The sequence below is a fragment of the Pelophylax lessonae genome (assembly GCF_965119305.1).
Source record: "Pelophylax lessonae genome assembly, chromosome: 3".
Lineage (NCBI taxonomy): Eukaryota > Metazoa > Chordata > Amphibia > Anura > Ranidae > Pelophylax > Pelophylax lessonae.
The window spans coordinates 367398305-367542483 of NC_138770.1; the positions used below are offsets into that span (position 1 = coordinate 367398305).

General features: G+C 40.5%; 1 protein-coding gene across 1 annotated transcript; it reads right to left on the reverse strand.

The window, feature by feature from the left end:
• Nucleotides 1-14294: 14294 nt before the first annotated feature.
• Nucleotides 14295-106984, reverse strand: CNR1 (cannabinoid receptor 1). Its single transcript, XM_082251969.1, has 3 exons — nucleotides 106922-106984; nucleotides 62088-62162; nucleotides 14295-16807 (listed from the first exon to the last, which is right to left on the reverse strand). The coding sequence occupies exon 3, from the start codon at nucleotides 16746-16748 to the stop codon at nucleotides 15360-15362; it is 1389 nt and encodes a 462-aa protein (XP_082108095.1). The 5' UTR covers nucleotides 16749-16807; nucleotides 62088-62162; nucleotides 106922-106984; the 3' UTR covers nucleotides 14295-15359.
• Between the last annotated feature and the right edge of the window lie 37195 nt (nucleotides 106985-144179).

Sequence of the window (144179 nt, forward strand, 5' to 3'; positions counted from 1 at the left end):
ATTATAAGACTTTTGTTTCGGTCCTTTCTCCTTATTTGGTTCGGTTCTTCAATGCTCTTAGGGGTGGCACTGAACTTGAGGAAGCATCTAATAAAGCTTACATCTCGGTTATCCCCAAGCCTGGGAGGGACCCCTCCGAAGTGGGCAATTATAGACCAATTTCACTTATTAATAACGATCTTAAGATCCTGACAAAAATTTTTGCTAATCGTTTATCCAGCTTTATTGCTAAATACATTCATAAAGATCAGGTGGGATTCATCCCGGGCAGGCAAGGACCTGACCAGATAAGGAGAGCGGTCGATGTTATCTCCCTGTTAAATTCTGGGTGGGACGGTGGCCCTCCCCAGCAAGGTTTTCTCCTATCCCTAGATCTGCAAAAGGCCTTTGACTCTCTTTCCTGGCCGTTCCTTTTCCGGACCTTAGAACGATGGGGCTTTGGCACCTCTTTTCTTACCACGCTCCGGGCCCTTTACTCTCATCCGGTTGCTCAGGTGAGGATGCAAGGTTACTATTCAGCAAACATACCCATCCGGAGAGGCACGAGACAGGGGTGCCCCCTTTCCCCGCTCCTTTTTGCGGTGGCCCTAGAATCTTTAGCAACGGCTATCCGCCTCCACCCCGACATTCATGGTATACGGTGCGGACCCGCTACCCACAAATGCGCGTTGTTTGCAGACGACATTATGCTTTTTGTCACCTCCCCATTGATTTCTCTCCCCAATATCATTTCCCTCCTAGACGCCTTCGGGGCGGCCTCAGGCCTGAGAGTCAATATGTCAAAGTCCCTGGCCCTCAATGTCACCCTCCCCTCCTCTCTTGTGGATCGGCTGAAGGACCACTTCCCTTTCTCCTGGCATCCAGATTCCATCCCCTACCTAGGGGTGTCGTTAACCCCCACGATAGACAGACTTTACCCAACCAACTACCTACCCATGATCCGTCGATTGAAGCGTGAATTGTCTGAATGGTCTCGCCTTCATATCTCCTGGATAGGGAGAGTCAATGCAGTTAAAATGACCCTCTTGCCGCGTATCCTCTATTTCTTCCGGTCTCTCCCGATCCCTGTGCGGAAATCCCATATTCAGAATTTACAAGGTCACATTTTTAAATTTATCTGGGGACAGAAGGGACATAGAATTAATAAACTTACACTCCTGCGCTCCCGGAAACAGGGGGGTTTAGGCGTCCCAGACCTCTGGAACTACTATCTAGCAGCACAACTAACACAGTTTTCCGTGATCTATTCCAGGGGGGGGAAGCCCGACTGGTGCCATATGGAACGTCAGGCCATTCCCCGACATACTATTGATTATTTGGTGTGGTGTCCGGCCTCTTCCCGCCCCTCGGTTTTATCTCCTACTCTTTCACATTCTTTCGCCATTTGTGATCGCATTCATAAGTTGCATAAAGTGACCTCTCCTTGGGCTCCGCTCTCTCACCTTTTCCATAATCCAGCCTTCCCTCCAGGAGAAAACATAGGGGCATTTAAATGGTGGACTGACAAAGGCATGTATAGAATTGGACACTTTGTGGATAGCTCTGGTCCTATAACCTTATCACATTGTATTTATTCGTTGAAGGTGCCGCCTGTGGAGAAGTTCCGTCTGACCCAAATCTCACACTTTATTAACTCCCTCAGGTCCAAATATCCTGCACCTCTTCGGGTCTCGCTTTATGAACAATGGTGTGCCCAGATTACTGATGTTAAGGGGGGTATCTCCCTCATCTATGCCCTACTAACTGATGCTCAAACTAAACCGGCCTACGTGCTTAAATGGGAACAAGACCTCAACATAGAATGGGACCTGCCTGACTGGCATGCATGTGTTGGGCGTTCCTTCCGGGGTATTCACAATGTTGGCCTCATGGAAGCTAATTTAAAAGTGATTATGAGGTGGTATATGGTGCCTGCTAGGCTGGCCACCATTTATCCCTCCACGCATCCCACTTGCTTTCGTGACTGCAAGCTGCTGGGCACTATATTGCATATCTTTTGGGAATGCCCCAAACTGAGAACGTTCTGGGGGCGCATTTATAGTATAGTCAGGCGGATTACTGGCCTTGTGGTATATCCATCCCCCACGCATGCTCTATTAGGTCAGTGGATTCCTGAAATTCCCAAACACACCCAGGCCCTCATCTTCTACATTTTTCTCGGTGCCAAAATGGCGATAGCCAAGCAGTGGAAAATGCCTTCTGTTCCGCTCCGTTTGGCTAAGCGTAAGATATCATGGATAATGGCACAGGAGAAGATGTACAGCGTCCTCGATGATTCCAGAACGAAATTTGAACTGATCTGGGAACCCTGGGCAGCCTACGTTAATGTTACCATTTAATTGGGGTCGGACCTCTGGAACCTTCTTACTCTTCTTGCTTTTCATTCTCTTTTCTATTCTCTTTCCTTACTGCATGTCAGTCTCCTTTTCTGTCCCCTCTGCTCTCTTCTTTTTTCTTCTTTTTCATCTACTTGCTTTCTTATTGGTATCGCTGTACTTATAGTATTTTGTCGCTGACTCTAACTAGTGGGGTCTCTCGGTTTGGACCCGGAGCCCCCACCAATTACTTGGGATGGGTTTTTGCATTGTGAGTTTTTTTTTTCTTTTACGGTTCTTGTTTACAATCTGGAGTACGGGTCTCTAGTTAGGTTAGGTTAGGCCTGGGAATTTTTATTTTTTACCCCTAACCGGTTCTCCATGGGAATCCTCGTGTTTAGGATACCATTTGGCTCAATTAATCGAGGTTGGGAGCGCTTCCTTTTGAGGCACAGTTTGTTCCCTTTGGGGTGTCTCGAGGGGGGCGCCCTACCGTTGTGGCCTTAGTCACCCATTAGCTGGTATCCCCCCCCCCCTTTTTTTTTTTTTTTTTTTTTTCTTTCCTTTTCTTGGTTCCCCGGGTCAAAATATGGTTCCATTTGCTTGACGTACTCCTAGATACTACATATCTGCATTGTCAGCTGTTTACCCACCCCACTATGCTGTACTTCATGTTTCACTCACCACTTGTTGTGGATTAGTTTTTGTTTCTGTACCATTTTCGTTATTGCTTGTACTTGTACTTGTTATCCTTCAATAAAAATTTATTGAGAAATAAAAAAAAAAAAAAATAAAAAAAAAAAAAAAAAAAAAGTAGAAACTGGCCACAAAACTGGGCAATTTAGACAAAACATATAAAAAATGCTTAGACCCAGAGGAGTTTATTTACTAATGGCAATGAGGCTGATCACTTTGCAATAGAATGTGCACTTTGCTAGGGAGTTTTTCCTTAGCTTTGTGAATGTTGTAAAAATATAATTTTCAAAGAATTCCAGTTCATGTACTGCATAATAGATAAAATAAAGGGGTGGACAGTTAAATGGCAGATGAGGTTTATAGCTAAAAAATGTAAAGTAATCTGGGAGCTAGAAATACGATGCACGTTACTCACGAAGGGGAACCTCTAGGGTGATTGAGGATCTGGGGGTCCTAAAAGATCACAGACTAAGCAGTAACATGCAATTCCAAGCCACAGCAAGCAAGGCTGGCAAATTATTAGCATGCATAAAAGTAACTACTGAATAAATATAACTATAATTATACCACCTTACAAAACTCTGATTAGGGCACATTTTGAGAATATGGTCCAGTTGTGGTCACCAATCTTCAGGAAGGATGTCCTTGAACTGGAGAGAGTCCAGAGAAGGGCAACAAAGCTCATAAGGTGGCTGAAGGACCTCAGTTATGCAGAGCAACTGTAATATTAAACATTTTCTCAATGGAGGACAGACACTTAACCTCCCTGGCAGTATGATTGTTTCCGATTTTAGGTGCTGAAAGCGGAACCATTATTTTGCTAGTAATTCTTAAGGACGAGCAGCCCAAACCAACTATTTACATATGATTTTTTTTTTTTACTGTGCGTTCTTCTTTATAACATCCCGAGTATGATAGAGTTTGAAACACAAAATCATAAATTATAATATAATAAATAACTATAAATAAGTTAAATTATATATATATATATATATATATACATATATACATATATATATATATATATATATATATATATATATATATATATATGTGTGTGTATACATATATATATATATATGTGTATATCTATATATATCTATATATAGATATATAGATATATATATAAAAGTACAGTAAAACTGCAGGAAAGGGCACTGGGGGGCAAACTAATGTCATTTTATTTTATTTTGTAATGTAATCCAATAGGATTACAATGTATCAGTGTGTTTGTGTGTTTTACTTTTCAAATTTGCTGCCAGTTCCACCCCCCTGCGAGCGTCACGTCGCAGGAGACGGAAGGCGGGGCTCACAGCATCGAACGGAAGATCCGGCCACCGTATGCTGCAGGGACACATCGTGGGATCCCGGGGACAAGGTAAGTAACCTTTACCAGGATCCAGCGATGCTCCCTGGTGGTACCCCGAGTGTGGCTCTGGGTTACCGCTAATGGCACTAAAATTCCACCCCGAGCCACACTCGGGAATACCGCTAAGGAGGTTAAGAGGGGATATAATAACAATATACAAACCTTTGAACAGTGATTCCAACATTGAGAGAAAACTATTTAATCCTAGGCTACTAAAGAAGACATGTGGCCATTCACTGTTAGAGTTAAAAGGATGTGGAACTCCCTTTCACAGCTTGTGGTTTCGGGGTGTGTGTAAATTCACAAAACTTTTAGATCTACTTTAGATTTAGATTTGGATTCTTTGCAAACACAATTTACAGGAATGTTGAAAATGGTAACGACATACAAACACTCACTCACTCAAACACACTCAGGTTAAACTGGATGAACTTGTGTCTTTATTCAACCTTACCAACTATCTAACTATTTGAAAGGTAAAAAATATTTTTGCTTACACATTATTGAATGATAGAAGTCAGCAGAAATGTTACCAGATTCACTAAGCTAAGGGAAAATGTCCTTGCAATGTGTAAATTCCCTTGTAAAGTGCACAGCCCATTTGCCTTTAGTAAATCAACCTCAGAATACCTTTAGTGACAGATTATCTTCAAAAACAGACAATGTAAAGCTATACATTGCTTAAGATGCTTGCAAATTTCAAATTTTCTTGCACACATAGAAAGTATGCCCCTTCCCCTTTCTTCCCATATTCTACTGATTCTTTAATGTGATTTACATCCTTATTGACCAATATAGAGATAAGAGAACGAGACCATTGTTTCACGGACGGTGACCAATGCTTATTTTTTTATATCGTATGCAAAGTTGTATTGTTCAGGCCTGTCACAGCTTTACTTTATCTCCTACTTTATTTCCCTGAATAGCTGCAGTATCACATTATGCAGACAAAGACTTTTGTGCAAGGATATTCTATTTTTATGTTACAATAACACATTTCTGTCAAATTAGGAAACTACTGTGCATTGCATTTCACACAATGTTTTGGGCTGCTCATTGAAAACTAATTACAGATAGACTTCTGATTATGACAGTGTACTATGGTACACATGAAAGGCCTAACAATTTTATTTACACAGTACAAATGATAGTTTATACACAGTCACTGAGAATAATCCATCATTTCAGTTTTTATTGTAATAAGTAACTCCATGAGGATGATGACTGATTGCTACAGATTGTTACTAATTTAGGCTTATTGATTACAAATCACAGTTCTGTAGTGCAAATGCAGTAACACATAGAAAAAAATATATATTTAATGTTATAATCAAAGCACAACGCTGATATGTTACTTTGGAAAACTTCATTTTGCACAAAACTTAATATTATAAGCCTGATCTTTTATGTAAGAATTATACTTTTCAAAATGCCACACTAGTAAATTGTGATATAACACTCATTGTGGCCGTTCTTTTTTTTTTAACTGCAGAAAATCAAATTGTCAGTGTTACCTTAAGCCATGGGTTCCCCAAACGAATTTCTAACCAAATGGACAGTACGCTATCCTTCAGATTTTTTAGGGGACCAAATTTTGGACAGTGAGAGTAAAAAATGCTCAAAATAAGTAAATAATTCCTCAGGCTCAGTGGTCAGTGGGAATAAAAAATTTACTTAGCGCTTTTGGTCAGTGAGAGGAGAAAAAATGTCCTATCCTAGGGATCAGTTTAAGGAATAGTGCCCTATTGTTGATTGGTGTCAGAGGGAAAAAAAAAGCAGCTTATCATTGGTATCAATGGAATTAATACTGTGTCCAGCCTGCAGTCCACAGTTTTAGGACCACTGCCCTGAGCAATAACTCAAATAAGGAAATATGTAAAATCTAAGTTTTAGATTCTGCTTTTCTTTAAAAATACAATATACCCTCTTTCCTGCTTTAAGTGGCTGTAAACCCTTGCATATACCAGTGAAATGAACAACCACAGATGATGCACAGGTCATAAAACAAATCTCGCTACACAAGTTTCACTTATATATCTGCTGTCTTCTGCTTGCTATATTCTTTAAAAAGTGAACATCAGGTTAGAATTAGTTCTTCCTGTTTCAGCTGTGGGACTGGAGTCCTGACATACACTGTGTGACAGCTGATTGGAGGAAAGGCAAACACCCCCCTTCCGCATAGGCAGAAGAACGAAGATACTTGCAGAGCTGTGTTGTGAATAGACCAGCTTTCTGCTAATCTATTTATAGCACCCACCTGACTCAAATTTTCAGCTGCTTTTATCACCAGTGTCGGACAACTTGTCAAAAGTTATCATGCTAATAACCGAAGAATGGAGCAACAGAAAGTCACAGGACTTAAGACTATGGAGAGAGATAAGTAAACACTATATATATATGTGCTAAGGTCAAGTATCATGAATCAGATTTACATCAATTTTAAATTAAATTTTCACGTAGCCTGTACACTTTGTATGTTTTGGGGCACTTGTAATGTAGTGTAATCAACATGTCTGCCCTTCCACTACACTTGTAGCCTAATCTAAGAGCAACAGTTTCCTGATTTTGGTTGGTGTAATCTTGTATATTCAGGTGTGACCACAAAATGCAATTACTTTCTGATTGAGCTACAGTATATGTAATGTAATGAACATCAGTCTGACACTAAACACCAACAAGATGGGAATGTGGTGCTCAAACGAATAGGGGTCTTCATATTTTCTTTTTAAACTTTTCTGAAATGCAGCTGTTCTGATTATTTATTGTACATTCTGAAGTACCACTGCTGCTTTCAATCAACACACTAATAACCCACAGACAAGCATAATTACACGAGAACAACACAGTGATCATATGTTTCAAAGAACAGTTTAATTACGGAGTATAAATAAAATATGGTATGGTAGTCTTATATTGGAAATATTACAGAAATACACTTTCCTACAGAGAGTGAAAATACTTTAAAAGACAATTATACTAGTACTTTTGTGTACATTTTTGAAACAGATTACTGAACAAAAGATATTGTAGCAGAAACACGGGGAGTTACCAGCTGAACAAACATCAAATTACACAATATTCTTCTCATAGGAAGTTCAATGTTTGAATCACAGACAATATTGAATAATCTCCATTATTTACTGAGAGCAAAGCAAGGTATCACAAACCAGCTGTGCACTAGCTGATGTACAGAGCATGACTGAGATCTGATACTGGGCTTTGACTCTTAATGAACCTCACTCAATGTACCTAGCTGTGAAAATGGAAATAAACTTGGGCTATTTTGATTTTCTACTTCTATTGGCTGAAAGAACAGGCTTTTTTTTTTTTTTTTTTTTTTAAGTATGTTTTAGCAGGCCTATAGGACTCAACTAGTCAGCAGACAGCATCAACGCTTATCTATTCCACCATAAAACTGGAGATATTTTTTACTCAGCTTCTCAAGATTTTCCAACAAAATATATTTATCATATTTACATACATTCAGCCCTGTTAGAGCAGATGACTTTTCTGTTCATCTTCAACCATTCCAACAGTTTTATTAAAAGGCCAGTGTAAGAAAACATGTACAGCAATTGCAACAACAAGATCATCTCTGTATGATACAAATTTACAAGTTTTTTTTTTTTTCAAATACATATTTATATTAACATTTTTTTAATAGACGATCAACACTAGATTAGACTGAACAGTTACTATTACGGTTCATACAAGTCAAGATAAGAGATGGAAGTATATGAACACATTGGGGCAGATTTACTAAAATTGGAATACACAGAATCTTTTGCAGCTGTGCAGGGTAACCAATCAGATTCTTACTTTAGCTTGTTCAATTAAGCTTTGACAATACAACCTAGCTGATTGGTTACTATGCACAGATGCACTACATTCTGCGTTCTCCAGAAAACATGTACAGCAACTTCAACAACAAGATATTCTCTGTATGATACAAATTTACAAGTTTTTTTTTTTCAAATACATATTTATACATTGTATGAACATTTTTTTTAATAGACGATCAACACTAGATTAGACTGAACAGTTACTATTACGGTTCATACAAGTCAAGTTAAGAGATGGAAGTATATGAACACATTGGGGCTGATTTACCAAAAGTGGAACACACGGAATCTGGTGCAGCTGTGCATAGTAACTAATCAGCTTCTTACTTCAGCTTGTTCAATTAAGCTTTGACAATAAAAACCTAGCTGATTGGTTACTATGCACTGGTGCACTAAATTCTGTATGCTTCAGTTTTAGTAAATCTCCCCCATTGAGACCTATTATGAAGGTGCACTCAGTCTTACTGTTTTATAACAATAATATAGTAGCTTTCTATCTTTTAAGGCACCATTCAGCTTATTCAAAAAATAAATTAATAAAAGTTATATAATCATTTTTGAGAATACCAAACTCTGTGGGGTATATATATTAATAGCAATCATGTGCAGTTACCATGAGCAGCTTTCAATCGTGTGGGGTTGTAAAGACAAGGGGTGTTTTTTTGATTGGTTTGAAAAGATGACTGCACTTGCCTTAGTTTTATTTTACATAAAGTATGTTTTTACTACAATGAGTTTTAGTTGTGGAGCCAGCAATTGCCTAGAATAAATTCTAATGGTTAGCCACATTCAACTGGACTTTTTCACTAACATTGAAGACCTTTTGATGCTCATGCAAGCAGCTGCCTTAGTTATACCAATGACCTGAAACATTAGAAACTTCACAAATGAGTGGATGGACTACAAACAAGATATAAAGGGCTAACAATAAAATTGCTTGTTGCTCATTGCAAATAAGAACAGCTCCTGGCTGTAATTTCTGCAAAGCAGGATTGAAATTAAAACAAGGATTCGGAGGATTGTTGGCAACAAAAAATGTTTTTGTTAGCACAATTTTCAATATATTTTTGCTTGTGTCGATTACACTTTTTTTGGTATCATTCTGGTATTTATGCACTAAATAATCATAATGCTTGGTAACTGTAAAGTTCAATGTTTCAAGATGTCATTCAGTGATTGTATACTGTCTAATACTAATGTCTGAGTCTGAACTACACAATAAGCACCTTTAGGGGCCCAGATCTCATTATCCTAGATAATAGAATAAGCTCATTAAGGCAATGTTTGTATGGTCTTTCAGGATCAAATAAGTTTATTTGCGATGCTGGATTATATAGAGCGTGCCATGTTCACCTTTGATTATATTGAAAGTGCAGTTTACCATCTTGCCGTTTGTTGTCACATTGTTGTCTGGGCTTTATCGATATAAATGAAATAATGCCTCAATATAATTTATCAATATATTCGATTTATATCAAATTAAAAGTGCTGAATAAAGAATGTGTGTATATATATATATATATATATATATATATATATATATATATATATATGGACACCTACTAATTTTTTGTTTTAACTAGTGAACTGAAATTAATAAAAGTTATTTTTATATATTAAATTAGCAAAACCGTTGAGATGGCCCTCAGAACTAGCTTTGCCTATCCAGTTACACCTTTCATCACATTCATACATTTCTTGTGACAGAAGCAGGCATTGCTACTTTTATGAGAATATATGTAATCAGCTAACCTAAAATTGTGTCATTGCCCTCTAGCACATCCGTTCAATGGAGGGGCAACATTTTTTGGGCCCAGCTGAATGTCATCCAATGTTGTCATTACTTTTTTTTTTTTTAAATGTTTGGGCAATCCATTTGCTTGCCTGTGAGATTTAGGTGTAATATTTGTAACACAGAATCTACCATGTTACATGTGTGATGAAAGCCAAGGCAACTCTTAGCAGTCTATGTATAATAAAATGCTAAGCCAATGTCACAGCTTTCACACAGCCATAATGAGTATTCACTGTAATGTGCCTAATGTATTTCCTATGATTGTCAGCTCCATCTAGGGGTCAGACTCACAATGCAATATTTACCTGACTGTTGTATTTCAGGAAATACTACATTGTGGACACTGGATGGAGCTGACAAATAGTGGCAATACACATATTAAACACAATACTGGGATTATTTACAAAAGCTGTGCAAATGCTGTGACATTCAGTTTATTAGTATAGACCACTTAGTACTCTTTAAAAGATCTTTAGGGTTGAATGCATGCTCCAAAAATAACTGCACATTTATGCAAGGTAACTTGGGTTGTTACTTAAAAGTAAAAATGAGCACACCTTTATCAAATGCTACATCACATGTTCCAAGTGCTTTTAAGCTGACATATAAATATTACTCAAAAGTAAGAGAAAAAAAGTAAAAGCCTAAAATGTATATACAAGAGGTTTCATAAGGCCCTGTTATAAAAAATAAAATGACAATGCAGATTTGCTTCTTAGCACACTACACAGTAAATACAGAACATTGGAACTGTGATTCAGGTAGCCTATTTAGTTACACTAACTTAGCCCCAGTAGGCTTGGCATGGAAATGAATAATGAATGAATGTCACAAACTTATACACAATATGATTTGTCATATGAACAAGCACTAGTTTCAGTGCCAGACAGCCCCATTGTCCCGCGATTTATTTAAGTCTTGATAGTATAAAACAACCTGTAAAAGTTTTTGTTGCATGTACAAGAATACAGTTTCAAAAATGGCTCTTGTATGCATCTGCCTATTTTCACTTCAGCTCTTTTTTCATTTGATCGAATATTTATTATTACATTTCAGCATACCAGTGGCAAATGCCAGCAATAAATGACTAAGAATCTCTCAAGTGCAAAATTATTTATTAGTTATTTAAATGGGCTTTCTTCTGATGTATTGTGCTCTTGAAAATTGTGTAAGAATATAAAAAAAATGTGATTCTTCCTGCACTGAGAACATTGGAAATAGCCTAAGGGATGTTGTATATTGTTTTAACTAGTCTTAAGCATATTTAATATTCTTATTTCTAATGAAACTTAATGCATCCTTAATACCTAGAAGACACCGAGACAAGCTGTTCTACTTAATTTACTGGCATAAAATATTACTGTGCTACTTTTTTAACTATTCTCTAAGCATTCATGCTAGAAGACTAGCAATGGAATGGAAAATGTGTTTTCAGGTGTAAATGATTCTTATGAAGACTTAAGAAGAACAATTCACTAAAGAAGATACTGTTCATCTAAGACAGTGAATGTGTTTGTTGACTTGCCAAAGTGAATGTTAGTGAATATGGTGAAGCTGTACCCGTTCATGTGCAAAGGAGATAAAAACCAGGATTTTTGCTTACACATTATTGGGTATTAAAGGAGCAGAGCTTGACCTAATTCACCAAACTTTAGGAAATCAACTCCAATGTCTACTGTAGAAACATTTTGGTATACTAATAAAGAACTTGTTGGTTACATAAATTCAGATGGTTTGTTGCTTCTTTAATTTCATCAGTATTAAATTTAAAAAAAAAACAAACATAAAATAATTCACTAAACTTTATTTTGCTATTGATAAAGAAAAGATGCATCGTATTGACTTCTGGCCAGCTCTTTAAATACGTTTGTATACTGTCCACAGTTACCCATGGGGTTCAGTGATTCCTACTGCATTAACTGTGCACCAGTGGGCTAATAGAACTTAATTAAAATGAAGAGTATGCATAACTAAAACTATATTCATGAACCTTATGTTACAAAGGTGCATCAGTACTTCCTGGCCAATTAGCATGTGTATGTAAAGCTGGGTATACACACTGAGATTTTTTTTTCATTCAACCAGCATCTTGAACGAAAAAAACAAACAAAACTCACAGATCAGACCAACACAAGCCGTATTGATGCAGGAATCCCTCCCTGTGTCTGTGTATTCAGACAGTTGGTACTCCCCCACCCATCAGAATACACTCATCAGCACTGTACTGCCATTGGTTGTAAGAGCTGATTGAATGCTGGTTTTCAGCATGACCATTTGACAGAAGCCGGTCTTCAGACCAACTTCTGTTGAACAGACAGCAAGACACATGGCTTCTACTGAACTGGCCAAACTTTGGTATATGTATATCCTGCTTAAAGGAAGCCACTCTTGACTAACCATGAGCTTCAGCAGGACAATTAAGATAAGTTTTCTCATAAGACAATTGTACAGGATACTGCACCAGTATGAAGCTCCAATAAGCAATTGTATAAAAACTACTTTCCTATTATACTAGAAGAGAATACCTGATCTGCTTCAATCTTTTTTTAGTTCATATGTTGTTTAATTAAATACCTGCAAAATATGATGCTAAAAAATGTCTACAGCCTCTGTTTTTTGTTGATCCTAAAACAATGTCTCTTTTGGTGTCAGTCAGTTGGTCAAAACTCCTTTTTTTTCTTTTTTCATTTTGTTTCATAAAAAAAGAAGTTACTTCGGTTAACTAAACATGGGGGTTTCAAGCCGTTTAGGAAGAAAGCTTATTTTAGAGAGTAAATTATGAATTAAACTGACTTGGTTCATATAAAACTGTGTAAGAAAATACTTTCAGTATTGTCCTTAGGACTATAATTAGCATGCAAAAACTAATTTTGTTTTGGCACTTTATATCTTCTATGAAAATAAAGAATGTATCACATTTATAATATGAAATTGTTAACCTAACCTTCCTTACCCCTTGATATGTACAAGAGTGCAATAATAAACTTTAATATACAGTTAACTAATGTAAAAATGTAAGTGTTATGAAAGCTTAAGTTTACAAAGTAGTTTATGACCCTGTTATTTTTTCAAATTTTTTATAAATGTGGAGTTCATAACCCATGAGTAAATATTTTTTAGCAGTAGATTGCAAAAATCAACTGTTACATTTTTTTCCTTTTGAATATTTTTCATGAATCAAACATCAATTCAATGAATGGCTCAAATGATAATATGCTCCAAAACCAATGGCATTACCAGTGGAACAATAGGCTATGAGGTCTAGACACGAGGTTCTCAGCTTATAACACAAATCCTTCATATTTGCAGTGCTTCCTCTTTTCAAGATAGTATTATACTCTATTGAGCTACTCTAAATAGTTCCCAAATATTTTTTAGCTCTATATTAATGAAATGTATGCCAGTGGAGTCAATTTATCAACTATTAAATTCAGGAACATTTGCATTCCTTAAATTGTCCTGATTCATTACACATTAGGAAGCAACATACAGTATTCAGGCATGTGTCTATTAGAACAAATTGGCAAATTGGTTAATTTCTAATCAACAAATTATATCAAAAGTAAGAAGTGGTAACAGTTTATGAATAGCTCAAACATGACCCAGTGGCTAAATGACCAACTGACATCCTGAAAGAGACAAGATCATTTTCCCTTAATAAATAGACCCTAATCAATAATTTAATTAGAATACATTTTATTACAACCAAAATAAAAGTGCCTACATAAAGGGAACATTGGTCCTCTTTTTTACTTTGATAGCTGATTTTCATGTTAAAGTTACCCTGATATGACATATTTTGTTGTAGTAGTGAAAATATTTTGTACTTTATAAAAAAAAAAAGTTGCACATCAATAAATATTGCATTAGTCATATGGGATATATTATCCTTTTAAAGTATTACTTCAACAAAGGCATTACCATGACTTCATTACTTTTCAAGGGCGAGCTATCAATATTCTGTGTGGCGTATATTTCCCGGCTCTAAATGTAATTTTTATATGCAGTACTTGTTTATGATATTAGAAAGTTATTTCATGGGAAGGATTTCATAATTTTGTGCTTATCTAGAAGAGGCAATTTTTTAAAACAAATTCATGATTTAGTATTTCATCTTAGTAAATAATTGTAGTCTCATCACGTATCTGTTAATACTTTATAGACAAAAGTATATTTTAGTTCTCAATTCATTCAATAATACTATAGTAGAACTCAACTTTAGAAACTGAATTCATGTGCAAATAGTGCAACAAGAGCTATATTATACTTAGTCATAGTTGTCGGTCATTTTTTAATAAGATGACCTATTTCATTATTTACAAACAGACATGCACATTACATTGACTAACACAAAGGAAATACATTAAATTGTAACATTACATTAAAACTTATTCAAAGTTTTGATATAGCTTTTTTAACTTGATATATGTATGATCCTGTACATTTAAAACATATAGGATATCAGTAATTTAGATCACTGACTTCAACCTACTTCTATGTATGGTTAAGTACGTTAAATTCACAACAGTACTGTTACACACTGTCAATCTTTGAAGAAACAGCTGATAGCCCATCAATGCCCTTGTTTACAGAAGCCATTGTTTCTTTTCCATTTAGTCAAAAAATGTTACAAAATACAGCCCTGGACTATAAGGTTTAAAGGAGAAGTCAGTCCTACGTTATGTTAAATACATATTATTCACCAGTAGGACCTTGCATAAATGTAATGTCTACTGTTCTATACTAAATGTCAAATAAAATTCCATTTTACCACAATCAATTCAAGCACATGTTAAGGTCTCAATATCTGTGCAAGCAAAGCAAACCATATTCAATCTTTCAGTGTCAAACTTGTAGATGAAATTTCTCTGCAATTTGCAAACCAGAAGATTACCTCTAATTTCTAGAACTATATTAGGCATAGCTTTCATCATAGTGATATGAGGTATTAAAAAGTCTTCCAGTTATTTCTTTGTTTGCATGTCTTGACAAACACAATACATAAGATAAAGGTCCGAATGGACAACACAGAATACTTCAAGGACTACAAACAATACTTTAAAAAATGTAAATCTATATCAGATTTGTTCAATTCATTTTTCAAAATAAATAAAACTATATAATTAAAAAATATTCTTATATAATAAAATGAGTACTCTTTTTTTGTATTCTAAACTAAGGATTGTAACAGAGTAAAACTTTTTTTGTGTGAAATCTCTATTTTCCTTACTGCCTTAATTTTGGATGAATAGTAGGGATACTAATTGCTGTTTTTCTCTCAATATACTTAACTGAGATTAAGAGGGGCAAACTCCACTTTCCTTTCTATTAGCAAGACAGACTTACACTGCTTCAGCAGATGTATCTGTAGATACTGACATGGTCACTTTGGCGATCTTTACTGTGCTTTTAATGCAGCTTTCAGCCGCTCGGTGGACATTACTATTATGCGCATGTCTGTTCTGACCGTCAGACTCCATGCTGTTATCAAGAGGCTGCGCAGTCCCTTCACAATTAGGGAACATGCTGCAAAATGCACTTCTTAAGTCTTTGCTTCGGAGAGCGTAGATGATGGGATTCACAGTTGAATTAAGCAAACAAAGCATGCAGCAGAAGGCAAACACTGTCTTTACGGTCTTGTTCATTTTTCCAAAGACATCATAAACCATAATGGCGAGGAGTGGACCCCAACAAATGATTAACACCACTAAAATGAGGACCAGGGTCTTTGCTAACCTGATATCCATACGAGTCTGGTCCGGTCTAGTGATGTGCACTTTGCCATCTTCTGATGTGTGAACTATGATGCTCTTTTGAGTGCCCCGTTGCAACATTCTCACAGCATGGTGGTGAGCTTTCCACAATATATACATATATGCATACACTATAAATAACAAAAGAACACTGGTTACCCCAATCCAAAACATCAGATAGGTCTCATCAATAAGAGGGAAAATATCTGAGCATACGGATTTGAGCTTCTTGCAATTCCATCCTAGCAGAGGAAGCACTGCAATGACAATAGCTATCGTCCACATCATACAGAATGCAATGACAGCTTTTGTCCTTGTGACTATTCTTTTATATGACAATGGCCTGTGTATGGAGATGTACCTGTCTATTGCAGTTAAGAACAGACTGCCAACTGAGGCTGTGAATGAAGCTGTGACGCCCCCTAATTTGAACAGAAAAACATTTGGACTGTCTATCCGATGGAAAACATGGAAATCAACAAAACTGTAGACAAAAATTACACTGCCTAGAAGATCAGCAACTGCCAAGCTGCCAATAAAATGGTAGGAGGGTCTGCATCTCAAAGTACGAGACTGAAAGATGACACAGAGCACAAGCATGTTCTCCAACACAGTAAATGTACCCAGGGTTATGGAAAGAGCAGCAATAACTAGCTGTTGGCTTGGGGTAAGAATCATAAAGCATTCCATGTCCATGAAGTTGTTTCCACATTGTATATTGCCATCACCATCTTTAAAGGTAGTGATTGACTTGTTGTAAAATTCAGTTGCATTAAATGAATCCAAATGTAGGGTACTTTGACCGTCTATTATTTTTTCTTGATAGGAGGATAAAGGTAGTTTCTGTGGGTAATAGCCCAGTTTGGAAAGATCACTCTTTGTGTCTTCATACTGGACTTCGTTTGGTCCCATATAGAGAAGGTCAGTAGTAATTGTTCTGAATGTGGTATCTGCCAGGCCATCTAAAACAGACTTCATCACCTCAAGTTTCTGTTAAATATATTCCCAGTGGAAAATACAGACTGTTGGCTCCAAACCTGCAGCAGAGTAAACAACATAGAAAAGGTAAACAGGCAAAATTAAATGTCTTATGTCTAATCAAGATGAATTATGTACTTCTAATAAAAGGCTGTTTATTTATCTACAAAATTGATTAAAACAATAATAAACCAAAATATCTTGATGAGCTAACATTCAAAAATGTCAAGCAATATGAAACTACTAAGCAGCAAACTTGAAAAAAAATTAACAAAAGTAAGTTCAAATACTCTACTATACAGATCGTTTTCTGCAAGTAAGGATTTTTTCACTTACTTCCAGAAATACAACAATGCTTCAGCCTGTATGTCTAACATACAGTACATATGTTTATATAAATATCTTGCTCAAATGCATCTTACAATCAGATATGAGATATCATCATCACCAGATTTCACAGTTCTGCCTAGATCCTGTAGCTACTGGAAGGCTAAACAAAGATGTAAGGCTTCTCTGACGGATTATTGATAATGTAGCATTCATAAATATTTGGGAAGCCTCTATGAGAGGAACATTATTATTAAAAACTAAAGAAGGAAAATCTTGCCATTCAAGAAATGTGAGAAGACATATTCAACACACCGGTACCCATCCGAAGCTAATATACCAAAATGAGTATAGCTTCAGCTTGTTTGGTTAGAATTCAGCTTTTACTAAGACCAGCCAAAGACGTGGTTTCAGGAAAGAAATTCAGTCGATTCTCCAATTAACACAGTGTTGACAGTAAAATCCCTCCCACTAAGCCATTATGTTCTCACAGCGGGAGAAGAAAGTGATTATTGCAAGTGGCTATAACCGCCACTTGCAATAATCACATGTAAAATCCGGCAGGCTGGCTCTACCCAAATTGATCAATAAACTTGTGTACATTCAGCCTGCCCATACATGGTTCGAATCTTGGCCGGTTCGTGCTGAACTGGTCGAGATTTGAACTGTCTATGACCGGCTTAACTGAGGGCCCCCAAAAAAGCTTTAAACTTGTTCACTTCCTCACAAACAGAATCTGTTCAGTGAGCTATAGTCATCAGCTCATTAACTTTCTGAGTCGTCAGTCCTTATCTGAAATCAGTCAAGGTGAGAGAGATTGGCTATTAGGAGAATGTTTGCCTTAGGCTGGCCATACACGGTTTGAATCTCAGCAGGTTCAGCAGAAACCAGACGAGATCCGTACCATTAATGGGCAGGCTGAATGTACCAAGTTGATCGATTGTTCAACTTGGGTACAATCAGCCTGCCAGATTATCTTGTAATTATTGCTAGTGACTGCTATAGCTGCTAGCGATAATCACTGTCTTCTTCTCACGGCTTCCCCCGCCAACCCACGCCCCCCCCCCCCCCGCCGGTAGACAATTGCTTGGCAGGAGGGATTCCCTTGTCAGCACTGTCTGTGTTGATGAGGGAAAATTTCTTTCCTGCAACCCCTGGTTGCATAAAAAAAAAATAGCATTGTGTATGCCCTGTCTTAGATACCTATTGGTTTTATGGATCTTTAGTGCACTAACCCCCCCCCCCCCCCCCAACAGCCAGTCTATCACAGCAAAGACTAAGATTTCAAACTACAATTAAATCTTTCCCTGGAAGTTAATGAGCTAAGGGTTATAAATAATTGATCAGTCTCCCTCTCTGAGTAAGTAAAAACATTTTAACTCCTTCTTGGAAAACCTCTGTGAATTTCACACAGAAATAAACCTTGGATTTATTATACATTACACTGGAACAACTAGAGAACTACGATGCAGAACACAGTAATTGCTTTAAACTAAAAACTCTCTGTTACTGAAATATTCATAAAGTTGTCTTAGACCAAACCAGCATCCCAAAAATCGAATCATCAAATAATGTTTTTCAAGAGAAACTCTTTTTAACTTTTGTTCAGAAAAATTAAAAGTATTTGATCTAGTTTCTTTCAAATTTTTTACAATTGAAATGTGTTCTCTGCTTTTAATAACCTCTCACTTCTATGTATGCTTGTTGTTCCTTTTTAGCAGTTGCTGACCTAAGGCACGCTACATACTGTATGCCCAAAAACCCAGAACCTCTCAACAGTGTTTTGCAAATCATCTTCCAGGACAGCACATGAGATATAGACACCTTCTTCAACAGGAACCAGAAAGGCATCACCAAAGACACTTTTAAGGGGGCGTGGCCTGGCTATGGAGGAGTGAGGAAGCACGGTGCTTGAGCTCCGCACCCGCCGCCTCTATCACACAGCATCCCGGGTTTACTCGGCCATCAGCACTCACTCGAAGATGTTCCAGCGCCGCCGGATGGCCTCGCAATCACCGCGGCCCGACAGATCTAAACAGGGATGCCTTCCCTCCATCTTCCCGGAGACCCGCGGCAGGGAGGCCCGGACATCCAAGATGGCGCCGGCCGCGCTGGCCTCTCCACACCACGAGGCAAGCCCATCATGGAGCACAGATCCAGGACATCTCCCCGATCCATGAGTACACCGATCCCCTCCACATCCCCCCTCTCCCCAGAGTCCTGGGAGGGGGGCTCTGATGTCGCTGACATTTTAGGGGATGGAGACTTAAGGAAGCACATTTGGCCCTACCTAACAAGGCTGATCTGGACAGGTTTATTACAAGGGTGGAAACTGCATTTAAGGAGGACATTGCACAGCTTAAAACAGACACATCCCACTTGGGGTCCCGCGTGGAGACCCTGGAACAGAGATTAGATGAGACTATCCCTGTTATCTCTCAGCTCCATGCCCGGTGTGTGGACCAGGACAGGAGGATTGAGGCCCTGTTATGCCAGCTTGATGACTTTGAGAATCGCAGCAGGTGTGGTAATATACACATTCGCGGCCTACCAGAGGCTACGGCACCAAAAGACATTATCCCCACTTTGGTTGATGTCTTCCGGGCAATCCTGGAACTTCCCGCCACTGCTCCAATAGAAATTGACAGGGCTCATAGGGCCCTGCGCCCTCCGTCGCAGGATGCAGATAACCCACGTGATGTAATTTGCAAGCTCCACAAATTCACTCTCAAAGACAGCATCATGCGGAAAATGTGCAATAAGCCTTTCTTTGATGGTGCCTGCCTATACTTCTATCAAGATCTCTCACGCCGTACGCTGATGCAGCGCAGGGCCCTGCATCCCCTCCTGCAATCCCTCCATGCTGCAGACCTCACCTATCGCTGGGGATTCCCCTTCTATCTCCAAGTTTCTAAAAATGGGGTTTCTGCTACCCTTCGCACCAAAGATGATCTCCCTGAGTTCCTGTCTACCCTGGACCTGGACCCTGTGGACTTTCCAGACTGGAGAAGCATTTCTGACCTTCCTACGGTGTCTCTGTCTCAACCCTGGCAGGTCAGTCACATCTGGCGCTCCCAGGATGCAGTCACATGGCTCCGCAGTGTGGGCTTTTTTTAATGTGTCCATTGCTGACAACAGTGTTGCCATCTGCAGCCTTTGCCGTCAACGCATTAGTCGCGGTAAGCCCAACACTCACCTAGGGACAATCGCCTTAAGAAGGCACCTGAAATCCCATCACTGAGCCCAGTGAGAGCAACACCGTCAGAACAAACAAAGAGAATGCCAAGGAAAGATGGAAAAATCTCCAAAAGGCATCAAATTACAGATTATACATTCTTATAATATGTCAACAAAAGTTAGATTTTATTTCCATCATTTACACTTTCAAAATAACAGAAAACAAAAAAATGGCGTCTGCAAAGGTTTGGGCACCCTGCAGAGTTAATATCTTGTACTGCCCCCTTTGGCAAGTATCACGGCTTGTAAACGCTTTTTGTAGCCAGCCAAGAGTCTTTCAATTCTTGTTTGAGGTATCTTTGCCCATTCTTCCTTACAAAAGTCTTCCAGTTCTTTGAGATTTCTGGGCTGTCTGTCACGCACTGCTCATTTAAGGTCTATCCATAGATTTTCAATTGTGTTGAGGTCAGGAGATTGTGAAGGCCATGGCAAAACCTTCAGTTTACGCCTCTTGATGTAATCCCCTGTGGATTTTGAGGTGTGTTTAGGATCATTATCCATTTGTAGAAGCCATCCTCTCTTTAGCTTTTTCACAGATGGCATCAAGTTACCATCCAAAATTTGCTGAAATTTTATTGAATCCATTTTTCCTTCTACTCGTGAGATGTTCCATGTGCCACTGGCTGCAATACAACCCCAAAGCATGATTGATCCACCCCCATGCTTAACAGTTGGACAGAGGTTCTTTTCATTAAATTCTGTGCCCCTTCTTCTCCAAACGTACCTTTGCTCATTCCGGCCAAAAAGTTAAATTTTAACCTCATCGGTCCACAGAACTTGTTTCCAAAATGCATCAGACTTGTCTATATGTTCATTTGCAAAGTTCAAACGCTGATTTTTGTGGTGAGGACGTAGAAGACCATATTTGTACAAGTATCTCTTTATAGTGGAATAGTCTTCCAGATCTTGCTTTAACTTCCACTGTTCCTGATGACTGCCATTTCTTAATTACATTCCAGAGGATATTGACATCTGAAAACACTTTGCTATCTTCTTATAGCCTTCTTATAGCCTTCTCCAGCTTTGTGAGCGTCAACTATTTTCAGTTTTCTAGACAACGGCTTAGAAGATCCCATGGTGCTGATTGTTGGGGCAAGGTCAGATGAGTCTGGGCATTTAAAACCTTTGAGATTGACATCACCTGGTCTTCCCAGATGATGATTGAGAACAATCAATGACAGTGGCTGGTCTCAGCCTTACAAAGGGGGCAGTGCATGCTATTAATTCTGCAGGGTGCCCAAACTTTTGCAGACGCCATTTTTTTGTTTTCTGTAATTTTGAAAGTGTCAATGATGGAAATAAAATCTAACTTTTGTTGACATATTATAAGAATGTCTAATCTGTAATGTGATGCCTTTTGGAGATTTTTCCATTTTTTCTTGGCTTCTTTATGCACATTAATACACATTTTTACCTGGGGTGCCCAAACTTTCGATCCCCACTGTATAGCTTGCCATATTGCATTGTATTTTACAGAAAATTACAGTTCTGTAGATTGAAAAGGAAAGGTAATTTTTAGAAACATTCAATTACACTATGACTTTTGTTTATTTACTACTTTTTTCTTATGAAAGTGGAGCTACCCTTTAAATCCATATTGATCCTTAAAAATCTTTAGACTTTTTTTTTTCTCTCATTGTATTAGTTTTGCTTATTTTATTTATTTTTTTTTTGTTAGGGATATTTTAAAAATTAAAAAAAATCTGTTACTTCATTCATAAATAACTTAGTAATGCTTTGTACTAGAATCAAATAAAATGTACACCTTTATCTTTAATAAATGTAGATAAAAACTACTACTGATCAAATGGAAAAATGTATTTTCTTATTGTTTCTTAATTTTGTCCACAACATCACCAAAAGAAAACATTGTTTGTCCTGAAAAATCTATTTATATTCTACTTTTTTATATAACGCAGTGGATTGTGAAGTGATTGTGAGGTGAAAATGTACTTTGCTCCATATCTTGGTTCTATCGGGACTAAGATCATTTACCATAATCGAACAAGAGGAAGAAAGTTGACAGGTGGCCTATAACTAGATATGTGATTATTTGAGCAAATATTAGGAAATGTTTTCCTATTAAGTTAGTTTGTTAACTATTCAACATATTATTTAGAGATCAGTGGTAGGTTTTTGTGCTGGTTGACCCTGTATTGTGCATCATGCGAAATATTTGCAAAATATCAGCATGTTCTAGCAAAAACCTTGCAAACAAAGCTAGGATCTGTTAAAATTGTCTACACATTTAAAATACATAATATATTTATTTGTAATTTTTTGTGAAGTTGAAATTAAGTTGTATAAATGTCTGCTGTCACAAAACAATATACATAAATGGTAGATATTTAAATGTAAAAATCTTCACTTACAATGCATGCTATGAGTTTCTGTACTTTCTGTCTGTTCTGTCTGTCTGCACTTTACAGTTTAAAGGATAAGTTCACCTTTTGTAACATGTTAGATGTTACACTCATATTCAGGGTGTAAAATGTAATATGTTACAGATGTACTGGTCCCCGCTCCCCCTGAATTCCCCGGTCTGACAGCTAGCGGGGATCTTCTCCCTCCTACTATCTGTCACAATCTGTAAAAAACGTGCCCGTGAGGGGCTCTGCCTGCCAGGTTGCGTAATCCATTCACAGTGTTCTGAATATTAGAAAACTACAAGGTCAGTATTGGAGGTATGGCCAGACAGAGACACAGCCTGCAGGACCGTGGCATTACACTCATGATCTGCTGATTTTTGGTGTAATGCATTACAGGTCCATTACAAAAAAAATAATAATAAATACACATTTTTTACCTGCAAAAAAATGCGCATATATTATTTTTTTTTTGTAAAGGTGAACTTATCCTTTAAAGAAATCAAGTGATTTCTTAATTCAGGACCAATCAAAAAGTTTGCTGGGCAGCAAGTGTGGTATGGATCCTATATTTACCTTCGATGTGCTTCTCCATTATCTTGTTCACCAGCTAAACCTTCTAGGTATGAAGCAGCCCACAACCTTTTCCCTGACTCACACAGCATAGTGCTTGAAGCCTCAGTGGCTAGTCACCAGTCCTGAGCAGCACTATCACATGACGGCAGGCCTTAGTCTGGTCCTTAGCTGATTGTAAGCTCCCAGCTGATAATGGTCAGCTGTTAGTGAAAGATTTGGGTAAGGATCCAGCAGAAAAAAGAGAGTGCGTAGTTATGGAAGTAGAGTAGTCCCTCACTATGCTCAAATGGGCAAAGAGAAGGTTTACTTTACTTGTTTATTGTCTTACATTTTTTTTTTTTTTATTATTATTATTTTATACAAAATGTAACACTTTTTTTGGATTAACTTTATTGCTGTCCCAAGGGATGAAAACATTCCTTGTGACAGCATGGGCCATTACAGACCCTCTTTATGGAAATATCTGGGGTGTATTGGACCCCAAATCTCTCCTCTTACCTCACATGCAGCCGGTTAGACATAGATCGGTATGATCAGCTGCTTTCCTTTTCGCTGGTGGCCAGGTAAGCACAGAGACAGAACCGGAAGTGATGACATAACTTGTCATTTCCAGTTTCCAGGGTTACAGAGAGAGGGGAATGATGTCAGTTCCTCTCTGTCTCTGTTCGGCAGCTATCGCCACCGGCCGAATCGGTACCGGGCACTGCAATTGTACGGTAAAGCTCGGGAGAGGTGGCAGTGGAAGGGGGGTGGGACCCCCTTCTGCCACCCACAGAAGTGATCGAGTGGTTAGATAGCCACTTGGATCACTTCTGCTTGTTAGGGAATAACTGGCTAAAAAGATATATACCAGAATGATGCCTGTAGGGGCAGGCATCATTCCCGGTAACCACTGAAATGGAGGAAGTCCATTAGGGAGGAGAGTATCATATAGCATGTGACAGGGAAATCCATGGTAGGCAGGAGGCTCATAGGAAGTACTGGATGCCAAGGCGTGTGGCAGGACATTGACTAGAAGATTGGAGGAGAAGGTCTTGTACAGAGTGAAGGTTATGTGTGTGGAAACTAGTAATGGAATGTATACATACAAATCACCTTTCCCGACTGGCTGTTGCATAGGGTAAAATCGTTTTTTGAGTCAGAAGTGATGCAAGGTTTTTTTTGGGCAGGCCAAGTAATGCTATTGAAATGTCAAAGTTGTCTGAAAATGGTACATATGTGAAAGATAACTCTCCCAATATCAACAAGTATCCAGGTATACCAAAACAGGCAGATTTGCAACTAACTATAACTTTTGCAGATATCCGAATCTTTGCAATAATCCACACACTGACAGTTTTGACAAAATCATGCTACTTTAAATAGGGATCAGCTGCTTATTTGAGAAGATTATAGTTTATAATAGTTCCCCTTTAATAGCATTTGAGTTAACAGGGTACAAGCTGTGTAAATTAATATTGCAATTACATTGCAGGAGAGAAAATTCCAAACACTCGTACCGCATGCCTTTTTGCTGTCTCTCATATGCAAAAAATCAGCACTGTAAATGTTCTCTGTTCTGTCTCCAACCAAATCAAAGCACAATTGGAAACCTGAATGTGATTGGTGACACAGAAAGCATAGAGAGGAAAATACACACAGTACAGAAGTCAGGAAGTACACTGTTAATGGCTATCTAATCATTTACCTTCAGTGGATTACAGAGAACTCAGATTAAATTAATGGCAAATAAAGAAAGGAAGCTACACTTCAGATCAATTACCTGTATTAAACAAATTATTCTGTATTAAACAAAACCCTGGTACACAGGCAGCCCACCTGAGCTCCTTCAATGAAGCACATCACTCAGTAAGAATAAGATTATTGCATTTACCCAGAAAAATGTGTCAGAGAAGGAATTCAAGTGGATCGTCTATGTACCAGGGCTTTGTTGAATACAGACATATTTCCATTGCTAAAGAGCTTCCTTTTTTATTTGTCATTAGTTGTCTGTGGTAAGGATGAGATAAGAGCCAACACCTGGGGCTGAATGGCTGAAGGACAAATGTGTGAAGCAGAACTATAGATCGATTAACCACTTGGCACAGATAGGCAGGATCACGTACATGTACATCATTCAGCCTGTTGCGGTTAAGAGCCACTACTGCGACTGTTGTGTGAGTCCAGCTCCTGTTACCCGGCTGCTTTGAGCGGCCAGGAGATCATGTGATTGGTATGCAATCACATGATCACAATGTCAACAAAGCTGTTATGAATGAATTTCATTCATAAGAGCCATGATTCCTATAGTGATGCTGTGATTGGTCCACAGCTATCACATAGTACCGGGGCCTATATTCCTCCAATCCATTATCCCTTCTTTCTAGTTGGCGGAGGTATCTGCTCAATCAAAACTGTCCAGCCACCTCTTCCACATTTTTTCCATCTATGTAGAAATATATACTTTTCTTTAAGTATAATCTCCTTTATTTGTGTTTTCCATCCCTCTACTGTTGGAGGATGTGATGATAGCCAATTGCGAGCCTGAAAAAGACTCTGCCCTAACGGGACAAGGGTATTCTCCAGGGTCTTCATTTCATCAATCACACTCAAAAGACATATTCCAGGCTTTAGTGGCAGCTCTGTTTTAAAAACAAACTTAATAGTAGAAATAACCCCTTGCTAGTAACGATGGAGTTTGGTCATCTCCACAACATATTTATTAAATTGGCCAATCCCTGATTGCACCTAGGGCATAAGGGTGAATATCTACGCCGTCACTTAAATAACTTCTCTGGTGTATGATAAGACCTATGTATAATAAATAGTTGAGTTCATTTCTGTGGGGGGAATTAGGAGACCATAGGCAATGCCGCATCCCATTGATCATCTGATATAGGCCCTAGATCCCAAACCCACTGTGCCCTTGATGGTATATTCACTAATCCTTGAAACTTATTGTAAAGTACCTATAATTGCGATATAAGACCTTTCTTAACATCCCTTTTAGACAGCAGCAAGAATATTGTAGATTTTATAAGTTCCAATACTTGGGAATGAGCTTGTGCCTGTATAGCATGTCTAAGCTGAAGATGTTGAAAGAATCTTTGTTTTGGAATCCTATATTCAATACTCAGTTGTGAAAAAGTTTTTAACATATCATTATGAAATAGCTGGGCTAAGTACCACACCCCACTAGTCTTCCAAAATTCAGATCCCTCCAGTTTCTGTAATTCTACATAACTAGAGTTATTCCACAGTGGGGTAAACAATGTATATCCCCTAACATTTGTGATACTTTTCATTTCCTGTCAAGTTTTATCAAATAATTTGCCTGTTAAAAAACCCTTATCCCATAGTAGGTTTCTTGTCTCTAGTAGAGCTATTAATGTATAATCGCCATAGACGGATAGTAGCAAACCCTGTATTGGGTCCATGTCTGTCATTTCCATCCATCCAACAAAATGCTGTAGTTGCGAAGCTAAAAAATTATTTTTAGCATGAGGGATAGCTAATCCTTCTGCATCTTGAGCTAGAATTAATGTAGACAGTTTATTACGAGTATACTTTTTCCGCCAAATAAGTTCTTGAAAAAGAGAATCTATTTTCTTAAACCAAAAGGATGTGATCCATATGGGAGAATTACAGTATGTAGTATATAAAGTAATTTCGGGGTCCATTTCATTTTAATGAGATTGGCTCTACCAATCACTGTCAGTGGGAGTTTACTCCAGCTACGACATGTATCTGTAAATTTGACTAATAGTGGCTTGAGATTTAAATCTATGTAATCCTTCACATTACAAGATATTTCTACTCCCAAATATTTTACTGTATGTTTAATTTGAATTTGAGATGCTAGATCTGGTGTTTTCAGTTCATCCAGTGGTAACAATATCGATTTCTCCCAATTAATTCTAAAACCAGAAAATAACCTGAATGTAGAAACAAGCTTCATAAAATCACATACCTGTCGTATCTCCCAGAAAGATAAGAGCATTGTCTGCATATAGAGCTATTTTATCCTCTCTACCAGCACGACCAAAACCCAAAATTCCGGGTGTTTGCCTAATGGCAAGAGCCAAAGGCTTTATAACAATGGAAAACAGAAGTGGGGATAGAGGGCAGCCCTGTCTAGTATTTGAAGTGACAATAATCTGTGCTTCACTTTTACAAATTTCGCATGCTATTTCTGTAACTCAATTGAAAAATCTGGAAAAAAAGAAACTCTGTTGCCATTATACTCAATATTAGATAAAATATAAAATATTTCATAAAATAAGGTCTCGGTCTCTGTAATTCAGTAACTTTAGAATAACTGGCCTAGGCAGAGTTCCTGGGGGAGGTAAACGGCTGGGTGGGTACATGGTGGGCACGCTCAATCGTAAAACAATTGTGAGAAGCCTTCCTGTCCCAATATGTCTATTAGCCATTTTTCAAAAAAACAACTGGAAATTGTCCTTCCTCCCGCTCAGGGAGGCTTAAAATACGAACATTGTTACGCCTTTGTCTATTTTCCATATTTTCTTGTCTCCGCGTTTGATCCTTTATTTGTACTTGCAACTGCTGGAAGTCCTTTTTTTGATTTGTTAATGATATTAGTTACAGATATTAGATGTTACATGCTTGTACAGCAATAAAGACATAGTGTAGGCTCAGATATTGATTAGGATACTGTGACATTATTCTGCAGGTTTGATTTTCCTGGGAGCTTATTCCCCCCTTCCTCTTGATCACCCATCATATTTTTATCAGTGGTTGAATTTGGAGCTATGTTCGAAGCTCGAACCTCCTGGGACCTCTGTGATCTATTGGCAGAGCTCTTCTGCATGCTCTCCTGTGAACTCTCCTGTGTGTCCCTGGATCTAGACCTAGATATAGACCTAGGTGCAGTGCGTGTTAGCAGCCCCTGCTTACCCGCATCCTCTCTGGCTCTGTTCCTGGACACATGCTGGGACTGTAATTGAGAAGCGTTTTCAGCGCCAATGCAATCTTGATGTAATTGATGAGGGTCATCGGATCCCTGTAACGCCTTCTCCTGCTCTTTCTTTTTTTTGCCGGGTCATTATTACGCATAATTACACACAGTTACTGCTTGCTTTTTTATGGATTTCCAACCTACTCCAGTTACTAAAAAGGCACTCTTACTTCTCTCCCTCACACTCTCCGCCACACTCCTTCAAGCTGTCACGGACCCCCGACTCTTGCAGCGACTGACTGACCACCAACCACCAACTCACAACTCTCAGTAGCCAGTGTTAACCACAAGGCAGAGTGGTTAAACCTCCCACTGGAACAACTCCCGCTCTGCGGCGGGCTCTGGGGATCCAGGGATCATCATAGACCCCCCAAACACAGTGTTGCTATTTTGATCTGTGGTTGAATTTGGAGCTATGTTCAAAGTTTGAACCGGCTCCGGGATCCAGGGATTGCTCTTACCTCCTGCTGATGATGATCACACACAGACACTGCCACAGTAGTCACCTGGCACGTATCGTGCAGCGACAGTCACAAAGCAGCCACCAATGTTCGTTGATGACTGGGAGCTCATGGCACCCGGCACCCAGAGTGTGGCATGCAGTAGTTTGCCTAATGGTCGGTCATCCCTGGAAGTGGTATATCGGTGGTTACCGCATGAGCCCATGGAGCTCACATCCACCCACTCACATTCCTCTGCCACTCCCCAAAATAGTGTTTTTTTTTATTTGGCTATGAGCGCAAATTATATATTTTTTTATTTATCAATAGTTATCACCTTTTTTTTTTTTTAAATGTCACTTTTGCTGAATCACATCATATAGCAAGAATGAAAAACATGTGTAAAGTCCCCCAAAACCTGTGAATTTTGCATGCAACATTACATGCCACATCCACCTCTACACTTGCTCCAGAGATACTCTCCTTTTTTGGTGAAAATGCTCTAGTAGCAACAACACACACACAGTGAGTCAATCTCAATACTTCAGAAGAACTGAAATCTTATTTTGAGAAATGCATCCAGTAGAAACTCCAACCAATAACCTATCCAGCTGAATAGGAATGTACAATATTGTTGAGTCATTTATATGACCAATGATTACAATTGATACAGATATGCAGATAGGTGGGGGTAAGGGTTAATTTATTTTTATATTAACCTCCTTAGTGGCTCGGGGTGAAATTTCAGAGCCATTAGCGGTAACCCCGAACCACACTCGGGGTACCGCTAGGGAGATCGCTGGATCCTGGAAGAGAGGGTACTCACCTTGTCCCCGGGATCCAGCGATGTATCCCGGCAGTGTGCGGCGGCCGGATCTTCCGCCCGATGCTCTGAGCCCCGACTTCTGTCTCCTGCGACGTGATGCTCGCAGGGGGATGGAACCGGCGGCAAATTCAAATAGTAAAACACACAAACACAATGTCACTGATACACTACAAAATAAAATAAATTCACATTAGTTTGCTCCCCAGTGTCCTTTGCTGCAGTTTTACTGTACTTTATATATATATGTTGTGTTTCAAACTTTATCATACCCGAGATGTTATAAAGAAGAACGCACAGTAAAAAAAAAACATATGTAAATAGTTGGTTTGGGGCTGCTCGTTCTTAAGAATTACATGCAAAATAATGGTACCGCTTTCATCACCTAAAATCCAAAAGAATCATAACGCCAGGGAGGTTAAGACACTGGGGGGGGGGGGAGATTAGGGCCCCTTTCACACTGACGGACTGATCATTTTTATGGCGGACCCGATCGGACCATAAATTGCTCTCTTTGACACCTGCTGGCATCCGATCCTGTTTGCTAAAAACAGACACGTGGGGATTCATTCCCCATCTGTCTGGTGGATCAGATGACAGTTGGATGGAAATAGACAAGCAGTCTGTTTCAATCTGATAGCTCATAGAGAACAGCGAGCTGTATCCATGTCCACTCTGCATCACTAGAGTGGACACGGACCTGTCATCTGCCTGCTCAGCTGACTCTACTAGGGCCTTACTAAAACTGCTGCACGCAGAATCTGGTGCAGCTGTGCATAGTAACCAATCAGCTTCTAACTTTAGCTTGTTTAATTAAACTTTGAAAATAAAATCTATAAGCTAATTGGTTACTATGCACATCTACACCAGATTCTGTGTGCACCAATGTTGGTAAATCATCCCCTGTAACCATGAAACAAGTTATTTGTTTTTAGACATATTTTAAACATACTTTATATGCTATTAATAAAAAAAATGAAATTGGTTTTAAAATCTTTTTGTTATGATCTGGTAACTTAAAAGTCCTCTTTTGCTTACTTTTTTGTTATAGGTTACCTTATCACACAGCCTCAATCTTCCTCATAGTCTTCACATTTACTCCATTATCCCAGACTACATACTAAGTCTATTGAAATAACCATAGAGTGAAGCTGAATGGATTCAGCTTCAGGCCTCACGCAAAGCCAGATACAGCGTTAAGCCGCATTAAGCGTTTTTTTTTCCACACGTCAAAGTCAATGGTTCCCTACGAGAATCCATTAAATTGATCCGACTTGTGGTGAGACTTGTGCTCTGAGGATCTTGAAGGGGAACCCAACACCAAAATGTAAAAAAAAGATGGCGTGGGGTCCCCCCCCAAGATCCATACCAGGCTCTTTGAGTCTGGTATGGATCTTGAAAGGCAACCCCATGCCAAAATGGAAAAAAAAAACAGCTCTGAGGAACTTGAGGGGAACCCCCACACCAAAACAAAGGGTGTGATTTCCCCCCCAAAATTCATATCAGACCCTTATCCGAGCATTGCAGCCCAGCAGGTCAGGAAAGGGGAGGAGACAAGTGAGCGCCCCCCTCCTGGACCATACCAGGCAACACGCCCTCAACATGGGGGGTGGGTGCTTTGGGGCAGGAGGGCTCTGCACCCCCCCACCCCAAAGCACCTTGTCCCCATGTGAACGGATTCAGCTTCAGGCCTCACTACATTTTCCCTTTTTGCCTTGCTCCTGATGTTGCTCCGTTTGTTCTCCTTTAAATTTCCCCAAACCATATTGGCTTGATTGTGCTTAACGCCCGACTCTGAGCAAAATATAATATCCCTACCATCCATCTCACCTCCTTCTAACCCATTCAACATTTTTTTTTTGTTTTTACCTGAAGAAGTAGGTTATACGTTCTTCAATAAGTTCCCTGTACAGTCCTTCATTTCTGGGTGCAAGGGACTGCTAGCCCAATGCTACAGATGCTCCCTCCTCAACCAGTCCCGAAAATTTTTCTTTGAGATGATGTCACTCCTCAGGATTTTGGATCCTAGGATAATTCCAATACATGACAGTTAATAGGAAGTGTCCACATCACACAAGCTATGATGTGGACACCTAAAGAAGGACTCCACTGGAAGTACACAGAAGAGGAGAAGAAACTAAGGACTGTAGCATCACATGACCACAGTTTTAGATAAGTAAAAAGAACATTTTCACAGGGTTTTTTTTTTAAAAACTACAATCAATTAGAGTTATATCTTTATCCAGGAGATGGGCTTAAAGAACTATTTATACTCAAATGTTCCTACCTTTTTTTAGCCAAGTGTAAAATGACAGCCTGTATCTGAGCCTGAGCTGTTTGATTAGGGATTATGATGTGGGATTTGCAATTTATCCAGTTATTAAATGTCATTAACCAACTCCAGATTTGTTTGACTATAACGATTACCATACTTACAGTGAAGGCAGAGTTTTGCAAGTACGGGTGCACATTTACAAATCAAAATGCACATATTTAAAATAGATTTCCAGGCAGAAAAAAAAACAATCAATGAACGTATTTCTAATAGTTTTAGTCCCGGTTCACACTATTGCGATGCGGGAACCTTGTGAATATACTGCGTGTTCCCGCATCGCATCCACAGAACAGGCAGTTCACACTGCCATATGCGATACGCTGGGGGTGTCAAGTCAAGGTTAACAACACCCCCAGATCATATTGCATATTGCAGTGCGCTCTGACAGTTCGCACATGAATCGGATCACACTGGTGTGAACCACCATGCGATACGATTCTGCTGCGGACCAAAAAAAGGGTCCTGTGCGAGTTCACTGTGATTGCGGTGCGAATTCAGCCATACAAACTGTATGGCTGAATTTGCACCGCACAGACATCACATGTGATTTTAGGAGCAGTGTGCTCCGAATCATATGCGATGTCTGTGATCACATAAGTGTGAACCGGCACTTAACAGAGACTTTGTCTGTGTTATCCTTTCTTCATAACAACTGAGATCTCCTTATAATAAACCTTATATTAAATCTTATATCCAGCAACTGTCAATTAAATATATATACTGTATCTATCTATCTATCTATCTATCTATCTATCTATCTATCTATCTATCTATCTATCTATCTATCTGTCTGTCTGTCTGTCTGTCTGTCTGTCTATCTATCTATCTATCTATCTATCTATCTATCTATCTATCTATCTATCTATCTATCTATCTATCTATCTATCTATCTATCTATCTATCTATCTATCTATCTATCTATCTAAATATACACACAAACATGCACACTATGTGGCTTATTTATAGGGCATATTAGTCAAATTAAAGGAGATGTAGGGCAGAGTGAAGTGTAATTTTGTGACCCCTATTCAGCCGACAGTAGGCTAAAGTCTGCTGTTGGCTGACATCACTCAGGTGGTTAAGGCTCTGGAGAGATCCTAACTTTATTGTTGGGATTCAACCAGATGCCTGGACTGGAAGCTGGCTCAGCCTCTCAGTGAGGCACTGAGAGGCTGAGTCAGCTGTTCCTGCCCCCTCTACAGCCCAGCTCTACAGTGAGTACTGGAGAGGCAGAGTAGAGAGCTTGTGACTTACAGTCACCAGCTCTTTGCTCACTGAAGATGGAGAACTGAGTGATCATTGGTCTTTCATTGCTCAGCTCTTAGACCAAAGCTGCATCCACCTAGGTGAGTATGTGTGTTTTTTTTTTGTTAAACTCACACTTCTCTTTTAAATAATCAAACAGAAAGTCATGGGATTGTAACTCAGTACTGGAATACTGTGAAAAGGCTCAGCTGATCATTGTTTATTTCTAGATGCTCAGTTATTTAATAAAACAGGAGCGGCAGAAGATTTTTATCTACATCGAGTTCTCTGACAGATACTAATTTTCAAAAGTCTTATCGTTTACATAGTTGCCAAATACCAGTGTATACTACCACACAAGTTCAAAAATATCCCATTTAGAAGATCGTGAAAAGCGGGGGAATTGGTATTTTCCTTTACCTAATTTAATGGAAAAAAGATTAAAAATACAGCAAACTACAAATTATAAACCAGTCCATGGCCATTTCAAGTAAACTTTCATGCTTTTTCAAGGTCATCACAATGCCTACAAGCATTATTGGTAGCAGGCAAGGTGCCTTCAGGTTCTCAGAAACCATGGGGTAGATTTTCTAAAGGAAAATGGGTTGTTCACTTTGCAAGAGAATTTTACCTAGTGATTTTTTTTTTAGCTTCTTGGGTAAACTTCACCATATTCACTAAACTGTGGGGCAAATTCCCTTGCAAAGTGTAACTTCTCTTCAAAGTGAATAACCTATTTCCCTTTGGTAAATCAACCCCTGTGGACCTTGATGGATCCTAAACACTACCTTCTTTCACTAGAGAATGGTGAAAGAAGAACAAAAACTATTCTATGGGTAGCAGTTCTGTAGACAAAACAAAAAGAGAATTTAAGATCATTTATATTTTGCTAAGCTACTTTTTTCATAACGATATGCACACAAATGCTCCCTATCTTCTTATAATCTTGCCATATAACAATTCAGGCAATTTTGATTATTAAATTAAGTGTCTGCGGAAAGCTGGGGCTTTTTTGAATACATGTAATAGGTAGAGTCAAAAAAGTGCTGAATTTTCTGACTATGAAACCAGAATGGACAAGAATTGCAGCTACAGTGGGCACTTGACCACTACATTTGGACAACTCATGGTTAAAGAGAATTTTCCTGGTATAATATATTTTGATGTTTTGCTGTAATATGCAGATAGTGGGGTCAGACTTTGGCATACACTGCTTGTATTTATGGCTCCTTCCTGTCTTGTGTGAATAGCTGAGGTTTGTGTTATTATAAAATCAATTTTCTGATTGCTTCAGTCATGCAAAAAGCTTGGTTTGGCTAGTCAGACTTTTAAGTCAGATACTGAACTTTCTAAATTTCCAACACCCCAAATCTACTATAGAACATAACAAAAATAATTACGGGATTTTTGATGTTCCATCCATTATTCTTTATCAAATACTGTATATCTAGTTATTAACTCATATGGTTGCATGATAATGTGTTGTCAGAGCTAAGTCTATGCATTTTTGGGAGCAGAGGTCCCCCTCTATAGGAGTGAAAAAATATACTGCAGGGGATCCTTAGGGGTACTAGTCTGATCAGCTGAGTATGGATAAAGATAGATGTACAGCTTAACTGCTTAACAGCGAATGCCCTGCCCGGCCATCATTTGTCTATAGGCCGGGCGAGACATTCGCTGTTCTTAGGGCATGTCATAACATATCCTCCCCAGAAAGTGCCTTGTGGAGCAGCCGGTCAACCACTGTGTTCACAGTCACAGCCGATGACAGATCACTATACCAGGCTGCTGGGGGTACCATATGATCGGTGTGACCAATCACAGCAAATCACATTACAATTGTACACAATGGATGGTTTCCATTCATACCAGTCATAGTGTACACTTGTGTTGCTTGCTGTGATTGGTCACAGTGATCACATGGTACATACAGGGCCAATCACAGCCCATCTGTACTAAGTGATTAGCTGCGGCCAATGACAGCTAATCACAACAATACACACTGAATGAATCGATTATCGATTTCATTTAATAAAAATGGCTATTTATAACACTGATATACACCATTACAAGCAATCATAATGAGTGAAAAAAAAACCTTAGAGTAAGAGTAATACAGTGTTACAGTTATATGATGACACTATATTGCATTGATGACAGTAAATACAAAAAAAATTGAAAAAAAACTTTTTTTTTAGTATGCACAAAAAAATTATTAAAAATAAAAAAATGTAATACATTTTTTTTTTAAAAAATTACATTTTTTTTTTGTTTTTTTCTTACAAACTGTCACCAGTCAGTGTCCCTGATCACCCCCACGACAGTTATATGATGACACTATATTGCACCGATGACAGTAAAAACATTTTCTAGCAAATTGTGACAAAAAACGTACAATTTCAAAAAACTTGTCATGCCTCGTATCTTACTAAGTACCTTGGACTATCTACTTTACAAAAGGGGTCATTTGGGGGATATTTCTACTGTCTTGGAATTTTGGAGCCTCAAGGAATGAGATAGGTCATCATTACATCAGGATTGATCGATTTTCAGATATAACTGTATATACCATATTTTGTGGACTCTATAACTTTTCTACAGATAATATACACTGACATGGGTTTTTTTTTTTACCAAGCAGGATACATTTTGGCCTACATTTATGATGAACGATTATTTATTTGCAAAATTTTATAACAGAAACAAAGAAAAATTTGTTTTTTTTTTCAACATTGTTGGTCTTTTTTCATTTATCTAGCAAAAATAAAACACCCAGTAGTGACTAAATACCATACAAAGAAAGCTATTTTTGTGTGAACAAAATGATAAAAAATGTCTTTTGATACAGTGTTGCATGACCGTGCAAATATCATTCAAAGTGTGACAGCGCTGAAAGCTGAAAATTGCCCTGGGCAGGAAGGGGGTGAAAGTGCCTGGTTTTTAAGTGGTTAAACTAGCCCTTAGGCGGTAACAGAAATGTATGTAAAGAGATTTAGCTTAAAAAAGGGTCAACTTTGATAATCTGTAAATATGTGACAACAGAAGCCTACCCTCCTGTGCTCAAACATATGAACTAAAGCCAGAGCCAGCAGGATTCCACAGCATGCACTGTGATACCTCCTTTTACAAGTTTAGATGGAACATCCTACAGACCTCAATGGCAAGAAGACAGCATAACCAGTCTATCATCAAAGTGAAGCTAAACTCACTACTGCCCCCCCCCCCCAAAAAAAAAACAAATACAGTGACAGCAAAAGCTGCAAATGCTATATATAACAAGGGGCCCATTTTGAGAGCTTAATTAGACTGCCCCCTTGCCATTGAAGTCTATAGGTGATTCCAGCTAAGCTTGTTGCATTGCAGTGATGGTGCCTGTTCAGTATGCTTCGGATGAGGACAGGTGTACTTTGCAAAAAAAAAAAAAAAAAAATTCCATAAAGTTAGCCCCAGAATGTCTTTTGATTGCAGTATCTATATTTTTTTATACTGACACATCTGTGAAAATATATGCCATTGTATTTTTTTTTTTTTGAGCTTGCAAATGTATGTGTATACACACACACACGTAGATGCATTTTCATGCATAATAAAAACTATTAAAAATCTTTAATTTTATTAGGTTCTGCAGAACCTAAATAAAATATTATTTGTGGTTTTGAGTACACTGCTCTAAAGCCCAAACACTTATATTTTGCATCAAATGGTTTTATTAGCTCCAAGCTTGTTCTAATCTCAAAAATCACCATTGCAAGACTTATGAATCTTAAAAAAGGGCAAGTATCCCCATGAGGCCTGTAAGAATTTTACAGCTTTGAAAGCAGATTTGAAAAATCCCTTGAGGAAGAATTTCATGTTTTGAATGCAAGCATATCAAGTGTAAGCCATCCACACAGTTCATGTAACCTAACATGGCCTGTTTTGTTTCTTATGATGTGTGTTCCACATATCGCAGAAGCCAAGCTAAGGTGGAAAGGAGGGGTATAATGGGATCAGGGTAATTTGAAAGGAGAGCTAAAAATGACAGATGCACATTAAACACTGGTGGTAAATAGAATATTATGTAAAAATAATTTTAAACCCCCAGATCATGGTGCATACAGCTTTACACAAATCACATAATGTTAAAACGACAGTGTGATCCCTTCTCAAGTGCATTGAAGCAATTGTGTAGGCCATTCCTATTAAAGCAGCAGAGCACTTGGTAGTTGCTATCTTAGGTCTCTTACACCTTTCTTTAGTAGTGACACAAGGAACAAAACAAGGAACTCAGCAGTGTGTCAACCCTAGCTGTACCCTAGCTCTACACACCCAGCATCTAGGCTTCTGCACAGCTCTGCTACAGTTCAACTTCCTCATACTGCCACACCAGCTGACCATTGCTATAAGGGAGCATCACTCATTATTTTCATGTGTGTCCCCACATCCATCAGCTTCACATTCTCCACCTTGTTACTGATTGCTGCTTGCTCTAACCCAGGGATCCTCAAACTACGGCCCTCCAGCTGTTGCGGAACTACACATCCCATGAGTCATTTTAGAAATCTGACATTCACAGACATGACTAGGCATGATGGGAATTTTAGTTTTGAAGACCCCTGCTCTAACCTGTCTATCTCTGTTTCTTGGCTAATCACATTTCTTAGGATAATGTTTGATAATTGTACATTTAGAGTAAAAAACACACACATTTGAAGATTCTGAAAAAAAAACTGGTGTAATCTTGCTCTCGATTGTTAGATAATGAATTTATGTAACATCTCCATCAACAGATGTAAATAATATTGTAATTAGAAATATATTTTAGTCAGATGGGAAAATATTTAGATCATTGTGTGCGTTTCAGCATCAACCCATTCCTAGCTTCACTTTTGGTGTTACTGGAAATATTTTTCCAGTTCAAAGATGTGGCCTTTTGTTTTCCGTTATCACATCTTACATGGGTTGTAAACAACAGCCTTCTTTGAATTCTCCAATCAGGCTACAGTGACAAGTTAGGGAGCATTATATTAGCCACTGTACGGAAAGGAGAGGGAATAGACAGTACAGGTGCATCTCAAAAAATGAGAATATCATCAAAAAGTTCATTTATTTCAGTAATTCAATTCAAAATGTCAAACTCATATATTATATAGATTTATTACACACAGAGTGATAGATTTCAAGCATTTATTGCTTTTCATTTTGATGATTATGACTTACAGCTAGTGAAAACCCAAAATTCTGTATGGCTTCTTTCACACGCCCGCTCCGCATTTCTTCTCCGCTGCGGGACTTTTTTTTTTTTCACGGAGCGGATGACATTTGTGTCATCCGCTCCGTGTGCCCGCATATCATCCCATCCGTTTGCGAATGATATGCGGACATAATGTAAGTCTATGGCATTGCGGATGTCAGCGGATGACACCGCTGACATCCGATTTTCCTTCCTTTGCGTTTTTTGAACGGATGAAAAAATAGGGTTCTGTTCCGTTCCAAAAAAACGGAACAGAACCGAAAGGAAGGAAATCGGATGTCAGCGGATGGTATTCCACTGACATCCGCAGTGCCATTGACTTACATTATGTCCGCAAATCATCCGCAAAAAAATAGGATGATTTGCGGACAAGCGGAGCGGCCGTGTGAAAGAGCCCTATCTCAGAAAATGTGAATATTGTGAAAAGGTTCAATAATGTAGAATCATGGTGTCACACAATAATCAGCTTATTAACTCAAAACACCTGTAAAGGTGTCCTGAGCTCTTAATTGATCTCTCAGTCTGGTTCAGTAGGTTACAAAATCATGCAGAAGACTGCTAATGGGCCATACACACTATAAGCTTTTCTGAAGACTTTTTCCTTCAGACTTACCAAAACCAGATAATATGAGGTCAAACCTAAACACTTTCAATTTGTATGCAATCTGGCAGGCCCTTGCACTACATAGAAAAGGTAAATCTGAAGGAAAAAGTCTTCAGAAAATCTTATAGTGTGTATGGCACATAACTTGACAGTTGTCCAAAAGACAGTCATTGGAGGGTAAGTCAAAAAAGGTCATTGCTAAAGAACCTGGCTGTTCACAATATGTTGTATCCATGCATATTAATGGAAAGTTGAGTGATAAAAGTGTGGGGAAAAAGCGTGGTAGAAAAAGGTGCACAAGCAACAGGGATCATCACAGCCTGGAGAGGATTGTGAAGCAAAGGCCATTCGAGAATTTGGGGGAGATTCACAAGAAGTGGACTACGGCTGGTGTCAGTACTTCAAGAGTCACCACACACAGACGTATCCAGGACATAAGCTGCAACTGTTGCATTCCTTGTGTCAAGCCACTCGGGTCTTGGAAGGAGTTATGCAAATATCAAAATGCTTTGATGAGTGGATGTTAGTGTGGAGTAGTGGGAGTTCGTAAGCTGGCAGAATTTGCATGCAGACCACCCTTCTTAAGGCACACATGTAATGTTGAGCCTCCACGATTAAAATTCAGTTAATGAAAGGGGTGGGCTAGGGGCAAGCAGGCTGGGGAAGAAAGCACTAGATGTTGCTGGACTTCTTTCAGCCTGGAAAAAAAGGAATGCTCTGTTTGGCTTTCTGCAACTTCTAACGCACACCGTGAGAAGCTCACAGTGTGCAGTGAAATAAGACTATGCATTTTTAGTACAGGGAGGAGTAATATAATTTTCACAGTTTTTTCCGGTTAAAATGAAGGTGTCCATGCTATTTTGCTAGTAAACTTATTTTTTTTTCTTTTGCTTTAGATTGGCAAAAATCTCTGTACTGTTGTTGCCTTTAACACTAAAGGTAAGAGTCATGGCTCCTGTAATGAAGTCATGTCCTGTCCGAACATGTAGCTTTTATTCTAGGATTATTTTAAGCTTCTTAACTGATTTTGTAAAATGAAGTGCCAAATGTATACAATGCCAGTTAATATGTCTAGAAAATGTTACAAGCTTGATTGTGTGAACTTTCCATAAAGGTGCATATCAATGGGGCATTTATTTTATTTTTGTTTAATCACTACCTGATTAACTCCTAAGAGCCCGCACCACCATACTGCAAACTTATGCCTCGTACACACGCAACGATTGTTGGTCGTGAATTTTCAGCCAACGTCCGATCGGCCGATTGTCGGCTTGTTAATATGATGCTTCCGACAACCGACTGCGACTTTTCGGCCGAACAAAATCTGGTGTGCATGCTATAAAATTTTTGTTGGCCATCACCAGAACGGCCAATTTTCCGTCAGTCAGTACAGATTTCGGCAGACAAATATCAGATGAGCAAGACTGGGCATGCTCAGAGAAGAAAAAACACACGGAAAGTTAACCATCACATGAAATCACTTCTGAAGTTGCTTGCTGTTGGCCGAAAAAATTTGTGTGCAGTCTAGAGCACATTCCAACCAACACAACAACACTGGACAAAAGACGGCCGATCGATTGGCCCACAATCGGTGCATGTGTACGAGGCATAAGTCATTATGTTGCTGCCTTCCTGTCCCCTTGTGTAGGTTTTTCTTCACTTCCAGTCTTTCTCCAAAAAAGTGAAAAACCTTCTTAACCACTTAAGCCCCGGAGGATTTTCCTGCTAAACGACCAGGGGGTATTTTGCGATTCGGCACTGCGTGACTTTAACAGACAATTGCGCGGTCGTGCGACGCTGTATCTAAACAAATTTGGCGTCCTTTTTTCCCACAAACAGAGCTTTCTTTTGGTGGTATTTGATCACCTGTGCGATTTTTACTTTTTGCGCTATAAACAAAAAAAGAGCGTACATTTTGCAAAAATAACAATATTTTTCAAATTTTTTTATATGAAATTCCCCCCAAAAAAAATGTAAAAATCAAAATTTTTTAAAATTTTCGGCCAATTTGTTTTATGCTACCTATGTTTGGTAAAAAAAATCGCAAAAAGCGTATTTTGATTGGTTTGCGCAAAAGTTATCGCGTTTACTAACAAAGGGAAAGATTTCTGTCATTTTTGGTGTTTTTTTTTTAACGTGTAATGGCGGCGATCTGCGATTTTTTTTGCGGTACTGCGACATTGGGGCGGACAGATCGGACCCTTGACTGACATTTTTGACACTTTTGGGGTTACCAGTGACATTTCTACAGTAATCAGTGCTATATATATGCACTGTTACTGTAAAAATACACTGGTAGTGAAGGGGTTAACTTTATTTGGGAGGGAGGGGCTGTGTGTGTCCCTAGGGGCGTGCTTTCTACTGTGATTGGCTGTGGCTTGAGCTGTAAGGACACTGATCAACGGATCTACATAGTAGATCCATGTGATCAGTGTTTTTACAGCAAGGAGAATGACAGGTGGCTTGTTTACACAAGCTGCCTGACATTCTCCCTCTCCCCTGCCGATCGCCGAGTGACCGGCGGACATCGGGTCCGCTGGTCACACGCGCGGGGGGGTCCGTGACCGTGCGGGAGCGGGAGCGCGCCTCCGCGGGCGCGCGCTCGCTCCCCAGAGCCTCACAGGCGAGCGACGTAGACCTACGTCACTCTGCCTGTGAGGGGCTGACTGCCGCAGTAAATATACTGTGAGCAGTTGGCAAGCGGTTAAACAGTTTTCACTGCAATAAGTGTCTCCATTGGAAAGTACACCCTACAGTGTCTAAAATAAGGTATGTAAAGAAAATGGAAAGGTTTCATTTTACCATCTCATTAGAATGTTTATGAGGGGGCAAAAGGAACCAAGGACAGCACAATTTAGGCAGATTAAACTTCAACTTGAAGGTTTTCTATATCTGCTTGAGAAAAGAAAGAGTGGTTGTATAGTTTCTCAGATCTGTAGAGGAACATCATTTGTAATGTTATGACTGTCCCTCATTGAAGTTTGGAGTAAAAAGCTCATTTTGTTCCCAGCCTCAGAGTATAATGGCATGTCTAAATGAAAAAATACTGCAAGCATATGAAATTAAATTATGTTTTTATTGAGAATAAGATTTACAAACCTCTGCTTTCCATTTTTGCCTATATTTTTGATATATGATGTATTTGTATGGCACATTATCTTATATTTTAAAAAATATGAATGTTCCTTTGCACAATTAGCCGAAGTTAATTTCCCATCTCAGTATGACAAATGCTATTTAGACATGCATTGGAGCTCAATTATACTCCAGGTTAAGTACACTACTAATGTGTTTTGAGGGAGCATTGAGCAACTTTTTTTAATAAGGAACCTTGCGTGAAACTTTTTCTATGCTCCTTCAGATATGAAGCATACTATGTATAACAATATTAGGCAGCATAAAAATTTGTCATTCGTTTACTACACAAGGGTTTTGAGACTTAGAACAAATCCAATGCAGCTAATATCTCACAGACAGAATACCAATAATTGCCTTTCTAAATGTCTGCTACTAGAAGTAGGATGAATGATATTGCACAAGACATTATTTGCGACAACTTTAATTAAAAACAAACAGACCACTACTAGCCCATACTGTATAATTACTGTCTCAATGGCTCTACTGCAGCATTTACTTTTAGATTGCAATGAACACAGATTTTCTTGTAAAATAGACATGAATTCTGAGTCTATGTAAGAGGGATTTTTATATATTTTATATCCTGTACTTTATTTTAGCTGTCATTACTGACAGGTTTGCAAGAATGAAAAGTACCTTGGACCTATTGTTCATAGTAGGTGTAATTAAAAACTGTCTGCTCAAAGCATGCACACACACACACACACACACACACACACACACACACACACACACACACGGCTTTTATTTTATTTAAACCTTTTCTAAACCCAAGAACAAACATTAAATATATAAGAGTTTATCAGTTCTTAAATATGGTGGCTGCAGCGGTTTACTGTTTACATTTACTGCAAGTAGGATGATTGGAAAACTGTAAGAAAAAGGTATTGATAAGGATATTTTGTTAAAATTAAACAGAAAAAAAAATATCTGGGAGTCCTTCTCATATGTTCAATCCTAAAGACACTTTGGAAGGTTGTAATCATCCTCTTTTTATGCTCAAGAGCTCAACCATTTACATCACTCTTCCAATTTTATGGCTGTGTAACAGGCATGTTGTCAGCGACACTGGGAAGTGAAAAGTTCAGGAAATGCTAACCAGGGCTGTGGAGGACAGTGTGGTGAGAGGACTATGCTGTAGGACTGTGTGTCCATGAGGGACAACCACGCGCCCCAGCACCATCCCAGGAGAAAGACAGATTGCTGAGGGAGAGAGTGTGTAAGGGGCGAGGAGGCTGGAGTCTAAGGTGGAGGAGAGGGAGAACCATGCTGCAGTGTGTGACCTGGAGCAACAAAGAGAGAGGGAGTCATGATGCCCTGTGCCACCAGAGGGAGTAAAGTGCTACAAGGAGAGAGAGGAGGCTGAAGTGTGGCAGAGGGAACACTATCAGTGAAAGGAACCAAGCTACTGAAGCACCTGAACGGGAAGAGATAGACCCACTGCCAGGGCAATGCCTTTGCTGTGCTGTCCGCCAGAGTCTCCTTAAGTAACCCAAGCGAGTGGATGCCGATCAGAGGGACAACTACTGCTGTGTCACTGGGTCTGGTGAGAGGGCCTTGCGTTCATTTTTTGTTATCACTCCTATAGACTGAACCATTAGAAACTGGCTGACCTGCTATACTTTAGCCTTAATACTGCCTGCAGGCTTTACTGAGCCCCAATGGTTCAGCTGGCTAAGATTCAGGACTAAAGACTTCCCCTAACCTTACCCAGGGCCGATCCTGGGCTGGTGCACGGGGTGCACCGCACCCAGGCGCTGCGAGCTGAGGCGGAGGAGGGGCGCGGAAGCTCCAGTGACAGAGTCCTCCCCTCCTCCAGCGGCAGTGGTGGGCGGGCGGTGTGTATGGCCGGTGTGAAGGAGAAGGCAGCTCCTTCAGTCCACGCTGCTCGTGGGGCGGGGGCGGAGCCGCAGCAGGAAGAAGGTGAGTGCCCAACTCGAGTGTGTGTGCTGTAGGATAACACAGCACACACTGTACACAGCACACACTGTACACGGCTCGGCTCCTCACTGAGGTGCACTGTGTGTGTGGTGTGTGTTCCTATGTACACCTCTCTGCTGCTGCACATCCATGGATGGCACTGAGAACATAGAAGAACATGCACGCTCTCCCTCCTTCCATAATATCACTGTACCTGGCAGGATGCTGCTCTCCTCCCTCCTGTGCGCTCTACACACTCCGGAATAGATTCCTTCCCTTGTATGGGCTCCCACACCTGGCCCTCCATCTCCTCTCATATACAGCAGACACACCGCCACAGGCCCCCTCACAGCTGCCATGAATCCCCGCTCTACAATGTCTACAAGGGGAGGGCCGAGGATGTGCACACTGCGCTGCACCTGCTCCCATTCTGTGTGAGGGGATGAGTCCCGTGTACCGTGAGTCATTGTATGAGGGGACGAGTCCTGTATAGCCTCATAGCAGAGTACATGAGGCATGTGTATGAGGAGACATGTCCTATGTACCCTGCTCCCACCCGCCCTGGAATGAGGGGGGCCCTACCTGAGCCCTCTGTGCCCTGCTCCTCAATGTGTGAAGGGACATGTCCCATATAGCCTGATAGTAGGCTACATGAGGCATGTGTATGAGGGGACATGTCCTATGTACCCTGCTCCCACCCCACCCTGGAATGAGGGGGGCCCTGAGCCCTCTGTGCCCTGCTCCTCAATGTGTGAGGGGACGTGCCCCATATAGCCTGAGAGTAGGGTACATGAGGCATGTCGGGGGATGGGGCAGCAGCATATGGAGGAATTCATCTTTCCCTATTCTTCCTGCAGCCGCAGAATGTCCGATTCTCCTCCACTTAGCGGCTGCAGGAAGAATAGGGAAAGGTCAATTCATCTATATGCAGCTGCCCCATCCCCCTCCTATACAACTTCTTTTGCTGGCCCCTCAGTGCTCTCCAGCCCCCCCCCCAGTGCCCTTAACCCCCCCTTCAGTGCTCCTACCCCCCTCAGTACTCTTAACCCCCCCTCAGTGCCCTTAACCCCCCCTTCAGTGCTCCTACCCCCCCCTCATTGCTCTTAACCCCCTCAGTGCTCTTAACCCCCCCCCCATGTGGGGGCGCCAGAAAAATTTCTGCACCCAGGCGCCTGTGACCCTAGGATCGGCCCTGACCTTACCTATCAAAGGACCTTGGCCGTTTGCTAATTAAAGGGGTACCATACCTCTGTCTATTACTCAAAACCTAGTGTAGATTTATAAGTACCCTTGTTGCATTTAAAGTTTATGTGCATTGTTTATTGCTAACTTGCTTTCTCTGTGTGTTAAATTAATTTAAACTGTTACTTACGCTAATTCGTAAGAATAGTTGGGGTGTATTTACAGGTGTGTGTGTGTATTTATTGGCATATCCCACAGCAAGGGGAAAGGTATTTCTCACTTATGTTGTAAATTGTGCTTCCAGCGATTTTATTCAACCAGGTGTACCAGAGGGGCTGAGGTTATTCTTGGAGTGGAGGCGCAGAACAGAGAACCCAAAATTACCAATCGGCTCCTTCGAGGGTGGTGCTACAGCTAAATGGATGTATAGGTTAATTATGGCCAGCAACTAACCTATAACCTATATGTTTTTATTAGTGATAAGCCAATCTGCCCTGGGTTCAGTTCAAGCAGGGTTTGGTGAAATGAAAGTGATGGTGATTTTGAGATCTACGGTAGTACAGTTTATTATTGTTAAATATCATATTTTGTATTATGTTTTGTTACAAGATAAAACTGTGCAGTTAGGCAAGTGGTATGTTTTGTAATGTTGAGGAGCCTGAGATTATCAGTCAAGTGTGTTGATGAAAGCAAAGCTGTACTTTTTTGCTCAAAAGTAAAACAAAACTGCATGTTTGCAGCACAAGACAAAGGAATCCAAAATACTGGTGCAAAAATCAAATGTTGGGCCCACCGCTCTCAAAACTTGTCAATTAACAGGGCTATGTCTAAGTCACAAGCAGTCCACCACTCTTTCTCCTAAGTGTTTTCTATCTCACACTCCACCTCACTGCTCCTAAGTGTGTTCTATCTCACACTCCACCTGCTGGCTGTTTCCGGGTCTTTTTTTGGATTCCCTTGGAGATGGCTTAACCCTTTTGGGGCCATTATCCCTATAATCAGAGATTGTAGACTCCCACCCAAAGTCTCTCCAAATCTCTGAATTCTGGGTCCCAAATGAGGATTTACCAATCCTACACAAATACAGATCATTGCCCAAGGGACTTTAATGATTCACACCTCAAAATGGAAAATGAAAAAATATAAAATAACCAGAGAAATGTATTAGTCCAAACCAACATATAATTAGAAAAATTTAGTCACATAAAGTTACTCGCAACCAGTGCACAAGAGCCATTAGGGTTGTAAACCTTGCGCCAAGATTGAAAATCGGTGCTGATTTTCTCTTTCTATTTCATAGTTACATAGTACATAGTAGTTGAGGTTGAATAAAGACATCAGTCCATCCAGTTCAACCTGTACAGGTGTGTGTGTCAGTGGCCTGATCATTTCCCATACCCAGAATGTTGTGATCTGTGAGATGCACATATAAGAGTATTTTAAAAGAAGCCATACTCCCGGCAGCTACCACTAATTGTGGAAGAGTGTTGCGCATTCTCACCGCCCTTACAGTGAGGAACCCCCTACGCAGCTTAAGGTTAGACCGCCTCTCCTCTAATCCTATTGTGTGGCCACGTGTCCTCTTGCACTCCTTGAGACTAAATGTTTTTTTACCTATGCTGGGATCGCCATTGAGGTATTTGTAAATCACTATCATGTCCCCTCGCTTCCTCAGGAGAAGCACAGAGGGAGATCTGGACATGCAAACAGATAAAATTAAAAAAACAAAAAAACTAAGGAATATCTCACAGTCCCGATTTACATTTGAGCTATTTGAAGGAGACCTTCAGGTATAAGCAGTGAAAAATTTACTTGATTTGTCTTCTAGATATGACTCAATATATAGATCTCGCTGGACAAAGCCACCCAATGGTCCATCAATTTCACCCCAGGAGTTTTGGGGAGGTGGGGGGGGGGGGAAATCAGCCGCTGGCTGCCCGTCCCAGAAGGGACACAAAAAGCAGGCAGTGGACAAATCTAGTACAGATAGCTTAGTAAGTTATCAGCCCAGAAAGAGGGAACCAATCAATCAGAACACCTGAGTGTACCCTGATAAAGAAGGAGGAAAAACCACATGCAAAGTAAGTGGGAATATGATCAGCAAAAGTGCATAATAACCATACAATTCCTTGATAAGAACAAGGTCCAAATACATAGATACTTGGGAATAATATGTTGTAGTAATTTCCAATGGGGCTAAAATAAGTGACTGAAACTGACTGAAAGTGAAACAGTGCCCCAAGCAGTGACCGACAGTTGACAATAGAGTGAAAAAATGTGATGGATAAAGAAAGAGTATACAGAAGGGACAAAAAAAATAAAAAATCCTGAGAGAATTGTAAATCAGTTTTCTCCTCTGCAACCGCACCACCCCCGAACACCTCATCCTGGATGAATTAGAACTCTATCCCCTTAAAGGGACCACAATCCAAATAGGGAGGAAAAATATCTGCTTTCCAGGACCCATCCCTGGCATCCTGCACAGTTTATATGCTAAATATTTTTCATTTGTTGGCTTAAGGCATTGAGGATTGACATTTTGCACCCCGTGCATTTGTCCTGGTCAACTCCTTTACGGTAATGGCCATGTCAAATTAATTACCCAACATTTGTAGGACTCTTGAAACACCTTACTGAGGGAAGTCCTCTTTACACAATACTGAGGAGCTCAAGCTTTCTCTCTTCTCTCCTTCAATGTTTCATGCTCTGCCTTTTTCCTTACTAACTTCTGTTTGTCTCACACACTGTGTCTAATGACCCTCTGACCTTCTCTTCTTCTGGACACCTATTGTGGATGCAGATCCAACCTGAACTAGATGTAGGACACTCTTCTTAACTCAGGTGCTTCAGTCTAGAAATTGATCACATATGTACAGGGGACATATTACTTTGGGAGTGACTACAATCCTACCATGAATTTTTCATTAGATAAACCAAGTCCATTACACAGATGTTTGAAATGTCCTTCTAAAACAGGGCACAGAATGGCAAAGCTGTTACATAAATATTACTTTATAGACCTAGCAGGAATTCAACCAAACTAGTATACTATGCTTATTTTTCCCACATTCTCTACAGATATTTGAGGATAGATTATACATTTAACTCATCCAAATCTCTTCCCTGTTTCACAAGGGAAAATATATGACCTGTTATTAGGGCTTTTTTTCAGCTGTAAGTTGGTGGAACTACATTCTGTCACCTCCAGCACTAGCCCTGTGCTTGCTGCACATTACTGCCATTTGTAAACTCAGAAGTAGGGCTTCTGTGTCCACATGTGACATGCTCCTCTCCCGGCAGAAGAAGAAGCACCTCTTGAAGCCTGTGCCTACCCTGGAGCCTGTCCTATCAACTTTCCTACCGAGACAAGATTTAGCTGCTCTTCTACCAGCTACTATAAAGGAGGTGAATTTGGGAGTGAAAGGAGACCTCCATACTGGGGGAGGGAAGTGAATTGGGGAAAAAGGGGATGTCATTTTAGTTTACTGTAGAGCAGTTCTATGCAATCTTGATAAGGCACTCTGTGTGCAGCGAACTCATGAACTCTGCACTCTATACATAGTGCATACCTGAACCCTGCACTCTGTACACATTGCACTTCTGAACTTTGCATTCTGGACTTTGCACTTTGTATGCAGCACACTCCTGAATTATGTATGCAGTGCACTCCTGAACCCTGCAGTCTGTATGCAGCACACTACTGAACTATGCATTTTGCACTCTTTACTCTGTTCATAGCGCACTCCTGATCCCTGCACTCTGTATGTAGCACACTCCTGAAATCTGTACTCTGAACCAGCACACTACTGAACTTTGTATGCATCAGACTGCTGGACTTTGCACTCTCTACACAGCACACTCCTGAATTCTGCACTCTGTATGCAGCACACTCCTGAACTCTGCATTCTGTACGTAGCACACTCCTGAACTCTACATTCTGTATACAGTGCACTACTGAACTCTGCACTTTGTACACTCTTTTATCCTGAAATCTGTATGCATCACGCTCCTGAACCCTGTGCTCTGTGCCATTTACTCTCTCAGAAGTAAAAGTTTCAACTAAAAACACCAGACCATCTAAAACTCCTAGACTTGATGATATTCCAGATTTATACTAAAAAACAACTCTCTCCACACCTTCTTGGTATGTTAAATGCTCAAAGAAATGGGGAAAAAAAGGGAAGATTCCATCAACGTTTTCATCAGCATAATAACTAAATCTCAGAAAGATCGGACTGGAGTCTCTAATCACAGACCCATATCAATGGATAATAATGGCATATATTTACTTTTAAAGATCTATGCAAAAAGACTATCAGGTTTCATTGGTAAATACGTCTACTCTGACCAAGTTGGATTCATTCCACACAGACAGGCAGTGGACCAGATCAGAAGTGCTATTGACCTTATCTTACTACTGACTTGGGACAGAGCTAATCTAAGCCATTCAATTTGGTTTCCTAGGACTACCTATACTGCATACTCAAAGTTTTAAGCTTTGGACCTAAAATTCTCACTTTATTAGCACTTTTTAAGCAGCTTCAGTGGAGGTTATTTGGGAAGATAAAGGTTACATAAATGAATACAAGCTGACCATTGTAAGCAGCCTTGTCAGTGTTAACTGGTTTGTCTCATTCCTCTAACTGCTACTTTTGTTAGACAGAGTGGTCTGTTAAAGGAAATTCAAAAAACAAACCTACTGACCAATAGCCCAAGTAAAAATAAAGGCAAAAATGCCTAAAAAAAATAATGCAACCACATCCAAGAAATGGTAAGCTGCAATAAAATACATGTTTGTTTGTTTTTGTGTTTATTACCCAATCTACCCAAAAACTAATATTTGACATCTTTCTAGAAGCTAAGAAGCTAAGCATGGATTGACTCATGAAAAACTCGTCAGCATAATACAAGATAAGCAAGTGTCCTTTTGTGGGGATTTGGAGCCCATGGTTCGAATACCTCAAAAGAAGGACGATCAACATATCATAATTTTCAAGGGTATGTCAATAGATAAAATTATATCTGTCAATCTAAACATATTTTATATTTCATGACCAGGGCATTTTTTGCTATTCAGGACTCACATTTATATAATTTCTTTCATGCAAATAGAGATTTCTTTTGGTATTTGATCAACAATGTTTTATATATATATATATATATATATATATATATATATATACACACATACATATATATTCTAAAAATTAAAACAGATTGAAAACTTTCAAAAAAATATTTTCTACTTTTGTTATATATAAATGTAGGCCAAAATGTTTTCTGTTACATGTCATTGTTAAAAAAAAAAGTGTATAATTTTGGGGAAGGGGTTGACATCAAGGAGCAATCAAGGAATTACCAGTGTGCCTAACAAGTGTAATGTGTGCTGCTTTTACTCACAGGTCTGGCTGCTTTTGTTCCTGAACTCAAAGTTGATTTCAGGGAGAAGAAACAGCCAGATCACAACATAAGTTAGCTGGTGGCGTGTGCCTGCACACACCTGAAACCCCAGAAAGAGCAAGTGATTAAAGTACCTGACTGATATCGATATTCTGTCTTGGTATTCGTTTTTGAACCTATTTACATTATGACCTGATGAGGTACCCGCAAACATCTTTAACCACTTAAGCCCCGGAGGATTTTCCTGCTAAAAGACCAGGGGGTATTTTGCGATTCGGCACTGCGTGACTTTAATGGACAATTGCGCGGTCGTGCGACGCTGTACCTTAACGAATTTGACGTCCTTTTTTTCCCACAAACAGAGCTTTCTTTTGGTGGTATTTGATCACCTGTGCGATTTTTTGATCACGCGCTATAAACAAAAAAAGAGCGTCAATTTTGCAAAAATAGCAATATTTTTCACATTTTCAAATTCCCCCCAAAAAAAATGTAAAAATCAAAATTTTTTAACATTTTCGGCCAATTTGTTTTATGCTACCTATGTTTGGTAAAAAAAAATCGCAAAAAGCGTATTTTGATTGGTTTGCGCAAAAGTTATCGCGTTTACTAACAAAGGGAAAGATTTTTGTCATTTTTGTTGTTTTTTTTTAATGCGTAATGGCGGCGATCTGCGATTTTTTTTGCGGTACTGCGACATTGGGGCGGACAGATCGGACCCTTGACTGACATTTTTGACACTTTTGGGGTTACCAGTGACATTTCTACAGTAATCAGTGCTATACATATGCACTGTTACTGTTAAAATACACTGGTAGTGATCAGTGTTTTTACACCGAGGAGAATGACAGGTGGCTTGTTTACACAAGCCGCCTGACTTTCTCCCTCTCCCCCGACGATCGCCGAGTGACCGGCGGACATCGGGTCCACCAGTCACACGCGCAGGGGGGTCCGTGACCGCGCGGGAGCGGGAGCACGCCTCCGTGGGCGCGCGCTCGCTCCCCAGACCTTCCCAGGCTAGTGACGTTAATTAACGTCACTCTGCCTGGCAGGGGCTGACCGCCGCAGTAAATCTACTTGCGGCGGTCGGCAAGCGGTTAAAACCGTTGATATTCTTTGTTTTATTGTGATCATACATTGACAATTTGTACAACTAGTGCTTCACACTAGCGGAATTATTTTTAGGTCAAAACTGTATTAATGTCAGGAAAACAAACTCTATTCCCCACTTTTCTGATTCTCCTTTAGAAAGGCTTTTACATCCTACACCAAACATTCTCACAGTGAACTTCAGTGAATTACTATATTTTTTCCCATGTTTGTAATGCATAGTAATGAAAATAATGTATATTTCTATGCTACTGTTATGTAGTTACATTTGGACTGCAAAATTATACTGATAGTTTAAAGTGTGCAAAACATATACAGTATATGTTGTCTGTTGTACAGAAAATTTGTAAGTTCTGTATATTATTGTATTCTATTTTGTATGCACATGGCACTAATAATGTTTTCATTACGTGTTTGCATTTTTTTTGAGCCCTGATTAGAATTAGTCTGCCTATGTAATGCCCCTTGTTACCATTAAAGTACAATTGCAATATCAATGTGATACCTACATAATTATGTGTATAAAACCTTCAATTGCGTCAAATAAAACAGAACAGTTATTTGGAAAGATGCTGAGTATATCTTTTTTGTGTTTCTTCCCTACTGCAGTAGTTATTAATTTGGAACCACTAATAAATATGAGGAAAGGAAGTTGCCTATTTATAGGATTTCCAGAACAGTTGGTGAGTCAGCCAGGAGGAATTTACAGGTAACCCTGAGAATCCGAAAGGAGGAGCTTGAGACGATCTTGGAATTTCTGATAATCAGCCGGCTGAGTTAAGCCCTTTGCTTACATTTGGGTTACCAGACTTCCTTGATCGGTAAGGCATTTTCCAGACAAAGGTTACCTATTTTACTTCCTTAGTCAAACTGTATTGATTGGTGGTTATATGTTATGTCGTCACTGTCTACTGTCCATCGAAGTGTTATAGATAAGAAAGGGAAGAATAGTGCTGTTAACAGGTTACATGAAGTACACATCTGCTGTAATAGTAGTTTAGAGGCAAGAGGGTATAGGCACAAGTAGAGAAGAGAAAAACACTGGCCAGTTATTATGGGCATTAAATTAATTAAGGGAATAAAGAGTAAGAGACCCTCAAAATGGCCCAGCGCAAGAGGAGCCCTAGAAATTATATGAAGGTGCGGTTCTGCCTATATTGAGCCCCCTAGATAAATGGTCAAAGTGGACAGGGATCCACAATGGGTAACAGGGTTACCAAGTCCACAGGGACTAAGAATCATGTAGCAATCTATGTGACAAGGATGTATCAAGGGTGGCAGACAAATTAACTCTAGAAAGAAAGGGACATTTTTGATGTTGTGGGATGAATTTAGGGTTAGGCACTACAACTTGTAAATTCTAAAACATGAGAAAAAGCCAAAACAGAGAAATGAGAGTCAAACTGTGTAGGAATGATACAATTGTTGGCCCTGGCCCAAAACAGAATACTTTATATGCTGTCAGAGAGGGAACATGAGATGAGCACTATGGCTGCCCGTCTGATCATAGGAGCTAGAGCCAGTTAAGTACAGGATTACAGTACATTGGATTCAAGGGATATCAGAACAAAATAAGGAACATAACATTTAGGGAGGTAAAACTAATTCAAGCAGGGAAATTTTGAAGAACGTTAAAAGAAAGTGAGAGAACGATATGAATGTGTTGTGTACAAATGGGAAAAATGTAAGTGATTTTAAAGAGATAATCGTGTATGTGTGTGTAAATGCTGGAACTTTTAGTTCTACATCTTGGGTATGTGTCATGTTAGCTCTGTGCAGACGTGACCCCCCTCCCTTTTTCTTATGAAATTATTTACTGGATGAGACATTAGTGATAACTGGCAAGGTCATGAGATGACTACTAGTAATAATAATAAAATGTGTTAATTCGCTGGGTTAATTTTTCTAATGATGAACAATATGATCACAGTTATTTTGAATCTGTTTTCCAAGCCTGGTAAAATGAAGGTTACATTTACATGTATACATAGCATAAAATTACACAAATAAATGTACTTTGATAGTGGAAACAAAGCATTTTAAAAAAAAAGGAAATTAGGTAAAACGTTCTCCTTTTAGGGAGATATATCTTTTGAGATATATTGGAATTAGGACGTGATATTGAACTCACTTGAGTATTAATTTCTGATATGATGTTAACAATTTTTTAATGATAGAGATATACAGTATTTTAATTAGTTTAGACAACCTTTGGTTGGAAATGAAATACAGGTTATTGGGAAAACTTGTAATATATTGTTACTTTAGATTAAACACTTGCCGACCGCCGCACGACTATTTACTGCGGCGGTCAGCCCCTCACAGGCAAAGCGACGTAGGACTACGACGCTAGCCTGTGAGGCTCTAGGGAGCGAGTGCGCACCACCGGAGGCGCGCTCCCGCTTGCTCACGGACCCCCCCGCGCGTGTGCCCAGCGGACCCGATGTCCGCCGGGCACTCGCGATTGTCCGTTACAGCGGGAGAAAGGCAGGCGGCTAATGTAAACAAAGCCGCCTCTCATTCTTCCCTGTGTAAGAATGGAGATCTTACGGTTCTGCTATGTAGGACCGTTGATCTCTGTTCTTACACCTCAAGCCACATCCAATCACAGTTAGAAGCACGCCCCTAGGGACACACTTAACCCCTCCCTCTCAAAAAAGTTAACTCCTTCCCTGCCAGTGTCATTTTTACAGTAACAGTGCATATGTATAGCACTGATTACTGTAATAATGTCACTGGTAACCCCAAAAGTGTCAAAAATGTCAGTCAAGGGTCAGATCTGTCCGCCGCAATGTCGCAGTCCCACAAAAAAAATCGCAGATCGCCGCCATTATTGGTTAAAAAAAAAACAACAAAAATGACAAAAATCTTTCTCTTAGTTGGTAAACGCAATAACTTTTCCGCAAACCAATCAAAATATGCTTTTTGGGATTTTTTTTACCAAAAATATGTAGCATAAAACAAATTGGCCTAAAATGTTAAAAAATTTTGATTTTTACATTTTCTTTTGGGGAATTTCATATAAAAAATTAAAAAAATATTGTTATTTTTGCAAAATTTACGCAATTTTTTTGTTTATAGCACATGATCAAAAAATCGAACAGGTGATCAAATACCACCAAAAGAAAGCTCTGTTTGTGGGAAAAAAGGACGTTAAATTCGTTTAGGTACAGCGTCGCATGACCTTGCAATTGTCCGTTAAAGTCATGCAGTGCAGAATCGCAAAATAGGCCCTGGTCAGGAAGGGGGTAAAATCTTCCGGGGCTTAAGTGGTTAAGATGAAGTGATTGGCCTAAATGGGAATTTTCTACAAAAGATGAAATCTAAAGGTATTAATATAACTTGATGTGTGGTCCATGATGTTGGAGTAAAAAAATAAAATTAAAATATAACAGACCCATCATGCCAAGTCCAATCCCCCTATTAGAATAGATGCCATATGCAGCCAGCTGTTGGCTGTTGATTTTTCTGTTCTTTCATATATCCAAAGCAGAATTTATGGATTGTGGAGTGATGTGTTTGTTTTCCTTGTAAGTGCAGTGGTAAGCTGAAGAAAACTTTGAATTTACAGACACGTGCGTGACTGCAAGTGCATGACTGCGTGAATGCATGGTACGGATACACTGAACAAAATTATAACCGTAACACTTTTGTTTTTTCCCCCATTTTACATGAGCTGAACTCAAAGATCTAAGACTTTTTTCTATGTACACAAAAAGCCTATTTCTCTCAAATATTGTTCACAAATCTGTCTAAATCTGTGTTAGTGAGCACTTCTTCTTTGCCGAGAGAATCCATCCACCTCACAGACAGCATGATTATTACACAGGTGTGCCTTAGGCTGGCCACAATAAAAGGCCACTCTAAAATGTGCAGTTTTATCACACAGCACAATGCCACAGATGTCACGAGTTTTCAGGAAGCATGTAATTGGCATTCTGACTACAGGAATGTCGTCCACCAGAGGTGTTGCCTGTGAATTGAATGTTCAATTCTTTACGATAAGCCATCTCCAAAGGCGTTTCAGAGAATTTGGCAGTACATCCAACTGGCCTCACAACTGCAGATCACGTGTAACCACACCAGCCCAGGATCCCCACATCCAGCATCTTCACCTCCAAGATCATCTAAGACCAGCCACCCCGACAGCTGCTGCAACAATTGATTTGCATAACCAAAGAATTTCTGCACAAACTGTCAGAAACCATCTCAAGGAAGCTCATCTGCATGCTCATCCCCATCGGGGTCTCGACCTGATTGCAGTTCGTTTTCTTAACTGACTTGAGTGGGCAAATGCTCACATTCTATGGCATCTGGCCCTTTCGAGAGGTATTTTCTTCATGGATGAATCCAGGTTTTCTTAGATCTTTAAGTTCAGCTCATGAAAAATGGGGGCAAAAACAAGTGTTGCGTTCATAATTTTGTTCAGTATATTATGTTATAACATCAGGAAAATAATGTAAGGCTCCATGTACACTGGACGCTGGAAATGGTCGTTTAGGAGCAGTTGGGCGTTTTTTTCAGAAGCCCCTGAACCCATCTACATTTTATCTTATCTGTCCATGTACACAGGGTCGTTTACAGTCATTTGCAGGCAGTTGCGTTCAGGGACTTTTTTTAGAACGCAATTATTTGCGTTCGAACGTGTGTTTCCCGGCGTTTCAAACGCACAAACGCGTCCGAACGCGTCTAAACGCGCCCGAACGCGTCTGAACGCGATGACCCGCGTTTAGCGTTCGCGTTTTTCCATTTTAAAGGGGAATAATTTTTTTGACCTCTAGGAACGCTTCTAAACGCAAACGCCCCTAAACGCCGCTAAACGCGGGTACAAACGCGAACGAACGGACGTTTCAAACGTCCTAAAAATTCCAGCATTCAAAGGGACTTTTAACAACGTCCCGTGTACATGGAGCCTAAGATGGAAACTAAGGACTTGTATTATCTTGCTAAAACTAGAAACAGAGCAAGCAATGAGAAATTATAATATTGCCAGGAAAAGGTTGCATTTTTGAAACATGAAACTGGAGTTCTCATACAAACAGCATGATAGAAAAAACAAGCCATTGTAATATATGTCATGCAAGCTAGATTCCATAATGCAGGGTTAACCCGGCTATATTAGAGGAGTAGTAGCAAGAGGCTACTGGGCAAAGTTACAGACAATATTTTGGTCAATTATTTAAATTTAATGGTCCCACATTCTGTGCAGCAAATATTGCAGACAGTTAAACTAAATATTTGTCTAATGAAATGTTCGCAAAATATGATTTTGTATGGTTGTTTATTTACAAATCGAACAATAAAAATGTGCACATTTAAATCCAGCCATCGTATTGCATGTATTGGAGGAGGTTGGAAACAAAGAAAACCACGTGTTAAATTGATGTTGTAGGAATCAGCTGCTGTAAGCCCAGTGCAAGACACACCCCCTGAAGACCCAGATTTTAGATTTCTTGTGGAATTGATCCTGGTTTTATACTGAGGATAGAAATACCCACACTAAGTATGCAGTTTATCACCCAGAAGGATGCTCTGTATTCAAAGTCATTGTATCCTTTTTCCCCAGCTCAAGAAGCAAAGCTTTAGCAAAGTCTGTGAGCTATCAAAAGAGTATACATTTATATAGATAGTATATAGTAGAGATTTAGAGAGCTTTTGGGGTAGTGTGTTTTGGTGCCATTTGAAGGGCTAGAAGGTCTTCTTTACTTCAGCAGGTAAACCAATCAAGCATTCTAAGTTAATTGATTGGCTGTCTTCAACCTTCCAGCTTCTTGCTGAGGTAGCCAAACGAACAATAAAACCCATACATCAAGCAACTAAGGATGCTGCAGCATTACAACCCTGGACACTTGCTGGGTCTGTGCAACTCACAGATTCTACCCTAATTCTGGCCCAGTAGAGCTGGGAATATTATATAAACTTTAAAGGGTAACTCCACTTTTGTGGGAAAAACAGTAAATAAAAAAAATAATAATATAACGTAAACAATTGTGACACAAGTCATATTGTGATTGAATGAAAATGACCTTTCCTTTTCGATCTGTAGCCGCTATCATTTTCTGAAAATGCAATGCAATATGGCTACCTGGAGTTGTTCTGTACACATAATGTGTACTGAACACACCCCAGAAACATCATTTCCTCTTTGTGTGATTGGCTCATCAATTTTTCCAGAAGTCTGCCTAAGATACAAGTCAGATTTCAGGCATCCCCTGCAACAAAAACATCGTTTTTGGTGAGATACTTCCAAAAGGAACACATCTAAATGGATGTAGGCCTAGCAAATTTCCTCATTAGTGCTCTGCAGCTGCACAGCTGATTGATAATTATGAAACCCCTCTCATTAGAACCACTTAGCACAGAGGCACAGAGTAACAAACAGTGATTTTTTCAGAATAGCAAAAGGTAGGAATCTAAAACAAAGGTTGGTATAATCCTTGCAATGTACATAGATAACCCAGAGGGGAATGTTTTTTTCTTAACAAAAGTCGAGTTAAGCTTTAAGGACCCCAGAAGGAGAAGAACAAGTGGTCCACAGGGGGAACTTCTTATTAAATACGACTTTGGAAAAAGGTGATCTTTTATGTCTGCCAGCCACTCTTTTCCCTCCAGCTTGACACATGGACAGTGTCATAAGTCAAAGGAAGTTATGGCTATCTTAGTAAGTAAATGAGTATAGGATAGTGCCAGGGTTCACCACCATTGTTTTTATAATGACTGCTACTTGTTTTACCTGTTAACAAAGGTGTTACCAAAAGCTGAACATCTCTTCCAGAGATTACAAAAAGATATATCCAGATGCCCAAGTCAGGATCTTATGAGTATGCATTTTGTCTATATAGACATGTTTTCTGGATGGGCAGGAGTTTGGCCAGTGAAAAATGCTACTGCAAAGGCCACAGTAAAATGTGTTATCAGAAGTAGTTTGTAAGTACAGAGTCCCAGAAGCTACAAAGAAGTAACAGAGGAACTATTTTTAGTCCTTACAAGAAGTTTTGAGGTTTTATTTTACACCACCTACCGTCTACAATGTAATATAAAAAGTAGAGTAACTAAGGGAATTGTCAGAAACTAGAGAACTATGGTCTAAATCATGGGTGTCCAACCTTTTGGCTTCTCTGGGCCACACTGAGTGTAGAGGAATTTTCTCGGGCCGCATATAAAGTATATGCTACAGTTAAGGTATATAAGTAATAAAATGCCGCAGCGCCCTTCCCGCATGCCCATCCAATGCAGCTTCACCAGTGCATGCCCATCCAATGCAACCTGATCAGTGCCCATCCAATGTAGCCTCACCAGTGCATGCCCATCCAATGCAGCCTGATCAGTGCCCATCCAATGTAGCCTCACCAGTGCGTTCCCATCCAATGCAGTCTGCAATGAAGAGAGAGGAGAGCCGCTGGATTACACAGAGCAGGGATCTCCCGCTTACCCGATGACCGCTGTCATACGAAGTCCTGCCTCCTGGACCGGCTCCTATGATAGACATCACCAATGTGCTGTCTATCATTGACAGAGGCTCAGAGCAGCCTCTGCCTACAGTTAGTTGGAAGCCGCTGTGGCCATGTCCCCGACTCGACTTCCTTCCTCCCAAGCACAAAATAAAAATTGTCAGGGGGCAGAGGGCCACATTGCCTATGGTTCAGAGAGAAATTGACTCTCTGAAACTGAAACTCTTTAATGTGTTTTTCTCCCCAATTCCAGATCCTAAAGGTTTAAAAGGATCTCATTAACTAAAGCCAGGTGACTTGTGGATTGTTAAGAAACATTTATATATATGGAAATGTTTGGAGACATAATACAACGTCTATTTCAAGTATATTTAACAAAACTTGAAAGAAAACTCACATGGATCCACACCAGACACTGCAAACATGACTAAATAAGAGTATCTCTGTGTTTGATTTGTTTTCCGCTTGAAATCACAGTCGGGGGTACTATTTATTCAATTGCTTTAATTGTAAGGGATATAAATATATATTTTATGTGATTTGAGAAGAAGTTCAGCCATTTCTGAAGTCCTGTTGTTTATTATATGTCTTCCATTTTGAGTAGAATTGTCTGTGTTTACATTTGCTGATAAGTCTGCATGTCCACAATTAAGCTAGAAGGCCATTCTTGCCTCAGGAGTGTACAGCCGATTACCCTGTAAATATTTTTTATCAATCATTTGTTTTTCACAATGAAAAAACTGCTCTTAGCAATTATATTCTCCACAACAGAGTTTGCCTCTTTGGCTAGGACTACTTCCACCTAAGCGTGTGGAGGTTCCAGGTTTAAAGTGATAGAAGGTATGGTTAGTGATCAAAATGTTGTTTAAAAGAGAGGAGATTGTAATGGGAATTTGTAAGTTCTGTATAATATTGTATTCTATTTTATATGTCTTGCACACTGCACTCATTGTGCACATGGCACTAATAATGTTTTCATTACATATTTGCATTCTTTTGAGTCCTGATTAGAATTAGCCTTCCTATGTTACGCCCCTTGTTATCATAAAAGTACAATTGTAACATTAATGTTATAAGTATGTAATAATGTGTATAAAAACCTTTAATTGCATCAAATAAAACAGAACAGTTATTTGGAAAGATGCTGAGTGTATCTTTTTGTGTCTGTTCCCTACTGCAGTAGTTATTCATTTAGAAACTGCTAATCAATATAAGGATAGGAGTTGCCTATTTATAGAATTTCCATTCTTTTACATCTGTAACATTGTTTTTTTACCCATTAATTCTGCCAATGGATCCACTATTTGATGTGGATGACTTTTGCAGTTACTACACAAGCACGAAATGTTCATGTTAGTGAATATAGTGTCATTCTAAATTTTTGTGATTACCAAACCTGTGAAAAAAACGCAAATTTTTTCCCTCATCAACTTGACTTAATGTTATCCAAATGGTACTTTGCTACATTTGTCACAATGTAACATTTGAAGGGGAATAAAGCTCTCCTAAAGTAAAATATATACAGTGCCTTGCGAAGTGCCTTGCGAAGTTTGAAATATCCAATAAATTTCGTTCCACTTCATGATTGTGTCCCACTTGTTGTTGATTCTTCACAAAAAATTACAGTTTTATGTCTTTATGTTTGAAGCCTGAAATGTGGCAAAAGGTTGCAAAGTTCAAGGGGGCCGAATACTTTCACAAGGCACTGTACATTCCTTTTGAGCCTTACCATTCCTGTTTGTTACATACAAGATATAATTTTAATCAGCAGACTTTGTTGATTATATTTTGGGGTAAATATCTTGGGGTTTCATAAATTATATCAATGCTACAGTAGAAAAATTACAGGAAAATACTTTTTTCAAATTTTTTACTATATATTCCAAATACAAACCAATAAAATAAAAAAAAAATAAAAAAAATGTCTCAAGAGGGTAAAGTCTTTCTAAACAATTACTTAAAAAGATGGCCATAAAGGTCTGTTCTCATACACTTCCTGTTAAAGGGTGAAAGTGATCTGTCACCCAAATGTTCTCCTACATTGTCAGCCTGTTACATGCGCTTCCAGTGGAGACTATAAGCAGCTGTGATAACATACATTGTACTAGCATGTTCTTCTGTTTTTAACCCTAAGGAAGCTAGCTTTGAATAAATACAGCTGCCACTAAAGCTGCTGCATACAGAGAAATGGATGCCAAATGTTCAAAATTAGCCAGGACAGTCTCACGCCTTGGATCTCAGTTATAATAATGCTTTGTACCAGGCAATGGTCTGGGATCACAGTGTCACTCTTTTTTGAGTTACTTTGCATGCTCAGTAACTCAATAAGGCATTCGTTATAATGATCAGGGGCAGTCTCTGCATAATTTAAGAAGGGGTTTGGGTGGTCCATTTCAGTAAAGAGGTTAAGTATGGGTAGGGGTACCCAATCACTGTGTAAGCCTGAATCAGATTGTAGGCATGGTTAACTGTGTTTAGCAAAAATTGTAAATTAGTTTTACTAGCAATTCTCTATATCTAGACCTTAAACTGTCAAGCTGATAGGCTGAGAGAGAAGATAAGCTTCCCCAAAACATGTTCCCAAGCTACAAGATCCAGTGATCATGCAGTGGGGGAAGAATTTAGACTAACAGAGTAAAAGGCGGGTGATTGGTGGAAGCGAGTGTGCACTTCAGCGCTGGAGTGTGCCCTACAGACTGGACATAGAGTTCCATCTTCTTCCTACACCAATGCTGGTGGCTGCAGCAGTGGTTCCTAGCATATGATGCCACCATTCCGAATACTACTGCAGAGGGATCACAATGTGTGGGTACATTACTTTTTAATACTTTCTTTAGAGTTTTACATATGTCAGTGTGTTCTGTCTAATGATTTCCTTTGCAGATAGCAATGCAGATAACTTTATTCACAGTTTTATTTTAGGGACAGAGTGGCTTAAGAAAATACATATCTATCTTTTTAGATAATGCTATCAAGTTAAATATTAAGTATACATCACCTGAAGTTCAGAATGGGGAGTCCATTTTGGTTTGCTGATTTCAAAGACCACCCAAGTGTACAGTGTAGAGTTAATCTGTAGAATAACATTAAAAGATGTTATAGAAAATTAAAAAATGTTTGGAACATTGCATTGAATTGCAATCATTATCATTATGTTAACATTTTAGGAAAGCTTTAGTCCAAAAATAAATACTTGAAAACACAGTTTAAATAAATAATTAATTAAAAAAGTGTAATTTAAATAATAAATTAATAGTTTAAAAGCATACCTGTGAGAAGCAGGTAAACACTTTTATGAGTATGTTTTAAAACTGAACTCCGGGATAAGCAAATATCGTTGTGTGTATTCTTACTTGATTCTTGATGTGCTTTTTGGATTTTTTTCAAATCTGTAGATTAATCTAGTGTAAAACTTTGTTTCTGTGCAGGAGCTTCCTGTAATAAAAACTTGTCACTGCTGCTCTCTCTCCTTGTACAGGGTAACCGATCCTGCATCCACCCCCTTTTGTAGTCTTCTTAACCACTTACCGCATACTGACGTATATATACGTTGGGTAACTTTGCGGGGTTATACAGGGATGATGCCTCTAGCTAGAGACACCATCCCGGTACCGTGGTTTAGTGCCAACGGTCGGCTTTCTGTCGGTAAAGACCGATGCGGCTCGGGAGCCGCTCGATCGTTACCTGGGTGAGACGCCCCCCCCTCCCGCCACATTCCGTGACTTTTAACGGGGCTCCCGTACCACCGGAAGCCCCGAGCACCCAGCCGTCACGTCCACCGGCTGGATGGAGTCCCAATCAAAGCCGGAAATGGCTTTGATCGGGTCTCCGATGACGTAACCCGGAGGCTGCGTCCATGACGTCACTTCTGGGTTACTGTGCTGCAAAAGGCGGCAAATTTAAAAAATGGATGTATGCAAAAACGCCGTTTTCAGGGTTTTGCATACATGGAAGTGTAGTGGAGGGTTTGAGGGTCTTTTAGACCCTTGATCCCTCCATAAAGAGTACCTGTCACTGCATATTGGTGTCACAAGGGATGTTTACATTGCTTATGACAGCAATAAAAGTTATCAGATTTTTTTTTTTTTAAAAAACTGTAATAAAGTTATATTATTTATAAGTATAGTTATAGTTATAAAATAAAATAAATAGGAAAAAAAAATTTAGCTCACGCACAAAAAAAAAAAAACGTATACGGAAGTCGAGCCGCGAATGAAATCGCTGTTCAAACCACACATGTGAGGTATTGCCGCGATCACGAGAGCGTGAGCAATAATTAAAAAAAATAGCTACACTCTAAGTCTAAACTGGTAACCGTTAAAAAAATTTAAAGCGTCGCCTATTGAGATTTCTATTGACCATAGTTTGTCGCCATTCCACGGGTGCGCGCAATTTTAAACCATAACATGTTGGGTATCTATTTACTCGGCGTGACATCATCTTTCACAATATACAAAAGAAATGGACTAACTTTACTGTTTAGTATTTTTTAAATGCAGTGAAATGTGATTTTTCAAAAATTTTCCCAAAAAAATGGCGTTTTAAAGACCGCTGCGCAAATACCGCGTGACAAAAAATATTGCAATGACCACCATTTTATTCTCCAGAGTCTTTGCTAAAAAAAAAAAAATATATATATATATATATATATATATATATATATATATATATATATATATAATGTTTGGGGGTTCTACGTAGTTTTCTAGGAAAAAATACTGGTTTTAACTTGTAAACAAAAAGTGTCCGAAATAGGGCTGGGGCTTAAGTGGTTAATGAAGCCTGCAGTGGGTGTAACCTGCCAGGGTCTGCCCTGCACAGGAAATGTTCAGCGAAGCACATTGATGATTTCACTGATACTGTTACAACTTACAAGGCAATATCTGGGTTTTCAAAAGCATTTGAAGCACACAAAGTGGATTGACTGTTAAGTAATAAATCTATTAAAAGTTTTTGATGCCCGGAGATCAGCTTTAAGTATGTAGAATGTAGAAGTATAAACAAAACAACAGCAGCATCACCAACAAAGCTAGCCTTTTATTGTAAACTTTTAAACCTTAATAGATACTAGGCACCATAAGGTACCACACTGTTACTTGTTACAGCAGGCCCCTCAAAACTTCATCAATGTACCCCCAAATGTATTTTCTGAAAGTCAACTTTTCAGGTTTAGCCACATTGCTTTCCCATGTGTGACAGTTTTTGGGGCTCAAGAGAAGTTTGCTCAGGCGTTCAAAGCTCAGGACATTTTGGGGACTTTGGGGAAGCTGACACCCATTGTACAAATCATTACACAGCCATACACGGAGACAGCTTTGAATAATATACCAAACATGATGGTTCTTGTTAACCTTTTTGCACATAATTATTATTCACATTACTCCACTGACATTTATACCAGAGTGAGTATTGCAAGTTCTAGTTGATGTTCAGCAATGATGACAAAATTATGCAGATGTCAAATAGAGGTCTTTTCTAATAATGAACACTATGTTGCTATAGCAAAATGATCATGAATATAACTTTTTGTAGTAAGCAGATCATCCCCTTAATCCCTCATTTACCATTGAGCGTCTGATAGCTAATTTAACTCCATGGTAGCTTGATGACTCAATGAACTTTTAGTAGTATTATCTTCAATCCTGGCTTTTTCAAGAAAATATATATTCTATTTGATGTTTTTTTTTTTGTTAATAAACACAGCTTGATATAAATATAACTCACTGAAAATACACAATACTTTCTCTATAAGCAACAGTAAGTCTGCTATGACCACAGTTGGTCATTTGACTATAGACTGTCAGCGATAACATTTAGTCATGACAGTTTTCTTAAATACAATACTTTCTTGGATATCTTGAAGGCTAAAAATGTTCCAATCTTTATTTGAAAGTAGGGGTTAGAGACTGTGAGACTCAAAAGTAAGAGACTGTGAGACTTAATTGGAAAATGGGTATATTTCTTCTAAACAACAAAAAAGGTTTAGATGAGCAAACTCAACAAGACTGAAATTTAACCCATGCAGATAAATGTAAATTATCAGCTGCGCTGCCACTCAGACCTCTAGACTTCATCCAATTTTCCGTATTTTTTTTGTTACAGTTTTTATTTATTTATTTTATTTAAATTTATGTTTGAGAAAAAGAATTTTGTTACACTGGAAAATTGGGACTATCATGATAGTTCAATAATTTAAGAGAAAAAAGCGCACACTCCTTGTCCAAAGGTAGCAAATTAACACAACAGATATAGCAAAAGAGTTGTAACATGTGACCCCATGCTACCTTAAATTGGATGTAAACCCTCACATATACCCAGTAAAGCGAACAGCCTCAGAAGATACACAGAAATATAACAAATCTCCCTATATAAGTTGTATTTGTATATCTACTGTCTTCGGCTTTCTACATGGTTTCGAAAGTGAACATCGTGTTTGAAATTTTCTTCCTGTTCTAGCACTGGGTATGGAGTCTTGGCATACACTGTGTGATAGCTGATTGAGGGAAAGGCCTACACCCCATCTCCACATAGACAGAGAAAGAAAGAAACATGCAGAGCTGTGCTGTGAATAGACCAGCTCTCTGCTTATCTATCTCTATGCACACACCCCGACCCAAATTTCCTGCTGCTTTTATCTCCTGTGTCTGAGAACTTGTCTGAAGTTATCATGCTGATACCAGAGGAATGGAGCAGCAGAAATACATGGGACTTAGGGCTTTGGAGAGAGATAAGTAAAAACTACAGATATGTGTGCCCAGGTCAAACTTCATGAATGGGGTTTACATCCACTTTAATACTATTATGAAAGTTTAAAAGATTAGATGTGTACATTAGGAATGTAGCCCAAAAAGGGCCCTTACCTCAAAACACTACTCGAATTCTTATGTACATCTAAAGCCTTTTTAATTACCTTTAGTTTTTTTCAAAGCACCAGAGCAGAAAGGAAGTCACATACTCATTAACATGAGTCTACTGAAAGGAGACTGTTGGGTTGATTTACTAAAACTGGAGAGTGCACAATCTGGTGAAGCTCTGTATGGTAACCAATCAGCTTCTGACTTCAGCTTGTTCAATTAAGCTTTGAAAAAAAAAGAAGCTAATTGGTTTCTATGCACAGCTGCATCAGATTGTGCACTCTACAGTTTTAGTAAATCAACCCCATAGTCCTGTCTAATAACTTATCATATTACATTACATTACATAACTTATTACCATTAACAGAATTTTTTTTTTGTCAGAACTTGCAATAGAATGGGCTGGTTTGTGGATTGGTCAGGCAAACTGGCCAATCCATGTTTCACACCGAGCATATGGGGGTATAACAGTTCCAATATTAGTTTGAGATGTGCCCAAGAAAACAAGCAAACAAAAAAGAAGGTAATAGATTTTAAAATACACCACCTGAAGGTAAGAAAAAAAAATCTAATGTTGTTGAATTCTCCATGCATTGAATTGTCTTGCAATAAAGTCTTTTCAGTGGTTGAAAATAATGAAAGGATTTTACAAAGGTTGAGGATTAGGGATCCGATTCAAGATACTCTAAAATCAAAGATTCCTCTTCCAGTCTAGAAAAATGCTCCAGGAATGTAACTGATACTAGGATATATGTTCAGAATTTATTAGTCTCTTTCAAGCTGAAGTAAAAGCATTTTCTTTTGAATATATAAAAATATACTGTATAATGCAAAATGAGTTGCTGGGTTGTTTCTGTTTAGGTTTGAGAGGTTACACTTGTACCATGATACCTGGCTATATCATAAGCAGTATGTCTGTAAACAAAGTGACATCTCAATAGTGCAACACTGTGTTTGATTTAATGGAACAGTCCTGGAAGTTGCACTTTTCTGAAAAACCCCGTAAGAAGGTGAAGGACCGCTCAAACCAGGCCATGTCTCCAATGCGTTTCATTCTGCCCACGGAATCTAGTTATGGGTTTGATTTACTAAAACTGGAAAGTGCAAAATCTCACGCAGCTCTGCAGGGAAACCAATCAGCTTCCAGTTTTTTTTTTTTTTTTGTGAAGGCTTCATTGAACAAGCTGAAGTTAAAGACTGATTGGCTACCATGCACAGCTGAACCAGATTTTTCATTCTCCAGTTTTAGTAAATCAATCCCACTGTTATGTGCAAAAATGTTGGTCTCTCAACAATCAACCTAATTTAGCAATATGTACCTACCATCATACTAGTAGGAAAAATATGTTTAAATAGCTGCATTATCTGATGCTAAATTGAAATAAATAAAGTAAAAATTTACCTACTTTTAGTTTATTTTACCAGCTTTTAAACTCCAGTTTCATAAAAGCAGGTGTCAAAGATTGAATTTTTTTTTTTATGAGAAATTTGAAAAGCTCAGCACCTCCTCAAATTAAAAAAGGTTATGATTTGTAAGTAGTTAGGACTTTTTGGTTTTGCTATTTGTGTTGCTTAAGCAACTTTCCCCTCAGAATGTCCTCCCTTGTTTTATTTGCCATTGTGTTTACCATAGCAATCCTGTGCAGGTTTTGTTGCTCTAGTATTATAATGTGTAATTCAGATTTTTCAGGTCTGTTAGCATACAACAACAGATTTCGTATTATTTTACATAATATAGACCTCCAGAAAAATATGTGGCCTTTCATCTTTACTTGGAATCTCACATATCCTTCGGGAATCAGTTTAGCACTATGATAAGGCACTAACACAGTGGTAGGATGTTCACATTTCACAGGAGTAGATAGTGAACCAACCTTTGCAATTAGAATTATATTAGCTTCTGTTCCAGAATTTAGCTACAGTTTCTCAATAGTAAAATCTGTATACCAGCCATAATCTAGTTTGTTTTTGTGCGTACCCTTGTGCTTGCTATAAAACACAAATAAGTAACGATTTTATTTCCCTTGGCTATTTAGTATCTTACTACACCATTTTACAAAATCTGTGTTTCTTTCACAGTTTTTCTATTAACTAGGCATTGTTTCAGCTGGTGTACTTATCTAGGTTTTGTAAAGTTGATGGCTTTACATTATATGCATTATATGCCTGCATACCTTGTTTTTTTTTTTACTTTGGACATTTGTATTGCGTTTACAGCAAGATACAACATACATTGGGCTCCATTCGCAAAAGCAAATTGCATGCATTATTTAGGTGTCCAGACGCATATTCCCTAAATAATGCATGTGATCCTGAAACTGTCAATTCATTGTACCGCTCTGCGGTATTTACCACAAAATGCTGAAAATGTTTGTTAAATACCGCATAAACTGGCTTAAACTCAGTTCACAGAAGGAAATAAAAAATTTAATCTATGCGGTAATTAAGTAGTGATCAAGGCATGAGGTATTTAAGAAATGTGTACTGGTTGTTAAGGAGCAGGCTACTGCCAGCGTCCTTTACAAGCAGAAAACTGTCATGTTTGTGAAGGAGTGGGCAGCCACTGTGTTCCTAACAACCAATGAGTCATCAGTTGTCAGTGAGGTTCCCCACTGACAGCTTTTTTTATATAAAATAATAACCAGCATTAATAAAGTCAGGGAAAAAAACAGCATGGGGTCCCCTACCAATCCATACCATGCCCTTCAGGGCTGGTATGGATTTTAAGGGGAACCTCCACCTTAATATAAAAAAAATTGCCCCCCTAAAACCCATACCAGACCCTTATCTGAGCATTTAGCCCTTTAGGCAAGGGAAGGTGGGAAATGAGAAAGTGCTCCCCCCTTAACCATACCCAGCTATATACCCTAAACATGGAGGGGGTGTTTTGAGTCAGGGGGACTCTGTTCAGCCTCCTCCCCACAACCCATGCCAGTGGTTGTGGGGGTCTGTGGCTGGGGGGCTTATCATAATCTGAAAATCTAGATCTTGCCCCCCCCTTTGTGGATGAGTAGGTAGGGGGGGCGATGTAGATCCCACATCATTCACAAAGAATGCTGCCCGCCCACCAAAAAAAGAGGAAAAAAAAGGAAGCTCAGTACCCAACAAAGGCTCCAGACTAATTACAGCTTTGCTGCCCCCCAGCTAAATAATCTAAGGGGCATGGGGCACCTAATGATGTCACCTGGTGGTCCCACCCCCTTTTGATGTTATAAACCCCAGCATGCTTAAGTCAGTGATATCACTAGGGGGTGGGGTCACCCAGTGACATCAATGGGTGGCAACCTCTTAGTTTATTTACTGGTGGGAGGCGGCCGAGATGTCATTTTTTGGGAGCTTTCGTCAGGAGTGGAGTTTTTTTTATCTTTGTGGGGTCAGCAGCTGGTGTGTATCATGATTTACGTGTAATCTACACCAGGGGGCATATTTTTTTCATTTTTGTTTTTTTTAAATAAAGGACTGCCTCATGTGTTTATTTATACTACACTTTGTTTTCCCCAAGGACAAGGTGCTTTGGGAGGCCCCCCCCACCCCAAAGCAACCCCCATGTTGAGGGCATGTGGCCTGGTATGGTTCATAGAGGGAGACACCCCTCTTTTCCTGATATGCCGGTCTGCATGCTCAGATAAGGGTCTGGTATGGTTTTTTGGGGGACGCCATCTTTTTTAAAATTTTGGCATGGGGGTTTATCTCAAATTCCATACCAGAACCAAAGGCCCCCCAAAATCCATACCAGACCCTTATGCAAGCATGCAGCCCAAAATGTCAGGAAAGGGGGGTGAGCGAGTGTCCCCCCCTGAACCATGCCACATGCCTTCAACAGGGGGGTGCTTTGGGGCAGGAGGGCCCCAAAGCACCTTGCTGCTGGCAATTCTTTTTACATTCAGCTGTCAGCAGGCATCCCTGCTGACAACTAATGACCCATCAGTTGTGAAGGACACGGCAGCCGTCCGCTTTTTAACAACCATTTGGTTTACTGGTTGTTAAGGATGCCGGTGGCTGCCCGTTCCTTAACTATTGCATACTGGGACCATTACTTATTTACCGCATTTATACATTTTTTTATCTCCTTTTGTGCATCGATTTTAATTCCTGTTTTATGCGGTATTTACCAAGCGTTTTTGCTTTATGTGGCAAGCACCAAAGCACCCAATCATGTTGAGGGCATGTGGCTTGGTATGGTTCAGAACGGCAGGTGCTCGCTCATTCCCTCCCCCCCCCTTTCCTGGGCGGCCAAGCTGCATGCTCAGGATAAGAGTCTGATATGGATTTTGGGGGGGACCCCACACCATTTGCTTTAATTTTGGCATGGGGGTTTCCCACAAAATCCATACTAGACCTGAAGGGATTAGTATGGATTGGGGGGGAGACCCCACACCGCTTTTTCCCTGATTTTTTAATGCCGGTAATTATTTTCTTTACATTCAGCTGTCAGCGGGAAACCCCACTGATAGCTGATGACTCATCGGTTGTTAAGGAAACAATGGCCGCCCACTCCTTAACAACCATGACAGGTACTGTTTGTTAAGGATGCTGGAGTTTACTTAATGCAAAGTTTCACTACTAAAATACTGCATCTGCTTCATACAATGAAGCATCTTTTATTGAATGTAGCTCACTGTCATTTCAGGTGAACCAGGCTAAATTGCATACATTGTTTATTAGTGGTCTCTGTTATTCTGTCAGTTGGCATAGATGTTTTTAATGCAAGATAAGACATCATCTAAGACAGGAATGCTTCTCAGTGAGTTAAACTGGAACTTCAACCATAGGGGGAAGTTCCACTTTTCTGCCTCTTCCTCCCCTCTTCTTCAACTTTTCATCCAAGTGGAAGTCCAACTTTCCCCCTCTCTGCCTGCAGCCTCTTGGGACACATCATAGGCGCCAGGAGGCTGTGGGACCATTCACAGTGCACAGCATGGCTCACACATGCACAGTGTGAAGCCACAAGAAGTCACAGCCAGCTTCCCAGAATTACCAAGGTGGCGCTGGGGACCTGAAAACTTGCAAAGAACCGATCTGGGTAAGGACAGAGCTGGCCCCCTGGACAGGTAAGTGTCCTTTTTATTAAAAGTCAGTAGGTACAGTATTTGTACATGCTGAATTTCAATTTTTTTTTGGGGGGGGGGGGGGTGGTAAGAACCTCTTTACACTGGGTATGCTAAATCATTGTCCTTTTTTTAAGAATGCAATGTTTCTTAGCACCTGAATAAGGTTCAAACAGGCTAATTCTAAAAATGACATTTACCATTCTTAACTCTGGTCGCTCTCCAAAAATCAGGATATAAGTATAGCAAAATACATAGGAATGATTCAGGCAGCACCGTCGTGAAGTAGCCACAATCTCTAAGGTGACCAATCTGCAAAATCGAAACAATATGAGTGGCAATATCCACAAACCTCCTATATGATCATAACTATAATACAGTTAATAACTTCCACTTTAGAATCCTTTGTTTCCAATGTAAAATTATAGAGTTGTAAGTACATAAACACTCTCGCTATATCTGCTAACTTGTATGCAAAAGCATAAACTAGGTAACAAAAGACCAAGTTGATCAGCAAGGTTTTTTTTTTTAAAAACTAGAGTTGATGCAGCCTAATCAATGCAGTTTTCCTATTTCATGCCTCAAATAACCCCAAGAACAGTTCTAAAAAGCAAGGCAGCAAGAAAAAATGTTTTTTTTTTTTCTGTTTTTTTTTTTTTGCTGGACTGTGTTTTCTTATGGCAGGGTTTGAGAATAAATATACTGCATATATTCTATACCAAGCCATGCGTGTTACAATATGTGAAAGTCATATAGCTAGATATAACTCTTTCCATCTTTAGTTTTCAATGAGATTTTCAGAGGATTTCAAAGGATTTAGATTTTCTCCATTCCTGTCAGTCACCCTTTTCTATACATGAAAATTCTCTTTCTAGCAAAACGCTGGGGGCTGATTGCAAATATAAATAAACATTAGTGCTGCAACCTCCTATTTTGTATACATATATACTCACCGGCCGCTTTATTTGGCACACATGTTCAATTGGTTGGTATCACAAATTGCTAATCAGCCAATCACATGGCAGCAACTCAATGCATTTAGGTATCTAGACGTGGTGAAGACGACTTGCTGAAATTCAAACTGAGCATCAGAATGAGAATGTAAGGGGGTTTAAGTGACTTTAAGCATGCCATGGTTGTTGGTGCCAGACGGGCTGGTCTGGGTATTTAAAAAACTGCTGATCTACTTGGATTTTCATGCACAACTATCTCTAGGGTTTACAGAGAATGGTCCTAAACAGAGAAAATGACCAACAAGTAGCAGTTGTGTGGACAAAAGTGCCTTATTGATGTCAGAGGTCAGAGGAGAATGGGCAGACTGGTCCGAGATGATAGAAAGGCAACAGTAACTCAAATAACCACTCATTACTTGTTTTGTAAGTACAATGAATGTGCATTTGTTATTTTTTTCTTCTCAGGTGCTTGTGAAGCATTGCAACTGTAATCATTGGATCCTGGGTGCAATGTCAGATCCTGGAGACACTTTACCATGTTCTCTGCCTGTACCCCTGTATGGGCTGTCAGTTTCAGAGCTGCAGGAAGTAGAACTCTCATAGTCCATTGAGAACTACAAGTACGTCTACCTTGGTGGCATACAGGTCTTGTATTTTTTTCATTCACATATCCCTGTGTGGGTGGAGTCCAGCACAGCCGTACCCATTTTAAAGTTGGTGGTTGGGGGAGAGGAACCCCTATCCACTGTAATAGGTGGGGTGCCCTGGGGTTGAGGGGGTTTGGAGTAACATGTTAAATGTGTAACACCCTAAATATATGTAACATGTTGCTAAAAGTGAACTCAGTCTTCAAGTAATTTAAACAGTTTTTAGTCATTTAAGTTTGCAAAACTCATTAATGAAGACATGACTGCATAAAAAAAGGTTTAAACTACTTGCATATAAGTACAAGATAGAGATCTTAATCCTTTCCCATATATTTAGTTGTTTGACTGGAGTTCTGCTTTTATTCTGAAAGGTCTTCTGCTGAGAAAGGACAGTGTAGAAGGGTATGTTTTCTGTGACCTTATTCTCTTTCCCCACAGTTACGAGTACCGTCACTGTGGATTCAGTGCTGTGCGCTGCAGAGGAAGAAACCACTGAATAAAAGGGCAAATCTTACCCCATCTGAATCTGCTCCATCAGCAGTTGTGGCTCATTGCACTGAGGCTACAGGACCATAGGTTTGATATCAGCCCAGAGAAATGTAGACCTTGTGCTGACAGGCCTTCTGCTGAGACGGAGAGAGCAGAATTATGAAAAGCAGATCAGAGGGTGGGGGCCCAGGCACTCATGCCATTGATCCGGGGTCCAGGTCACCCAGGAGAGGCTTTATGCAGGGCTCAACCATCAACACTGCGGCAGCCAATAGAGTACTCCCAGATGGCAAGGCCCAATGGCTGAAAATTATGACATCACACAATGACAAATTTGCCAGTACCCTTCAACTATGTAGCCTGTGGCCAGTAGATGAAGTGGATCTGCTGGGCAACCTGCTGGCCAACCCTGATTCAAATTCATTAGGATCGATCAGAAATGTATGCAGTAGCCCTCTCCCATCTTCAAGGGGACAGGTGGAAATGCCAGTGGTGCTGAACTTAGTTTTGTCTAAGCTATGAGTCATCTAAAAGGATTGAGATGTAACTTAAATGTAAAAGTAGGATAACTTTACCAATAGCTGAGATGTGACATAACCTGTAAAAGTAGCATGATTGTAGATATTGTTTAATTTAGTGGCAATAAAAGTACAGTACTCTCTGGATTGCATAATCAATAGTAGACAGATGTTCCTCAATCAGGCCTGGAAACCTGAAATGACACCTAGGTGCCAATAGAGTTCTTACATCCTTGTAGGTATAGATGAACCGGATACATGAATTGTCACCTCACTGAGCCTCAAATTGACTCTCTAGCCATTCTGTCTACAAGCCCAGCAGGGAACAAGGCCTATACACCCAGAAGGGCCCACACTGTCTACCAACAACTGATTTATGTCAAAGATCAGTGGAATATATTTTATCTCATCTCTTATCAAAAATAAAATATTAGTTGCAGAGAAATGAAAACAATTTCTTCTGATCATACACATTATGGTGTATGTGTGCAAATACAATTGTCTATGTAGTGTGCAAAGAATTTATTGGAGATCCACAAAATGGATGTATGGAGCCTGTTAATGACAGCAAAGGAGTGACTGGATTTGTTGTGATCGTACTGATGCACTGGTGTCTGAAATCCTACCCCAACCCAACCATCAGAACTATTCATGGCCCATTTAACTTTGGTCACTTCAGAACGCAGACCCATCCCCCAGGATGAGGAGTTAACACACCCTATTGTTGACTGACCAAAGGCTTCACATCCATATCTCACTAAACTGAGTAGCATGAGATATGGACAAGATGATTCACATGGAGCTGTTCCAGACTGGTGGATTTTGAATGTTTCTGACCTGCTCCTGTCAACAGGATAAATCTCAGTAAAATGTATTTCAGATTTTTTTTTTTAATCCCTTTGTATTTGCATAGCTAATAGCCAGACTGCATACAATTGCACAATTTGTTGGTAGATTGCATGCAGATTATAAACTAGCAGATCTACCACACATAAGTCTGTGTGTGTATGGTTGTCTAACAGATTAGTCAGTGGATAAACTGCTTGGGGGTGGCAAGTCATGTCTGGTTTGGGGGTTTGCTTGGACAGTGAGAAGAGCGAATAACACAGGGATTCTAGCTTGTAGGATAGTTTGAGGAATCCCAGAAGTGAGCTGATTGTTAGACTTCTCCCCAGCCCTTTAGAGTGCACCATATTGCATGTAAGATTTGTATATTCTGGTGTGTGGTCAGCCAGCTACATTGGACTGGAGTCTCCTTCTGGTGGGCAGAAGTATTGAGAGTTGTGAAAAGTGTATCACAGCCCGATTTACTTTCTCAACATAAGCTACCCCTCATTCCCTTGTACCCCAAACAAGGTTCTCGCCACAGTTAGCTAATCTCCATGGGTTTGCAGGATTGACAGACCTTCATGTTGGTGTAAAAAGTATTTTACAACTAAAAATCCTTTTAAGGACAGGTATTTGTCCGAAACAACTAATTGCTAGCTAACTCTTGATATACAGTGGGTACGAAAAGTATTCAGACCCCCTTATATTTTTCACTCTTTGTTATATTGCAGCCATTTGCTAAAATCATTTAAGTTCATTCTTCTTCCTCATGAATGTACACATAGCACCCCATACTGACAGAAAAACACAGAATTGTTGACATTGTTGCAGATTTATTAAAAAAGAAAAACTGAAATATCACATGGTCCTAAGTATTCAGACCCTTTGCTCAGTATTTAGTAGAAGCCCCCTTTTGATCTAATACAGCCAGGAGTATTTTTGGGAAAGATGCAACAAGTCTTTCACACCTGGATTTGGGGATCCTCTGCCATTCCTCCTTGCAGATCCTCTCCAGTTCTGTCAGGTTGGATGGTAAACGTTGGTGGACAGCCATTTTTAGGTCTCTCCAGAGATGCTCAATTGGGTTTAAGTCAGGGCTCTGGCTGGGCCATTCAAGAACAGTCACGGAGTTGTTTTGAAGCCACTCCTTTGTTATTTTAGCTGTGTGCTTAGGGTCATTGTCTTGTTGGAAGGTAAACCTTCGGCCCAGTCTGAGGTCCAGAGCACTCTGGAGAAGGTTTTTGTCCAGGATATCCCTGTACTTGGCCGCATTCATCTTTCCCTCGATTGCAACCAGTCGTCCTGTCCCTGCAGCTGAAAAACAACCCCACAGCATGATGCTGCCACCACCATGCTTCACTGTTGGGACTGTATTGGACAGGTGATGAGCAGTGCCTGGTTTTCTCCACACATACCGCTTAGAATTAAGGCCAAAAAGTTATATTTTGGTGTCATCAGACCAGAGAATCTTATTTCTCACCATCTTGGATTCCTTCAGGTGTTTTTTAGCAAACTCCATGCGGGCTTTCATGTGTCTTACACTGAGGAGAGGCTTAAATGTTCAGGTTGTTCTGAACTTTAATGGGAAAAGGTTCTAGGGTCAAAATGAAAATAGGGAAGGATAATGGGAAACCTTGTCTAGTCTCATTTGTAATGTCAATGGGTCTTGAAAGGGTGTCATTCGCATTTACAATAGGTGAGAGGTTTAAATATACGGCTCCTATTTAGCATAGCATCTTAGACTGAAGGTCAGTATGTTCCAGTGATGAATAAGTAAAGTCCCAGCTGACACAATCTAAGGTCTTCTTAGCATCTGTAGATAAGAGAAGTACCAAAATAGCCTTTAATCAAGTCATGTGAATGAGGTTGATGGGCCCGGTTGTATTGTCTCTAGCTTCATAAGAGGGAATAAATTCCACGTGGTCTAGCTGGATAAGTTGGTGTAGATGTGGGATGAATTGATTGGCTATAGTTTAAAGTCACAGTTGAGTAGAGATATGGGACAGTAGTTAGAATATGGGGAGCTTTATGTTATTTAGGAATGACTGTAAAGTGTGCTCACAGAGCGACTTTGGGAATAATCTGTGGTCTGTGGCTAGAGCAAGCTGACAGAAAATTGGTATACCAGAGGGGCAGAAATATTTCCTAGTAAGAAAGGGTTAGGCCATTTGGTCCTGGGGTCTGGCTGGATTGAACTTAGAGATGGCACAAGATAGTTCTTCAAATGTCAGAGGGGTTTCCATGTCCGTGCAAGTGTCTGAGGGGAGAGAATGGAGCCCTGTCTCTGAAATGTAATTCTTATCTGACATTTTGTTCTGCTGTGGGTGGCTCTGGGAGCATGTTTAGATTGTAAATTATACAGTAGATTTTGAAGGCATCTGCTCTGTGGCATTGGGTGTTAAGGCATTTTCCATCTTAAGAAGTGATGTTAGAGATATTAGACTGAGACAATTGCTTCCTGGGGGCCTGGGCTAACCAACTTAATGCCAAATTCATAGAATGGTCATTGGCATTTTGCTAAAGAAACCTTGGCTTTAAGAAGAACAGGCAATTTAAGTTTCGCTCATTCTTTGGAGCTCAGTTCCTTGCTCCCTAGCCAATGACAATTTATGCAGCTACTCTAGCTTCCATATATGTTGAGTAATTCACTTTGGTTTCCTTTCACTCATTTGAGCCTCAAACTGTGCTTTATTTGTAGGCTCCTAAAGAAACAGATATGTGCTTTCCAGATGATTCTGGGGTTAAGTTCAGAACAGCTGTTCAGAACAGCAATCACCGAAAAAGGCCACAAGTTCTTTGGCGAGATCCATGGCTTCTGGTGTTTGTAGTAAGTGTTTATTAAGTTGCCATTGTCACAACTTTTTCTGAAGGCTAGGAAATTTCACAGACATTTGAATAGGAGCATGATTAAATGCAGTATTGTGACCAATCGAGGATGGGATAATGAGTCTTTATGTGTGATGAAGAAATAATCAATCTAAGTTATTGTTTTGTGGGTTTTAGAGAAAAAAAAAAGTATAGTATCCTATGTATCCATCAGTTGGTGGTGATGTAAGACCTTTTCGAGTTGTTTAAGCGTAATGAAAAAAAATGGGAGGAACCTCTAGAGACATCCAGTAGGAGGTTGAACATCAAATTAAAGTCAACTACAATAATAGTTACAAACACCTTAAAGTTATGTAGTTGCCCATGGGTTTGTTTGCAAAATGGCATGTGATTGGCATTGGGAACTGAAACAAGCCTTTTACAAAACAGTAGTAGCCTTCTTTGTCAGTAAATTGCCAAGGACCAAAATATAAACTAAAAATACTGGAAAACTTCCAAAAACACTTGATACCACCTGATGAGTATTCCTTCCTCCCAGCCAGGGTCGGAACAAAGGAGGGGGCACTAGGAGATTTGCACCACTGGTTGGTTTTTGTGTCTTTTAGCCGCTCACAGCCTCTAGCACAGAACTGAGGGGGTTTTGGAACACTTCCTGAGCTCCATAGTACAAGTCTGATAGGCGGGTGGATGGGGACAAAAGCCGGCAAAAGATGCCAGGACTTGAACCAGACAGATGTCATACCGATGAAGCACTCAGAGTACAGGTACAGTGCAATGATATTATTCTATACTCAGTTAAGGATTTACTCACATGTGCTCAGTGGATCTTTGTAAGAATTCTTAAAATGACTCTATGTGCTATTTGATGGATTATTCTGGAAGCACTGTACTTTTTGCGTTTTCACGTTTTTGGGCTTCTTTACAATTGTGGTGGGGAAAGGGGAGTGTAAAAACATGGGGCTGAGCCATGTTTGTACTGCCCCCCAACCACACCTCCTAAAGTGATTAAGGTAATTAAAAAAAAAAAAAATAACAAACATGACTATACTTACCTGCTCTGTGTAATGGAACTGCACAGAGAGGCCGCACACCTCTATTCTTGTCCCCCGCCAGTATTCCTGGCCCCTCCCCTCTGTCTAGTTCCCCCATGGGAAGCCACTTTCTATGGGGGCACTCATGAATGCTCGCACCCGAGCCCCTCTGCTGTGTTCCCATGACACAGACAGCGGGACTCAGCTCCGCCCCCCACTCCAGTGTCACCGGCATTGATTGACAGCAGTGAGAGCCAATAATATGCCCTACTGACACCATCATTTTCAGGGGGGTGAACTGAGTGTTTGCCCTGGGTGAAAGAATGTCTAACTTTGCCACTGTATCTAGCCCTACTTTCTGTCAAGACATACAAATAGCTCTTAGAGACCATTTTACCCTGAATCAAACTCCCAACATATTGTCAATCTCAGAGGCACATGCATCCTAATAGCTTTTGAGGAAACGGGATAAGCGTTTATGTTTAAAGCAGTTGGAGACAGACTACCAAACCCTCCATGCACTCTTTCAGTCCCACCTGACACTGGCCAATAGACAGCAGCTAGAGAAAACCCGTACTAAGCTTTACATTGTATTGACGAAATCCTCAGAAAAAATCATGTGTCGTTCTAAACACAAATACGTCATGAAAGCTGATAAATCTGATACTCTGCTTGCATGAGATTATAAACCTATTAGTCTCAAGCTCTCTAGAGACCATTTTACAAGCAATCTAATTAAAGGTCCAGGGGAATTCAATGAACACCTCTAGAAACTTTACTTGACAGTGGGTGCTTTTTCTTCTGAGCAGGCTGACTACCTCCTGGAGGGTGTCTCCCTCTCTGCTATGTCCTTGATCCAGAAAGCCCTTCTTGATCAACCCATCTCCCTAGAAGAAGTCCTGCAAACAATCAAAACTGTCCCCAACTTTCCTGATACTTTGTCAATGCTTCGACTTTCTGTCGTCTGAAATTTTTTGCTACCTCCAAATTAAACATTTCTTTCTCACTAACTCATTCTCTCATTTGTCTAAAGATCAGCTTACCACATTTGAACACATGTGAAAAAGACCCTAATGCTTTAATATTTACACTGTACCTCACAATGCTTTCTAAACCTCACCACAACCCCCGAACCTACATTAGCAAATGGGAATCTGACCTCTGTGTTACTTATGATCCTGAGGATTGGACAGAAATATGTCTGGCTGCTAAGTCCTGCTCCAAGAATAGTGCCGCATTGGACTCATCCCATAAATTTCTTTCTTGCTGATATCTGGTCCCAGCACGTGTCTCTAAATTTGTACCGGACTATACCCCAGAGTGGTTCCAGGCCTGCAAAGAATTAGGAACACACCCTTCATGTCTAGCGGACATGCCCCATAATCCACACTTTTTGGAGTTATTTGCTCTACTTTCCTCAACACTAGACACCCCCATTGCGTTGGGTCCAACTGTAGCTATACTCAATATGCTTCCCCTAAACATCACTACCATCCTCTTTCAAATTACAAATGCAGCTTAACAAACTGTGACACCTGCCTAGAAAACTTCTGCCCTGAGTCTTCTCTAAGTAAAAAATGGGTCATGCAAACCATGAGCCATGATAAAATTAATGTCACCCTGCATGACCAAATTAACAAATATACTAAAATCTGGCAGTCATGCATTGATATATTGCTTCCCTAAAACTTTTAATCTACGTTGCTTGAAACATAATTATCACCAACCCACACATCTCCTCCATCTCCTCAGCCTCCACCTAGGGAATTCCTATCTTGCACTACCCCAACCCCCTGGTACATGTTACCCTTTTCTGCCACTTTTTGTTTTTCTTCATGGGATATACAATTTGGGACAACAGCCTATTTTGTTGCAAACATAGCCAGATACACTGTTGAATTTTTTTTAACTACCTTGGATACTCATGTGCGGTTTCCTTCTGTACTGAAAGATCCATGGCTCTAATATAAATGCTGACCAATAATGATTATGTTAACATTTGGGTCTTCAATGAAACTCTTTGAACAGAAAAAAAAAGTACTGAAAAATGTCCTGCCGCTGGCTAGTTTTCTACATTATAACTTTTGGCTTTGAGTGATTGGTGCCTATCAAGCAGTTGTTTCTGAATGTCCGTTCAAGAGTTACCATTCTGTTGCAGAAACGTACTGTATTCTTTTAAATAAATTCAGCTTCTCAGTCGCAAATCTTCCCCACTGTGGTAAAGGCCCTCTCTGATGTGACTTGTGCAGCAGGGCAAGCTAGTACTTCAAGGACATAGTGGGTCACTTCCAAGCAGTTATACATCCTTGACACCCCCAGCAGTCCATTGATATGTTCACTTGTAGGAATTATAGTTAGAGCCTTGCTGTCTCTGCTCATGTTTGTTTGACCAGGGCAGAGATGGCCTTGCAAGGAAAAAAAAGGAAAAATGTAAATGATAACAAGTAAATCTGTAAATAATAAAAAAAATTGGGAGTAATAAAATGGATGGGTTTGGGCCAGTGTTTGGCTATCAGCACTTTCCTCTCTCATCTCTAATCTACATGGTGGAATTCCTTGCAGCAATCATCTTTGTGAACCCAGCATCTTGCAAGGAACCCATTTTATATTTTTTCACATGGACAAGGTGGTGTTAAGGTCTAGGACTTCCTTCTTGCCTAAAACAGTATCCAATTTGCATTGTTATCTCTTTTCTTGTTTGCTTCACCAGGGAAGGGAAGGGAAAGGAAAGCCTTACAGAATAAAAAATAATGAAAACGTATTGATACATTTTAGAAATATATAAATAATAAAATGTGTAAACCAATTATATATACCAGGCACAAACATAGCACAACATGTCAAGATCTAGCGGTCAAAGCAATGCCAGCACTCAAACAGCCCTCTTCTTCACCATCAGCACCCCCATACCTTTTCCTCTTCATACAGTGGCTGATGCAAAGTTCTTCTGGGAAAAATAATATCAGCTGGGTACCTGAAACTCTGTAGCACAGACAACAAACTCATGTAAATTGGTGTTTGGCAAAGCTGGCATTAGGATACTGTGCAAGGGGGTGATTTGGAGACTTTTTTCTTCTGCTCCACAAGCAGATAGTTAAAAAAAAGCCTTTTAAAAATACTGCAGTGCTCTGCTGACCTGCCGTGAGGATTGAAGTAATAAAAAAACACCTACTGCTCATGCTCAGGTGACTGGGATATGGTGGGATTAGCTGAAGAGGAGAAGAAGAAGAATAAAATGGTCACATAAACAGCATTATAAAAAAAAAGTGTCTGCTCTGTGCCCTTGAGAAGAAGGAAAAGGGCACATAGACAGCATTGTGAAAAAAGTGGCAGCATTGTGAAAAAAGGGATCATGAAAACCACTATAAAAAAAGGACCCGCTCTGAGCCCTTGAGGAGGAGGAAAAGGCAAGTGAGAAACATTATAAAAATGTTTGGGTGCTCTGGGCCCTTGCGCTGAAGGAGGAAAAGGATACATTAATAGCAGTAAAAAAAATGGCTGCTTTGCACCCTTGAGGAGAAAGAGGAGGTAAAGGTTGCATTAGCAGCACTAGAGAGGGAAGTGAGAAGGAGAATGAGGAGGAAGAAAGGAGTGCATATACAGTACTATAAAAAATGTGGCTGCTCAAGGAAATTGGCATATTATTAGCAGTATGAAAAATAATCCCTCATGGAGAAGAAAATGTGTTTATTCGCAGCATTAAAAAGAAAGTAGCTGCTCTGCACCCTTGGTGAGGAGGAAAATAAAAAAGAAAAAGGAGATAAATTGTAGACTGTGCTTAGCTCAGGAAACAAGCATATTTAGCTCTTAGTAGCAAAGTAAAACATGAACCTTACAGTAGCACAGAATAGACTTTTGAGGAGACTATGGCTAGTAAAGGCCATAGAACTTGCAGTGGTATCGCAAGCAGTATAATAAGTTATGCCCGGTTCTTTTCCTTGAACTACAGAACAACACCCCTCCCCCCCATTCTAAACAGCACAGCATGTTGATGCGCATTGTACTGTGCTGCAACACACATGGCCAACTCTAGGAGGGTGCTAGGGTGGGCTGATCCTCAGTAGCGCCCCCCTAGCCATCATAACTCTCTGTGCCACAACCCCTGATGCTGTTCTTAGCTGCAGAACTCCTCCCATCGCTTGGACAAGGAGGTGGCAAAGGTACATGGTCGCAGTGTCTCCATGTAGAGGCAGAAGTGCACTTGAAGCTCCAGCATCTCCCTTCTCTCTCTTCTTTCAAGAGTAGCCAAGCAAAAACATGCACAAAAATGAAGTGTAAAAGTAAATCTTCTCACCTGATACCAGAACCTCCACTGCACATAGCCTTATTTACTGCGGGGCTAATTGTGTATCTCAATCTCTAGTCTATGCTGAACATTCACTACACACTGACATTCAGCCCGGCAGTAAATAAGGCTAAGCTGGAATGTACATGTGAACCTTCATCTCTATTTGTCAGACCTGTGAGCATAGATTGGAGATCAAGATGCACAGTTAGCCTACAGTGAAAGTTTTGTTATCAGGTGAGAAGAATTACTATAGTGTAATACTTTACTTTTGTGCATTTGTTAGCTTGGTTACTGTAAGAAGTGCCTCCTTCCTTTTATCTTTCATTCTTGCTTTCTATAATTCAATTTCATACTTCTGAACACTGCTTTCCGGGAGACTTTTGTGACCCTGATGTAAGGGGTGCTCTTGGGACCCTGATATTAGAAGGAGGGAGACCCTTATGTAAAGGAGGAGATCTGATATAACAAAGGAAGTCTAGGGATCCTGATGTAATGGGAAGGACTTTGATGTAGAGGGGGGGGACTCCGTTTAACAGAGGATTCCTAATGTAAGGAAGGAATATGATGTGAACAGGTGGGCTCGTCCTGATGCTGCAGTTTTATATGTTGTTTTGTATTTTACTTACTCCCTACACTCTATACATATTTTGTACTGAACTTAGCCCTGACCAAAGTGTTTGTTGTCCCAACAGTTGCTGTTTTTTTTAAATATCTACTTTAGGAAGGCTCAGACAAGTGATCACTTTTTGTTTGCAGAAAAGCATGTATGATGGAAAATTGTCCTTCGTTTAAAGGTTTATGCGTATCTCTGTGAGATTGTCCCTTGTGACATAGTAAGTAGAAGTATTTTGTGAGTATAGGGACTGTACAGTATATGTGTGCAGCATACTGTATACAGTGACTAGACACAAGTAAAGAACCTCTATCTGTGCCACATCCTAAATATCTAATGCAGGAAATGTTTTGTAGAAATACGCCTGCTTTTAATTTGACTCACTGGCACCCACATGAGTCAGAGTCACTTGTCTATAAAAAATATCAAAACTTTATTATACAATGCATAAAAAATAACGCACATTGTGTTAATAGTTCATTAAAAACAACATTTTTGCATTATTATACATAAATCATTCTAGATACTATTATACATAACACCTCTTAATTTTACACCTGTACTTTAAAATTCAAAGATATGGAGGTATATGCATATTCCTGTGCTTGTCAGCGCATGGATATGCATATACCTCTATATCTTTAAATTTTGAAGTACAGGTGTAAAAATAAGAGGTGTTGTGTATAATAGTATCTAGAATTATTCATATATCATAATGCGACAATATTGTTTTTAATTAACTATTAATTTAATGTTGGCGATTTTTAATACATTGTTTAATAAAGTTTTGATATTTTTTATAAACAAGTGACTGTGTTTTTTGTGGGTGCCAATTAAATGTAGGAGTATTCCTGCAAAACGCTTCCAGTATTAATGACTAGGTAAAGATTCTGTTTAATTATCCCCTTTAAGCCCTTCACAATGTTAGGTAAAATCTGTCCTCTGCATCACTTTTGTCTGATTCCTGAACTCTGCCTCACCTCCTACTGACCTCTGAACTCTGCCTCACTTACTACTGACCCCTGTCCTCTGACCTGCTGACCCCCATCCTCTAACCTGCTGACCCCCTTTCTCTGACCTGCTGACCCCTGTCCTCTGACCTGCTGACTCCTGTACATTGCCTTACCAACCCAATGGCCTCTATACATTGCCCTACAAACTGATGACCATATCTTCTGTCTTGCTGACCCCCTGTACATTGCACTGCTGACCCCATATATCCATCCCCCCAACATTTTTTACTGCACCCCCACATCAGGCAGGCTAGATATGGCCCCGGAAATGTACCTTTGTTGGCAGTGTGCATTGGTACTGCTTCATACTAACATATGTAACACATGTTGCTGTTCTGGCCCGGCCTCCAATCAGACTGGCGTGTGGGCGGGGAAGACCAGCTGCCTGGAACAGCATGGAGAATGAATGTGGAGGATATGCAGGCTGCATAAGCCTCCTTTCTTCCTTGGGTGAGTTCACCATCCATCCATTCACCCCCTCCCTTCTCTCTCCTGCCTCTAAATCAACACAATAATGTATGGGGTCTTGTTAAACACCCACATGTATATTTGATGTATTTGGGGGGGGGGTAACTCCTGCCTATTTTGCTTTTGAGGATGAATGTCCAACAAATTAATTCATTTTCCAATTTGGTAGCCTGTGTAGATGCATTTGTTCCTTTTTGATTTTGTTTTTTTTTTGTTTTTTTTTGTTCAACAATGTAAAGGGACCTCAGATTTAAGGGGTGCTCTGCAGACTCTGTTGTAGGGGGCTTTGGTGAGCAGAGACCCCCTTACATCAGAGTTCCCCCTTACACCAGAGTCCACAGCATTCCCCTTTACATCAGAGCACCCCCTTAAATCGGGTTTCCTAGAGCACCGACCTTCCATCGGAGAGTCTTCCATCTGCAGACTCTGATGTAAGGGGGGCTCTGCAAACTGTGATATAAGGAGGGCTCTGCAGACTCTGATATATGGGGGGCTCTCTGGACTCTCATGTAGGGTACTCTGGGAACCCTGATTAAACGGGAATCCTAGGAACTATGAAGTATATGGGGGCTCTGGTTACAAGAGACCCCTAATATCAGAGTTCCCCTTTACACCAGAGTCTGCAGCGTTCCCCCTTACATCAGAGTTCTCAGTGTTCCTCCTTAAATCAGAGTCTCCAGAGTTCTCTCTTACATCAGAGTCTGCAGAGTCCCCCCTTACAGTGTAAGGAAATTCTGTGAGTTCATATGTAAAGGGGAACTCTGTGGATTCAGATGTAAAGGGGAACTCTGCAGATTCAAATGTAAAGGGGAAACTCTGCGAATTCAGATGTAAAGGGAAACTCAACTTTGTGGATTCAGATGTAAAGGGGAACTCTGTAGACTCTGATGTAAGGGAGGACTCTTGTCATTAAATCCATATGATTAGAAATGTTATTTAACAACAAAATATATGTATAGTGTATACAACCAAAAAATTTGCTGTGTCCCACTAAAGTGTTCATGTTTGGCATGAAAAAAAGGTGGCAACGCTACCCAAGACAGCATGAAGGGGGCCACTGCAGAACATGTGAAAGGGTCCCACTGCCCTGGAATCAGTGGGAAGGGCCTGGGTTCTGAGGGAAGACCCTGGGACCAGAGGTCAGGGGGGCCCTTCATATTTTTTGCAACGGGGCCCTGAAGGTTGTAGTTACGCCACTGCTATAAACTGTAATATTTTACATTTTTGTTTTGTGTTTAGATACACCTTCAGATGCTAATATTAAAGTACATCATAATTAAATGTAAAAAAATATGCCATAACAGGATTATAATGTCCAAGGTATGCTAAAACAATAAATAGAACAACTGGCTTAGATATACTATCTCAGCAGCAATTGATCCTGCATATCATTTTAAAAGGTTTCCAAATGCATACATGGTGGTGAGTAATGTTTAAGAAGTGGCGCTTTCTCTCTGCTATAAAGCATTCTGTTCTGGTACGGTTAAGTAAGGTAAGGATTGCACAGGTTATTACAGATACAAATGCAGGATTACACAATAAGTAAATCATTAAAATGGGCTCAGAAATAGGTACAGCTCATTCTGCACTTAAAGCAATATGAAATCCAAAAACAAAAGCTTAATATATTGCATCCTACCAATCCTTAGATGTAGTGGCTACATTTGTCATATTGTTATATATATATTTTTTATTTATTTTCACCTGGCAATCCAGCCAGTAACACAATTCATATCTTAGAAGGAGCAATGGGGGCACCTTTGGAAAGCATTATTGCCAGTCTGGGAAGAGGGTTGTGTTAGAATAGCAGATTTAGATAGGCTTGACAAACGAATTGAAGCTGAACATCAGCTAACAGTTTTAAGCAGTTTCAACAGCTTTTCCATTTGGGATAAAGGTTTTGCATAAATTAATAAAAGTTGACCATTGTAAGCCCCACTATCAGAGTTAAATGGTTTGTCTCAAGCCTCCAACAAAAAAATACCAGAAATACTATACCTCTCTTTATTAAATGGTTGTTACAGCAAAGAAGGTATTTCACTCTGTTTTACTACCCTATGACTTACAACTTTTAACTTGACTAGGAAAGGTTAATGTGTTGAAGACAACATTCATGTGATTTGCTTTTTCTGCCCTGGTTTCTCATTCTCCAATATCATCCAGGCATTGTGAAAGAAGCCTAGGGCAGCATCTGAAGGGCAGCCAAAGGGCACAAGCTGTTTTCTGTTTGTGTCTGCTTAAAAAAAAAAAACACTTGATCTCTCCTTGAATCCCAATGTCCAGTATTATTTATTATGACAGAGAGGTTCGCACACAAAAAGAGGACATCTTGTACTTTTTGCTGTTTAACCATTTGTGCTATATATTTGAAGCAATAGGGCCAGCTCTGGTTTATCTTTTTATTTGGATACAGCTGGTTAACCTTTTGATAGTAGTAATATCAACTTGAGATTATTTTATAATTCATCAGTTAGACCTTAGAACAAGAAGAATTGGTTGAGTATTTTCTATATGGTACAAACATTTTTTTGCACCACATTTACATTTTTTTTAAACAACACTTTATTTGCTAACATGAATTGTGTAACTTTTAAGGATATGTCATGGGATTAACCACTTTACCACCGGAGGATTTTGCTGTCTTACGTCTGGGTCACTTTTTGCGATTCGGAACTGTGCGATTTAACTGACAATTGCGCGGTCAGGCAATACCGTACCCAAACGAAATTTATGTCCTTTTTTCCCCACAAACAGAGCTTTCTTTTGGTGGTAATTGTTCACCTGTGCGATTTTTACTTTTTGCGCTATAAACAAAAAAAAGCGACAATTTTGAAAAAATAACAATATTTTTCAAATTTTTTTATATGAAATTCCCCCCCAAAAAAATGTAAAAATCAACATTTTTTATCATTTTAGGCCAATTTGTTTTCTGATACATATTTTTGGTAAAAAAATTGCAATAAGCATATTTTGATTGGTTTGCGCAAAAGTTATTGCGTTTACTAACTAAGTGAAAGATTTCTGTCATTTTTGGTGTTTTTTATTTAACGAGTAATGGCGGCGATCTGCGATTTTTTTTGCGGGACTGCGACATTGCGGCGGACAGATTGGACCCTTGACTGACATTTTTGACACTTTTGGGGGTACCAGTGACATTACTACAGTAATCAGTGCTATACATATGCACTGTTACTGTAAAAATGACACTGACAGGGAAGGGGTTAATTTTTATTGGAGAGGGAGGGTTTAATGTATGCCTGGTGCTTACTGACGTGTGTGGGGGGAGGTGACTGAGTGACACAGGGACAGATCACAGGTTCGGCTATGCTGAACCCTGCAATCTGTCCCTGCCTGTCACTTAGGAGATCCGTCCTCTTTGTTTACACAAGCGGGCAGATCTCCAGACTCGATTCCCCGATGATCGGGGAAGAGCGGCGGTGATCACCGCCGCTCCTCCCCTGGCCCGACTCCCGCTGTGACTGAAAACAGCGGGAGTGAGCCTCCGGCGGCACGTACGCGCCGCCCACAAGGGGAGGAGTCCAGCGACGTAGGTCTACGTCACTGGACGATAACGAGCCACATTGCTGCAGTAGCAGCAATGTGAGCAGAGGTAAAGTGGTTAAAGACCCATGTGGATCTTTTAAGCTAACCTTGTCGGCTTCAAGTATACATTATTTGAAGTTTAGGCACAGAACTTTTAGAACAGGGGTTTCAAATTCAATTTCATGGCGGGCTGCATCAGCATTATGGTTGCCTGTAAGACTATATAAATGTATCTATTCTTTACCATATTAAATAATTGCCTCTACATTTGATTGTTTTTGGTTTTAGTAATAATGTAAGACTTTACATGCAATGTATGTAAGAGTCCACATACACTCATTTAGAAGATGATGCAAGCCTGAAAAAGAGGGTCACACACTGCTGGCATCATCCACAAGAAACTTTATTAGAGACTGGTCAGATAGAATATGGTTCTGCCTATAAAATTTCTGGTGGATGATACCAGTGGTGTGCGACTCTTATTTTCAACTGACATAGAACTGTATTATTCTCATACTAATACAGGTAAGCAGATGTCCAGAGTACCCCGCCCGCCTTACATCAGATGTCAACAGCCATCCCAACCATCAGAAGTCGAGAGTCCCCCACCCTCCCTTACATCACAGTGCACAAGAGCTAGGAAGAAGAAAGTGTAGGGTCTAGAGGAGGGCCAGAGGAGGGCTGGAGTCAGCTGTTGAAGTCTGTTAAATGCTGAAACCAGGGGAGGTGGAGAGGCAGAGATGGGGGGGGGGTGCTTTGGCTATACAGAGAGGTGCAGCAATTATTTCCTCCTCTTTGCTCCCAACTGCTGAGATGTGGGGCAGAAATGAGCCTCTCTGCAGCTGCACAGACAAGTGCAGGATATGGTTGGCGAGTTCTGTCTGCCTCCTCTGCTGTCAACTGCTGAGACAAGGTGGGGGCGAAGATAAGGGAGTGCCACAACTGCAGGACTGGTGCCAGGGCCACATGAAACTGTCAGACGGGCTGTATTTGGCCCACGGGCCTTGTGTTTGACACATGTACTATAGAAGATATAACTGGCCAGTTATATACTCTTGATATCTTTCCCTGAATATCAAGAACAAATATTGTCAGTATGTGTTCCTATGTAATTACAGGTTGAGTGAATTTGCTATTTTTTAATATAACACAGAAGTTTTATCTTGTGTACTGACGGTTTACACAGGGGGTTTGGGGTCTGATGTTAGTGAAAGGGTCTTCAAACTGTTACACATTTGACCATTTCCTTTTTGTCTAAACAGGATATTTAAAAGAAATAAACAAATATAGTTGAATTATGCATTTTATGTGGGTTTCTGCATGTTTTAACAGAAATAAATGGATACTCAAGTGATAGTGATAATGATTATCTGAAAGTCTGTTAAAACTATATGTAAAACAAACAAAAAAAATAAAATGTAGCATATTGCAGCTCACTTGCTGCAATTTTTGTTGGCTGCATTAGTTATCTATTTTCAGGCTTTTTTCCTTTTTAACTGATGATCCTGCCAGAAACAAAAACAATGCTGACGGATAACAGTGAGCAAAGGCAAAGTGCACGTGAATTCATCAGCTCACAGGATTTCTAAGAGGATCCACAATTCCAATTGTATATTTAATGAAGCAATAGGGAATTAATATTAAGAATTCATTGTTAGGGTTTACATACACTTTACTGTGTACTTGACCACATTGGGAGCTGTATACTGCCAATTATAACCAGACCAAACATACTCGAAAAAAAATTGAAAAATTGGGTGTGGCAAAATTGCGTTAACAGTGGGAGGGACATCAAATTTAAATCTATGTGCAGAGGGGGTCATATCTACGTGCACAGGGCTCTAAAGTATGTAATACATAGAGTGCAGGTGTTAAGAGTATGTAATGTACAGTGTGCAGGTTTATGTAACAGATTGCTTGTGTCAGAAATATGTAACTTACAGTGTGCATAGGTCAGGAGGTAATGTACATAGTTCAGGCTTTAGGAGTGTGTGATTTACAGAGTGCAGAGATCAGGACTGGGTAATAAGTGGGTAACAGAATAACATATATAATAATATAGAGTGCAGGGTCAGGAGTGGGTAACATACAAAGTCCAGGCTTGGCGAGCATTACAGAAGTTTGGTTGCCGTATCCAAACCTTATTGAAGTCAATGGGAGCCGAATGTTAAAAATCAGTTCTGCCCATTTTCTAGGCTAATAGGCAAGGGCTTGTTAAATAAATGGCATGATAGCTGGGCACTGTCCTGCAGCACATGTAACACAGCAACAACAAATTTTTAAAAATTCCTTTTGGCGGGCAGCAGCAATTTTTTTAATGCTTACAGTTAAACATTAGAAATGCAAAATTCCTTTAAATACCATGCCTTGGGAATGTCCTTAACCTACCTGTGAAGTGGCGCATCTGTATGATGTATACAACCTACTACAGCAAAACTGACATTTACAAACAAAAAACTCCATTTAAATTGCAGACAATTGACAGTTTCAGCCACTTACCTCTGTTTGCAAACAAATTGGCAGGGATTCTTTTCATCAGTAACTGACCATTATCCCAGATGGGGTTCTGGTATACAGTATCTCACAAAAGTGAGTACACCCCTCACATTTTCGTAAGTATTTTATTATATCTTTTCATGTGACAACACTTTGCTACAATGTAAAATAGTGAGTGTACAGCTTGCATAACAGTGTAATTTTTCTGTCCCCTCAAAATAACTCCACACACAGCCATTAATGTCTAAACTGCTGGCAAAAGTGAGTACACCCCTAAATGAAGATGTCCAAATTGGGCCCAATTAGCCATTTTCCCTACCCAGTGTCATGTGACTTGTTAGTGTTGCAAGGTCTCAGGTGTGAATGGGGAGCAGGTGTGTTAAATTTGGTGTTATCGCTCACTCTCTCATACTGGTCACTGGAAGTTCAACATGGCACCTCATGGTAAAGAACTCTCTCAGGATCTGAAAAAAAGAATTGTTGCTCTACATAAAGAGGGCCTAGATTATAAGAAGATTGCCAAGACCCTGAAACTGAGCTGCAGCAAGGTGGCCAAGACCATACAGCAGCTTAACAGGACAGGTTCCACTCAGAACAGGCCTCGCCATGGTCGACCAAAGAAGTTGAGTGCACATGCTCAACATCATATCCAGAGGTTGTCTTTGGGAAATAGATGTATGAGTGCTGCCAGCATTGCTGCAGAGGTTGAAGGGGTGGGGGGTCAGCCTGTCAGTGCTCAGATCATACGCTGCACACTGCATCAAATTGGTCTGCATGGCTGTTTTCCCTCTTCTAAAGATGATGCACAAGAAAGCCCGCAAACAGTTTGCTAAAGACAAGCAGACTAAGGACATGGATTACTGGAACCATGTCCTGTGGTCTGATGAGACCAAGATAAACCTATTTGGTTCAGATGGTGTCAAGCATGTGTGGTGGCAACCAGGTGAGGATTACAAAGACAAGTATGTCTTGTCTACAGTCAAGCATGGTGGTGAGAATGTCTTGGTCTGGGGCTGCATAAGTGCTGCCGGCACTGGGGAGCTACAGTTAATTGAGGGAACCATGAATGCCAACATGTACTGTGACATACTGAAGCAGAGCATGAGCCCCTCCCTTTGGAGATTGGGCCACAGGGCAGTATTCCAACATGATAACGACCCCAAACACACCTCCAAGATGACCACTGCCTTACTAAAGAAGCTGAGGGTAAGGGTGATGGACTGGCCAAGCATGTCTCCAGACCTAAACTCTATTGAGCATCTGTGGGACATCCTCAAATGGAAGGTGGGGAAGCACAAGGTCTCTAACATCCACCAGCTCCGTGATGTCATTATGGAGGTGTGGAAGAGGACTCCAGTGGCAACCTGTGAAGCTCTGGTGAACTTCATGCCCAAGAGGGTTACGTCAGTGCTGGAAAATAATAGTGGCCACACAAAATATTGACACTTTAGCAGTTTAGACATTAATAGCTGTGTGTTGAGTTATTTTGAGGGGACAGCAAATATACACTGTTATACAAGCTGTACACTCACTACTTTACATTGTAGCAAAGTGTCATTTCTTCAGTGGTGTCACATGAAAAGATATAATAAAATATTTACAAAAATGTGAGGGGTGTACTCGCTTTTGTGAGATACTGTAGATGCCAATAGGGAAATCCATGCACTAAAAAGGTGCGGGGTTCCTCCAATAATTCAAACTAGGCTCTTCATGTCTGATATTCATTTTAAGGCAAAAAAAGGACTGGCATCCCTCTAAATTCTATAGCAGACCTGATTTTAAGGGGCAATCCATGCAAAGATCTCACCAAAAAATTCATGCCAGACCCTAAATCTAAGCAAAATCCTTCAGCCATGCAGGCCAGGAAAGGAGGGACAAGCATGTGCCTCTCCTGAAACCTAAAAGGTCCCATGCCCAAACATGGCTGGTACCTTGATCCCCCTGGCAAAGCATCTTGTTCACACATTGATGAGCGCAATTCCTCTTCCCCGCAACCCTGTTCCAGTGGTTTTAGTGGTCTGCAGGCAGGGGAGTTATCAGAATCTGGAAGCCAATTTTAATAATAAGGGTGCACCGAGATACCACCCCCCATTTGAATAAGTGATGTAATTAACTAAATATAGTCATGCCCATATTTGGTCAATAATGTAAATAATGTGAAAAACCCCTCTCCTTTGTTTTTACTTAGCTCTTTAGAAGCTGTCATTTATTGTTGAGCAGTTGCTGGAATTGAATCACACTGGCGTTTTTTTCTTTTAACAGTTTGGTTGGTGTCATTCATTATGATTGACAAGGAATTGCATTACTGGACAATGGATGGTTGTTTTATATAGTTGAATGTTTTTTTTTTTTTTTTTTGTTTTTTGAAGGGCCTCTCAATAACTTTTGTGTAGCCTAGTTTGGTTCAAAAGGGATTGGGTGCACATATTTTCTGCCACTTTTATAGCCTACTAGGATGTATGCTCGGATAAGAGTGTGGTGTGGATTTTTGTTGGGGAACCTCAAGATTTTTTGTTTTTGATTTTTGTGTGAGGTTCCCATTCAAAATCCATAATAGGTATAGATTTTAGGGGAACCCCACACCATTTTTTAAAATTATCCTGGCTGCTTTTTTTATAGCCAGGGATTCCCAGCTGTAAATTATGGTGCCGATTATGTCACTGCTAAAGACACAGGGGGTGGCAACACCTGCCAATTCATTTTAACCCTGACAGTAAAAGAAGGAAACTGTTATATATAGTAGCAGAAAAAAACTGTTGATATATATACAGTATGATGTTCGGCTCCTGATGAATGGGCTGAAAGGGCGGTGTTCACGCAAACAAAATTTGGTCTGAATTTGTGTTTGAACTGGACTGGGATCCTATTCCTAGCCAGGAGAGAATAGTGAAGACAGTGCAAAGGTCAGGAAAGGTTACTAACAGACTGCAGAGCTCAGGTTTGGGTCATGTATTGTCCATAGTGCATTCTGTTGAGTGGCTGCTATTGGTTACAGTATCTTGCACATTATCAATTGCATTGCCACACTGAAAAAGGCGGTTTTGCATCTAAGTCCTTATCTGTAATTACCCATAAAGTAATAGCTGTGCTTCATACTATCATCACTCTTATCCCATAAAAATGGTTCCCTTTGTGAAGTCTATTTCCAGGAAAGCAGCCCTCACACTGGATGAAAGGGCAGCATACTGATCCTGACACTCACTTATAGGCTTTAGCTAAACCAGGTTTAGGACCGTGCTCCCTGCAGTCAGCTTTGCTCCCATCTGCTTGAAACTAAAAGGGTGATCTGCTCCAAGCTCCCTGACTGACATCACAGAGGCTAGTCCCATATCACAGCAAAGCACATACTCCATCATAGAGTAGATCATTTAATGACTGTAGGGTGCAAGTGCAGTCATCCTCTAGGCTGCTGTTTCTGACAATTAATTTTGGGTTTGGGCCTGCCCAGCAAATTTAAATTGAAAGCCAGAACTTAACCACTTAAGCCCCAGAGGATTTAGTTGCTCAAAGACCAGGCCCTATTTTGCGATTTGGCACTGCATGACTTTAACGGACAATTGTGCAGTCGTGCGACGCTGTACCCAAATTAAATTGACGTCCTTTTTTTTCCACAAACAGAGCATTCTTTTGGGCGAGCGACATAGTACTACGTCACTTTGCCCAGGAGAGTCTGACTGCCGCAGTAAATAGTCTTGCGGCAGTCGGCAAGTGGTTAAATTGATTGTAACACTAAAAAAAAAATCATGGTCCTGTCTCTTTAAGGCATGTTATACAGCATAGCACTTTTGCAATGTCATGTATCTCTATCCTTGTAGTATAATACCTGGTTGATCCTGCCTGTTCCTGTGTTCCTCTGAGTAAACTGACCACGCTATTCATGGCTGCCGATCCATGATGTAATAAATAAGTTGCGCTAAAAATGAAACATATAATGTGATTATATGGTGAAAAAAAGTCCGTAATAATGTCCAAAAATTGGAAACATGAGATGAAGTAATCAGCGAAGTAACTGTGCAGGTACCGCTTACCAGAAGCAGGATAGGTAAAAGCCAAATTACGACTGACAACTCCAAAAGACCTCAGGAAGTAGACCCCAGTGGACCTCGTGATTCCCACGTAGATCTCCTCAGTAAGGTATTGGTATGTGGAATGAAAAACAAAACACCATAGCGTAAAACCACAAAAACAAAATCAAAAAGTAACACCCAAAGTGATTGGGAGCACCAAGGATCCCGTGTTGGAGAGTGAGTCTAGTGAGTAGACGTGAATAAAGGAAGGAAACTGGATCCCCACAAACTCAATAGGTACTTCTTACCAAAGTGTATAAAGATAATCACCAGACAGGTAATCAGACAGGAAGAGTCAGACACCTCCCCCAGTAGGACTGCAGCTTACCAAGAGATAAATGTGAAGAGCAAAAACGATTAGAGGATCCCAATCATGCAAACCAGAGAGGGCAACACCAATTGTAAATACCCTTACCGACTCCAGGTGGATAGTGGGCAAATGAATGTATAAGGGGACCAATCCACTAGGACCTCCGCTGGAAACTCCAATGGGGATTCAGAATGCAGATGACACATCAACCATGGAATAAAAAGGAGCACGCCATAGCATAAAACCCACGGATGTTTATTAAATAAAAAGGCAAACACTTACAAGCATCGGATGACAAAGGCCAAAGGAGAGAGGTAACGGCCACCGGCCGGACGGCTCTGCTCGTCCGTCCTTCGTGGACAATAACGTGAAGGTGACGTCAGCACGCCGTGACCTGACGCGTTTCATCAAAGATGACGTTCTCACCTTTGAGAGCCTAATGAGTTTGTGGGGATCCAGTTTCCTTCCTTTATTCACGTCTACTCACTAGACTCACTCTCCAACACGGGATCCTTGGTGCTCCCAATCACTTTGGGTGTTACTTTTTGATTTTGTTTTTGTGTTTTTTACGCTATGACGTTTTGTTTTTCATTCCACATACCAATACCTTACTGAGGAGATCTACGTGGGAATCACGAGGTCCACTGGGGTCTACTTCCTGAGGTCTTTTGGAGTTGTCAGTCGTAATTTGGCTTTTACCTATCCTGCTTCTGGTAAGCGGTACCTGCACAGTTACTTCGCTGATTACTTCATCTCATGTTTCCAATTTTTGGACATTATTACGGACTTTTTTTCACCATATAATCACATTATATGTTTCATTTTTAGCGCAACTTATTTATTACATTGTTTTTTGGTGTGTCGGTCACACTTGAGGTTGCTGCTTTTATACTTTTTGGATTAACGCAGTTGTTTCCCATTTTGCCGATCCATGATAGTGTGGTCAGTTTACATCTTTCCATCAATGCTGCTCTGTCTGCAGCATCTCTGTATCCCCTCCCTCCCTCCCTGCTATTACCATGGTTTGTGTGAAGGCAATTACCTCCTCACCTCTCACCTCCCCTACTGGTTTGATTTCCTCAGTATTCCCCTGCAGCTGCTCTTCCCCTCATTTTTGTTAAGAATGGCAAAGAAGGTGAAACTGGAACAGCAGATGGATATGAGCCCCTCCCACTGGATTCCCTCTGCTCAGGAGTAAGACCTGAGAAAGCCATGTGACCACACAGAAGCACTGCTGTAAAACTGTATTTACAGATTATATTGCCCCCACTGCCATCCTCATTATGCCATAACAGAACGTATCATAGGAGTTTATTGTGGAGACTTTACAACCACTTTAATTGTCAGGAACCATGCCACTAAATATTATTTCACCTACAGCTGAAAATCGTTAAATAGTCAATTTTCTGTCCCCAGCCCCCCTGCTGAAAATATGGGGCCCAGGGATTTTTTTTAATTGCTGGAGGCTAGGAGATTACCTCATCTATGCCCAGAAGTAATGAAATAGTCCCCTCTCCACCTCTAGGCCTCCTGTTGAACTGGTGGGGCCTGGGCTAGCTACTGAAGGACTAGTTCTAACCCCCATATCACCATGGCCCTGTGCACTAAAGTAGAATTAGAGTGGGTTGTTAGAGAACCCATATAGGGATATCTCCCCAGTATCACCGTTATGATTTTTTCACAGGACCTTTGGCGTTAGACAAAGCACCAGCATTGCTCAGCCAGCTTGATTCTCCACGTTTAGTTTGATTCTTATTTTCCTATCCATATTCATAGCAGTAATTTAATAAACTAATTTGTGCTGAGTACTAGTACTTTGGATGAATCTGAGTGAGAAATGTCAAAGCTACCATAGAAAAAAGGAAGATCTCAGCAGGTCTGCTTACTCCTGAGTGACACCCACATGTCATCTGGTAGGAAATTGAGCTCTATTATCTTTCATTGGAGTTCTGTTTCAGTGTACTGTTTTTAAATCATTACAAACTATGTCATTTTGTATGGAGTAGAATAACTGCAAAATTTCTAAATTCCTGTGACCCTCCATTATATCTCATTTACTGTGTATTTGATTTTTACTGTAGTTATAAAGTAGCATTTGCTGTCTGCACATTCACTGGATTGAGTCCCATATGTAACAGATCAGATCTGAATGCTCCCCACTTCTGTGAGAACCTGGGATCCTAAAAATACAGTGAAAGTTACAGCCTTTTGACATTTTTAGAGGGTACATCATAGATTTACCAATGATTCAACAACTGATTCTTATGGAGAATCTGCCGATCTCACTCACCCTTGCATATATTCATCATGCATCTGATGTCCTGCAAAGGAGGCTTTAAAGTGTAAGTTCATCTTTACCAAAAAGCATACTAAGCTGTCCTATATGGGTATAGCAGCATAGTGTGCTAAAACTAAGCTCCCTTCTAGCCAAGGCTCCTTTTCAATTCCAAGAATGTGTGCCCAAACATCATTAAAAGCATTCCTAAAACCTTCTACAGCTTGAGATGGCTTCATTCCGAGATATTGTAGAAACAGAGCAGCTGTTGGGACCAGCATCCCCGGAGTTCTACAGGAGGGAATGCCTCTCTCCTGTTGCAGACACTGAGCTCATTAAATCCACCAGGAGAGAGTACACACTGTGCAAGTGCAGCACAATGGAACAGGGCGACCCTCCCTCTCGTAGCACAAGTGGGTGCTGGTTCCACTTTTGTCACCTAAGAAGTTTGTAAATTCCTCATATATGAATCTATTAAGATGAATATGCCTGGATGTGCCTACTCTTTATAGACAATGGTAATTTAGTTGGCATATAATATTTGTGGAAAAGTAATAATATAGTAATAATGAAGACAATGGACATAATAATAATGTCCATGTGTCAAACAAATTTCTTCATGCAATGCTGCATCCCATTTGTGTAATTTTGATCATTTACATGATTTTTACTTTGGCTTAAAAAGGCAGTCCAAAGATCACTGGGGCTGTAAAGTAAACTAATGCTCACTACATGCTTTTGTAAAGAATAATTCCTTCAGGCTTTGTAGCTGGGGCTTCCCCTAATGCTCTAATGCAGCGGTTCTCAACTCCTGTCCTCAGGACCCATTAACAGGCCAGGTTTGCAAGATAACTGAAATATATATCACAGGTGATATAATTTGCTGCTCAGTGATTGTAGTATTCTAGTCTTCATCTCCCCAAGGTATTACTTAAAATCTTGCCTGTTAGTGGGTCCTGAGGACAGGAGTTGAGGACCACTGCCCTAATGCAATGCCTGAAATCCTAAGGATACTTGAAATTAACCCCAAGCACTAAATTGTTGAAGGCTAGCTGAACTTGAGTAAAAAAGTAATTGGATTTGCAGGATATTTTGGCCAGCTTTATGATAGAAACAACTAAATCTATATTGTAATCTACAGAGTAGGTTAAGTGGGGTAACCATACATAATAAAGGACCACTGACCAAAAAAACTTAGCATACCTCCCAGTGGTTCATCTGTTAGCTTCAAGTTTATGATGCAAATCAGGTTGTTTGGCAACAATGAATTACTGTGCAATATCCTTATCTCACTGTCCTCCTTCATGTCACTAGTTATTACTCCTCGTCTTCATTAGGCAGATGCCAATATACTGTTTATGTTAGCTTATACATTCAAAGGATTGTGAGAAAAAAGCTACCACAGGTCCTTGCATGCTGATTGGGAGGAGTTGATGGAAACACACAGCACTCCCCAGCAGGAAGATGACAACAACAACAAATGGCAGTCAATGCAGCAGAATGAGGTCCATGCTCCAATGACATTGGCACAGAAAGAAGATATGAGACTTGTAGCAAGGCAAGCACCTAGCCTACCTAGATACACTGGTCCAAAGTAAGTATCTCCCTCTCACCTGGATTTTGTGCTTACAGCAATGTGCTCTGTAACCCTCCTAAATATGTCTTCAGAAACCAGTAAATGTGACTTTTTGCAAAATGTTACAGGTCCAGTTTCTCCTACTGAATTGTAGACAAGATGTCACAGCAGCAAATCACTGCTGTGGCTAGACTTTTCTGAAAATACAAAAAATAATCACTTAGTCAACAAAGGGACAGTGCAACAACACATAAAAAGCACATTTACTGGGGCCAGTCTGTTGCCTCTAGTGAAAAAAATTATTATCCCAAGCCTGTATCAGGTAAATACAAATTTTACTTTATAGCATGTTTTAATAATTTATTTTCATTCCATAATACTTTTAAAATAAAATGGGAAATACACTGGGCATTGAATGTGATTGACATGAAAAAGGGCTATTTCTTATTTAGTTGAATGATTACTAGCCATCTAAGAAATATGTGAAAGCCAAGATGAAAGCAATAGCTGTATTCACCAGGTAATAAATATCCAGTACTGTATGTGCTTAAACAGGTCTAAAGGATGCTTTGCTGCCACAGAAAATTAGCATATTACCATGATTAGCAAGTAAGCTGATGCAGTGTGAAAGAATATTGTGAAATATTCACACTTTAATTGCATTCAATTTAATGCTGGCTGTTACTCCATTCCAAAAGATGAACTCTGTTTTCAGCTGGATTAAGCAATGAAAGTACCACTGCACTGTTTATCATTAGCGTTTCTAAGAAGATCTCTGAGGTACAAAAATATATTGTTCACAGTCATATCATAACTACATCACAGAAAACCATACTTCTCCCACAAATGGTCACTTGGTATTGGGTGAACTTTAAGCAGTTAATATAATCTACAATTTATCATAATTCCTAGCTATGGAGATTCTATGTCTCTATCCAAGCACCCACCGTTACAGGGTTGTTTCCCTACCTAGATTCCGGCTGTTAAAACAGTCTAGCCACCAACTGAATTCTCTATAGCAATAAATGAAGAATTCCATAATAAAGTTCATTACTTTGCCATGCCTACAGCTGAGATGTAAATGAATGGAAAATTAAGCAAGCTGTAAATGGGTGAGCTCCAATACTATAGACAATGTTAGAAATCAGGAGGTGATTCAACCCTATCACATGAATGCACAACTAACTGAGATCAGTTTCACTTGGAATGTGGTTCCTGCTAAAGTGCAACTAGGGGGAAAACATTTTTTTAGTAAGGAACGTTTATAACCCTTATCAAGTTTTTTTGCCATCTGTGTCCAATTGTAGAGATTTCCCTTCTCCTCCTGTCCCATAGCCAAAACAGGAGGCAAGAGGAAATCCCTCCAATGTGAGGGAATTCCTGGTTAACACAAGAGTCACTAGAACTAGTGTCCTCTTTGGAAGATTTACCCTATATTCCTGTTCCAGGGACAACCTAAAGTTTAGAATTTTTGTTTATTTTCACTTTCAAATATAATGGTAAACAGGGCAAATACAGACAGTGAGTCTACCCAACGGGGGCACAGACATATATGAAAAATGGACAGGTGTTCTAATCCATCTCTACTGTAACCAAAACTAAAAAAAGTTTTGTCTTTAGTTATACTTTAAACATTCCCAGGAGCAACTTAATACGGTGATCCATCCTTAGTATAAAATTTCAATCAACATTTAAAAAAAAAAAAAAAGTACTAAAACCTTTCTGATGGTATACAATATGGCTTAGGAAACATAAGCATGCAGACCCTGAGCCACTAGATGAAGACCACTGTATAAATATGTATATACTGTACATTTGTGAACTGAACTAGCCATTCTTATTGGATTCACCTTCCAATGTGGTTTATGTTACCTGACTCAAATGAGATTTGTACTTTTTATGATAAGTAACTTTTAGTCTTTATTCTCACCCTCCCTATGGAATATGGGAGCGGGGTCCTGGTTTCCCCTGCTGCCCCAGCAGTATACCTGCATAGCATTCTGCATAAATCAATCACACATAATACAATTATTGTCATTTAATAGTTGACCACATAGGAGATTGTGGAAGTTGGCAATCATCATAAAATGGAGAAAGGTAAAATGCAACTTTGGAGATAAGCTTTAATGCGGTAAGGACTACTGTGATGGATTATAATGTGCGATGCTAATGGGTCTATTAAATGGCAAATTTGTATGTGAAATAGCATTTAACAGAACACGTGGCACTTATGAAACAATAGATCCGTAGACAATGTGTCCCCTATAAATCACTAATGTTATTAGCGTGCTTCCTGAAAGCTGGGCATCAGTATGTCATATTCAAACCACATTATTTTTTACAGCAATTGCTTGCATTCCTTGCTCAAAATAAAACCTTACTTTGTAGTAAGCTATTTAAATAATTTTTTTGCAAAAATAGACATGATTAACATTATATTAACATTAACTGCATCTCCTATCATTAAATATTATCTAATTGTATGTTATTTCCATGTTACATTACCAGAATACAAAGAGCCCTTTGCTCCAGGGCATAAGAACTTTACAATCCCAGTGCAACAAGCACATATACATAGAAAACACCTAATACTGGCTCCCTTAGGGTAAAGCACTACAATTATTAAATGGGCAGATAATCCTTTGTTTCCAGGGTGTGCTCTAGGTGCTAGGATTGCCATGACTACAAGCACCTAACAATGGTTTAGCTATGATATACATACACCAATTCAAATAAACACACTACGTGAATAGGGAAAGTAAAAAAAAATAAAAAATCTGAATATTTAAATATACAAAAGCTTTTTTCTTTGAAAGCTGATTCTGATGAATGCTATTTTTATTATTACTATTTTAACTTTCATTTAATGTTGCTGTTGTAATTTTAACATCTAAAACATTTTTAAAGCCAAGAATGTTGACAGAAATCCAAAGATTCTCACATCTCCCTCACAAAGACTTGGGTATGACTGGCCAGCACAAGTTTGTCTGAAATCATGGGGAATTAAAAATTTATGTCACTCTCAATTTTCCATTCTTCTTAATAGCAACAGTAATAGCTCACACCCACTATGCGTATTTTTCAAACTTCCCGTAGGCATTGTTATGGCACAATCCACAGAGACTGCATTACAGTTTTTCTTCTGACAGTTTGAAAACAGTAATCAAGATTACAGTCGTTAAATAGTGATTTCTAAAACAAATATTACCAGTGTAAGTGTTTTTTTGATATCCAGTTTTATTTAAGTCTACATACCTTAAGGTCATTTAAGTTTTATAGGTGAATGTATTAGGTTTGAAAATTGAATTACACAAGGCAATATACAGATAGATAGAAGAAGTGTGTAAATGTGTAAGGTGTTTGGCAAATAAAAAAGTATTTTTCTAGGATTTACAAGTAGGTTAGTACAAGTACTATAGTTTACCCTGTTAGCATGTTATAAAACATTTAACCACCAGGTCACAAATTGTAAAATGTCAGGCAACATCATTGGGTTTATAGGGGAATTTGTTTCTATTTTGTATATTATTATTTTTCTGCCACATTTGCTTGGTCCTTTTTAATGGTCTTTACGAGAAAGTTAGTTGCAAATATATTTTTTTGAAAACAAAACAGTTTCCTAATTCAAGCATGGAGGCCCTTTGTGGATATTGTAGAGACTTTTCAGATATAACTACAATGGGGACAACTAATACAGCATGGATTTCTATCCCCATATTCATATGAATAAAATGAGATTACTAACTTTTAGCCATCTGATACAAAGAAATTGGTGAGTAGTAATTTCAACCAATGGTAACGCATCCAGTAAATAGAAACCTTCCATTAGTCTGATAAATATTGAATCATGGAAGACAGTGTGAAATCTCCAACATGTAAGTGATCTTAGTCAATACCAAAGTAGGGCAAGTCTGTTACAATACTCTGCAAACTTGAGCACCTTGAGATATGATGAATCGAACTGTGGATATTTTGTTTTGTTATGGTATGAAACATCTGTGGTCCTAATGATCAATATTAACCCTATCATCAAACTCCCTAGGAAGCTAATGTGAATTTAAAGACCATATATAATAGTCATATTTTTTTTGTTTACTATTGTGGTTCTGAAGTATTAGAATTCACACTAAGAGCAATGGTAAAATACTAATTCCTTATCACTAAAACAGTGAATCCCAACACTAAGAGAAATAGGGTTTTACTACTTATTTTGCCTGCAACTCTGTTGGCCATCTGTCATGACTTCATGACCTTATGACCTCTTACCACATCTTCAAATTATGGCACATGGACTATATTTTCTAGATTTAGATAATTTTTCAGACTATCTCAGGTCTACAAGATACAGGTTCATAAATTATCAGCATATATGATAGCAGAAGGGTGGGGGTGGCTACCATTTATATAACATAACAGTTTTCACTACATTGCTCATAAAAAAATGAGCATTGCTGTTGTTATTACATCTGGGTGATACTGCTCTGCTAGGACAAATACTGTAAACTGGTAGAGGCAAAGGATTGTCTAGAAAATCAATAAAATATATTACTATGCACTGCAAGTGCCCTGTAAGAGCCAGTGAAAACATACACTTTTAAGTCATTTATTTTACATTATATTCCCTCAACCAAGCACATGTTTTGTGTCACCTGGATGTCTTGAACCAGTTGCAAGGCTTTATGTACAAAATACATTTAGCGTACATTATCATGCTAAAATGTATTTAAGTGATGAGCACTCTGTAAAGTTTACCAATGAGCAGTATGTAAGCAATAGGCTGTTGAAACAATGGTTGCAGAAAAAAGGAGAATGCACACATGCACAAATTCCCATAAAAGGGAGGTAATGCTTACATATTAGCCCATAACCAATAATGTTTAACTTATCTGTAATATTTACAATGAAGACCATTATTGCTGTCAAGATAACAAGGAAAACGCAAAGGTGTAATGTGCATGCTGCAGAAATCCAAATAAAGCAACTGAAACAAATGTCATCACATACGCAACACATACCATTATTTCATTCAAAGATTTAATGATTTAACACACAGTGGTTTATGATTTGCATATAAATCTGAGAGTTTTCTTTATATTCCTAACCAAGTGCCATATTATAGATCACATATTGTTTTAGGCTAACTTTATTTCTCTTGACAGCGTTTTTATCCTTTAGCATTAATTGGCATGCCGTTTCATTATAACCATCACCATTGTTAAACAAGCAACATTCTTATGGCAACTGAGATTTTTTTGCAATGACAAATGCAAAAGAGCTATGCAGGCCATGCTTTTTGGCACTAACCCTAAGAATAACCAGTAAAAAAGCTTTTTTTTTAATATAGTACACTCTGTCTAATGTAAGCAGTGTATCTGTTATAAAGTCTGAGCTTACATCATATTGGGCTTGACCTCATTAGATATGTTTTCTGTTGTGTTAATGGCTGCCTACAGCTCCTTATAGCGTCTAACAAAAGGTTCACTGCTATTAGTACAGAAAAAACAAGTCTAATGAATAGCATTGAATATACAAACCCCCTTCACTTTGAGAAAGCCAGATTGCATAACCATAATACGCCATACTTAATATATATATATTATCAATTCCTTTATTCTAATGGTATTTACATACTTGTCTCCCACACTCCTTCCTTACACTGGTGATCTCTTTGTTTATGTCTCAAAGTTTTATTCAATATAGCTTCTATGAGAGCACATATAATGAGCTCCCAACACTTCACAGTGAGGGGACAGACTCATTTCTGAAACCTCTCATTCAACAGTTACCAACAGATGCCCAACCCAGATATTTCATCTGCATCTCAAGTTTTCCAATTTGGCACAAGAACACACACCAGTCTCTTGTGAATGTGTGATGTCACTATCTTGGTTGTTCCTTATGTTCCTATAAGCGAAATGGCAAAATATAAAAAAATTATTTAATTTAAACATAGATACAGTGGGACTCTGATGATCGTTTCAATAAACAGTTATTCACTTGTGATCACTATCATTGTAGTACCTTTCATCGATAACATAAGGGCAAAAGAAAATATAAGTTGAATGAGTATTACCCTTATGTTAGAGAATATAGTGCTGGGTCAAGATTTTGCTTGGGTGATCATTTATGTAATAAAATGAATACATACCACCCTCGTGTTAAAATAAAGGTTATATTAGAATTATATTCAAAAGGGATTGGATTTGACTTGGGTAGTAATTTATGAAACAAAAATGAATAAACACTACCCTTATTTTACCGGTCATATTAGAATAGTTTTTAAATGGGATTAGATTTGACTTGGAGAGAGTACTTTATGGAAAAGAAAAATACTACCCTTATGCTACAGATCACATTAGTAACATATTTAATTGGTAGAAGCCCACACAGGGGAAAAGAGAGGTGGGAAGTTGGGACTTTGCGATAACAGCATCATATACAAAAGGATACAATATTCATATTCATTCATATTCTTTTGTATGTTATGCTAGTATTGAAAAGTCCTAACTTCCCCTCTCTCTTTTCCCATCTGTGGGCTTCTATTTAGTATCATAGGGACTGATACCAATCTACATTGGGGTATAGCAACCTACCATTCTAATACAAGATTTATTTGGGATTAAATATGGCTTGGGTAGTAAAGTTTTTTTTCTTAATGAGCTAATACTACCTCTATGTTACAGGTCAAGTTAAAGTCATAATTAATTGGGATTAAATTTGGCATTGATTGTAATTATGCCCCTATGCCCTGCTGCCCCGCTGCCCCTATGGTACAGGTCGCAATAGAATAATAATTTAATTGTGATTAGATAAGGCTTGGGTAGTAAATGATTTTAAAAATGACATAACAGTACCCCTATGTTACAGGTGAAGTTTAAACCATATTTAATTGGGGTTAGATATGGCTTTGATTGTAATATATTAAAAAAAAAAAGGAATTAATATTCCCCTTATGCTACAGGTCACAATAAAATAATATTTAATAGGGATGATTAGATGTGGCTAATGTAGTAATTTATTAAAAAAAAATGAATGAATCCCTCCCTTATGTTACAGTTCAGATTAGAATCATATTTTAATCGGGATTAGATATGGCTTGGGTAGTAAAGTTTTAAAATGACGTAATGCTACCCCTATGTTACAGGTCAAGTTCATATTATATTTAATTGGGGTTCGATAAGGCTTGGTTTGTAATGCATTTTAAAACTGAATTAATACTACCCTTATGTTACAAGTCACAATCAATTCATATGTAAAAGGGATTAGATGTGGTTAGGGTAGTAATTTATTTTAAAAAAATTAATTAATGCTGCCCCTATGCCACAGGTCACATTAGAATTGTATTGTAATTGTGATTTGATTTGGCTTTTGTAGTAATGAGAAGATGGTAAAACAAAACCAACACACACGCACACACGCACAAATACACACACTTGGTAAACAAGTCCATTTGCCAGGCATTTTACTGCCCCTGATATTGGAAATTGAATGGAATTTTACCAACCTTACTAGAAAAAAAAATCAATACACACACACACACACACATATATATATATATATATATATATATATATATATATATATATATATATATATATATATACCAAATATCTCAGTTCTTATACTTATTCAAAGAAACCCTAAATTACCTAGTAATGTGTGATCTGGACCATGGCTAGATGGAAATCTATGTACACCAGCATTAGGTTCATCTCTCTTTTCCATGCTCACAGTCTCTTTACATCTCCATGACACTGACATGTAAAACACATCCCTTATCCAATATTAATGTTCTCCTTTTTATTGCTGGTGACACTGTACTTGTTTTTCATCTAGCTGATGCGAATTTCAGCACTAAACGATGTAGGTTAAAACTTTCTAATCTCTAGCATCTTTAAAGAAGAACAAAAGGTTTCTAAAGAAATAGCACAATAACAAGGGGGATATGAAAAGGAAGCAGAGATCCAGGCGTGGAGAGAGCAGACTTACCGTTCCTTACATGCCACCGTATGAAAAGGATGCTCCCTGTGCTGTGCTTTGCCTCCTTCCCTTCCAGCCGTACTGTAGATGGGGGGGCTTCTGTGTTGAACTTGTTAGACCGGACTGAAGCCGTGCGCTGTCCACTGGCGGTGGTGCTGAAGTCGCTGGTGCTGAACTGCTGCCCCCAAGAGGGAGTAGGAGAAGAGAGCGCTGCTAGCACAGTACACTGCCCCGGGCGCAGCACAACAAAGTGACACACACAGTCTGCTCCGATCACCCAAGATTTCGGAAAACCTCAAACCTCTGCCAGCGCAAGCAAAAAATAAAGATAGGAGGCGTCTTAATCCACTTCATGTATCTCTACTACAGATCTTGCTTGTTAAGAATCAGATCAGACCAAGTTAATGCTATTGAGATCTTCTCTTGTACCTAAGAGCATTCCTAACATGCCACTGACACAAGGATGTGGTGCTCAATGACATTTATCGGCTCGGTCAGCTGATCCTGCCCCAAAATCTTGAGGATGCTTTTTCCCCTTATCTCTTGATTTTTTTTTGTATTGCTGTGTTTTTCTGGTTTAGTTGCAGCAGACAGGGCTCCCAGGTTGTGTATTGTCTGCTTGGTGTTTTTCTCTGGTCCCAGTGCTCTCAGGTCCCATTTATCAAGCTGCTCCTCATCACGTGTTAATCTGTTTTAGTCCTGGCACCAGCGCAATCACCAGCACAGCCTGCAAGACCCACTACTCTGCGATGTGGTTGGAGAATGGGAGAACCACTACTGACACATAAGATAGTGCACAAGAACAAGCAACACACACCCACCCACCCCACTGCAACCTCCAATAATCAGCTACACGCTTTTAGGGCTTTGCTTTCTGTGCAAATTTAAACAAATGTCAAGGCATATGGGATGCAGACGTGCACCAGCAGCACTGCTCTCCTAACAGTCATTAGAAGGTTCAGAAGGAAATGGCAACAGCAAACAAGATAGACTAAAAAAAAGCAAGATAGGGTGGAATGTATTGCTTTAGGTGAAATACAAATATATTAGAGATTTGCTAATATTTGTAAACAACCTAATGTTGATTGTGATGTGCACTAACCAATGCCTATCCTTATGACATATGGCTACAAGTGTCAGATGGACTACTATCTCATAACAGAATGAACACAGTGACAGAGGCCAGCAGTGCAATTCGGCATGTTGGCAGACAGAGGGCGCTTCCTATTGCGTTTACCCTTTCTTCTTTTACAATATGCATCACTGCCTGGGTAGAGTTCGTTTTATATTAGCAGTACCTAAATTGCAACCAACTTTTGCAGCTGACATTGCCTTATTATTTCTACATTGGTAATTTTGTTACAGACTTATTGGATCAAAAATTATATTTAAAATTACTACAGCTATTGAACTTTCTCCCATATAATAGCTAATTATACAGCTACATATACGCAATCTATCTATCTATCTATCTATCTATCTATCTATCTATCTATCTATCTATCTAAATATATATAAATATGTATGTATATTCATTCCAGATGTGACACTCAAAGATCTTGACACAGGAGCTAGTGCAAATCAGTGAAGTTTATTCTATCTATCTATCTATCTATCTATCTATCTATCTATCTATCTATCTATCTATCTATCTATCTATCTATCTGTCTGTCTGTCTGTCTCTGTCTGTCTATCTATCTATCTATCTATCTATCTATCTATCTATCTATCTATCTATCTATCTATCTATCTATCTATCTATCTATCTATCATCTAATCTGTCTGTCTGTCTGTCTGTCTGTCTGTCTATCTATCTATCTATCTATCTATCTATCTATCTATCTATCTATCTATCTATCTATCTATCTATCTATCTATCTATCTATCTATCTATCTATCTATCTATCTATCTATCTATTTATCTATCTATCTATATTCATTCCAGATGTGGCACTCAAAGATCTTGACACAGAAGCTTCAAGTGCCAAGGAATCATCACTGATCAGTACAACAACATTTCGCTGATTGATTTGCCCTAACCCCTGTTTCAAAACTCATGAGTGAGTAGATTATTTGTGCGGACTTAACTGCATGAGTGTACTGGGGGCCATTTTTCTTTATGTGTGTGATGTCTACCATGAGGTTTATATATACAGTGTATATATGTACTATATTGTCAAAAGTATTGGGACGCCTGCCTTTACACGCACATGAACTTTAATGGCATCCCAGTCTTAGTCCGTAGGGTTCAATATTGAGTTAGCACACCCTGTTGAATGCAGCTCTTCTGGGAAGGCTGTCCACAAGGTTTAGGAGTGTTTCTATGGGAATAATTGACCATTCTTCCAGAAGCGCATTTGTGAGGACAGACACTGATATTGTTGAGAAGGTCTGGCCCACAGTTTCCGCTCTAATTCATCCCAATGGTGTTCTATCAGGTGAAGTTCAGGACTCTGCGCAGGGCAGTCAATTTCCTCCACCTCAACCTCACTCATCCATGTCTTTATGGACATTGCTTTGTGCACTGGTGCGCAGTCATGTTGGAACAGAAAGGGCCATCCCCAAACTGTTCCCACAAAGTTGGGAGCATTAAATTTTCCAAAATGTCTTGGTATGCTGAGGCCTTAAGAGTTCCCTTCACTGGAACTAAGGGACCGAGCCCAACCCCTGAAAAACGACCCCATACCATAACCCCCCTTCAACCAAATGATTTGGACCAGTGCATAAAAGCAAGGTCCATAAAGACATGAATGAGCAAGTTTGGTGTGGAGGAACTTGACTGGCTTGCACAGAGTCCTGACCTCAACCCGATAGAACACCTTTGGGATGAATTAGAGCAGAGACTGCGAGCCAGACCTTCTTGTCCCCATCAGTGCCTGACCGCATATATGTTTTTCTGGAAGAATGGCCAAACATTCCCATAGACACTCTCCTAAGCCTTGTGGGCAGCTGTCCTAGAAGAGTTAAAGCTGTTATAGCTTCCGAAGGGTGGACAACTCAATATTGAATCCTATAGACTAAGACTGGGATGCCAATAAAGTTCATGTGTGTGTGTAAAGGCAGGTGTCATAATACTTTTGGTAATATAGTGTATATATACTGTATATATATACTCAGTATCTCACAAAAGTGAAGACACCAATCCCATTTTTGTAAATATTTTATTATATCTTTTCATGTGACAACACTGAAGAAATTACACTTTGCTACAATGTAAAGTAGTGAGTGTACAGCTTGTATAACAGTGTAAATTTGCTGTCCCCTTAATTAACTCAACACACAGTCATTAATGTCTAAACCGCTGGCAACAAAAGTGAGTACACCCCTAAGTGACAATTTGCAATTTGGGCCCAAAGTATCAATATTTTGTGTGGCCAACATTATTTTCCAGCACTGCCTTAACCCTCTTGGGCATTAAGTTCACTAGAGCTTCACAGGTTGCCACTGGAGTCCTCTTCTACTCCTCCATGATGACATCACAGAGCTGGTGGATGTTAGAGACCTTGCGCTTCTCGACCTTCCGTTTGAAGATGCCCAACAGGGTTTAGGTCAGGAAAAATGCTTGGCCAGTTCATCACCTTTACCCTCAGCTTCTTTAGCAAGGCAGTGGTCATCTTGGAGGTGTTTTGGGGCCATTAACATGTTGGAATACTGCCCTGTGGCCCAGCCTTTGAAGGGAGGGGATCATGCTCAGCTTCAGTATGTCACAGTACATGTTGGCATTCATGGTTCCCTCAATGAACTGTAGCTCCCCAGTGCTGGCAGCACTCATGCATCCCCAGACCATGTCACCCCTACCACCATGCTTGAATGTAGGCAGAACACACTTGTCTTTGCACTCCTCAGCTGGTTGCCACCAAACACGCTTGACATTAGCTGAACCAAATAAGTTTATCTTGGTCTTATCAGACCACAGGAAATGTTTCCAGTAATCCATGTCTTTAGTCTGCTTATCTTCAGCAAACTGCAGGCTTTCTTGTGCATCATCTTTAGAAAAGGCTTCCTCCTAGGACAACAGCCATGCAGACCAATTTGATGCAGTGTGCGGTGTATGGTCTGAGCATTGACAGGCTGAACCCACACTCCTTCAACTTTTGTAACAATGCTGGCAGTACTCATACGTCTATTTCCCAAAGACAACCTCTGGATATGACTCTGAGCACGTGCAATCAACCTCTTCGGTCGACCATGACGAGGCCTGTTCTGAGTGAAACCTGTCCTGTTAAACCGCTGTATGGTCTTGGCCACCATGCTGAGGCCCAGTTTCAGGGTCTTGGCAATCTTCTTATAGCCTAGGCCATCTTTATGTAGAGAAACAATTATTTTTTTCAGATCCTCAGAGAGTTCTTTGCAATGAGGTGCCATGTTGAACTTCCAGTGACCAGTATAAGAGAGTGAGAGCGATAACACCAAATTGAACACACCTGCTCCCCATTCACACGACACCTTGTAACACTAACGAGTCACGTGACACCGGGGAGGGGAAATGGCAAATTTGGCCCAATTTGGACATTTCAATTTATGAGTGTACTGACTTTTGTTGCCAGCGGTTTATACATTAATGGTTGTGTGTTGAGTTATTTTGTTGTATTCCAACATGACAACGACCCCAAACACACCTCCAAGATGACCACTGCCTTACTAAAGAAGCTGAGGGTAAGGGTGATGGACTGGCCAAGCATGTCTCCAGACCTAAACTCTATTGAGCATCTGTGGGACATCCTCAAATGGAAGGTGGGGAAGCACAAGGTCTCTAACATCCACCAGCTCCGTGATGTCATTATGGAGGTGTGGAAGAGGACTCCAGTGGCAACCTGTGAAGCTCTGGTGAACTTCATGCCCAAGAGGGTTACGTCAGTGCTGGAAAATAATGTTGGCCACACAAAATATTGACACTTTAGCAGTTTAGACATTAATAGCTGTGTGTTGAGTTATTTTGAGGGGACAGCAAATATACACTGTTATACAAGCTGTACACTCACTACTTTACATTGTAGCAAAGTGTAATTTCTTCAGTGTTGTCACATTAAAAGATATAAAAAAATATTTACAAAAATGTGAGGGGTGTACTCACTTTTGTGATACTGTATATATATATATATATATATATATATATATATATATACATATATATATATATACATTATAAATGTATATATACATGCACAGTATACATTGTAAAATATATATTGTAAATACTTAAACATGCTCCTTTTGGGTTCAGTCAATCAACCCAACAGCACAGCCTTGCTCACGTTGTTTACATTGTGCTGAAAGGAGCTACGGGCTTATATTACAACACAATCCCTGTGTTTATTGTGTATTTGGAATCTATTGCAGTATTTGTTTTCTCTTTTTTTTTTTTCATTTGAAAACTGTGCATTTCTGTTCCTTTGCATGTATTTACAAGTTCCAGTGAAACATGCATGCTGTTGTACTTTTTTTTGAATGTACTGGGACTGAATGCATTGGTATGAACTTGGGTGATTGGAAAACATTGATTTTTACTATGCATGCATTCAGGATGCATTTAAAAAATGCACCTGAAGGTGTGTGGGTGAACAAGCTCTAAAAGTAAATGTAGAGGGGCACATAACCCAATCAGATTTTACCTTTTTACCATAATGCCAGTCAGGACTACCTGAAATATATCTCATTGTTTTCGTTTTGCTTTGTCTTTTTACATTAGTTAAGTGTATAGCATGTCCGATCAGCTATAACATTATGACTACTGAAAGGAAAAGTGAATAACATTGATTATCTCATTACAATGACATTTTAAAGTGGGTGAGATGCATTAGGCAGAAAGTAAACATGTTGCCCCTGAAATTGATGTGTTGAAAACAGAAAAAATGGGAAAATGTAAGTATATAAACAAGGACCATTTTTGACAAGGGCCAAACTGTAATGGCTAGAAGATTGGGTCAGAGCATCTCCAAAACGGCAGCTCTTGTGGGATGTCCCTTATCTGCAGTGGTCAGGAAATATCAAAAGTGGTTCAAGGAGAGAAAAACAGTGATTCGGCAACAGAGTCATGGACAGCCAATGCCCATTGATTCATGTGGGGAGCAAAGGCTGGCCCATGTAGTCCAAATCAATAGGAGAGCTACTGTCGCTCAAATTGTTAAAACCAGTCCCAGTGCCCATGATGATCCATGTTCACAGCCATAGGTACCTACAATGGGCATGTGAGCATTAAAACTGAGCAACTGAAGAAGGTAGCCTGGTCTGATGAAATCAAGAATAGTTTAAAGAACACAAGTTGGAGGTGTTGACTTGGCCTCCAAATAATCCAGATTTCAGTCCAATTGAGCATCTGTGGGATGTGCTGGAAAACAAGTCTGATCCATGAAGACCCCACCTTGCAACTTACAGGACTTAAAGCATTTGCTACTGACGGCTTGGTGCCAGGGTTTGCCAACCGTCCATAAATTTAAGGACAGTTTGTAAAAATCATCCAATTTTTACCTGTGCCAAATGTGCGAGAATATGGCTGCGGTCGGTTTTGAAACTGCACATGTGCAGTTCTGCACCTGGCCAAATGCTACTCGGGCCATGCTGCTCAATGGAGGACTTGCAGCTGGCAGTGCTATGTAAGGCATTTTCCTCACAGCCTTTCCTCTATCATCAGGTGGCGTCCACCACTTGTGTCTGCAGCCTGTCTACTAGAACCAACTACATGGCGCACATAGATAGTGGAGGCAGACACTGGAAGTGCAGTGCACTCTGGAAAATGTAGTCAGATTTAAAGCTCTGGACATGCAGGTGAGGTGGACAGAGCAACAAAAAAAGGAGCACTCCTATCTCTGTGGAAATCAACAGAGCCATAAGCCCAGGAATAGATAAAATCAGATTTCACTTTATTGGAAAGTTAGAAAGCATGACATGCAGGAGTGCCCAGACTAATACATCACCAAGCCAGTAGAGGAGAGAAGCATATACCCCCAAACACTGAACGATGACACTTGATCCCAGACCCAACAGTGGGCTTCACCCCCCAGGAGCCTCAGGACAGTGGGAGAAGTTTGCACATTACAGCCAGAGCTGCCCTTACCGTGGTTATCTACATATCCTCTTGAAACATCATTGCGCTTAGTACTTGCATTTTTTTCCAGGTGAGGTGGACAGCAGAGTAGTAGGTTGGGGTATTTTCGTTATTTATATATATATATATATATATATATATATATATATATATATATATATATATATATGTCAAAGTCGCTGGCTCCCGACAACGGTCCTTCAAATAAATGTTCCTTCATCTTTCCAACATTCTGGGAGTACAATGCAGAGTGACTATAGAACCTCCATCCAGGTCCCTACATGGTTTGCTCACATGCTTGGGAGCTTCATGCACTTATAGCAATCAGTCAGGATCTGCCTGTTCTAGTGTGACCACCTATTGGTTGCTAAGTGTTATTCACAAAACAATCATCAACAAGATAAAGCTGGGACTATCATGTGACCTCCTTCTTCCCCCGGGGAATGCCTATTAGGTATTTTAGTTGTATGTGAGGCTGCCAGCAGACAGTGACTTAGCATGGATAACTGGTCTGAATGAGCTCTAAGGGGGAACTCTGGGGACTCTGAGGAATCTGATGTAAAGGAAAACTCTGAGGACTCTGATGTAAGGGGGAAATCTGTGGACTTTGATGTAAGGGGGGGGGGCTCTGGTCACCAGAGACCCTCTTACATAAGAGTGTCCCTTTACACCAGAGTCCACAGCTTGCCCCTTTACATCAGGGTAAGCAGAGTTCCCCTTTCCACTCTAAGGGGGAACCTTGCATACTCTGATGTAAGGGGGGACCCTGCAGACTCTAATGTAAGGGGGAACTCTGTGGAATCTGATTTAAAGGGGTACTCTAGTGTAAGGAGGGACTCTGATGTAAGGAGGGCCTCTTGGAACCCTGATGTATAGGGGGATTTTGGGGACTTTGGTATAATGAGGGACTCTGATATGATTAGATGGTTCATTCTGACTACTGCACTCCATATATTGTTTTGTATGTTACTTACTTCTGACCCATGCACTTTATACATTATGTTGTACATTACATAGTTCCGACTAAGGTTTTAATTGTCCCTAAAGTTGCTGGTTTAAATGGAGTTCATCTTAAAGGTAGGCTTAGTCTGGTAAAATGATATGCTTTTTGTGTGCATAAAAACATTTGCAATAGAAATGTTTAGTTTTCAAAAAATTATCCTTTGTTCAGAGGTTTATTTATGTTTGTGAGGCTGTCGATTGTGGTACAGTAATTAAGAATAGTTTGTGAGTACAAGGACTGTTATTTGTGTGCATTGCATATAGCGACTGGGCACCAATCTCATTAACCACTTAACTATTTACTGCGGCGGTCAGCCCCTCACAGGCAAAGTGATGTAGGACTACGTCGCTCGCCTGTGAGGCGCTATTGGGCGAGCGCACATGTGACCGGCGGACCCGATGTCCGCCGGCCACTCGCGATCTCCGGGTGGAGAGGGAGAAAGGCAGACGGCTGATGTAAACACAGCCGCCTGTCATCCTTCCTGATCTAACTGCAGAGATCATACAATCCTGCTATTTAGGATCGTATGTCTCTGTGGTTACATCACAAGCCACACCCCTTTACAGTAAGAAGCATGCCCCTAGGGACACACTTAACCCCTTGATCACCAATAAAGTTAACCCCTTCCCTGCAAGTGTCATATTTACAGTAACAGTGCATATGTATAGCACTGATTACTGTAGTAATGTCACTGGGACCCCCAAAAGTGTCAAAAATGTCAGTCAAGGGTCCGATCTGTCCGCCGCAATGTCGCAGTCCCACAAAAAAAAAACGCAGATCGCCGCCATTACTCGTTAAAAAAAAACACCAAAAATGACAGAAATCTTTACCCTAGTTCGTAAACGCAATAACTTGTGCAAACCAATCAAAATACGTTTATTGCGATTTTTTTTTACCAAACATATGTAGCAGAAAACAAATTGGCCTAAAATGTTAAAAAATTTTGATTTTTACATTTTTTTGGGGGGGATTTCATATAAAAAAATGTGAAAAATATTGTTATTTTTTCAAAATTTACGCTATTTTTTTGTTTTTAGCGCAAAAAGTTAAAATCGCACAGGTGATCAAATACCACCAAAAGAAAAAAAGAAGCATTTTTTTGCGATTCGGCTTTGCTTTACTTCAACAGAAAATTGCGCAGTTGTGCGAACTGTACCAAAATAAAATCAATGTCTTTTTTTTCCCCAAATATAGCTAACACCCTGCAGAAATGGGTGAGCCATGGTGGTCCGGAAACCGCAGACAAACTAGTAGACCTGGTCGAAAGGTACCTAACAACAGAGAACTTTCCCCAGAGACGTACAGACTTTTCACCCCAAGACCAGACCCTCCCCACCTATGGGTAAGACTGCATCAAGGGATGGGGGTGGAGAGAGGGACCAAAGAGCAACTAGAGGTATTATCGGGACTACTGTTACTGTAATGTTTGGCGAGAGCGGCCTGGAAGACCCATCCCACAGGAGAGGACCAGAAGGTTGATTTGTTACCGTTGCCGGGAAGAGGGATATGTAGCAGCGATTTGCCCAGCGGGTGATGAACCCATGCAGTGTGACTTTCTGACAGAGAGACGACAGTCCCTTTTTGCAACCACATGCACTGCAGTAAAGGGGAATGAGAAACCTTTACATAGAATGTGCTTAGATGGTAAAGATGTTGTGGTATTGTTGGATTCAGGAAGCCTGGTCACCGTGAAAAGTGATCTAGTGGTGGGAAAAACCTTACATCCTAGGAAAATGGCTATAGTTTGTGTACATGGGGACACTCGAGAATATCCGGTGACTATGGTTTCCTTTGAAACCTCCCTCGGTAACTTGTGTCACCAAGTGGGTTTAGTTCCCAAACTGCCACATGACGCCATTATGGGAAGGGATTACTGAGATTCCCCAGTAGGTGGTTATTCTGAGCCTGAAACATTTACTCCAGAATCCTCTAACTGGGAGGATTCTCCTGAGTTTCCATTCTCAGTCTTAGCAGCGAAAACACCAGTCCCTAGGGAGGAGCCTGCTACCTCAGAAGAGGAACAGCCGCCGATAGGGTTTGATGACCTCGAAGTGCACCGAGAAAATTTTATCACTGAGCAATTGAGGGACCCCACATTGCTAAGAGCCCGGGAGAATGTAGTGAAGATAGATGGGGAGTTAGTTAACCCTGACGAGAGGATTGCCCTCCCTTACTTAATTATTGAAAGGGACCTGTTACATTGAGTGTCACAGAGGATAGAGGACACCCTTGAGCAACTGGTAGTGCCTAAACCGTACCGCAAGATGGTTTTGGAACTGGCCCATGGGCACATTCTTGGGGGACATTTTGGAGCAGAAAAAACCCGGGAGAGAATCACCCAGAGGTTTTATTGGTCTGGGATCACTAAGGAAGTGGAATTGTACTTCACTGTCTAGTGTGTCAGATTACTGCACCCACACCACATTTCCGCAGTCCGTTGGTACCCCTGCCCATTGTCGAGGTCCCTTTTGAGAGGATCGCCATGGACTTGGTTGGCCCCTTACTGAAGTCCACTAGAGGGCACCAGCACATCTTGGTAATAATGGACTATGCCACACGTTACCCAGAAGCATTCCTCTCCGAAATACCTCTGCTAAAACCATTGCCAAGGAGTTATTTCAGGTTTTCAGCCGTGTTGGTCTTCCTAAGGAAGTTCTAACTGACCAGGGCACCCCGTTTATGTCTAGGGTGACCAGAGAACTGTGTAAACTCCTGAAAGTGACCCAATTACATACATCAGTATATCACCCTCAAACAGACGGGTTAGTGGAGAGGTTTGATAAAACTTAAAAACAAATGTTGAGGAAGGTGGTGGATAAAGACGGAAAGAATTGGGATTATCTGCTCCCTTATCTGATGTTTGCCATAAGAGAGGTTCCCCAATCATCCACAGAGTTCCCTCCGTTTGAGCTGCTGTATGGGATGCGCCTCCGGGGCCTACTGGACATTGCCAGGGAAACATGGGAGAGTAAGAGTTCCCCTCATCGAAGTGTGATTGAACATGTGGCACAAATGCAAGATAGAATTTCCCAAGTAATGCCGATTGTGAAGGTACATTTAGCCCAAGCCCAGTTGGCTCAACAAAGGATTTACAATCGTGGGGCCCAGGTCCGTTCTTTTGCACCTGGTGATATGGTGTTGGTGCTGGTCCGCACGGTCGAAAGTAAATTCCTAGGCAAATGGCAGGGTCCCTATGAAGTGTTGGAGAGAATGGGGGTGGTGAATTATAAAATTAGCCAACCGGGAAGACGAAAAGCTGAGCAGCTCTATCACGTGAACTTGGTAAAACCATGGAAGGATAGAGAGTCCTTGGTCACTGAGACTACCCGAGTTTCTGCTCCAGTTAACCTGGCTGTCCCTGAAGTTGGGATAGCAGAGACTCTGTCCAAAATTCAGCAACAGGAGGTTAAAGAATTTGTGCTCCGTAATAGGGAGAAGTTTTCAGACCTGCCAGGTTGGGTCTCCGGAGTTAAACATGACATTATCACCACACCAGGGGATAAGGTCAAGTTAAAGCCTTATAGAATTCCAGAAGCCCGGCGAGAGGCAATTCGCTAGGAAGTAGAAAAAATGCTTGAGTTGGCGGTGATAGAAGAGTCAAATAGTGATTGGTCCAGTCCCATTATCTTAGTACCCAAACCAGATGGAAGTTGGCGGTTTGTAATGACTTTTCCGGCCTGAATAAAATCACTAAGTTTGACACCTATCCTATGCCCCGCATAGATGAACTGATTGATCGCCTAGGCACTGCCCGGTACATGACAACGTTAGACCTGATCAAAGGTTATTGGCAAATTCCTCTCTCGGGGTCGGCCAGGAAAAAAACAGCATTTGTAACTCCAGACGGATCTTTCCAATATCTGAGGATGCCTTTTGGGTTACAGAATGCTCCCGCACCATGGATAAGACCCTTCAGCCTCATCGAGCCTATGCTGCTGCATACCTCGATGACGTGGTCATCCACAGTGAGGATTGGGACTCACACTTACCTAAAGTTCAGGCTGTGTTGGATTCCATCTGGAAAGCCGGGTTTATAGCAAATCCAAAAAAATGTACCCTTGGGCTAGAAGAAGCGAAGTATCTGGGGTAAACCATTGGAAGAGGTCTAATCAAGCCCCAAATAAACAAAGTTGAGGCTATTCAGGATTGGCCGCGTCCCACCAACAAGAAACAGGTTCGTGCATTTTTGGGGATCGCAGGTTATTATCGCCGTTTTATTCCCCATTTTGCCTCACAGGCTGCTTCCCTGACCAATTTGACCAAAGGGAAGGAGTCTGTCATGATCAAATGGACTCCCGAGAAAGCGCATGCAAAATTGACCCTCACAGACGAGGGCTACTCTCTGACCTCTATGCCCACCTCCTGTCTGCTCAGGAGACCACCCCGCCCACATACACAGCCAAGTGGGAACGTGACCTGCACATCACGCTTGACGATGAGGACTGGATACAAATTTGGCAGGCTACCAAATCGGCATCCCCAAATATTGTTGCACTCGAAACCAATTACAAGGTCCTTACCAGATGGTATTTGGTTCCCGCTAGGATCTCTAAATATGTACCTCAGTACTCCCCCCGTTGCTTCCGGGGATGCGAATCCCCAGGTACCCACGCACATATCTGGTGGGAATGCCCTGTGGTGCGAGCCTTCTGGTCCAAAGTACACGATACCCTGTCTACCATGTTTGGCACCTCTCTAGCCCCCGACCCGGCCTCTGCTCTCCTGAATCGCAAGTCACCTAACCTTACCCACCGTCAATTCAAACTCTACCTATATGTCATGACTGCTGCAAAGCAAACCATAGCAAAAGCATGGAAAACCCCCACGCTCTGTCATCTGGCTATGCTACACAGGGTTACCCAAGCCATGCTACATGCTAAAACGGAAGCAATTTTGTTGGACAAACTGACCCCCTATGAATGGCTATGGCGGCCCTGGATTGACCATTGCCTACCACCAGGCCATGACGACAGCCTTGTACTCACCTGATTGGGTGTCCTCATTACCGGCTCTCTTTTCCCACCTGGGCCCCTAGGGGGGTTCGAGGCTCCCTCCGGGCACCTGCTGTTACCTCCCCCCCACGACCCTCTCCTACTTACCCTGCTTTCTTTCCAACCCTGCCAACCCAGCCCCACCCCCCCCCCACTCGGCAGGGTCGATCCCATATACGTATCACATTGTTACCTGTTATTTGAATGTTATATGCTGCAGTTTTGTATTTTAAAGCGCCTTGTTTTATCCTGGCATGTACCTAATATTTTCACTGCATGTTACTGTACCATGTTTCTTTTGCCTTCAATAAAAACCGTTTAAAAGAAATGGACTCCCGAAGCAGAAACAGCTTTTCAGGCTTTAAAACAGGCCTTATGTAGTCAGCCAGTTTTAAATTCGCCTGATTTTTCATGGGACTTTGTGGTTAAGACAGATGCGTCAAATGAGGGTTTAGGAGCTGTACTGTCCCAGGTTATCAAGGGGGAAGAACATCCTGTTATGTACCTCAGCCGAAAGTTGAAGGCCCATGAGGAGAATTATGCCACCATTGAGAAAGAGTGTTTGGCGGTGAAATTGGCTTTGGATTCTCTCCGGTACTACCTCCTGGGTAGACAGTTTGAACTGGTGACAGATCATGCCCCATTAACCACTTAAGCCCCGGAGGATTTGGCTGCTAAACCACCAGGGGGTATTTTGCGATTCGGCACTGCGTGACTTTAACGGACAATTGCGCGGTCGTGCGACGCTGTACGTAAACGAATTTGACGTCCTTTTTTTCCCACAAACAGAGCTTTGTTTTGATGGTATTTGATCACCTGTGCGCTTTTTACTTTTTGCGCTATAAACAAAAAAAGAGCGTAAATTTTGCAAAAATAACAATATTTTTCACATTTTTTTATATGAAATTCCCCAAAAAAAATGTAAAAATCAAAATTTTTTAACATTTTTGGCCAATTTGTTTTATGCTACATATGTTTGGTAAAAAAAATCGCAAAAAGCGTATTTTTATTGGTTTGCGCAAAAGTTATCGCGTTTACTAACAAAGGGAAAGATTTTTGTCATTTTTGTTGGTTTTTTTTTTAACGCGTAATGGCGGCGATCTGCGATTTTTTTTGTGGTACTGCGACATTGTGGCGGACAGATCGGACCCTTGACTGACATTTTTGACACTTTTGGGGTTACCAGTGACATTTCTACAGTAATCAGTGCTATACATATGCACTGTTACTGTAAAAATACACTGGTAGTGAAGGGGTTAACTTTATTTGAGAGGGAGGGGCTGTGTGTGTCCCCAGGGGCATGATTCTTACTGTGATTGGCTGTGGCTTGAGGTGTAAGGACACTGATCAACGGTTCTACATAGTAGAACCGTGTGATTAGTGTTTTAACACCGAGGAGAATGACAGGCAGCTTGTTTACACAAGCCGCCTGACTTTCTCCCTCTCCCCCGACGATTGCCGAGTGACCGGCGGACATCGGGTCCGCCGGTCACACGCGGGGGGGGGGTCCGTTGTCCGCGCGGGAGCGGGAGCGCGCCTCCGCGGGCGCGCGCTCGATCCCCAGACCCTCCCAGGCTAGTGACGTTAATTAACGTCACTCTGCCTGGCCGGGGCTGACCGCCGCAGTAAATTTACTTGCGGCGGTCGGCAAGCGGTTAAAGTGGATGGCACAGAACAAGGAGACCAATAGGAGAATAAATAGGTGGTTCATGGCCCTTCAGGAATTTAGTTTTGTGGTAACGCATCACCCGGTGTTAAAATGAGTGCATGCTTGCCTGGCAACCTGTGTCCCAACCCTAGGGTTGAAACAAGAGGGGGGGGGGGGTATGTGACAGGAAGTCAGGTAAATCTGTGGGTGTTGTCACAGATGGGAGATACATTTCTGCCTTGTTTAGACAATTCACCAATTACTATCAGGTGTCGGCTGCAGAGATAGCCAGAAAGGTTTAAGGGCATTGGAAAGCTTCAGTTATTCAGAATGAGGCAATTAAGACCTCTATAAGTTATCCAGAGGATGACTACTGATTGCTGCATCCTGAGGCTTTGTGCGTTAAGGAGAGCAGTGAGCTGAGAGACTTCTGAAGGTGAGGGGGTGTTGACTTTTTCTGTGGGAAAAGAAAACAAATAGACTATTGGTCTTCTGCTGTATGACCAGCAGTGTCTGCCCAGCAGTAGGTTGGGACAGACACCATAGGTAGGTTCCTGTGTTGTGAAGGTGGACACCCCAAGTGGCCAGGGTTTATTTTATGTTTGTTTGATTTATGCTGTTTGGATGCTTGCACTTGTTTCCAGCAAATTGGAACAATAAACCATAGACCGTTGTTTTCTTTTTTTCAAATTTCTTTTATTGATCAAGCGTAATACAGCCATCACACAGAATATGCATTAGAACACAAGTCCAAAATGTAGAGTACATGAAGCATCTGAGGTTAACGTCAACAACCACTTTGTCAGACCAATAACATATAATTAGAGCTCCATACAAAAAAAGAAAAAATGAAACGGTATCAACTGGTGTAACAGTAAATCTCATGATAGCAAACCATGGGGTAAGTGACATGTAAAAGGAAGTGATGCACACGTATGCAACAGGGGTAACCACTTCATAAGTACCAGACAGAGACGATCAGGTAAAGTCCAGATCAGGTAGGGAGGGCGGGTGGGGCACGGGGGGGAGGCAGGAAGGGGGGGGCCAGGAAGGTATAGGAGACAACAGGGGAGCAGAGGAGAGAATGGTGTAGATATGCTCAGTAGCGGGTGGTGGCGAAGAGGAAGCTCGGCCAGTAGGAAACGGTTAGAGTCGTCCCGCGCGGGTGACCCCCGCACAGGTCAGTCCGTGGGCGAACCAGAGACCCCGCCCAGGGCCATGCCCTCCGCAGACATGACAAAAGAGTTCCAGCATGCCCATAGACCGTTGTTTTCAACCACTCCTCAGGTGTCTCTCTGTGTAACAAACCCACCCAAGGGGTCACCCACACCCGCTACCGAGCTATCCCCTTGCACTGTGGAATGTTCATACTGCTGCAACTCCAACCAAAACCGTGATACTGAAAACTGCTCTCCTTATGTTTTGTCTTTACTGTGGTATGTTTATTTTGCTTAACCATCTGTGGACTGTTCTCATTGCAATGTTTTATTTTCTCCCTATGTCTTGGGGGGGGGGGGGGGGCACGTTTGCTATGAAGCTCTTTCTCAAAGTGGGGCTATTTCTATAAGTGGGAGCACTTCTGACTCTGCACTTTAGTGATTGCAGAAAGTGAATGCATACAGGAAAGTCTGAGATAAACACCACACAGACTACAGGTGATCTTGTTTCCCCTTCAGCTCTTTCTCCTTGTAACATGCACTCTCTACCACTCCTTCTGAGAGCCGTGTCCTCTATCCTTAAACTCTCTCTCCTTCACCCCTCTTCTCCACTCCACAGCTTATATATATCACCCTCACTTCTGTCCTCTCCTTATTACTGCACTCACCATCTCCTGCTATTTTTAAATCCACATGCTTACAAAATCTCCAGGACACTGGGCATGCCCCTTCATATAAATGACACTCTAATATTACCTCCCTTACCTTTCTGCTTCTCCTAACCTCTGGAGATATATCCCCAAACCCTGGGCCTTTATCATTTATCTCAACACATCCATTACCCAGCACCCTCTGGCTGCAGCCGCAATCAACACAATTTAGTTCCCATTTATCTTCTTCCCAAGACCAGACTCCCTTTCTCTTGCATCCTTTGGAATGCCCGCTCTGTCTGTAATAAACTCACCTCTCTCCATGACCTCTTTATCGCTATCTCATTTAATCTCCTCGCCATTACCAAAACCTGCCTTCATGAATCCGACATTGCGTCTTCTGCTGCAGAATCCCAAGGTGGTTTTCTCTGAATCACTTCCCCAGACCCAGTGGATGCAAGGAAGGGGGTGTCGGGATCCTTCTAGCCCCACATAGCACCTTTCAGATACAGAAGCACACTGCATTAGTCTTTTCTCTCCGGTTTCTCTAAGGGTAGCTTTGATCTACCGCCCCCCTGGACCATTATCAACCTTTCTTGATGACTTCTCTGCCTGGCTACCCTACTTTCTCTCTTCTGAAATCCCCACAATCCTTCTCTGCATTTTCAACATCCCTATCACTTCCAAACCTCTCAATCCAACTTCCTGAAGCAACGGAGATACATGCTTCTACTCCCTTTAAAGGCAATCTCCTTGACCTTGTTTTCTCCCACATATGCACTCCGTGCAACTTCTCCAACTATCCTTTCCCTCTCTCTGAGCACTACTGTATTCGTTTCACTCTCTCCCTCCTCCACTTCTCTCCCTCCAACTGCCTTACAGTTAGCCAATGAAACCTACGTCATTTCAACCATTTCCTTCTCTACTCTGCTACCAACCACCCCTATGACAAAATCTCACCCCTGTCCTGCACCAACCTAGCCACTTCTATCTACAACGCTTCACTTTTAGCCTCCCTAGAGACACTGGCCCCCCTCACTAAACATCAAATCATGCCCTGACCCCTTCAACCTTGGCAAACAGATAACACTAGAAATCTGAAAAAGTAAAGCCGTGCTCTTGAGCGCCTATGACGTAAGACTAGGTCTCAGAAAGATTTCAACCAATATAAATCTGCCCTCCAAAAATACAGTTCCAGTCTCCACACTGCCAAGCAGACCTATTTTATCACTCTCATTAACAACTTATCATCCCATCCCCGGCAACTCTTCTCTACCTTCAACTCTCTACTTCGTTCTCCACTGCCTCCACCCACTAACTCACTCACTATCCAGGATATCGCCAATCACTTCAAGCAGAAGATTAATACAATTAATGAGGAGAACTCTGCTGTTCAGACACCTTCCATGCTTTACACTTCATGCCCACAGGGAACAATCACTACTTCCCTCATTCAACCCCACCACTATAGACAAGGTTGCTAAGCGAATTGTTAACATCCAGATAACCACCTGCCCTCTGGATGCTGTTCCCTCGAAAATGCTATGTTCACCCTCTGGCCTTATTCTACACTCTCTAACTCACATCTTCAATCTCTCCCTCTCTTCTAGCATCTTCCCCAACTCTTTAAAACATGCACTAGTCAGCCACATACTTAAAAAACCCTCACTAGGCCTAACCAATCTTAACAACCTATGCCCTATTTCCTTGCTCCCCTTTTTATCCAAACACATTGAATGTCTGGTCTACAACCGACTGAGCGACCACCTTGCCGAGAATAGCTTTCTTGATTCCCTTCAGTCTGGATTTCAGCCTCAACACTCCACAGAAACTGCTCTCCTACAACTAACAAACGATTTACTAATGGCCAAAATCAATGTACGCTATTCTGTATTCCTACTTCTGGACCTTACTGCTGCCTTTGATATGGTTGACCACCCCCTCCTCAAAAAAAAAAACTCCACACCTTTGGTCTCCCTGAATGTACTCTTCACTGGTTCTCTTACTACTTATCCAACTGCACCTTTACCGTTACTCACAATTCTACATCCTCCTCTCCCTTTCCTTTCTCTGTTGGGGTCCCCCAAGATTCTGTTCTTGGACCTCCTTCTCTCTGGGTCAGCTGATAGCCTCCCATGGCTTCCAATACCATCTCTACACTGACGATACCCAAATCTATTTCTCCATCCCTCAGCTCACTCCCTCAGCTCACTCCCTCAGTCTCCTCACGTATCACTAGTTTACCAGCAGATATATCAGTCTGGATGTCACACCACTTCCTCAAACTCAATCTATCCAAAACCATACCTATAATTTTTCCTACACCACGTGCCCCTTCCCCTGATCTCTCTGTCAAAATCGATGGCACAACTATCAGCCCATCCCCGCATGCCAAGGTCCTAGGTGTAGTCCTGGACTCTGAACTCTCCTTCAAGCCCCACATCTAATCACTGTTCAAATCTTGCCTCCTCAACCTCCACAACATCTCCAAAATACGCCCCTTTCTAACCAATGACACAACAAAGCTCCTAGTTCACTCCCTGGTCATCTCGCGCCTCTACTACTGCAATTTTCTTATCAATTGCTTACCTCTATATAGGCTTTCTCCCCTTCAATCCATCATGAATGTTGCTGCCAGATTTATCCACCTTACCAATCGATCAGTGTCTGCAACTCCTCTATGTCAATCCCTCCACTAGCTTCCACTCACCCAAAGAATTAAATTCAAAATACTAACAACAACTTACAAAACCATCCACAATTTAGCCCCCAGCTACACCACTAGCCTAGTCTCAAAATATCAACCTAATCATTCTCTTCGTTCCTCTCAAAACCTCCTGCTCTCTAGCTCCCTCTTTACCTTCCTTGCTCGCCTTCAGGACTTTTCCAGAGCCTCTTCAATCCTATGGAACTCCTTACCCCAATCTGTCCGATTATCCCCTACTCTATCAGCTTTTAGTTGATCCCTGAAAACCTTTATTTTCTACCCACACCTAACAACTGTGCTTCCATTTTTTCCATCAGCTCATCCCCCACAGTTTTTGCCTTTTTTTTCACTTGACCCTCCCTTCTAGATTGTAAGCTCTAATGAGCAGGGTCCTCTAATTCCACCCGTATTGAATTGTATTGTAAGGGTATTGTCTTTCCTTATATTGTAAATTGCTGCGCAAACTGTTGGCGCTATATAAATCCTGTATAATAATAATAATAATCATAATGTGATGCTGCAGATATATATACAGTTGTGCTCATAAGTTTACATACCCTGGCAGAATTTATGATTTCTTGGCCATTTTTCCAAGAATATGAATGATAACACAAAAACTTTTCTTTCACTCATGGTTAGTATTTGGCTGAAGCCATTTATTATTAATCAACTCTTTTTAAATAATAATGACAACAGAAACTACCAAAATGACCCTGATCAAAAGTTTACATACCCTGGTGATTTTGGCCTGATAACATGAACACAAGTTGACACAAAGGGGTTTGAATGGCTATTAAAGGTAACCATCCTCACATGTGATCTGTTTGCTTGCAATTAGTGTGTGTGTATAAAAGGTTAATGAGTTTCTGGACTCCTGGCAGACCCTTGCATCTTCCATCCAGTGCTGCACTGATGTTTCTGGATTCTGAGTCATGAGGTACGCAAAAGAATTGTCAAAGGATCTGCGGGAAAATGTAGTTGAACTATATAAAACAGGAACAGGATATAAAGAGATATCCAAGGAATTGAGAATGCCAATCAGCAGTGTTTAAACTCTGTGAAGTGAAAAATGAGGGGTTCTGTTGAAACCAAACCATGGTTAGGTAGACCAACTAAAATTTCAGCCACAACTGCCAGTAAAAATTGTTCGGGATGTAAAGAAAAACCCACAAATAACTTCAGGTGAAATACAGGACTCTCTGAAAACATGTAGTGTGGCTGTTTTAAGATGCACAATAGGGAGGCACTTGAAGAAAGATGGGCTGCATGATCAAGTCGCCAGAAGAAAGCCATTACTACGCAAATGCCACAAAGTATCCCGCTTACAATAAGCCAAACAGCACAGAGACAAGCCTCAAATCTTCTGGCACAAAGTCATTTGGAGTGATGAGATGGAAATTGGCTTTTTGGCCACAACCATAAACACTACATTTGGAGAGGAGTCAACAAGGCCTATGATTAAGGGTACACCATTCCTACTGTGAAACACTGAGGTGGATTGCTGATGTTTTGGGGATGTGTGAGCTACAAAGGTACAGGAAATTTGGTCAGAATTGGTGGCAAGATGAATGCAGTATGTTATTATTGCATTCATCAGCCCAGGAGGATGCGCATGGGACTTACTTGAACCTTCCAACATGATAATGATCCTAAACACAAAGGCCAAGTCATCCTGTCATTGGCTACAACAGAATAAAGTGAAGGTTCTGGAGTGGCCATCTCAGTCTCCTGACCTCAATATCATTGAGCCACTCTGGGGACATCTCAAACGTGCAGTTCATGCAAGACAGCCCAAGAATTTACAGGAACTGGAGGCTTTTTGTCAGGAAGAATGGGCAGCTTTACCATCTGAGAAGATAAAGAGCCTCATCCACAAATACCACAAAAGACTTCAAGCTGTCATTGATGTTAAAAGGGGCAATACACGGTATTAAGGATCGGGGTATGTAAACTTTTGACCAGGGTCATTTGGGTAGTTTCTGTTATCTTTATGATTTAAAAAGAGTAAACACAGTTGATTGATAATAAACGACTTCAGCCAAACACTGACCATGAATGAAAGAAAAGTTTTTGTGTTATTCATATTCTCTGAAAAATGGCCAAGAAATCATAATATCTGCCAGGATATGTAAACCTATGAGCACAACTGTATACTATATATATATATATATATATATATATATACTGTATATATATATATATATTTAAAGTAAGTATAAAATAGAATGACCCTCTTTAAAACAATCACATGTTGTTGCTTTCCAGTCTGAAATGAAGACAGAGATAGTTTTTGTTTTATCCAGCTCAGCTGTATTTACTCAGTGCAACTTATACTGTAACATCCAAGTAAAAGATATAACACCAACATGTCAGAAATTTTTTTTAAAAACATTTATGAACAGAATCACTAAGTGTGAAAAAGATCACCCTCTTGTGTTAGTATTTTGTTGAACCACCGTTTTCTTTATTTACAGCCTTTAGTCTGTTGGGATATGTCTCTACTAATGTTGCACATCTAGACTTTGCAATATTTTAGGCTGCAAAGCAACAAAATGTGATTATTTTAAAGGGGGTGATTTTTTTCTATGCCAATTGCATATAGCTATCTAGAGCTTCATGTGCTAGATATGATAGATATGTTGTGTGTACAATCTACCATATTTATAAAGTACATTTTTCCACATTTTTTTTTATAAAACTTTAAAGGGCCATTTGTTCTTGTGTATGTATGCACCTACATCTCACTTGCATCTCATTAACCTCCTTAGCGGTATTCCTGAGTGTGGCGCGGGGTGAAATTTCAGAGCCATTAGCGGTAACCCCGAGCCACACTTGGGGTACCGCTAGGGAGATCGCTGGATCCTGTAAGAGAGGGTACTCACCTTGTCCCCGGGATCCAGCAATGTATCCCGGCAGTGTGCGGCGGCCGGATCTTCCTCCCGATGCTCTGTGCCCTGGCTTCTGTCTCCTGCGACGTGACGCTCGCAGGGGGGTGGAACCGGCGGCAAATTCAAATAGTAAAACACACCAAACACACTGATACACTACAAAATAAAATACACATTAGTTTGTCCCCCAGGGCCCTTTCCTGCAGTTTTACTGTACTTTTTATGTATATATATATATATATATATATATATATATATATATATGTATATCTGTATATATATATATATATATATATATACACACATACACATATATATATATATATATATATATATATATATATATATATATATATATATATATATATATGTATATATATATATGTATATATACAGTATGTAAATATATATATATATATATAAATATATATATATATATATATATATATATATATATATATATATATATATATACATACATACTTTAACTTATTTATAGTTATTTAATATATTATAATTTATGATTTGTGTTTCAAACTTTATCATACCTGAGATGTTATAAAGAAGAACGCACAGTAAAAAAAAAAAAAAAATCATATGTAAATAGTTGGTTTGGGCTGTTCGTTCTTAAGAATTACATGCAAAATAATGGTACCGCTTTAAGCACCTAAAATCAGAAAGAATCATACCGCCAGGGAGGTTAAAGTGAAACTTTAGTCAGAAAATGAAGTCCTGCTAGATCACTTCAGACTGGCCCCTTTTACAGGTATAGCTATGTAAAACATTAAAAAATAAGTGTCTATACTGTTTAAAATCCAGTAATACACTGTCTCACCCTGCTCTGCGCAAGTTTCTGCTGGCAGCCTTAAAGTGGAATTAACCCCTGCTTTAATTTACAGCTATGGAAGCTGCTTTTATTTGATCTGCAACTGCCATGGTGAAGCACATGTGATCAGTTATGACACCAGCTATTTGATGGTTTGACAGTTTGGTTGAGGACACAAGCAAATGTGACCGTTAGCAATCCCGGCATTCCAGGAATGTAACTGTTATTCGAAACTGTTAAATTGATGGGTTTAGTTAGGCGTTATGATTTACTGCTATTCTGGGGCTCTGGGCTTCTGAAAAATGAAGGCCTCCAGCAAAAAGAAACAGGAGCAATGCTGGAGGCAATTCACAGCACACATAATTATTAATGTGGAATATATGTTCCCTGCTAAAGAACATTATTTTTTATCAAGTTGTTATGGGTAAAGTCCTGCTTTAAAGCGGAGTTCCGGCCATGGGGGTGAAATTCAGCTAAAAATACCTCCGGGACAGTCAGGGCTAGTACATTCCACGATGGATAGCCTCTGTACTGTCCCAGGTCGCACTTACCTTTTAGAAGAAATACTTACCTTGAAAATTTATTTTCCAGCGCTGCCATCTTGGATGTGGGCAGCTGAAGCCAGCGCGTCCTCTTCTGCGTCCTCTTCCGTGTCCTCTTCTCCCAGAATGCGCCTGCACCGGCCCCGCTCGTCACTTCCGGTGCGAGCGCGTCATCCCTCCACAGTTTCTGGGCATGCCCAGAAGCTGTTTAGCAGGAAATGAGGTGCCAGCACCGGAAGTGACGAGCGGGGCCGGTGCAGGCGCATTAATTCCTGGGAGCGATGACGTTCAGCTCCCACAAATCAATGCAAAGAGGAAGTAACGGCGCGGGCCGCGGCCGCAGAGGGAGGAAGTGGAAGAAAGGTGGAACAAAAAAAAATCGTAACTGTCCATTTGTTTTTCAGGTGACCAAGAGCAAGCGGATGGCCCAAAATCGATTATGTCGATTTTGTGGTCGGAACTCCGCTTTAAGTTTGAAAGGTATCATCTAATTGAGTTCTTTGTACCTCTACCATTTAGCTCCATTCAGCACAATGTGAATAGTGTGAGCTAGGCTGTTTGTTGGGTTGATTGATTGAAACCTACAGGGAGCATGCTTGTCTGTGTATACAGTAGGATGTTATCCAGTGTGACACTGTCTTATTCACTTGTGTCTAACATTTTTCAATGCAGATAGGTGAGCTTGCTCTTCAGCAAACTGTGTAAACCTTTGGTGCTGCTTCAATTGCAAAATCACTGCTGTTCCCAGGAAAGTTGCTATTACATAGGTCTATTTTGCCTAAGGCTTACAGGACAAACACTTTTAAAACTTAGGTCTGTGATGACTGGCTTTTGTTCACTTTTAATGGGTTTTGCATTCCAATACAAGTCTAACCCTCTTCAAGCAGGTCAAATGCACCTGTCAATGAGTTCTGAATGATCTTTGAAAATTCAAACCAATCCCATCTACACAAACTCAAAGCTTGTTGAAAAAGGTCAGGAAGGTGGTTCTTCTGTCACTTTAAAAAAAAAAAATTAAAATACTGTAGCTGCTGACTTTTGATAATAAGACACTTACCTGTCCAGGGATCCCTCCCCGGAAAAAGGATATGTTCCAAAAGTAGAAGAAGAAGTGGGAAGGAAAAGTAAGAATGGAACTTCCGTTTTTCAATGAATTTCCGTATTTAACCACTTCTGGACTGGAAGGTCATGCGATACAGCACTGCATTACTTTAACTGACAATTGTGCAGTTGTGCGACACTGTACCCAAATAAAATTGTTGTCCTTTTTTCCCACAAATAGAACTTTCTTTTGGTGGTATTTGATCACCTCTGCGATTTTTATTTTTGCGCTATAAACAAAAACAGAGCAACAATTCTGAAAAAAAAAAATATATATTTTTTACTTTCTGCAATAAAGCACAGCCAATAAAAAAAAGTTTCAAAATCAAATGTTTTCATAGTTTTAGGCCCATATGTATTCTGTAAACACAATTAATGTATATTGATTGGTTTGCACAAAAGTTATTGTGTCTACAAACTAGGGGAAAGATTTTTGTCATTTTTTGTTTATTTATTTTTTACTAGTAATGGTGGCGATCAGCAATTTTGTTGCGGGACTTCAACATTGCGGCGGACAGATTGGACACCTAACTGACATTTTTGACACTTTTGGGGGGGACCAGTGACATTAATACAGTAATCAGTGCTAAAAAATATGCACTGTTCCTGTACTAATGACACTGCCAAGGAAGGGGTTAACACCAGGGGCAATCAAAGGGTTAAATGTGTCCCTAGGGGGTGTTTTCTAACTGTGTGGGGGATGGGCTTACAGGTACGTCGTTTCGTGGGACAGAGCAGACCTGCAGCAGTATAAGTACGGTAGGTGGTCAGCAAGTGGTTAATACATACATCTTGATTATTCTAATTGGCCATATTTAAGCTAGATTTTTACTAAAATATAACCAGATGCTTCCCCCTTTGTAGCATGATATATGAAATATTATATTTTTCACTCTTTATGCCAATATTTTTTACAAGTCTGTATACTATCACCATTGTATAGCATTTGGTAGGGTATGTAAACTTTAATTAAACTGGCAGAAAAGTATTTTTTCTTCAGTTCAGAGCATAGAGATCGTTTTATGTTACAGCTGTATCTATACTGTATAGGTATTTTTTTTTAATTAAAACATTCACAATGTGATTGCACTGCACATAAACAAATCTATGCTACTGTGAATTCATACATTTAATATTTAATCTTATCAAGTGTCATGTATTATTACATTTGAGTATAGTAAAGATGGACAAATAAACAGAAGGAATTTATGATATGCTGTGATGTGATAAGATTTGATATATTATGGTAAGATATCATATGGTATGGCAGATGAAGACATTTATCATCAAGTTCATTCTGATTCTCCAGAGAAGCCAGATGCTTGACTGGAAAGGTTTCATTCAGACTGTTCTTGACATTTGATCTGGTAGTTCTCTGTATACCCAGACCTGAACTGAAGACAATCCTGGGATTAATTTATGTGTGAGTAAAGAAGACTGAGGAAACAATGAAAATGCTATGTGATAAGTGTATTTCAGAACCTCCAGAGTTATCATACTGTAGAGTTGCAGTTTTTTTATTTATTTCAGGTACTATAGCATCATCAATTTACGCAGTGCTTTACATATATCTATTATACATTAAAATCAGTCCCTGCACTCAAGGAATTTACAATCTAAGTCCCTTACTCACATTCATACATACTGGGGCCAATTTAGACAGGAGCCAATTAACCTAAAACCTTATTGGAAAAAAAATACATATTGATATTCCTTATGAATGTCAAAATTGTACTTTATCTGTGCAATGATAAAATGCACAACAGCAAATCTTGAAGTAAGGTGGAACTCCAACCATTTTTTTGCATTTTGCATAGAGCAGAGAAGAATTCAAAACTCTGTTTTTTAATGCTGTCCAGGTTTTTTGAGAAAATTCCATCATATATACTATACACTTGCATTTGTTATTGCTTTTTTCATGCATAATGTTGCATTGCTTATATACTTCTATATAAGTAAATGTATGGTAAACAAGTCCTATCCTGATCATAATCTAATCTCAAAATGAGGCCTGTATACACTAATCTTTAAGACTATTTACAACCAATAGCAGCAAATTAGGCTGGGCCAAGCATTGGGTCTTAGGCAAATTAGGCTATCCTCTGCTTCTAGGACTGTGGCAGTTTCTATATTTTGCATAATTTCATTATGATATCCACACATCCATAAGGCTGGGTTCACACTGTGTGTTAACACGGCTCACAGCAGGGGTCCGGTGTGTCCCTGTTCTCTGTTTTAGAAACGAATCAGGCCTGAATTTTTGCCTGAATTTGGACCTGAAATGGAGCCAAAGACACACAAGACCCTTGTGCAATGTGCCCTGCGACTGCCCTGGAGGTGTGTGAATTGGTTACATTGAGAGCCAAACACAGTCTCATGTCATGCGAATTGAATGTGGGGAAACCCATCTCCAACTCGTATTAATGTGAACCCAGCCTAATCATCACTGCTGTACTGTTATACTACAGTTAATATGCTATCTTCAGCAGAGATGAATTAAGGCAGAATGGAGCCCTAGGCAAGGTAGCAGCTTTGCCACCCCTTCAATTTTCAGAAAAGCAAGGTATAGGCTCACCTCAGCTCTAGTGGCCCCACTTTGGGGTTTTCTATTTGTTTTGGGGACCTAAAGAGGTTTCCACAGTTCAACAAAGGAGGCTCAATTCCAAGCTCAATTCACCCTGTTTACTCAGGTGTGTCCAGTTCTATCCCAAAGCTAGGTGCCAACTGTTTCCTCTTTCTTTTCAGGACTCCCCTTTAATGTGACTTAGCCCCCGTGGAATCAGCGTCCCTTTTAATTAGGGTTTGGAGGTTCTTCCCATCCAAAACCCTTTAAACCTTTGAAATTATTGGCCCCTAATAAGGACTTAGCAATCCAGAGAGTACTGAAAATCAGCTCTCTCCTGTCCTTTCATTCTACCCCAGAAACCCTTACATTTTATGGATGAGAACAACTTAGTACTCAACATTACCCTAAAACTGTTCCCCTAAAAGGGACCACAACCCAAACAGTGGATAAATACACCTGGTACACAGCCAGAAGCAATAATTTTTTAATGCCTTAAGTAAAACAATAAAAATACTCAATTCCTTTAAATAGGATGCCTGGTGGTGCTGTAATCCTTACCACAATGTATACAAAGTGCTGGCTGTGACAGCATTGACATTTACAAAGAAAAACGTGTTTAAACTTGTTGTTAAATTGTCCTCGTTGTCGTTCCCACCCAGGGTCATACCTTCATATGTTCGGGGACTGCCCTGTGATAGCTGGTTACTGGACGGAAGTCTTTGGGGCTATTAATGCTAAGTTGGGGCTCTCACTACAGGTTTCCCCAGGGTTGGCACTATTGGGCATCCATAAGGATGACCAGCGCTCACATCATTCCAAGCTGCTGATCTCATACCTTCTCTATTACGCAAAAAAAAGGGCATACTTCACCGGTGGTCCACCCCATCTCCTCCGGATGTGGCATCTTGGCTCAAGCTGGTGGATGCGGACCTGCCCATGTACAAACTTACCTATATGAATAGGTATTGCCCTTGGAAATACGAAAAGGTCTGGGCGCCTTGGGCTGCTGATTGATTCCGGGCCTTATGCTCCCTTCCCTCTCCCTCCCCTCCTTCCCCCCCACTCCTCTTCCCTCCCCCCTGCCCCCCTCCCCTTTCCCCCTTCTCCATCTTCTTACCCCCCCCCCCCTTCTCTTCCCCCTGGCATGCAATTGCTATGGTTTAGCTGCTGAATACTCTATCTCAGTTGTATACTAACCCTCTGATTCTAACTGGTTGGTTGATATGTGATACTGTTCATTATGTTGCACTACTCTTGACACCTGTAATGTGATGACTGTTGTTTATTTACTTCATGCTTCTGTATTTACGTTTTCTCTCAATAAAGCACTCCTTGTTGTTAAAAAAAAAAAAAAAAAACTTGTTGTTAAATGATATTTCATTCTCAGCTTCTTCTTCTTCTTTTTTTTGGAAAAAAGAGCACACAGACCTCTACAAGGCCCTGTTATGTATTTAGGGAGACTTTGCAAGGTGAACATGCACTTATCAAAAAAATATTCTTATTGCTAGTAGAGATGGGCCGAACACCCCCCTGTTCGGATTCACACCAGAACTCCTAAACAGGAGAAAAGAGAAAAGTTTGGCCCAAAGCTGTGAACTCTATTTAAATCTATGGGACCTGAACATGAAAAATCAAAAGTCCCCACTTTGAAGGCTTATACGCAAGTTAGCAAGTTATTGGCAATAAAAAGGGTATGGAGGTCTGGGTACTGTCCTGGGGGACATGCATCAATGCAAAAAATTTGAAACAACAAAAACAAATAATTCCTTTATATAGTGGCTGGGGGGGGGGGGGTTCCCTTAGTCTTTATGTGAAGTGGTACATCTGTACAGAAAAATCTGACAATTCTAAAGAAAAAAATGCATTTAAATGTAGTACGCATCTGCAAGCTATTGTTGGCAACCAGCAATACAAGAAAAAAAATGGAAAAAAACGGCGTGGGGTCCCCCCCAGTACATACCAGGCCCACCCCAAAGTTTAAAAAAAAAAAACATTGTGGAGTCCACACCAAAACATTTAACAGACCCTTATCCAAGCATGCAGCCTGGCAGGTCAGGGAAGGGGGGAATGAGCAACCGCTTCCCCTCCGGATCCATACCAGATCACATGCCCTCAACATGGGAGGATGCTTTTGAGTGGGGGGGGGGGCATGTTGATGGGGACAAGGGCTTCTTCCCAACAACCCTGGGCTGTGGTTGGGGGGGTCTGCTGGTGGGGGGCTTATTGGAATCTGGAAGCCCCTCTTAACAGGGGGGCTCGCAGATCCCAGCCCTCCCTATGTGAATAAATATGGGGTACATTGTACCCCTATTCATTCACCAAAAAAAGTGCCAATAATAAATAAAAACAGTACACAGGTTTGTGACCCAACATCCACTGGTCAGTGACGTCACAAGGAAGCGATGCCATCAGGTGACATTGCCAGATGGCTCCGCCCTTTACCTATATAAGAACTGTCAAATGTTGGAGCCTGCAGTAGGCGGTTAGCCTTTCTTGCGGGCGATCCACTTTTTTTTTTTTGGCGGTGGCAGGGTTGGCGGTGTCATGAATGATGATGGATCTACATCGGGGGACATTATTCTTTATTTATATTTATTTTTTTTAATAAAGGACTGTGTACTGTTTTTATTTAATCCTGCCTGCAGACCCCGCAACCTTAGCCCAGGGTTGTGGGGAAGAGGCCCTTGTCCCTATCAACATGGTGGACAAGGGGCTTTGGGGTAGCACCTCCCCATGTAGAGGGCATGTGGCCTGGTATGGCATTGCCCCCCCCCCTTTCATGGCCTGCCAGGCTGCATGCTCGAATAATGGTCTCGTCTCCGTTTTATAAAAAAATGTTGACATGGCGTTTCCCTTAAAATCCATACCAGACCCGAAGGGCCTGGTATGGATTTGGGGGGGGGGAACCCCACGCTTTTTTTTTACTTTTTTTCTATTGCCAGCATTTTTTTTTTCTTTTTTTCATTTAGCTGTCAGCAGGGAAGCCCATTGACAACTGATGACTCATTTGTTGTTAAGGACACGGCGGCCAGCTTTCTGGCCCCGCTCCTTAACTAAAGGTATTCACTGTGTGCTGATTGGGCTAAGCTTTGCTCAATACGGGCTTAGAATGTATTGTGCAGTGCATTGTGAAGTGCTCGGCAGGCAAATAATCCTGCAGAGCGCTCTGCAAATTTGGCTGTTCGCTAAATGGGCAAACAGGCGATGTTTGGGCCAAACTTTTGCTCAGCTCAAACAGTTCACCCACCTCTAATTGCTAATTGATCAGTCTCTACACCCTTGGTAAATAAACTGTAATGTGTCAAACACCTGTGAGATGAAATCTGTCTTTGTGAGTCAGGTGGCCACAGCAAATAACTCTGGAGCACCCTAATTAAAAAGTGTGTTATCTAGCTTATTCAGATCAAAAGAAATTTGTGGAATAAGCAATTTTTACTTTATATGCTTAAAAAAAATAATGTTAAAACATGGAACTTTAGAGTGGTATAGTGATGTTATGATATTATGATATGAAACATCTGTACAACAATAAACATTAATGTTAAGTTGTGACAATTTCTGTTGAGTGTTAGCATAAGCGGCTGGGGTGCATCTTTATGCCTTAAAATGTACAAAATATGACATTATTGATTTAAACAAATGGAAAAGGGAATAAGTGAACACGGGTCTCAAGAGATTTTCTGGCACTCTAGAAAATCTCTTATTCTAATCCTGAGTTCAGGATTGGATACACTGCATTTTATATGCAATGGGGCTGATGAAAGCATTTCTAGAATCAGCGTCATCACTTGTGGAAGTTGATAAATGTACCATTAGAAAAGTCCAATAACATTATGGTACATTAGCTACATGTTATCATCATGATCTCTAAATCATGCATTCTAAACATACTCGTTAGATTTAAGACAGTAGATATTATTCGGTGAATGTTATCATTAACTTTTATTCCACTAATGAACAAAATATGTTTCATTTTTTTCACACTCAATGGATTTCTTTATTTTTGCAAAGATATTAGTAGTAATGTAGTTTGTAGAGATGCGTTTGCTTGGGATGAAGCAAAATTCGCTCTAACGTCTATGTAATAATGCTAATAATATCATCATGTTTATTAACCAATAGGACTAATAGAATACTAAATGTAATAACATTTAACATCTGTTTTAGATTTCACTTGCTTGTGTATGATACAACATCAGCTGAATCTTACATCCCTAAACACCTACTGATAATATTATGTGTCATATATGGCCAAACAGGTACATTTAGTTTATAGCGTAAAGAGTCTGTCTCTATCAGTTTATGCTAAAGTGATCTAATGGCCAAACTATGGGCATCTAACTAAGTTTATTTGCATACTAAGTATTATACTACAAAAAACAAGCTGTGACTGCAAGTAATTTTGTCTGAAACATCATGGCCAGAGTCACTTTTAAGTTGCATTCTCAAGATGCTCTTCTAACCCTACTCATTCCCCCTCCTATTTCTGATGCAGCAACCTTTTCTTATCAGCTTTCTTCTACTCTCATACCATCTCCATGACTGTAACGCATACATATGTTATCAAGGGAATGTGCTGAACTGCTCTGGCTTTGTGTTTAGTTGCTATGGTACAGCAAGAAGGTTCCTCTCTCAGAGGAATTTAACATGGTAGAACTGTGGTACTTTAATCGTGCTAATCAGAGTTCACAGTAGGGGAAAGTTGGGGCTTTGCAAAGCTATCCTAGAGGCATTTATATGCAATTGTTAACATTGGGGAAGCAGCTGGTGTTTCCAATGGCTAGGCACATATTTTTTTCAGGGGACCAAGTGAAGAGAGAAAATTGGGAGCCACAATTGCTTATTTTCTTTTAAAGGTGCAAGCTGCAGAGTGTTCATTCTAATTAATGCTTTAGTAGTTATTAAGTTAAGGATCAAAAACAAGAATTGAGACAGTAGAAAAAACTTACAACAATACCTTTTTTGTGTTTTTCTTTTCATGAAAGACATAGATTAGAAATGCTTTTTAGCCCAGGTGAATTTTATTTGAACACAAACAATCTGCACTGTGCAGTTTCCAAAATAAGAGCATACATAAGTTTCCTTTCCTGACAGACTCTATGGCAGCATACGTATCGGGGTTTGGCCCCGCCTCCAAACCTACCCATAGGACATCACTCCCATAAATCTTTGCACCTGTTCAGCACACGTGTTCCTTTTTTGTCCTCCTAATGGATTACCTGTATCCTACCTGAAGATGGATCCCAGGAGATGGATGTCTCTACCATTCGGGTATTGCGTTCTCCAATAAGCCCCAGCTGTTGTGGGGTATGGAGCAGGGGTGAAGATTCTTCTGATGTGCACCTTGGTCAAAAAGCCCAGCTGCTGCGGGTGGCCTGTCCCCTTAAAGAATTATGAAGTCCGGTGTGCTGTATGCTCATCCATCCCTGGTGACCAGCGGTTCGTTGGTGGTCATGAGTACCCCTTGCCTGTTATATTTGTGTAACTCCATGGCAGCTTAAGTTTTTATTTCAGCCGGTTTTGTATGTTCTTACCTTATTCCCTGATATTCCCTGGTGGCTAGGGCTTCGGGGCTGGTCAGAGCGTACTTCCTGACTGGCCTCCGGTTTGCGAGCTACTGAGCATGTGCGGGCGCCTCAGATCGAGGCTTGGTTCTCGCACATGCTCAGTGACGATGCGGCACATGTTGATGATGTCAGCGGGCGCCATTTTTAAAAGCCTTCAGATGTCAGCAGAGTGTGTAGATCACACACTCTGCTACAGGAAGTCAGTATTTTGCTGTCGGTTTCTCGGTGTGTCTACCTGCTGCATCCGCTGCTGCTCTGCATTTGCCCATACGGTCTTCCTGGTGAGTACTGGCCCCAGGTTTGTGGGAGTTGTTCCCCCTCTCCTCTTTCTTCCTCTCTGATCCCGTTGTCCGACTCATCCCTGCAGGTCACCGCCAGATGGAAGCCTCCTCGCCCTCCGGTGGTCAGCCCGCCCTTAATAGGTATGCGGGCTTGGGGGTTGGGGTGTGTAGAGAGGGGGGGATTAGGACATTATTTATGTCCTGGCTCCCTGTTTGTCTTGCTTTTTCTTTCCTTTGTCTTACAGCCCTCCTAGGTCGGAACGGTATTCCTCACGCAATAGTGAACATCGTTCAAGTCCTCACTACCGGCACTCCTCCTCGAGATCTACTCGGAGGTCTCAGTCAGGCTCCCATCATCATGGGAAATCATCTGCCTCAGCGGGCCCCTCACGACGCCCAGATAGAGTGGGCTGTTGGGGTTGTGGTGCACGTGTCCCTGAAAGCAAGTCAATATGCGACAAATGCTTCTCTCAAGCTGAGGGAGAGAGGGACAATCCAGACCAGCGACTGGAGGCCCTAGTCAAGAGGGTCGTCAAGGATTCCCTGGCAGGCTTGGGAGAAGGTCGGGTGCAGAGCCCAGAAGTGACTCCTCCAAGCCCTCCCCTTGGAAGACAGCCTAGGGAAGATCCTGAAACCTCTCAACCTAGTCACCTGTCAACTTTCCTGTCAGAAAGTGATTCAGAGGTTGAAGATCTCTGTTTGGGGTTTGAGTATGCTCTTGTGCCCTCCTTAGTCAGAGCGGTAAGAGAGACCCTGAATTGGGAAGACTCGGCTGTTTCTCCTCCAAAACAGAAGAGATTATTTAAGCAGCTCTGCAAAGAGCGACTCAACTTCCCCTTTCTGGGTGAATTAGGGGATATCATTATTGAAGAATGGAATAAAGTGGAAAGGAAAAATTCCATGCTTTCCAAAATGTCCGGTTATATCCTTTTCAAGGAAGAAGGTGTAAAACATCTAGAATCTCCTCCCTTGGTGGACGCCGCAGTCATGAGGCTGGTCAAACATGTGACCCTCCCACTAGAGGACACAGCCTCCTTTAAAGATCCTTTGGATAGGAGGATGGATTCTGATCTCAAACAAATCTACCTGACTGCGGGGATGGCCTGCAAGCCGGCTGACTCAGTGGAAGAGTCCTTCCGGAGCTTTTCTGAGGAGGCTGCCAGAAGTTCCCCGATTCAGGAACTTAAGATGGCTTCATCTTTTCTGGGGGAGGCATCTATTGACCTTATACGTCTGTTGGCCAGGGTTATGCTGTCCTCAGTAACAGCCAAGAGGGCTCTGTGGCTCCGTCCTTGGATGGCTGACCCAGCTTCCAAACAAGTCTGGTGTCGTATTCCTTTTGGGGGTTCTTCCCTCTTTAGGAAGAAGCTGGATGAGGCAATAACCAGGGCTACGGGCGGCAAGTCTGGCTTCCTTCCTCAGGATCGGCGCCCTCTCAATCCAAGGAAAGGACAACCCAGAAGGTATGTCCCTGACCGTGGCCAGGGAAGCACGCACCTATAGGCCTAGCAGAGAATTTCGTCGCAACTGGAGAGCAAGACAAACCTCCTCGTGGAAACCTTCTAAGAGTGTCCCCTCCGGTGAACGTGATACCACCAAGTCTTTTTGAGATTGGGCCCGCTCAGGCATGTTGGGTGGGGGCTCGGCTGCTACACTTCCGGGATGTCTGGGCGGCCTCAGTCCGAGACTCCTGGACTGTCAGGACAGTCACGTACGGCACAAGTGGACTTTCAGAGAAACACCAAGACCAAGGTTTCTTCCTACCTCCCTGCCACCCTTAGGAGAGAAGCGCCAGGCACTATTTTCCTACATAGAGTCACTGGTTTCTCAAGGGGCTGTTGTCTCCGTACCAGAACCAGAGTGCGGCCAGGGAATCTACTCCCCTCTTTTCTTGGTCCGCAAGAAAAACGGAACATGGAGGCCGGTCATAGATCTGACCTTTCTAAATCAATTTATCAGAAAGGAAAGGTTCAAGATGGAAACTCTTCTTTCAATCCAACAGGTGGTTCAACCTGCAGACTGGATGGTGTCTATAGATTTAAAGGACGCCTATTTCCATGTCCCTGTTGAAGAAGATTTCCAGAAATACCTCCGGTTTTCCATCAATCAATTACACCTTCAGTTCACTTGCCTCCCCTTCGGGCTCTCCACTTCTCCACGAACCTTCTCGAAAGTTTTGCTGGCTGTGGTAGCTCTATTAAGAACAAAGGGCATTCGCCTGCACCATTATTTGGACGATCTGCTTCTCCTGTCCCAAGACAAATCTCAGCTGTTGATGCACCTGGACCAAGTGGTGTCCACCCTTCAGACGTTTGGGTGGCTGCTAAATCTGGAGAAAAGTCATCCTATTTCCACCCAGTCCCTCGTCTACCTCGGGGCCTTGTTCAATACACTGACAGCGACAGTCTCCCTCCCGGAGGAGAAAATCACAGTGGTCAGGGACAGAATTCTCCGTGCCCTCTCATCACCTCACCTCCAAGCACGTCAGTGCCTGAGAATTATCGGGACCATGGTGGCTGCACCTCCCATGGTAAAGTGGGCCCTATGGAGAATGAGGACATTCCAAAAAGGCTTTCTTCGTCAATGGGACACCTGGAATCTGGATCAGTCCATCTTCCTGACCCCGGCCATGAGAGCAAGTCTTCCATGGTGGCTGCAGCGGGAGCATCTTCTATGCTGCCATTCTCTTGTACAAACCTCATGGGTTGTGGTAACATTGGATGCCAGCAGCACAGGTTGGGGGGCTCATTGCCTCTCAGAAGTGGCTCAGGGCAAATGGAAATTCCCCTCCCAGGGGATAGTGTCCAACATTCTGGAGCTACGGGCGGCCCTTTGAAAGCGTTTTCTCGCTTGACAAAAGGTCTTCCAGTGATGCCTAGACTGGACAACACCTCAGCAGTCGCATACATAAGGAAGCAAGGAGGGACACGCAGTTGGTCCTTGCTGCGAGAGGTGGAACCAATTATGGTCTGGGCTCAAAAGAACTTGTCCGACCTGTCAGCAGTATACGTTCCGGGAGTCCAAAATGTCCAAGCCGACTTTCTATCTCGTGTGCAGTTGGACAACAACGAGTGGTCTCTCCACGAAGAGGTCTTCGAGTGGATCCTGAGCCTGGGGTTCTCCCCAGAGGTAGACCTTTTTGCCTCTCCTCGCAACCGCAAGTTGAAAAAATATTATGCGAGGTTCAGGGATCCTCAAGCTCTAGGGATATACGCCCTCACGGATTGTTGGAGGTTCAACAGGGCATATGCCTTTCCCCCAGTTCCCATAATCCTTCAGTTTCTCCGGAGACTCAGGTTGGAAGCAGCGGAAATAGTGGCGTTGATTCCATTCTGGCCCAACATGCCCTGGTTCCCTCTTCTAACACTCCTGTCACGTACCTGGGAGGAGTCTGAGTTGACGAGGTCGGCCTCTCTTATATCTTCGGCCCAGACCCCACTGAAGGTGAGACAGAGGGTGTCAAAGGCCAGGAGGGACACGAGTGCCTGTGGTTGTTGATGGATCAGGATAGGCTGCTTGTCCGGATCCCGGAAACTGGAACATGCAATGATGTATGGAACAAGTGCAGCAGATAGCCAGGCAAGCACTCGGGTAGTTCTGAGAGACAAGGTTTGAGACACAGTCAGAGTAGTAGGAAAGCCAGGGTCATCAACAGGCGGTGCAGCAGGGTACCAAATCGTAAGCAGAGCCAAAGTCAGGGACAGAGCCGGGTCAGGTTTAGCAGAGAAGCAGAATACAAGTCCAAGTTCAGAACAAGCCAGGTCAGCAACAGGGAAGCATACAGGTATCATCAGGCCACAGGAAACAGCTGAAGATCAGTCAGCACAGGAAACAGGATTGAACTTCCTTTAAATAGCCTGTCTGGCGCCACGCCCATTAGTCATTCTTCTGGGAATAGCCTGTGCATGGCCACGCCCCAGACGTCTCACATGGATTCCCTGACATTGCCCCCCCCTTAAGAGCAGCCTCCAGATGCCCAACATAGACCGTTTTTCAGGATGTTGAAGAAGGTAGGCTCGTAACAATCGAGGAGCATGGACGTTTGAAGCAGGTTCCCAGGAATTATCCTCAGGGCCATAGCCCTTCCACTTGATAAGAAGCTGTTTCCGACCACCCCTTCTTCTACAGTCCAGAATAGACTCCACCTCAAATTCTTCATTACCTTCGATCAAAAGGGGAGCAGGAACTTCAGATCCACGATCTGGGAAGGGGTTGGGAACTGCTGACTTCAGTAAAGAAACGTGGAACACGGGATGGATCTTCAGATTACCTGGTAAGATTAATTCGAATGCCAC

Coding starts and splice junctions, on each gene's coding strand:
- CNR1 (XM_082251969.1), bottom strand. CDS start 16,748: ATGAAGTCTGTTTTAGATGGCCTGGCAGATACCACATTCAGAACAATT.